Genomic DNA, 143131 nt, shown 5'->3' on the forward strand with positions numbered 1-143131 from the left:
AGAATATTTTGTCCATGAATATACTTGAGGGCGAGGCACAGCTGTGTAAACCATTCTAGAACTTGCTGTAGAGGTTTAAGGAAACATTATTAATTCTGAGAAGCATAGGAATTTCAAAAAGAGCATGTGCCTTTGTTAATGATCGGACGTATATTTATCTATGAGACACTATGGGATACTCGTCTTACGTCATTCGAATAACCGCTCCGTCGTCAGGAACAAGTTATTACGCAAATTCTATTTTACAATAGGAGTTTTTTCCGGAAAATTAAAGTCATCGTTGCAGTTATAAAGAACAAAAAATTCAAACATTCAAATATTACCTCATATTATACTAAATGCCCAGCCAAACACACGCAACACGTCAACGCAAAATCTTGCAACATTGTTGCGCAACAACTTTTTGCACACGTTTGGTCACCGTGCAGCAACGTATTGCAAGATGTTGGATAGTGCTGGGTCAAGTTTGAAATTGGTCCAAATTTTTGTTGCAACATTTTTGGATGTTGCGAGATGTTGCAAGCGTTTGGCCAGCTCCTTCTGCATAACATCTGACTACATGATCTACCTATGCTGCAAGATGTTGCATTGCAATTTTGCGTGCGTTTGACCACGCCTTAAAACAAAGCCGCAGTCCCAACGGCAATGCATTGTTTCCGGCATTGTTTTCTTTCTCCAAGAACTGTATGCATAATTTCAAAGGTGGGGTTGTGCAGAAATCTTGCTCAGGAAGGAAAACTGTCGCAAGCAAAACAAAGACAGTTTTTCTCAAGTTATAAAAATGCCTTCTTCGCTGATCTGATTTCATTGCATGCCTTGATGCATTGTATCTTCTGAAAACATATAACTCCTTTGACTAAGTTTAAGTAAGCCTTTATGCGAAATGTAAATCCAAGTTTGCGGGTATTTAAAAAAGTGAAAGTTTTCTTAAACTGTTTACATTCCTAAGACTTACTATTTCTGGGAAATGCATTCCACTCCTATCTCTGATTCTAGTGTAGAGATCTCCTGAAATTTAAGACAACAGCTTTGCTTTGAAAGGAGTTCAATTCACTCAGTATCAAGCATCAATTGACCGCACCATTTAAAACACAAAGTATACGCCAAGGTTTTCTCTCGTACCTTTTTTCCGCAAATTCCATTGCGATACACAATTTTCCTGAAGCTACAAAGGCTTCCTTGTAACGCACGATGTTCTTATGCTTAAGCTTGGACAAAATCTTCGCCTCGTTCAAAGCAAGATGGCGATCCTGCTCCGACATTTCAGAGACGCCCAATTCCTTCAGAGCATACTTCCTTTTGCTCACGATTGATTCTACCAGCCATGCTTGACCAAATGTTCCTGAACCAATTTGTTTAATTTTACTGTAACGTTCCATGTTAAAACTCTTGCAAAAGTGCTGAACTCGACTGACTTACGCTCCTTCAGAAGAACAGCAGAGTAACTCCGACACCAACTCGATAATGTAAATCTCACTGGGGCGAAATACCTTCGAATATGTTGTTTGAAAACAAACAAAAGCATGTCTCACTTTCGTTCCATCGAGAGAGCGCAATATTTTTCATATTTTTCAACATGTATTCGAGTTTGCTGTACTTGAAGCATTGTTTCCCGGTGTTAGATTTTCTTTTGCACCTTTTGTATCTATTTTGCGTAATTTTGTACCTGAACCGTCTCAGTCCTATGTGCAAATGAAATTCCCACTTTTAACACTGAACAATATTGCTCTAAACAACGAAGGAACTCTTTGCCAGCACTAGTTGATAAAATACAGGAAGTGAAAGGACCCATGATTTCAAATCAGCCAATGGCCATCGAATCTGCTATAGCAGAGCATAAAGAACTGTTGATGTCAGACAAAGGTACCTAATTCGAAGATAATTACACAAACACTGGACAAATTGAGTTAATCCCTTAGGATTTTATTGTTTATATTTTCTTTTACCGACTCCTTTTATTTAACCAGAAAAAATCATGGTAGACTTAAAGAGATACTAAAGCAAAGAAAGAAAAAATTAAATAAATTTTATTTCTTTTGTCTTTTTGTTCTGTTTTGTTTCCTTTTTCCGCTAACCGGGCATTTTGGTCAATTCTTATTAGAGAGATCAGTTTACTAACGCAAGATTTTTGTGCAAACTAAATCTCATGATTATCTGTGTTTTTTGTGTTCATTGAAAAAACCCTTTGCATTAACATCTTTGTGATGATCGTCAGAATGGCTATCGTCTTTTTAATGTTCATCGTCGTCATCATCATTGTCATCATCATCATCATCATCACTGTCATCAATACCATTGTCATCATCGTCGTCGTCGTCATTAACATCATCGACATATCTGACACGATTATCATCTACACCATCGGGTACTTTCTCGCCCTTGGGCTCCTCATATAACACCCTTATACAATGGGGCTGATTTTGTAGGTCCATAAACTGCCAACCGAAGTGATTCCCACCCGGTAAGAGTACATTTATGCTTTTGTAATACGCGAATTTGTATTTTGGGCCATGATCTTGCCAGTCAGACCAGATCTATCAAGGAAAGCATGGTGAGACCAGAACTCAGGGGCGCTTGCAGATTCATCCTCCGACATTGTGCCACCAACTGCATTGTGCAAGTCATTGTGCATATATCTCCTCACCCCAGATTCAAATGCGCGAAATTTTCTCCACGAGAGTTTCTTTAAATCCTTAACGTACTCCTCACTTGGCAAATAATATCTGTGGTCGAATCGTCTGGAGAGACACTTAGAAAATAACCACTCCGGTAGAGACCATTTTCCAGCTTGGAAAGGTCCATTTCGGACACAACTTGTGCGAGATTTACCCTCACCGTCACCGCCCAGGCCGTGAGGTCCTGGATTCCAGATATCCCGTATGTCTGTGGCACGCCATAAGCGATTGCGCGACACAGCTCGGGCCCAGTTCCAATACGGCACAGTCACGCGACAATCAACATGACGCAGAAGATTCTCAAAGATGAATAAGTACCACCGATGCCATGGGAAGAAAAATGGTCTTTGGTGAATGATATCGAAGAATTTTGGATGGAGTCTTGTAACTAGATCATAGGTCTTTTTGTAGGGGTCCTGTGTAGAGACTACTTTAAGGACCTTCACGTAGCGGCGCCGCTCTTCGAGGGGCATTTCCATAAAGTCCTTTCGTATTCTGTGACAATCGGTAAATGTTCCGTTTATACAACGGCAGCGCCGATCACACTCATCATAGGAGAAGCCCTCTATTGAGCAGCTACGGTTAAGTCCTGGAAAAGGAAGCTGCAATGTTTCCAAAATGATTGTGGCAATCATCATGTGGTAACCGTCATTCAAGGCATAATCTCGCTTCTAGAGCTCACGCTGTCCTAATCCCTTGTGGGCGGGAAACGAGAGTATCGCCCGCAAGGGACTAAGGGGAAATTGAGCTCGGCAAGTGAGATTGCTCAAGACAAGGATATTTAGAGCATTCCAGAATGACTGTTTTAAGATCATAACCTAAATTTTCTAAATAATGATAAGCACACCTAACTGAAAAACAAAAGATTTACAAAGGACCAACGAGAGTTTAAAATAAAAACTTGATCAACCTTTCACTGACCAGGTTTAAATTGAAGAAACCATTGACATGCGTTCTGTTTGTACGTCGGCATGACTGGTTATAGGCTAAATTGGATTTCCCTTACCCACCACGCGCTTCAGGATAAGACAGACAAGCGATCCGATATCAAGAAATTTCTTGATTGTGTTGGTATTCTAAATTTTGTTCTGATTTTTTACAAAATGTTTCTTCAAGTCTAGTTCCTTACTGCTGGCGTGCTCAATTCCGATACGATTGTTACGTAGGGTTCACCGATATGGCCAACTCTCCACTTATAAACGCCTCGTCACTTACTTACCTTTGCCTTTGAAAGACTTAGCTAGTCTGGGGAGATCTCGAAACGAGTTAACCTGAAAAATAGGCCTTTTAAAGGGTTTACCAATCACCATATTTGGTATGTCGATCGTCATGTGTTTGCCAACTGTTAATAGAAAAATATCTACACCGTCATTCTGAAGTTCTTTGGCGAGAGAAGTGGTCTGCTTTGTATCGTTCAAGGCAACGCTTTCCGTAATAATAAATAAGATTCGATGAACTGGATTCGTTGCATTTTTAGCGGGCGAATATATCTTTGATTTGACGTAGTCGAGGAGAGTATTTAAGGAGGATCTATTCCCCGCTTGAAACCTGTTGGTAAAAGGAGATAAATAGATAAATGAATAAATGAATTAATGATTAGTAAAACAGAGAGGATTAAAGGTAATCAAAATCCTAAGATAAAAGAGACTCTTAATGAAATCAATAATAATAGCATAAATTTATCCGTGCTGGTTCTATACACAAACCAAACTGCACCTTACAATTTTTTACTGAAATGACACATAGAGAAGGCTGGAAGATTACAATTCCTGATATTGACCTTTCTTGGGGTACAATCTTACCTAACCGATGATATTCCCTCAAGGGTGCATTCAACGTTCATGAATTTGTACCAGCTGAACTCCATGCGAGGAGTGGAGGACTGAGTAACCATTGCGACTCTAGTTCCTGAAGGGGATATACTGAACTCTTGCACCAGGTCCCCCACGAACTCCTTGACTAAGTTGAAATTTTTAGGTCCTACGACGGAGTTACTTGGTATAACCACAGTGAGGTGTATTCGAGGAGGCATATGAGAGCCTAAAAATCAAAGGGAATCGGAATAAAAGAAAAAGGGAAAGTTTATCAGTCATAACAAAGTCATTAATCGTCGCCTTTTGCGCATTTTAAATGCAGATTTTATTTAGTGAGAAGGAATCATCACTTATAGTATCTAACCTTTATCTCGCTTGGCCAACTGAAAAATGCTCCTGGAAAAGCTCCTGTTAAGGCCTCCAATGAAGCAACCGTCATTTCTAAAAAAAGTCAAAAAGAAGTAACAAGAACAGTTAGCTCTGAATAAATCACTAGCAATGTAGGAGAATACGCTGCCTTTGCCATGACATCTGCGAATGGTTAGACATCCTAGACTTATCGAATTAGGGCGACAAACCGAAGCCTCCTCAGTCTCTTTAATGGCTGTCAGGGACGTTAAAAAAATCTGTGCGATTCAAGAGTAGGGGACATAGCTGCCGGTGTTATGGTCTGGCCATGTTTCCAAAAAATTCTTAGATTGGGAGCACCTACAAAGTTTTCTCTCAAGAATTGTGAATTGCTTAATACAGTCTCGCCCAATTTTCCAAAAAGTGTTGTAAAGCGTTTTAGAACATGTCAATATGGAGAATACGCTTTATGAACTCATCATTTTCATTATCATTATATAGTATTCCATAGTATTGCAAGAGCAAAGGACTTAACGACAAGAAATATAACGAATTCCTAACAGATCACTGCCTTAATTCAAGCATGACAAAATTAATTACTTCATTTCAATTAAAAACTCATATTTACCTGCCCTCTCTTCGTACAAAGGTTTTCCTCTCAAGCCCATCAGAAATGACGTTATGAAAATTAATACAGACAGACATCGTCCATCACGGTGCGAATGCATCGTTTGTTTAGTCCCAATCTCTCTTGCAAAATACCATCCACCTCCTTGAATCAGGTACATAGTTCATCTTTTGAATCTTCATTCCCAAACTTTACTGACGGTTATTTCGCTCTTTTTATTTACACTATTTTTAAACAAAAGAAGCAGACTAGTAATTTAATAGATATAATTTACCATCAATTATCAACATCCTTCATTTACATTCTCGATTGAGTTTGTGTACACAAAACATTCCGTAAGATCTATGTGTTGCTCGAAGGCACTTTCATGCCGACATACTATAATTTTCATTGAGTTAAGGGTTTCAAGTTCTAATGAGAAATTACCCAAGACTTTTAAGTGCTTTGAACTCTCATTAGCTGATATAAGAGCAAAGTTAAAAAAATATAATTGTTATATTTTCAAGGCACGCAGGATTACAGAATTCTTCGTCTCACTTCGTTCTCTCAACGCTAGCGGCCTTGGATTTTCCACATGAAAGTTTGAAGTCAGATGAAGTCATACTAACCCATAAAAATCGCAATGCTTCGTAGCTTTTTATGCTTTGAACACTCATATTTCTCTGTAGTCATCTAGAAACAAGCTCACTAACCTCTAACTCCTAAATTCGCCGGTTCAGCAATCTCTTAGTTTACGGCCACAGTGGACTTCTCTGCAAGCGATTTAACTCTAAAAAGTTGATTGAAGTTTAAAATGCGAAGCAATCTGCTATGAAATTGTAAGTTAAGTTTTCTTAAAGAGTGACCCTGAAATTTCGACACGGGGGCCCTCGGTCTAAGTCACGAAAGCAGAGTTGATTAGTTGTTATATCATCGAAGAGTTGTCACTATTTATGTACACAGGGTTTTCAGCAATCCCACTCAAAACAAACAGATGCTTGGAATCATTTTGCATCTGTAAAAGAAGTACTGTAGAACTTCGGTTAAAAAACTTTTCACACTCGAATTTATCCTCAACTCGAATTTTTTTAGTCATCGCCATCAGCTAACTAACTTAAATCTTGAGTTTCGTCCAAAGTCTTCGTTTTCATTGGCAACTAGAGCTTTCCCTATGAGGGTGGGGGTGGGGATAAGTTTATTCGGGGGTTTTTATATGAGAATAGTGCTAACAGAGGGAACGTAATTGAGCAGCTGAAGAGGACAGAGGTCAGGGAAAAGATATGACTAGGGAGCCCTTAAAAAAACGATTACAGACACACTATAAAATTCTTGGGGTGGGGGGTGGGGTGGGGATAGATTTATTCAGACACACTTAAAAATCTGTGGACAGGTAGGCGATAATAAACATTTTGATGTGATAAATGGATTCATTTTTTAATAACGTTCTCTCGTGTCGCTTTAATTTTTTGTGTGTAACCTCTCCAGGAAATCGTAGTTTTAGAAATTTAAAAGTACGACTAGGTCCAGGAAGGTGCTCTTTAGAGGAAAGAGCTGTCTTGAGGTCCAGTTGAGGAATAAACATGATGTTTAGACTTAAATATTTTAGTTTTCAAAACTATTAAGACGATGAATAGACCAAGTAAAGATAAGGTGTTAGATTCTCACCTACCCATGATGCTAGGAATGTGTCCGTAAATTAGTTTGGAAAATACGTAACTTGTGAAACAATTAGCGTACAGCTATTAAAGGAACGGGTCATTGAACGCTGAAGTAAAATCTATTTCCAAAATGGTTCGGCTGCTTGAAAGAGCAAGAAAAATCCGCTTTCGTTGATACGTTTCATATTTTTACTGAATTGAAACCTAGCTAAATATACATATATAAGAAAAGAAATGAAAGTCGTACTAAGCTTCCTCGTAATGGCAAGTTTGCATTTTCGAATTTTAACTTAACCAGTTCATTTAGATTTCTCCAGTCAACAAATGGAAATCATTTGATAAACAGTTTAAATATTTCAAAAGCTTCTGAAAATAGTGTTGGGAGAGAAATTTAAAGGAAGTTAATAGCAATTTCTTACTTAATTTGAAACAAGAAGTGATGAACTGGTGATGCTCTAGCTTAGAATAAATAAGGCAAAAGAGTTAAACGCGAGTATATTTTATACCAGGTATTTCCCAATGGTTTGTGGGGCGGCACCTGTTTATTCAGTAAAACAATTCAAAGACTATAAACATGAAGATTTAGTCATATGTAAACTACTGCGGACAATTCAGATATGCAATTCGTTCAATAATTCGTCCCTTTTGTCTTTTAAGAACCTTTTAATTGAACAAAATATGTAAGTAAAAAAACGAAACAGAAACATTTTGTACCCAAATCGAATCAATCAAAATCGAACTTTACAAGTTTTTGTAAATAGTTCTGACAATTCTTTTATATATCTAAGGCTACAGAAAAATATTCGAACATTTCTTGAAAATAAAGAAGAAAAGTGGCAAGATTCCTGCACAATTCTACTAAATAAGTAAAAATAAGAAATACGAAAGTCTTCTATTTGCTGCCATGTTCTACCTTTAATTTTCCCGTGGTCACTTATCAGAACAGTATTTCTGATTTATTTTTTTATCATTGTTTATAATCAATTCCTTGCATTTCTATGACATTCAACGGAGATCCTGCCAAAAATGTCTGTAGTCACACTATAAAAATCCTTCTATTCGGGTGGAACTGGAAATTTCCTCACACCAGAAGTCAATTTCTTTACATTTCTTTCCTATTCCTTGAAATATTTGCTTTAAATTACTTGAAAACAGGAAAGTCACTGAAGATGTTTGACTTTTCCCGTGACACTGTGTTCATAATCCCAGCACGACTTCATTAGATTTAACGGGGATTTATTTAGAAATAAATGCTATTTTGAGAGGGAAAAAGGGCATAAAGTTTACTTACCAAATGTCACATCGTCTGATTGTTTCTTAAATATAAAATTCTACTCATATTGTCGTTCGTCTCAACTGGCTTTCAAGATTCCACAGATAACTACACTCATGGGCGAAAGTTACTTTCCTTCTAAGAATGCATTCATAGGCATAATGCTTCTTACTCTTGAAATCATAATGCTTTTACAGTGTGGAAAAAATGACAGGCTCCTTAATAGACCCTGCTGAAGTCACAGCGAGCAATTCGCTGTGATCCTTTGGTCAGTGGGTTCTGTAGAGCAGACCGTGAGGGAAACAGAACGAGACTAGGTACCAGAATGAAGAAATACGACGCTCGTACCCATACCTTACACGGCCAAGCGGTTGTAAGTTGCAGTTACACGGTAGGGTTTGGGTACAAGATTATACTTAACAATTATTCTACTCGCGCTGGTTGGATATGAGATATAGATAGCCAATGAAGCCCGTGGAGTCTCTTTAAATTTCTTTAAAAACTCTTCGATAAAAAGACAATATTTCAACCGACAGGGTCCTCAGTCTCTTCAACGTAAAGCAATTTCAAATTCTGCAAGGGACCCCAGGAAAATTAAAGTCGCTCATTTTTAGGCTGCTTTTCATAAAAGAACGTAATCGCATTTTGTTCTTCTTGGGAAACACTCACAGTGCACATCTCCACCTAGGAGTATAAATGGATTTCGGTGAATCGTCAAAGAAGCCTAACGAAATACTGGGGGGGGGGGTTAACTTTGCGATGGACCAGCATCCCACTTAGGGAGGAGTAGTAATGTTCCTGGTCGCTACGTGTTATGGAGACCAGACAATCTCCGGCTCATGTTGAAAATTTACCTGCCTTTACTCACATCTGAACATGCGGGTAGGTTTGATCCACGTGAGGCTCTTTGTTAAAATCGAAAAAGAAACAAATAGATGGAAGAGTCTTTCTCGACACGTTTATTAATTTTTCCTTTTTAAATGAGTATTGTTTTTACCTGGTATTTACACAGTCTTCTCACTTCTAATTATTTTAACGTTTAACTAAAATTGGTTGAATCCTTTTAACTCCGATGAGTGACTAAGACAGAATTTCTCTTTACAATATCAACAGGATATCAAGGAAAAAAGCAATGAAAATAAAAAAGATATATCGATTAAGGGGTTATAATTGATCCAATACCAAATTCTCCAAACTTACTTCATAACAATTGTATCGCAGACAGTGTGGAGACTTACCAATGAGATCTTAGGAATTAAAAGGTTAACGTTGTAACCTTGCTTTTTTTTCTTTAACTTTCTAAGCACTTTTTAACTATTATTCGCAATATTTTATAAGACTTTAACGTCCAATGCTTGAAAAAATCGTTTTTTTTTTTCATTTAAGAGATTTAAGCGGGATGCCTGAGGCGATATCATCAGATTTCCGATTCCCCATCGAAGGGCCTTGTCGCGCTTTCAAACTATTTCCTCGGGAGCAGTGGTTTGTAAATGACTGTTGTTGGTTGGAGCGCAGAGATGAGGCCTTGAAGACCCTTCGAGCTCCTTGTCTAAAGTTGTGGTGCATTATCAAGAACAGCCAAGGGGAAATGGCGCTGTTCGCGTGACAAGACCAGAAGGACATTAACAGCACCAAAGGATGGAGGGAGAAATATGTTTCTCTTTGAAAATACGACAAGAAATGCATTAGATGCGCAGGAATCCAGCAGATGGCAAATACAACAACAACAATAATCAACATTCGGACCACTTTTCTCTTCGATTGCTCCAAGACGCGTGCATTTGACAGAGTATGCTGCCCCGGGATTTTTCTATGCCAGAGTCTTTTCCCGATCAAGGTGTAGGCTAAAGCAATTCCAGTGAGAGGTAGAGAATAAAGTAAAAAGAAAACGATGAAGAAATAGGCTTGAGAGGCGATCTCGTTATCCAAAGGTTCCCAGCTGATAATGCACAAAGGTGCAGTTCTTACCGCAACAACCCTGAATTGAAACAAGTACGGTGACATGAAGACACAAGAAGAAATCCAAATTCCCAGAGACGCCCATTTGGTACTTCGCAATAAGAGCGGACGGCGCCTGAGCGCATAAAGAACGGCGTAAAAACGATCCAATGAAATCAACAGTAAAGCGATGATCGAGGCGGCTATCGAGAGCGCGTACGAAAAGTGCGTCAGCTTACATGTGACGTTGCCAAGGCTACCGGACAGCCAATGATATTGAAGAAAAACGTACAAAACAGAATATGGCATGGCAAACAACGTCACCAATAAGTTTGCCACACACATGTTGACAAGGAGCATGTTTGTAAGATGTCGCATCGAGGGCAACTTGTACACAAGATAAATGACGATAATGTTGCCTAGCAACGCCGCTGGAAAGATGATACTATAGGCGACAGTCATCGTTGCTTTGGTAGTTGTGTCTGTTGTTGATAAAGACACAATGTCTTGTACTTGAGGAAGTGTAACATTAGTATTGTTTATTGTTTGATCCATCTGCTAAACAAAACATAAAAGTTATCACTTTGACTCAATTCATTCTCCCTAGATATCGAAGGCACTTGCAGTTTGATTAAACAACAGCAAATCAAGTTCTAATGCGCCCTTTAAAATCGTCTGCGCGTATCACGGACAAGTCGATATTTTTCGTCCAGGGAGGGGGCTGGGTGGTGAACGATTTATTAGAGGATCACATGATTTTCAGGGGGGAGAGGATAGGGATCGTTTTTTGCCAATGGAGCATAATGGGGGAGGTATAGAAAATTGACTTCCTTTTAACTGCATGTGAGGGAGAGGAAAGATTATTAGAATATTAGTGAGCCTTATAGGGGGATCAGGTAAAATTTTTACTGTTAGACGACCAAAATCCTCCCCTCCCCCTAGGGGATACATAAGGACTTGTCATAAATAATTTTTTTTTTTATCAACTGAGTTGATAATATAAATTGGCCACCATAACGAGTTTCAAAGCTGACGTTTCGAGCTTTGCGTCAGAGCGTCAGAGCGAATGACAAAGGGCTAGTGTTCGAAACGTCAGCTTTGAAATTCTTCACGGAGGCTAATTTCCATTACCAACTCAGTTGATAAAATCGTAATTATCTTGCTACACTCCCTCACCGACGCAGCACGAAAGTTTCTCTAGAAACTTACACCCATAATATTTACATAGTTGCTTATCGTTTGATTCACCGATCAGGTGAGGATTATTTCCCAAAAAACCACGGAGCTGTTCTCATATTTGTTTTTGCTTCATGACATTCCTGACTTTCAAAACGAAGGACGTTCTTTCTCGCGACCATAGGAGTTAAATTAAATTCCATGTGGGCGTATAGAGACACTCAGACCGTCAGATTAAGATCCCCGAGGCAAAATTTGGTTAGGGAAATTATACGAGGGGCGTAGTGTTTCACTAAGAATATAAATTGTGAACCTAAATGACGGAAGAATCCCGAGAAAAGGGTTTTTTATTTGCTTTTTGAGAGCTAGTGACTTCCTTAAAGACGTCCATTGAATTGGTGCAGCAGAGTGGGCGACTCTTTAAATCGTCATCTAAGTTCTTTTATGTAGAATTTGATGAAAAGTTCTTTGACCTTAAAGCGAGTAAAAGTTAAGGGAATGTTCTCTTAATCAAGATATTGGCAGGGTTCAGACTCGTAAAGAAGATTTTCCAATAGCTATAATCCTCGTGGCATCTAGTAAAATGCATGGTAACGAGAAAGATTCGTCCGCATGAAGAAAGTGAACGTTAGGAGGGGATTAGGGTTTTTCAACAAAACGTCAGGAGGGATGAAAGTTCCTGACTATCTCCTTATCGAAATCTAGAAGGAAGACTGATACTTATTTGTTATAAATTGCTAAAGTATGGTAAGAGGGGTGGGGTGGCTGAGGGTCAAATGAACCTATCTAGCTAAAGTACCTCTACGTCTATGAAAAAGAGTTGAAGGAACTGCTTTTCACTTAGTTACTTTTTTTGTAAGAGCAGGAATAAGGATATGATGACCGGGATTTGATGCAAGCTTGTAGCGGTCGACTGTAGAAGCTCAAAGTTAAGAGTGAATGAATGATTCGAATCCGTTTTTTGCAGCTTGTAAATCAAAATGACGTCAAGGGCTTCAAACAAAAGCCGGTTACCAGCGATCTTACGCCGCATATAAGACCTCTTTCCGCCATCTGTTTAGCCTGCGCAGGATCTCGTACACAGCCGCCTATTACATAATCGGCAGCCGCTTATAGAAAAAGTTCTTGAATCCTTTACGTGCGTGTGGACGACATGATGTATTCTTTTTGAAAAACTGAATTCAGAACGAAAACAAAACCTCGTCTGACGACCTTTCACGTGCAAATAAGTTTCCTAGTAATTAAACCAACAATTATTCACCGTGTTATGCCTTGAAATTTGAGGTCCTCGCTTCGAATTATATGGGCAGTGCATGTAATGCGTAACCTCATGGAAACTTTGAAAAATGGTTCAGTAAAAATAGCCTACGTAAATAAACGATTTTTCATCTATTCATGTTAAATTCAGAGAGCATCGCATCGGTTTCCTGGTAATTGATTCATGCATTTCTGGAATCTAGTAACAAGCGCCGGCTACTGGTCTACGTTATGCATTACTGTTTAGTTTTGCAAATAGAGCGTCCCTGTTTCGGCGCTAGCTCTGTGGTTCGCGTTCAAGTTCCAATATTCTCCCGGATTGCTGTTGATTATCGATAAACCCAGTTAAGATGCCCAGAACATATTGTTACTCTGAGCAACGCGTTCACTCTTCGACTGGCTTTGATTAAGTTCAATATAATAAAAAAAACTTTGCAAGCAAGGAATAAGAAAATATATACCTTAAGGACGATTTTCCGAGATGATTTTTAACCGAGAGTGACTCGATGGAGTAATCTTCGGCTCTCGAAGCTGTTTCAACCTGTCCTCAACCTTGAATTTACAAAGGTAATGCTTTTGTAAAGACAGAAGGATTATTTCAATTGATGACTGCAGTTTACAATTGACTATTCTATCTCACTGATTAAAAGCCCTTTTACCCTGATTCTTAGTTTAAAAATGAGAATTCATTCTCTTTTAGTCAGCTTAGAATGTATAGCCTAAGGCCAAAGATAATGAATAAAAAATGGAAACAAATTTTTCAGAGTGCATACCTTTTGCAAGCAAAACGCCGAACCACTTGTCACTACAAGAAAGCAAAACCCCTCACACACGAAAAAAATACATGAATATAAAGTAATAACAAAATAAAAGGAGAATGATTTGCATTTTGAATAATTTCTTGACACTCTACAAGACTCTTTGTCTAGAGAAAAAGCTAAAAAGCCTTCGGTCTTATTAATATCAATATTTTTCGCTCTAAACGTAGTAGGAAGTTAATAGTACACAGTTGATATGCATGAGCAACGTCGTTAATGATCGCCAATGACAAATATTTTGCGTATTGGTGAAGGCTGGTAGAGATAAATGGTGGTCAATTAGCTACTCTGTGGGCGAAAGGAGGGTTTATTTACATATCAGAAGAGGTATGGTGGCGGAACTAAATCATATAAGATGTTGCTTGTTATGAGACTTGGAAGTTGGTGAAAGGTGTCTTTGTGTATCCGTGCACTTTTTTTTCGTTGTGCAAGCAGCAAACTGACATAGATGCCTTTTGCGTGCCAATGTAGGCTGATGGAGACAAATGATCTTTCAATTACTATCTTTTGTGGGCGTGCCTCATTCGTTTGATGAGGAAACGAAGTATGTTGGTGGCGCCAAAAAGCTCACTGCAATAATATCAACATTGTGTGGGTAACAATCGTGGGAAAATGTTTTTATCGGCTTCTATTGGTGAAAAGAAAAGGATTCTATGATTCTGTTTTTTTTCCCTTCTGAAACACTACATATAAGGAATTGAGAAGAATTGAGAAAAAATAGTTTAGGTTCACCTTTCGTTTTTTGTTATTGCTTAGGTTCACCTTTCGTTTTTTTTATTGCTAGTTTTGTGTCCTATAGAATTATAGTATTGAAAATCTACACTTTCTTTCTACCACTTTTTTTTCGAGATCATTCTTCGCCTCCATTTGCGTGAGAGACAAACAAAGGCTCTCTTGAATTTATCTTGAACAATTTTAGTGACCTTACAATTCTAGATAAATTATGTAATTGTCGAAAAGTTGATTTTCGCAGGCAAATGGAAGTGAGAGAGCTTTAAAGGCGCAAAGCTGAGCAGAACTAATGAAACGTTTACTTTATCCTCCTCACCTGACTTATTCCTTCAGCCTAACTCTCCCTGTCTTGTTACACAATTTCACAATTATTCGAATGTTCTGATAATCAGGTTACTACTTTCCTATAGTGCCTTCCCAAATGAGATGATTTTCAATCTCTCCCAGAACTTTTGAAGTCTCAAGTAGGGGAAAATCATAAAAATGAGTTGCGGCTGCGAGATTCTAAACTGCATAAAAAATTTAATATGTCCCACATACTGTGGAAAGGGAGCAGTTAGATTGGTTGAGACGTCCTTTTCTGTGGTTTCATATCTTGAAATATTCAAAATATTTAAAAAAGTGCCATTTCGACTCGCTATTATAATTGCTATATGAACCTTTTAAGGCTAACCTTGAAAACTTTGAGGTTGCAAATTAAATTTCGTGCGAGAAATGAGATTTAAGATTTAAGATTTAAGATTTAGGTCAGATATATTTTTTGTCAATGACGAGAGTACTGAATTCAGTTTAAAACTTTTTCAGTAAAGAATTAAAATTTCTGAGTCATTAAAATTCATAAATATATGTTATGCTTGCGGGAGTTACAATCCTGTGGAAAACTTAAATTCTCTCATTTGCCTCGATAGGACAGAAATTCGGTAACATAGGTTTGTGTGGGTTTTGTATCATAGACGGTGTATTATGCGTGGGTCATCTATCAAAAATATTGAAAATATCTCAAACCCAGTGGCCGAATGCTGCGGGAATGTGTTATGTATCTTTCTGTTAGTTTGCTTCCATACCAGATGTCACTGGTCACTAACTACATTTTCAAATTGATGGCCGTCAATTTAAAAGAGTCGTTTTCAGAAAATCGGGCGTAAAAAACCGAAAAAACCAAAACTTCTTTAGGGTATGACTATCTTTTTCAAAATTGAATTTAACTTTCGCTTTCTGCAGAATGCCTGAATTTAAATCAGTATTGCGCGCAAAAAAATAGTGTTCATCGTGTGAAAAAAATAATAACTTTAATCATAATCATGATAATAAGAAGACAAACTGTTGACCCTAATGGAGTTTCAGAGCTCTGTGATGGTCTACGCAATTTTTCATTTTTAACTTCACTTAAAAAATCTTCTTAATTGCAAAACAAAGTGATCACAACATTCGGTGCTCTTGAAATGTGGTTTAGAATTCTCTTTGATATAAATACTTTATTGATATCTCTATAACTAACAGAATATCGAAGGATATAAGTATTTAAAATCTCTTCGAGAAGATCTCATTTGACGAAGAAACTCACATTCAGGCGCGGCTATGTGATTTCATATGGTTGTCTCAAAATCGAAACTTCTTCCTCTATAACATTCAGTGAAGTACACTAATGTAGTTTTGGATCCTTTTGTTGCACTCAGAAAAACATATGTTATTTAGTTATCTATTAGTGCATTCCTCACTAATGGTTATTTGCTGTTCATGATAAGATGATTAAAATTGATAAGGTTGGGTAACCTGCAATTGTGCAAAAAATATTTTATGGTAATCTTAAAGGGACGAAGAGGTGGTAAACACTAAAAGATGAGATTTTTATGACAAAAAGGGCAATATTCTCAAGTATCGTGGAATCATACTGACTCTTCAAGACATTTTCGGTTAGATTATTTGATTTTATACACTGAGTTGATAATAAAAAGACTTCCTGAACCTGAAGTTTCTAGCGGTGGCCGTTCGTCAGAGGTAAGGTTTGAGTCACTGAGAAATTTGAGTTCATTGGCTGAGTGATTTAGAGTAGGTTTTCTCTGCTCAAACCTCAACACTGTTTCAAGGAAAGTCCACTGATAATTTTTTTAACCATATAAACTGAATAAATGACTTAATTCTTAATTATCTATAATCTTCCTGTTCATTTATCTATTTATTTATCGCTTAATTGCTAAATGGCAAGTCTATTGCTATCAATATTGTTATCACCTTTGGTGTAATTAAATCGAGACGGCGCTTTCATCGAACGAGCGGGCCGATATGACAAGGCAATATGTAAATTCACGTGAGATCGAGCATGCAATAGCTATTCAAAAAACAGATGCTTCCTCTGTTTCAAGTGGGAAATTAGAAGAGCTAACAAATTAGACATTTAATAAAGGTCATGAGATTTTTCTTCACGAAAAATTAAAAAAAAAAAAAAACATATCACCGCACGGAGATTTCAGAGAAATTTTTGATCAAGCGTCTTTGTAAACCAGAGCAATTGGTTTGCGATTTTTGTTCGTCGTAAGATAAAATACACGAAATTTTTCTTCCGAATGAAAATGAATTAAGTATAATTTAGTATAAGTAAGAAAATACACAAACCATAAATATATGTTTCGTAAAAAACGGCAGATAATAATGACTTAACAAATGTCCTGAGATTTAGCCACCTTTTTTCATGTTTTCTTTATTTACCATTCGGTTTAAAAGCGAATATTCTACAAAACAACTAGAAAATTAAATGTTCACCATTGAAAAAGAAAAGGATGAAAATAAATTTCTTAATCTAAGCATGATTCATTTGAACTAGCTGCAATGATACACCTTTCATGGGCACTAAAAGCTACAAAATAGGAACTTTAGCCCACATGTTGAGAAGTTTTTTAAATCTAATAAAAATTTCTTTTAGTCTATCTTTTTGATGATGGGTCAATTTTCACTGAAAACGCTATCTTACATTCAAAGGCTTTCCATATTTAGCTGTAGTTAGATACTTCTCTTTAGCATGCATGAAACACGGTTACACTTGAGACAGAAGTAAACTTTCCTCATCGAAAAAACTACTACTTCTCATACACTTCTACGAAGACAAAGTTGAGAAGTCCAAAGGCGTGTGATTACCATTTGGAGTCAAATCTTAACTTATGTGTAATAAATATAGAAATAGATGGACACTGTAAAACGGATAACAGATTCAGAGTTAAAAACAACAACAACAGAAAAAAAAACAAACACATGGAAAACAAAATCAGGATGAAAAGAGAAAAGGTTATTTCTCTTTTTATCAATCGGGTTGAGTTCTTTTTTTTAATGTTTGATAAAGAGCTAAGTATTACGAGCTTATTGAAATATTGTGGCCGGTCCTTATCACAATTTTCTTCGCTATGTCTTTGAGAATCATCCTAAGTCCTTACATCAACCTTTCCAAAAATAATTGTCTTACCTCTTAAACGGCGAATCGTTTATATTTTTTGCCTTGAAGGTTACCACCGCTGGCTCACTATCAGCTGTCTTCCAACAGCTTTTAAACACTCGAAATATCTGTTTTAATCGCTTTCTACTGACTCTGAACTCTGCTGAGCTCGGCAAATGGTGGACGAAATTAACACAAAGCTCATTCATTAAACTGTCTTGCAACGGATCCGTAATTACGTCTGCACGCGGGGAAATTATATTACGTAAAATTAATTTGCCTTTTATCGCGTTTTTTTTGCTTAGAATTAAGATTTGCAAGAGTTCCCACCGCCGTAAATTGCCTTTCATATGTAATAAAAGATGCTTAAAACGATAGCTATCTGAAACATGAGCTTTCCTTGAAGAACCGACAGGGAAAATATGTCAGACGTATGGCGGCATAGAGATAAATAACCAAACGATACGCGCTATGATTGGTTCTTGGAAGGTCGTAAACCACGATATCACTGCCGCATATTTGTTCGAGACTTCCTAGATAATTTAAAATAGCATAAAGTGGCAGGCAAAACCGGAAAGGTTGGTCTATTTTATCGGCTACACATGAGAGTTTTAAAATCAGACGGTTTAATATTTGTATTTAATACAGGCAATTAACATTGATGATATTCAGTCCAAACTTGCATCTCCGCCATTCAGGGTCCGACCTCCACCATGGATTGATCGACACATAACTCTTCCCTACGTTATTTACATTTGTAAAGAAAATTATTCGCCGCGTAAACTATTTACCACCGAGGTGGTAATTGAGATGGTAGAACTAAATATTTCGTCTATTCCGATTGTTAATCTTAAAAGTTATGAATAATCTGCAGGATAAAGTTTGAAAATTTACCCCTACGGGTTTAATAACTTTTTCCATGAGCGGCTGTCGATGGTGTGATTGGCGATTGTGTCCGGAAAGGGGCCGTAAGGCGAAACTTAAACAAGAGCGCCTGCTTGATAGCAGAAGGAACGGTGGTAAGAGTCTAAGAGTCGGCGATAAACAAATTTAGAGAGTCAAAAGATAATGGGGGACCACCGCTAAGTATAAGTAGTAAATATAAATATAATATACATTTTCCGAAGACAACAAAATTGCACGAGCCCGTAGGGCTAGTGCCATTTGCGGTCTTTGAAAAATTTACAAGTGCTTATTACACCAAATTGCAAGAGAAATCATGTTATTACTTCTCAATAATGTACATGAAAAAACATCACATGAAGTCAAAACAGACAAAATTTTGAAAGCGTGCGCACGCGCTATTTGTAATTTGCACGCGTGGTACAACTTTGCCCCAGTGTTACATGAGAGCGCACTCGTTTTCAGCCAATCAGGAACGCGTAATTTTTTCTTGCATATTATCATGCAACCAATTATATACTCGAAAGTTTCCTTACCATATAAACAACCACCGAGTCAAAATGACATTCACATCTAATTGAATATGTCAACACATTGTTGGTGGCTTTCGCGTCACGGTAAGAAAGTCAACTCCATAGTAACATGTCTTCTTGAAATTGATTGAAAGCATTTTGAACTTCAGATTCGAGCGAGTCAGTAAAGTCTCTTAATTTGTGATTGATCAAGCAGTTTCATTGTCTTAAGACTACATGTGTATTAATCCTCTCAAAATATCTGCCATCTCAGCTCAATCCGTTAGCAAATGGCGTAGGCGTCTTTGTGAGGCGAGTTAGCGATACAAGCTTGTAAGATCGTTTATCCAACCGGTCATGTTTGATTTAGAGTTAGAGGGGACGATGGAAGAGGGGAACGTGACCCTACCCCTCCCCTCTCCTTGCCTTGATCGTCATTCATCCCCCTTAGAAATCATTTCTTTCTCTGCCCGGCATCCTACGACTGTAAAAAGTAAAAGATGACAGCGAAAAATATCACCATAAAAATACTGAGCACTCGCTCGCCAAAATCACGCCTGCTCTGCTGGCTACTCTACCCCATAAAGTGGCATCAATTGTGTTCCAAGCGAAACCCAAATTCTGATCCTGGTGTAGAAATTCCACTGAAAATAGGGTTACTACAGGTCACTGAAAGGATGGACAGCCTTTGATTTAGGTTCTGGCGAGGGAATCTTCGAGGAGCCGTACCACATCATTAACCAATTCATCTCGCGTATTCTTGGTGACCTTGAAAGAAATCATTTGCGCAAACGATTTGAACACACAACAGAGAAAGTTTTAATTTTTTGTTTCACCATGTTCTGATCAACAACTCTTCCCTCCAGCTTGTCGATTAGGATTGAGATTATGCAGCAATGCATTTATATCGAAAAAAAAGGCAAGTAGATGTTTTTTTAGTTTATTCCCATCACATTTTTGCAGTAATTAAGTAGTGTTAATTACTGTCGTAAGAGAGCTGCCAGCCTGTTACAAGTCAATGAAGTCTGGCAGTGACATGTTAAAATATCATTACAAACGTTTTGACAATGCAGAGCTGTTCTCAGGATGCTGGATTTTCCAGGACTTATACAATACAATATATCCAAGCTTAATCTGTCATGAGCATTTTATTATGGTAACAAATCTAAGTGCAAATGTCACACAAAATTTTGTTTTTTTTTCAATCAGGCCCTTTGTGTTGTAAGGGTTGAAAATTTTCTCAACTTCTACCTGGTGAATAGCAATTTATCAATTTATTTATTTTAGCTCAATTTATCAGCATTATCTGCCCTTTAAAGAACTGGTTTCCAAATCTTATAGAGTAACACCTCTCTTCTGCTTTCTTAGCCTCAAGAGTGTCACCCTAATAAATCATTGTTTACTGTGTGTCATTCAAGAAATTTATGGCTCTGTTGAAAGTTTAAAAAACATCTAGCTATATTTATTCCAATAATACATTAGAGCACGTATGGTACTTAAAATTAAAGAAACCTTTTGGTAAACCTCACCTCAATCAATGTCACATCTTGCCTGTTCTTCAACTCCTCCACAAATGGGATAGGTCGCTGTTTTGTTATGGGTACAGTGGCCAGTATTGTAGCTTGTGGAGATAAAAACAGTTCACGGACTGCACTGATAAAGCTCTGACTGAAAAGTTCCATTTTTCCTATTTCATCTACTATAACCACTGTCTTGCCATGTGGAGTAATCTGCAGATATGAAGTGAGGTATGCATGATCAATATTTTCAGTTTTTGAAATGTTTTTGATCTTTTAAGAACCAACACAGTTTATAACAACAGCCTAGGAAGACACCTTTCATAGTAATGATTACCTTAGTGAAATTTTCAGTGCATGTCTTGATGGTTGGAAGTGCAAGCTGCTCAAATGACTTGACATCCACTACATAATTGCCAACTAAAGGTGATGCTCGTGCCCTTGCAGACTGAACATTGCTACGAAAAGATTATTATTCATGCATGTAAATATTACAAAAGCACAATAAAATATGATCAAAGAGAAATATTTACATTCATAAAGAATTGACCAATCACCATCAACTGGTTTCCTGCCTGAAATGGGGGGTGGGGGTGGAGTATCTCACTAATGTTATTGTTCAAGTGTCATGATGCAGCCTTCAGATACCCTGACCCTGATCCTGACAGGGATAAAATCCCACCATTTTTCCTACCCTGTTAAATAAAAATAGACATACTGTAAATTGAGGTATATTAACTTTTACAGAGCCACATCTAGCATATTCAGACACAGTGAAAGAAAAATATCACCTATATTATTTTGTTATCACCTTTTCAATGAAAGCGACAGAATGGTGAACTTTTATACCACTCTCATAACTCAAGACCCCACTCCCTCAAAACCATTTGTGGCCCCTCTCCCACCTCCCCGCTGAAATGTCCATGTTGCGGTATTTTGAGAAGGAGACTGAGTAAATTGTCAAATCTAAAACTAGTATTGTATTGTAGCTGAAAGAGGTGAATCAGATGTTGAGCAAAATTCCCCTCCTCTCAGCATTTTCAGCCATTGACTGATATATCAAGGCTAAAGAATCATTTACCAATATCACAGTCCTTTTATAATGAGCTGGGAAAATCCACTTCCCTACATTTCAAATAAAAAAAGACTAGTCTGGCAATTTTCAGTACCAGTAAATCCTATAAATTACTCATTTACATTTTTATTGTACAAACATGCACCTGACATACCTCTTTGTTCTGGCTAAAGGTCCACGTTGCCCATTCAGAGTCACAACATCAAACCCCACCCTACTTCCTGTCTGACTGTTGCGGACCTCCTGTGTATAAATTCCTTGGACCTGGATGGCTTTTCCTTGAAGTGCCTCGTAAACTTTTTTACACATAGTTGTCTTGCCAACCCCTAGCCACATGTATCAAAGTGGAACGCAATGAGGGCACAGGTTGAGGGTCAAGGCCAGACATGGATGGGGGTGAGGGAGGGCTGGTGATGCAGGGTGAACCTCGGTAAATCATGAGGTGATATCACTTTTGAATTAGATTAATAATGGTAATTGAACTGATTTGAGTGATTTCAAAATTGACTGAATGTGCAATGCAAGTTTAATTTGAGATCACATGTATGATTTCAGACCAAAATTGCATGATATGAATTTCAATTACCACATTATTAAATTTATTTTTGAAATCTCAAAATTCAGTTGCTCAATACAGGATTTTTTAGTGCGTAGATATAGTTTACTGATTCAGAACTGAGCTGGTTGGTAAAAAGTTGAAAAAGTTGTCTTTCATTTCTCTCTAATTAATATTATTGGTTTATTGAAATAAGCCTTGAAATCTGATTGGTTGTGGTGTTGTAGGTTCCTCAGTGACTATACTCTTTGCCTTAACAACATATGGAGTATTTTGATATATATTGGGAAAATACTTATCAATGACAACTAGACAAATTGGTGTCCAATAACATTAAAATTGTGAAAAAATTGATATAATGTTTAACCACTTAACTCCTATGAGTGACCAAGACGGAATTTCTCTTTACAATATCAATACAATATCAAGCAGACAAATTATGAGAATAAAGAAAAATATCAATTAGGGGATTATAAGTTGATCCAATACCCAATTCTCCAAGCTAACATCACAAGAACTGTACGGCAGAAAGTAAGGAGAATTACTGATGAGATCTTGGGAGTTAAAGGGTTAATTGTTTTGTTATGGGAACCCGACAGTCTGCTTAACATTGACACATGCAGATTCTAGTCATTCTAGGTGTTCACCTAAAAATTTCCTTCGATAATTATCATTGGGCAGTTACTTACACACCAACATCAATTTATATTTTCTCCTCACTGTTGTCTACTAATTTCCTAAGATGCAGACAAGGAGAATTTGTTTAGCACTCGAGAGCCTCTTTAGTTGGTGATCATTTTCTTTATTCTCGTAACCTTGCTGTTTAATTCAGGAGTGATGTTGTAAGAGTATATCAGATGCCTGTCCCTAGCCCCCTAGGGGTCAAAGAATTAATAAATTAAGGGGAACTCCTCTCGAAGGACGTTTGGAGACTATGGCGAGGGACGGTGTTAAATTCAAGGATAAATTTCCGCCGAAGTAAGAAAAATTTCTGTTCAAAGATGTTTTTTAGTGAATTTTATGGATAAAGCAAAAAGTACATCAAAGCTGTAATTTAAATCGTTACCTGGAGAGCCTGTCAGAAGAACATGGCTTTTCCCTCCGGACGCCATCTTGGAAAGGTGACCGCGCCAAAACTTTCGCCAGGCTACTAAGCTTGATTGAAAAATAGTCGGAAGGGAGGGTTGCAATGTACATGACAGACTTGTTTGATATTATGATTGTGAATATTCGTTGAAATTTAGCGGAGTTGGCTAAGGAAGCGCCCGATGACCGATAGACTTATCGAAAATGGGTAATTCGCTGTCTCCACATTTAGAGAGTGCACAAAAAACTGGAGTCTGTTCTCTTTGTGGCAAGGGACTGTCAGAGGTAAAACTCGATCGGTTTAAGTTCTTGGGAAGATAATCCAATAAGTCTCATGCTTTTTTTTATCGTTTTACGCTTAGTATGGTTCATAGATTGTTTTTATTTGAAAATATAAACCATTTTTTGAGATCGACCGGTATCGTTGCGGTAAATGTCTTGGATCAATGACAGTATTGACAGAAGGTGAAGCTCACGTCTGAGATGGATGAAGCGTTCGTTGCGGTACCAGATGCCATTTTGCTTTCCATTTGCAATTTTCAAAATTTCCTTTATTACAACGTTTTATCTATGCTGAAACAAAATTCACATTACAGTTCATGTGATTGCGGAGGCTTCCGCTAGGGGATGTTTAAGTTTAATAAAGGTTTCTATAATCCTTTTAACCCCTAGAGGTGATAAACATGTTAATTCTCTTTACAGTATCCATACATTATCTGGCAAAAAGGTAATGAGAATATCAAACTTATTGGGTAGAAGTTGTTTTCTTGAACGAACACCAAATTCTTGTTATTTATATACAAGGAAAAGTGTGACAGATAAAAGGAAGAATAAAATAACATACCTTGAGATTAAAGGGTTAACTGTGCTAAGGTTTTTTATAACAGCTGTCGTGTTTTAATTATTCATTCTGCAGTAAACTTTGTTTCATGTCATCTGCATGCAGTACTGGCAAAAGTTCAGATCTTGCTAGCACTGCATTCAGTGTGCATGTTGCAAGTTGCATGTATTATATTGCATGCCTACAGATCATGGACAACAGCTACATGTAAATGCTTTTTGTGACTTTGTTTCAAACAGATTCCTCCTCAGTTGCTAAGGTTAGGGAGTTCCTTACGAACATTGGACCTCTCTGAGAACAAATTAAAGGTTTTGCCCGCAGCGTTTGGCAGTTTTACTTCCTTGAAGAGTCTTACATTGTCATCAAACAGTATTGGTAAACTATAGCTTTATGTCTTGTTTATATGTAGCCTGGAAGTAGGCCTCACTATGTAGTAGTTATTATTAGTACTGCAGCACAAGCATATCTTCCCTTGTCACGGAGGTCAACTCTTTATACCCTAACATCAGTATACATATTCTCCATACTGTTCCCTATACATTTCCTTAAGTGCTTACAAGGAGAATTTGTGTAACAATCAACAGCTTCTTTAGCTGCTGATATCTTTCTTTATTCTCATGACCTTACTTCATGATTCATGGGTGATATTGTAAGAAGAGGCTTTGAGATGTTGAACCAAGCAAGCTGGTGATAGGTCTGCAAGGAATCTGGCCCTCATTATCAATGCATAACCACTTGCAGACCTCTCTCTGGCAGGTGTTGTTCAATGCCTCAAACTTATTTTGTAACACCCTGGTACTAAAATGCTAGTAATGAGGGCCAGTGGACATAAGCTAATTTATATACTGTAGAAGCCAAAGAGAAAATACCTGGCTTATCCAATTTTACTTTTATATCCCATTAAGTAGAACTGAAAGCAGCTTTTTAATGCCAGCAGTCAGACAGGAGTGTAACGAAGTATGGGAGAGATTTACAGCACTTTGGTGTTGATGTGAAATTTTTACTCTTAGAGGCCAGCAAGTCCAAAGTTGACCAAACTTTTCTGAAGTTCTCGCAAAAATTTTCAAAGATGTTTCATTTCTGTTTGGAAGATGTCCTGTAGAGTCAACAAAAATGGGCCTGAAATGCTCATCCTTTCACTATGGAAGATTTTGGCCAAATGTGGAGTTTCTCTAGAGATGGCCAAAATTTTCCTAACATGTTATTGATATTCCCTAAGACTTTCTGAAAATACTTCAGAGGTGTCCTGAAGACACATTTGGAAATCCATTCTAACAAGAATTCTTTTCTTCTCTCTCTTAGGGGTTTTACCAGTGGAACTCTCTCAGCTGAAGAAGCTAGAAGTATTAATTATCAACAATAACCATCTTAAGGTCCTCCCTCTAGGACTTTTCACAAGCCTGAGCCACCTTAAAACCCTTTCACTAGCTTCCAATCAGCTTACAGCATTCCCAGAGGGTCTTGGTACCTCAAAGCATTTGGATGTAGTTGATTTGTCCAATAACAAAATCCGCAGTCTTCCAGAGTCTGTGGGAGATTTACAAATGGTAGAACTTAACATGAATAAAAACCAAGTTGCATTACTTCCTGCCAGTCTTGCAAGATGTCCTCGACTCAAAGTTCTTAGATTGGAAGAAAATTGTTTGGCTTTAGATGCTGTTAATCCAGAACTTCTGAAGGAATCACAGATTTCCCTGCTTGCAGTGGATGGTAATTTGTTTGAAACAAAACAGTTGCGAGAGGCTGAAGGCTATGACCAGGTATGTCATATAAAAGTGAAGTTGCAAGAATCGCATATGCTTGAGGAGTGCAGTAACCCTTTAACTCCCATAAGTAATTCACATGTAAGTTCTTCCCGCAACATCCATACATTATCCTGCAAACAGTAAACGAGAGTAGTCAAACTCATCAGGTAAAAGTTGTTATCTCAATCCAACACCAAATTCTTCATGTTTACAAGGTAAAGAGGCTTGGTCTCCAAGCCTCCTAAGTATATGATCAAAAAGTGTAGCTTCTGTCCTGGTTTGAGATTAGTTACAGTTTGTAACTGTACTTGGAGCATTTTCACACAGTTATCCATAATTATGGTTATCATTAATTTTATGTGAGGTAGATATCAAAGGAAAGACCCAAGGAAAAAACTAATACCCCTCCATTGCTTGGTGATTTTGAAATTGCCCAAAATTGCTTAATTTCTACTGGTGGCTTTTTTCTGGTACAAAATCATGTAGAGACTATCTTTTTGGGGTTTGCACCTCATAATTTAGAGATATGCAAGAACATGTTTATCTTCCTTGAGGAGATCTGTATAATTCTTTATGTGCGTTAGGAACACACAATAACAAATTTTAATTTCTCTTAAGAATGAAACCACCACAGCATTCACTGAAAAATCAAGATCTTTTTGCCTATGAGCCTGGCATGTTCTAGGCACTCAGTTTGTGAGGATGACTAAAAGTGGAGTAAGCATGGGAAGAAATACGGAAGGGCAATTAGGAGGGCAGTGACCCCCCCCCCCCCCTTAATTTTTTTCTCACATGCTTTTTTCTGAGAGTGTATAACAGGCTACCTTGAGCCACTAAAATAATTGTGATTCAAGTCTGTCAAAATCTTTGCTCGATAGTGATGATGATAACCATGATGTTGAGCCATTTCTTCTTTTTTTCCTTTAGTACATGGCCCGATTTACTGCAACTAAAAAGAAGTTCACCTGATGCCAAGCTGAATACTTGTTGTCTTGGTGCTCACAAAGACCTGTGTGTAGTAAATTGGATCACTGTGACAGTTGCTTGTGCTTATGGGCATGGTGTAGACTAGAGTGAGGAAGGGGGATCTGTAACTCCCCTCTTTATAATTAAAGGATGTGTAATTGCTTTCGATAACCTTACCGTCATTATGGCACTAATGTACAGAACCTCTTCCTAGAGATGCCAAGCTGCTTGCAGCAATGAGCTATGAAAATGTTGAAAGCCGTCCTTCAAAGGGAATCCTGATTAAGGGCTCATGCTCAAATTCCCAGCTTTAGCATGTTTTTATGGTAACCAATTCTTATTATCAACTCGTTTTATAAAACCAAAGTGACTTTTAACTGTAAAGTGGTCATCAAAACAGGATTTTTATTTTGCCAAGTGTACTAAAATTGAAGTAAAATTGTAGGGTTGATGGAAAGAGATTAACACTTGTATCATGTAACACTTTATTAACAAGGAATTAAAACTCACTCTTGGTTGCTTGGATTGTTGCTTAGATATTGCAGTTTGTGGGATACAGAAGAATTTTAACCAGGGACATCTATATTGTAAATGATGTGTTACCCAAAGCATTTAAGGTGCCCCATGATGTTGCAGAAATTCTTCAGATAAGAATACTGCATAAAAACATAGCTAAAAGTTTGTTCTGCAGTTGTTAGTTTTCATAACGGTAATCCATCTTCAAAACTTTTACATCTCCTAAGCTCTTAACTCCCAGAAGTGATCATTATGTAAGTTCTCCCTATAACACCTGCCAAACAGGTAATGACAAAAATCAAACTTATCAGGTGGAACTTTTTGTCCTGGCCTACCGGTAACACCAAATTCATACAACTAATTTATAAGGAAATGTGTAGCAACAAAAGGAGAGAGACTTGGCAGTTAACCCTATAACTCCCAGATCAAATTTGTAATTCTCCTTACTGTCAACCATGCAATTCTTATAATGTTAGTTCAGAGAATGTAGTATTGGATCAACTAGTGGTGGCCATCCAAGGGAAGAAAAGGGTGGTCTTGGGGTTCAAGACAGAAAATCAGCCAGGGTAATGAGGTTAGCCAACATTGTTTTAATATCAGCTGTTGAGGTTAACTAACATTGTTTTAATATCACACTGCCTTGATGAGTTACCTCCACAGTGATCTGGATCACATTAAACATGAAATATTACACCTTATAAATAAACAGCTACATGTATGTGGTGTTTTCAAACCGTTCTACAACTACAAAAATATATACCTGTAGCATATTTCATAACTTAAAACATTCAAACTTTTAAAGACAAGGACAATAAATACAGATTATGTTTTATAATTCTCTGCTTGAAAGTTGTGAGAGAATATTACACCAATTTTAAATATATCATGATGTATTATTATAACTTAATAATTGTGGTTAAACTTGATAATAAATGCTAATTTCTCTTTGCATAACGAGCAAAGACATCTCTTGGGAGTACAAATTCAATTTCAAGAATTTGATACCAAGACACTTTTTGTAATAACTTATTTTTGACTTTCGTATCTTCCCTCAACCACTTGGTCAGGGCTATCAACTTTGTGAACTAAATCATAAAAAGCTGGCTTATGGAGAGAGTGCAATAAATCAGCAAAAAAAATTAGCAAAAGCAGTAGATATTAATTGCGCCATATAATCATTAAAATTACGGTGACAATTTAGATTTAAAAATTATAGCGTTTTACCAAACTTTACAGTCAAAAACCATTTAAGATAACACATACTAGGAGTTTAAAACTTGAGATATTCTGTAGTCAAATGTAATTCGTTCTAAAATTCTAGAAATTCATTACGATGTTTTGTTATCCCAGAAAAATAAAATTTCAAGGAGACTGACACCAACTAAGTTCGTTTGCGTTACATATAAGAGTAAATCAAAGCAATCCCAGCAGTACTCGCAAGCAGAACGTTTCATTTACGTTCAACAAGTTCCTATAAATTGCCAACTTAAATAACGTGATTTTGACCAATTTCAAATTAATACATTGAAGATGCGCAGCAAATAACTCGCCATTTTTATGATATAAGGGCAATGCAAACTTTTCTCCAAACTCAACAACAAACGCTGAAAGCACCAAAACGCAAACAATTCTTTGGGAAAGATTGACTTCTTGTTCCTGTTTTGACACTTTATTTCTTTCTTTTCCCTTGGCTTGCATTTTCATGTTCTTCTCAAATTCGTGAGCGTGGTCCTGTCAAGAACACGTGGCTTGTTTGTAATTTCATAGACAGTCTGTCTCGACTTGGTCACCCGAGGCCTCCCCGTTTACATTCTCAGCACTTCCCCAGAATACCGACCCAGGCTTTCGCGACGTATTGTGCGCTAACAAGGCTTCGTACACCGGATTTGAAAAGTCCACTTTGCCCTTACGAAATTCCACTTTGGGCAGATTATTCTCGCGGAACACCTCAGAACCCAAACTCGTCTCGGAGCGGTAAACAGATTCATAAACAGGATTGGAAAAGGTTGTACCCTGACAATAAAATTAAAAAAAAACGATACAAATTGTCAAAATAACAATACTAAAAGCCGGAAACACAAAGAACATCGCTGAGAAAACGTACATAAGGCAATTTCATTTCGCTGGTATAACCTTAGCGTCACGTCACCCTTTGCCCACGTTGCGTTACAAACGCAACGCAAGATTCATCAACTAATAAAGACGATACAAACCTAAACTTGCATGACAACATTCTTACAGCTGCAAAGCAGCTACGAATATAGTCTCTCTTTCCGGTTACTTAAAGGGAAATATAGAAACATGCTTTTTCTATTCTAAGATTTTCCTGCAAAAGAAACCTCGAACATTTGCAACAAAAACATAATGCAAAAAATGGTTTATTAAGGGTCGAAATCGGCTCACAATCGACTCAAGATAAACCAACACTCGAAATAGTTTCTTCTACTATGATATCAAATTCAAACTATATCTGTATTAGCCTGTAGAGCAGGTGTAATTCTGCCGAGCGAGTGCTCAATATTTTCTTGATGAAAATCATTGCTACCATCTTTGATTTTTACCCCAGCGAAATTCTGGGTAAAGAAAGAAATTTATTTTAAAGGGGTGATCGACGGTCAAAGGAAGGAGAAGGAAGGGGACGGGGCAATTTGTACTCGTCTATCTCCACTCTCTCGCCCAATGTCCATTCTAAATCCTCCTAATAAGTTTAATGAGACCCCTGCACTGCAGGCTACATCTGTTTATCAACTTACTTTTTCTGATCCGTCGTCAACATCGGGATTTGGGTTACTCTCCTCATAATCAAGCATCTCTTCGTACAGGAATGATGGATTCCCGACTTGAACTGCCATGCCGCTGTATTCAGTCTTCTTTGCGCTTCAAAAGTAACAGAAGATCCTTAAAAGTTGTACGGACAGCAGCCAGCCTCAGGGATTCTCAATAAGAGGGTTGATTCAGTTAAATATATGTCCTTTCACTATTGGCTTTCGGCTGTCTCGACATTGTTTACAAAAATAAATTTTCAGATAAAAAGGTTCGGCTAAATTGAAGATAGCTTTTGTTAAAACAACGGCTAAACTTTGTTTAAATAACCGGCCCTTAGTGTTTTATCATTCCATTAAAATTAAAGCAGCGTAGTTCTTTCATGCCCTGCCGTTTATTATGCTGTGCATTATGTGAGGTCAGTAAAGTGATCAGCATCTAAACTCTCCTTACAATGTCACCCCTTAATCACACATTAAGGTCAGGGGAATAAAGGAAATGATGACCAATTAAAGAAACTCGTGATTGTTAAATAAATTTTCCTTATGAGCACCCATGGAAACGTGTAGAAAAACAGTATGATATGCATACTAATGTTCCGGTGTGAAAGGTCGAGTTTGGAACAAAACAATAGTGTGCGACTTTTCAATTTAAGGCCACTGAACTGAGGTCGACGTGCTTTATTTTACAACTCTAAATTCAAACTTACGCGCGACGGCGAAGGCGGAGGAAAACAATAAGCAAAGCAATGAGCACCAAACAGGCCATCACTACCGGGACAATTATCTGTGCTGGTGCTGTAAAGAAAGAATGAAAGAAGGAAAAAGTCAACACATAGCCGCAAAAAACGTTTACCAACACAAAGAGCGGGTAATCTTTTAAGGAAAATGTTATATCGTTTATGCTGTCTGGGTTTTGTATAATTTTCATGACCAGTCAAAATACGTAATTAAAACCTCGTGCACTGTGAATATTTTTGCTTTTTGCGATATGTGAACCTTAAATTTGTTAATCCGATTTTTATGCGTGTAACGTGCACAGGACCCCGACCCCCACCCCCACCCCCAGCCCTTCTCTTTACCTTCCTCGTTTAAGAAAAAAAGAAAGGGAAGGTTTAGCTAAAGGCCTTTCTAGCCGGAGCTTATCCCGGTTTCTTTCCCCCACCCACCCCCCCCCCCTCTGCATGGGACGCTAATGACCCGGCCAGGTGTGAAACCCAGACCTCTCAACCCGAAGTCTATCGCACAGACCTTTAACCGTTTATAAACTAATAAAACCAAGGTTTCTATGAGTTTTAGAAAGATAACAAACCATAACAAAGTTCATTTTTCGTGACATAATTTAGATACCAAGAAAAAAAAGTCTCCTCCTTTGAAAAAACAAACTAACAACTCACCGCCGTGGTCGACTCTCCCCAGTACTTGCGGTTTCCCGCAAGACTTCGCCAAGCTTCCATTGGCACATCTAAAACGGCAAAATCAAAGAAATTCTAAAAATGATATAATAGATTGCATATTGTAGGACCAAATCACTGCGAGAACACCATACCTTTCGCTTCATTAAAATTACTAGTTTCATTTCAAGCAGATCAGTTCAAAACAAACTTTGCTTCATATCTAAACAATTGACATCGGTGCATCTTACCGGCACAATGCTTCGTTGGTATCATTCTTGACAACACATTCTAGATCACCGCATAATTCTCTGCGACGATTATCTTCAAAACATGGGTCTAAAGCACAAATTTTGTTTCCGACGTAACGATATCCTTTTCGACATCTGCAGAACACAGAACAAACCAGGCGTTTAATTTAGGTAGTTTACTTAACTCTTGTAACTTAATAAGATGTTTGGAAAAAACAGACCCCATTTGGAAAGCCACTTGGTACTGTTTCGATGAGGCACTATCTATCATGTCATACAATCTGGTACAAATTATCAAGTTCAGGAAAAATATTAAACTGTTTGCAACCACTGAAATAAAAGCTTTTGAAAGTATTTCCATAAGGTGCTATCTATCTGTCTCAGAACGATGGTTCTAACTGTTAAGCCTGAGGATGAACCTCCAACGAGCTATTGTTTGAATTCGTACCCGTGTGCGGCAAAGTAATATCCTCGAGGTATTAATTAGGAAAGTGGCAGTACCATGTTTGGACAAGGAGCTGTTCTTACCTGCAAGCAAAATGCCCATCTTCTACAATACATGTTCCTCCGTGACTACAGCTAAACAAAGCACACGTGACCTCACATAATACACCCATTGTTCGTGGTAGGCAACTGGAAAGAGAGAGAAAAAACTAAACAATCATACGGTTTAACGTGACAAATCCACCTTGTAACGCTGCTGCTCCCTCACTAGCTGTAAAGTTTGTAGCAAAACCCGGAATACTTGGAAAACAATAATTAGAACTGCTTTTGCACAAACGTTATCCCAGGATACTACGAAAGAGTATACAACAGTAAACAGAAGAATACAGCTATAAACAGAAGTTTATACATCAATAGCAGGCTATGGCAGTGTTCACACTTGGTGCCCGGGCACCGTGCCCGGGTTCTATTCTACGCCGGGCACCAATGTGAACACACCTTTTTTCCTGGTACCCACGCCAGAATTCGGGCACGGTGCCGGTGCCCGAGTACAAGGTTTCGACCTTGTACTCGGGCACTAAACTGGGCACTGAGTCCTTGTGTGAACACATTTTTCGTTGGTGCCCTGGCACTTTACCCACAAACCACTTGTTTTCGTACCCACAATTCCTTGTCCCACTCGAGATTTTAAAATGGCGTCCTACGGTGCAAAGTGGAGTTCAGTAGTGAGCGTGTGCTCTGTTTATTGAATGTGAACATATCTTCAGACTGGGTACCGTGTGTCTGAACACAGCACCATTTTGTGCCGGTGCCCGGGTACTAGTGCCCGGGCACCAAGTGTGAACACTGCCTAAATCTCCTCTATCTACGCCTCAGAGTTAACACTCTGCAAGAAAAATCTGTTGAAAGAAAAGCACCCAGGGGAAGTTTAGAGTTCTAGGACCTAATCAAAAAGAGCTATGAAAATCCCGTTGTTTTCCTTCAAACGTCTGCTCACATGCATTGGGCAGCGAAATCGATATCTACGATTCGCGGTTGATTCAACAGAAATACAACACTTTTCGCGGGAAAACGCCGTTGTAAAAATTAAACCTACTAGGTGAAGGGCTGATTCATGGAATCAGAGGACATAGAGGCTCGCGCTGAAGAGCTCCTGGCTATAATGTAACAAGCAAAAGTAACGCAATACTAATGCACGTATGTATGTATCAGTTGAACAGCACGTCAAGGACAACGTCTTTTCTCTAGATAAGGAAATAGAAATGAAAATATTTTAAAAACACACAACGTACTTGCATTTCGGTTTTCCTTCTTCAATGACACATATCCCTCCATTCAGACACTTCAATGTACATAACTGTGGGGTGGGTGTGAAGCTTATCTCACAGCGTGTTCCAGTCCAACCTTTTGGACAACTGGAGAAGAGAAGATAAACAAACAAACAGACAGAATATAAACAATAAAAATACAAGAAAGTAAATATTGAGTAGAGAAAAAAAATTCCGACCAAATTTTTCACAAAAGTCGCTAATCTGTCGATCTGTCTCCCACGGTCTTTTTAGCAAGCTGTGACGTTATTAATTCTTAGTGTTTGTAACCTCGAGTTAAGACAGATAAGCGTTTCCATAAAATGCTGTGTAACATAACACAAAATGTCCTTCCTAATTTTTCCCCGAGAGAAATTAACGAGAGGGCCGTTTTGGCGAGAAAAATTGTGGTAGCCGCGTTGAAAGTCGTCATTACGATGGATTTTTTCCTAGCGACTAAAATGCTATATCTGGCTACCTCTAGTGTGATTTAGGTCGCCAAATTGAGTTTTGAGGAGCATAGAGAAAGAGAAAGTTGAGCAGCTGTAGATAAAACTCACCGACAAGAGGCATTATTCCTCACATTAACACAAGTTCCTTTTCCACACAGTCCAAGCCAACACACTGGGGGAGGACGGGGCGGTTTAATTCCTGCAAAAAGAAGTAAAAAAAGCCTACTTAAGTGGAAAGGAGAAAGAAAAAGCAAAGGAACAGAGATAAGGAGTAAAAGCAGAAAGGATGATGCATATGAGACCTTAAGGAGTTCAAACGGCTACGCCGAGGGAAACATGGATTAAATGATGAAATTCCATATTAATGAAGAATTTCTAGAATGACTGGATGTGTTTACCGATTCTTGAGGCGTAAGATCTCAATTTCAGCATAAAGAGATAACGAGGTACTTCTTGAGGTAGTTTGTTAAAACTGATCGCTAATAAGGGTACTCAACTGGCAATCACGTTGTCGGACAAATCGAACAAAGGTGAGAAAAATGTATATAAGAAAAGAACAACAGACGCATACCTGTCTGACAGTCACCAGATTTTCCTGGGTCTCCTGTGGGGCACACACACACAGGCTTCTGACCACTGGACAGGCAAAGGTGAGAGCACTTGTTCTTTCCGACAGCACAGTTGTTGATAAAGTCTAAGGATAAAAAAAAAATATTTAGTAATTTGGGCTATGGTAAATAATTTGGCTTTGATTTTACAACACTAAACCCAAAGCACTCTAATACTTCTAAAACTAAATTTAAACTTCGCATTGCATTAACTTTACGGGAAAAGTTCCGAAGCAATTCCGACTCAAAAAGAGAACATTCTTAAAACCGCACGACCCTATACGATTCAACCGAAAGCTTTTGTTTTCAGTTTGTTCACCTCTCTTATCAGCCAATGCGATGTCAATTGCACAACAACGTGTACTTAACGACAAAGAGTATACATCAAATAGTCAACTGAGAACCTAAGCAGCGAAATTTTGCCAACCTCTTGGTACATGTTGTTGCTGTTGCTGCAACACAACCAACCCAACTGGACGCTTGAGTCCATGCACCAAAACCGTCAGCGGACCTTGGCCAAACTTGTTCAACTTGTACAGTTTACCAGCTTGCACTGTGACGTAAACAAAATTCTCGTGCAACGCAATCGTCACGGGTATATCATTGCTTGGAAACTCTCTTACAAGTTTCCTGTCAAGTCCGTCTACGCTAACAGATTCAACACGTCTTGTTTTAGAGTCACACAAGTAGAGTCGTTTCGCTGGAACGTCAAGGGCCAATCCGACTGGCCACTGGATTTTGTCCCGTACAAGAATTGTGCGATTCCCTCCTTCCATGAGCGCTGTGTAAATGGCCGGCTGGTAACCCAATTCGGACCAATACATTCGCCTGCAGTTCAAAAATAACGCTTGAATTATTTGCGACATACAGATAGCGCGATTTGGACCCGCCCCTAAAACACAAGGTAAAGAGCTCTAGTTCCAGAGACTGGTCCCGAAAGTAGTTGAGTTTAGATTGAGTGTAGTCATGCATGTCGCTTTTGAGGGAGTGTTTTTCCTTACAAAAGGTGTGCGAGAATGAAAACGGTTGTGTTTATAGTAAGAAAACCTGTGATTTTGACTGCGGGATACTATACTGCTTTTGCCACGGAGGAATTCCCGAAACTAGTGAGGAATTCCCGAAACTGTTACCGGTAACTTTGACCAGTTTCTCTAATTAGCTTTGATTACTATATTATTTCAGACATAGCACTATGTGTCTCCGGGTTATGGCTAACTTTCCCCTTCACAAGTTCGCCCTCTTCCACCTTGCGAGTTCACCCACTAGCGAGCTAATAATTTTGACTGGTAACTTCAAATTATTTCGAACTGCTCCAGAAAATGGATCATTAAAATTTGCACGTGTCTCCGGTTTATAGTGAATTCGCTCTATTACAAGTTCGCCTCCATTGTTATCAGCTCGCCCCAAAATATTTTGTCTCGTTTCCCTTCTATAGAAAGTCATGATATGTTTGCGACCAACATGGAATTTTCATAGCGAAACCATAACAAAGTTCGATTAACATGCAAATTGTCAGCCGTGTTAAGAAAGTACCATTAATACTAACCCGGCAGGCGGATCAAGAACAAGGGCGTGTGGCATGTTCATACGTCCTGAGAACAAAGTGTATCTATAGTAACCATCCTTTGATGCCACTTCAATGACGCGTTTTTTTGCGTCAGTCCAATAGATATTCCCACTTAACCAGTCCACGGCTAAACCTTCCGCTCTTCCCACTGGAACGTAAAGATCCTGTATTTCCTGCTTTGTTTTTCGAGGGACAGCGCGGGCCGTACGACGATTTAATTCTTCCCCGCCTTGAAAAAAAGCCGAAGGAATAATTTTAAAAAAGGCCCCCAAAATAATGAGTAGTATTGCTTGAGCGAAAAGAACAGCTCCCGTTGTTCGAATTTTACATCTCTTCATTTTTCTCAAATTTCAAGCATTTTAGAATGTAGGGCAAGTGGAATTAGGGTTTGCATGTGGAAAAACGGACGTTTTCATCGAGAGACAACCTAATTTTCTACGCTTCATAGAATATTCTTTACTTAAGGATGGGGCTCCGCTAGTACAATTTGGAAGCACACAAGCTTCGTCAGGACCAACTGCAAACCGAAGCGGAAAGGGAGTTAAAGGTCATTTATTACAGGTAGCCTTGGAAAGATGTATCACCTGGTACTTTAGCCCGTTTGATGGTGCCTTTTCTCAAGTCGGTCCAATATACCAGCTGTTCCTTCCACCACACAGCTATAGCCCCTACGGAACCCTGGCTGAAAGCTATTGTTCCGTAAGGACCCCTGTTATTGTCGTCCAGCCCCATGTGCCGGATATCTCCACCAGATGGGAAAAGAAGAGATGGAGGTTTCCCTGCAATTTTAGGAAAAGATTGTACCGCATAATCTAACATTACAAGAAAGAGACCAGGGAGGCGCATTATGCGATCCTATTCGATAAGAGAAGTGATCATATTACGCAACAATTCCACCCGGTAATCTTCTGTACCGCGACAAGACGCTGGTTTAGGACACTCAGCCTCCCTATTGAAAATATTCTCATCCACACCCCTTGGGAAGGCTAAATAATCATTTCCGAAACGTTTACGATCGCACTGCACAAACACTTTCCCCGAAATTCAGTTTAAGTTTTCTTCGAGTTTGGAAAAATTTAAAACTCGTATCCATAGCGTGTACAACCTCATATTTATTTCCAAATTTCTCGCAATTATCGACTAAATGTTAGGTTGCAAACTTCCGTTATTTACTCAGATATTAACTAAATGAATGAACCAACTCACCTGTAGCCTTGCATTCTTTTCCGTCCACACCATCACTGACGTAGCCCTGATTACACTGACACTTGTAGCTTCCTCGCGTGTTCATACACTGCTGGCTGCACGCACCGAATGTCTGACACTCGTCAATGTCCACACACTTCCGTGAGTCCACGGACAGTTCAAAACCATGCCAGCAGAAACACACCACCCCTCTGTCAAGCAAGGTACAATTCTGCTCGCAGCCACCGTTGGTGTCCCCACAAGATTTGTGTCTTCCACCTGGAGATGAAGGAAGCCAATGTGAGCTGAGTGTCATGAAGGCAATAGGTGTCTCAGAAAGTTAGTTTGCTACGAGGGAACAAGACTATATGGAATATGCTCGGTGCTGAGCATTTTTCGTATAGTTATCTCAAAAAAGGCTAACATAGGCCAGTAAGTCACCGAGTTTAAAAAAATCACGGGACACCCGTGATTAAATAGGCTTAGTAATCAAAAAGTCTCGAGTTTTCCGTTTCCCTACTTTTTGTTTCCTTTACTTGACTTTTATGAAGGCAAATTTTGCATGACAACGATTATTTCTTTTGCTTTTCTTTGAAATTATGCACATAAAATTTGATCCTCTTGCGCACGCCCGATGTTTGGCCGATGTTTGACAAGCTTACCACAATATTTCTCGTCCGACGCATCACCGCAGTCATCTTTACTATCACAAACAAACCCATTAGGAATACACTTCCGGTTAGCGCATTTGAACTGGGTGGCATTACAACCAATCGCGACTGCAGAGCACGACCGTTCATCAGACCCGTCACGACAATGAGTCACACCGTCACAGACTTGCCACTTGGGAATGCAGACGTTGTTTTCGCAGCGAAACTGCGTGTGCAGGCAGCTGTGAGCACCTGTAAGGGAAGCGTAGAGAAATGAATCTAAACATATCGTAAAAACAATAATGGCAGTAATAACAGCAATGGCAATGACAATGACAATGGCTATAATTATAGAGATGGCAGTGGTAATGGAGGGCTCGAAATCAACGACCGCAACCTCACGAAATGCGAGTGATCTAGATAAATTGCGAGTGAGAAAAATATCCACTAGTAAACGTTTGTTAGTTAAAATCGTCCAAGTCTCCCAAACATGCAATAAATGTTGGTGGCTTTCAGGACAACGACAGAGACAAAACATTCAACACCTTTTTTATAAAACTTTCCAGCTCATTAATAGCCTATGCGAAAATTAATTCAAATCTTTACATCAGATATGATCTTCGACATTTCAAAGGGAAAGAATTTGCCAGTGATGGAAAAATGTTACCAGCAAAACTTTGCAAGTGGACTGGAATGACAGTGGCAATGGTATAAGGTGATGATGATGGCAATGGCAATGATTATAGTCATGGCAATGGTTATAGCAATGAAAATGAATAGTGATGGCGACTGCATTAGCAATGGTAATGACACCGGTAATGGCTACAACAGTGCTAAGGGTAAAATCGATGATAATGGTATTGGTAATAGTAATGTAAGGGAATGTGGATAAATGAATCTACACATATAATAACAATAATGACAGTAATAACAGCAATGACAATGACAATGGCAATAATTTTAGTGATGACAATGGTGATAGCAATGGCAATAGTGTGGCAGTGGTAATGACAATGGTAAGGGTGATGATGATGGTGATGGAAATAGCAATGATTATAGTCTTGGCAATGGTAATATCAATGGTAATTGCAATCGAAATGGCAATGACAATGGTATGGGTGATGGAAGTGGCAATGGCAATGATCATAGCCATGGCAATAGTTACAGCAATGGCAATAGTAATGGTGATGGCCATGGCGCTAGCGATGGCGAAGGCGATGGCGATGGAAATGGTATTGGCAATGATTACAGTCATGGCATTGGTTAAATCAATGGAAATGACCGGTAATGGCGACTGCATTAGCAATGGCAATGGTAACAGGGAGTTTAAGAAACGACGATGGCAACGCCGTGGACAACGTCGGTTACCCACGAATCTCAAGTCTCGCGATACTCTTAACAAGTTATAGAGTTTGTTTTCACTTTCAAAACTGAATATGGGACTGAAAATGGAACACAGCGTTAAATAAGGGATATAAATTTAAAAAAAAAAAAACGGTGGCATTCACGTTCTCCATTCAACACAAAGTTTGGTCATTTCCGGTTGTTGTTTTGCAGAGGACGCGCAGAAATTAATAAAGATTTACAACGCACATGCAAAGCCATTGCTCTGCTCATTGAACCTTTTTTTTAGTGACGTTGCCGTTTCCGTTGCCGTCGTGGTTTTCTTAAACTCCCTAATGTCAGGGGTAATGACTTTCAACGATGGTGAGGATAATAGCGATGGTAACGGCACTCGCAATAGCACTGGAAACAGAGATGTCAATGATTATGGTGATCGCAGTGATAATAGCAATGGCAATGGCATTAGCAAAGGCAATGGCTAGAGTTATTGTGATGACACTGGTAATAATAACTGCAAAAAAAAACTGGCTGTGGCAAAGGAAATGGCGATGGCAGTGGCAAAAGAAATGACAATGATAAAAGCCGTGGAAATGGCAGTAGCAGTGGTAGTGGTAATGGCGGGTAGCAATAACAACGGCCAATACCGGAGCATATTTTTGCACAACATGGAAGTTATTGTTCAAATAAACAAAGGAAAATTGTCTACGAACAACACTTACGACAGAGCTGTTCTGCCTCATCACTTCTATCTCCACAATCGTCGTCACCGTCACAAACCCACGTCTTGTGCACGCATACCAAATTACCACAAGTAAACGTCTGCGCAGGGCAATGTCGACCACCTGGGTAACGTGCTGGGCAACCTGTGCAAGAAATATAGGGAATATCCTTAGGTTCAAAATTTCAATTTCTGTTTACTTATGGCGATTTCAGAAAAATGCGTTTTAGGACATGAAGTCTTCAAAGCGTAGCCAATTGAAAGCTATGAAGGCAATTTCACCGAGTGATGGTCTCTACAATTAAAAAGAGGCCAAGTTCGATGTGCTGTGTTCGCAAGAATACACTTAACTCTAGCAGAGGTCTCTCTACCCCGGAGTATAAATGTGTAAAAACTGAATGGTCAGGTAAAACTGAATACAAACTAATCATGATCCGGCAGCTACAACACGCACTCTTATAAATAGACTTCACGTTACCCTGTTCATCTGATGCATCATCGCAGTCTCTCTGACCATCACACTTCCAATCTTTCATTATACAATCACCATTGCTACAGGGCACTTGGTCGCCTCTGCACGACCTTCCAGAACAGTCACGCTCGTCTGACGCATCGCTACAGTCATCCTCGCCATCACAGACCCATTCAATGTTGATACAACGCCCGGAGTTACACCTGAATCAAAAGAAAAAAATAAAACAGAAAAAACGGACTCGTTGCATAACGTGACAGAGGAACAACATCAAATGAGCCCAGCAAAGATGTGTTGAGTACTTTCGGTTAACGGTTACCTGAACTCAGTGTTTGAACAAGTACGCGTGGGACATTTGTCTTCATCAGCTCCGTCGTTGCAGTCATTTTCACCATCACATCTCCAATCATAGGGAATACAGTGTTTATTGCGGCACTGGAACGAGCCAGCCTCGCACAGGTGTCCTAAATAACACGCAGTATAATACAAAAACTTAGTTCCTTATAAAAGAGTCAGAAATTGATGGGAGTAACAAAAAAAAAACAGTTTATCCACCAGCACATGTTGTTTTACATGGACTCAGCTTTCACTGGGCTGGGGAGAAATAAATTTGAACCAAGGGGGTTGAGCAGCAGTCAAGATAAAAGATCTGAAGAGGTGGCGGGGGAAAACACAGAATAAGATCCTTAAATCAAGAGTTCAAGACTGATGCAAGCAATTAAAAAAGGAAAACTTAGAACAAACCTCAACGGACCTGTTAGGTAATAGGTACTAGGATAAAAAAGTTCAGTAGTCACTGATTTCCTAAAAAGCACATGATATGCTACAGAGAACGGGATCCTATTAAAGAGTCCAAGATTTACGCAAGTAATGACCTATAGTTTCATGGACCCCTGGGTTAATAGGTATTGAAAGAGGGGAGCTTATAAACTGGAAATGTGTAAATACGAGAAATATGAACCTTCACAAACATCTATGGATTCGTCTGAACCATCGCTGCAATCGGCATCCCCATCACAAGTCCACAGCTTTGGGATACATTTGCGTGAGTTGTTACACTGGAAGCGTGACAGAGGGTCACAGGTATGGTTGTGGCAAATCTCTTGAGACTCATCACTTTCGTCTCCACAATCATTATCGCCATCACAGAGCCACTGGCGGCTAATACAGCGACCGCCGGGACAGGTGTAGCGGTCGCCAGAGCAAGTGGTCGATTTGCAGTGCGCCTCGTCGGAATGATCACCGCAATCATTACGGTTGTCACACACTTGTGTTAAGAATACGCATTTGTTGTTTGCACATCTAAATTGGAAAGGGAAGCACTGTCGTACTGCGCATGACTCTTCATCAGCACCGTTCCGGCAATCTTTGTGACCGTCGCAGATGGCAATGACCGAAACGCACGTCGAGTTATCACATTGAAACATCCCTAGGACAAACATAGAGAAAGCCCAGGATCAGACAACAAGTACATTTATGTGGAAAACAGTGGTCGACAGAAACATGAGTGCTAGCCAAGATGGTTAGTCTCCCTTCCCACTCCCCTCTCCCCTTTCCTCCAAATTTTGATGCTGTCGGTTTACGAATTAAGTTGACAGTCACTTTCAGAACAACAGTTGTTAAAGAGGAAAAGGGAACAATTACTTCGTCTGAAGGAGCGGAACGTAATCAATACCACCGCTGTACACAACAATCTTACAGTCACCTGGTAAATAGGGTGGGCGAATAGGAGGAATGATATGTTAATGCACTCCACCCCTCCCCCCCTTCCCCCCTTCCCCCCACCTCACCCCTCGATCGAAGTACAAATCTTAGTGTTACCTGGTGAACAATGTCTCGGTGGGCAGGAAGGGGGCTCATCAGAGCCATCACCACAATCATCATCTCCATCACACCGCCATAAGCGTGGAATGCACATGTTGTTTGCACAAACGAAGTCACTGTTGGTGCAGTTGTCCAAACAAGTTTTACCATCATTGGCCAAATGATAGTTATCCGGACACACACAGCTGTAGCTCCCTCCTGGCTTCAACAGACACAGGCCAGAGCAAGATGCGTTCACACAAGGATTGGGAAGAGGAGGCTGACGTATGGGATGAACTACCTAGAACAGGAGGATACATCAATGTCTAGTTCTGAAGTCATTTATGCACATTCAAAATGAAAAAAATAAAGTTTGTTTGTGCTCGTATCCGGGTCGTTATTAACAAAACTTTTTTTTTATTCTCTCAACATCCCAAGAGGGTTATTACGCCGGAATAACGAAGTGAAGAAAGTGCGGTCTTTTCCTTTAAAAAAAAAAAGCAATGAAACGGAGCAAAATTATTGTGTACTCCTTTCTAACGCATTTTACAAAACTCGATCGTTATCTAAATCCGTCTTGTAATCCTAAGACTGTAAAGGCATGTACGAAACGTAAGTTTGCACTTAGATCAAATATGCATAAACAAATACGCTTACTTGTAAACCCATGAGCCTGTGAGTTGAATTCAACAAAACAGTATGCTGCAATCCCGTCAGCCTATGAGCACGATGAATGGCCATCGTCATCCAATCAGTCCAGTACACAAAGTCCTCAAACACACTAATAGAGAACGGATGCGGGGCGTACAAATGAGACAGCTGTACACGATTTCCACCGTCTCGATCGCAAGACTCGACCACGTCCAACTTGGCATCTACCCAGAATAATCTTTTAGTAATGTGACAGAGTGTCAATCCGTTGGGCCAACCGATGGATTTACTGGTGACGAGCCATCGACAGCCAGAGCCATCCATTCCACATTTTCCGATATGCGGTTTGTTTCCCCAGTCGCTGTAAAACAAGTGGCCTGTTGAAGTGAAAGTAGAGAAGGCACAAGGTTACCTTTCTTATAGGAATCGAGGATCGTTGAAGCCACGGTAATAAATTATCGCGCTGTTAATTAAGTAAGGAAATACCTTCCAGTTAAGGAGATCATCGCGAAATAGGTGATAAACTTTCTTAATGAGGGAAACGAGTGCGGCACAAGTCGAAACGAACCATTTCGTATTTGAAAAAAAAAAATTTTTTTAAATCCCTCTAGGAAAGTAACACATTCACCCCAATGCTGACTTCTCCGTATAGTATCACGTCTGAATCAAACATTAAGATCATGATAATAGGGAAACGATCACAAACTAGGGAAGCTCCTGCATGTTAAACAATTTTTCCTTGTCAGTACATCAGGAAACGCAGAGAGAGCAGTATACTGAATACTGTAGTGATACTAGGGTGCAAAGGGAGGAGGGAAAAATCTCGTATCTTTGAGCAATCTTTATTAAGAACATACCATCACTTGGATCAACCACGACTCCTCTGGGCTCCTGCAGCCCCTGTGATACGAGTGTTTTCATGTTACGTCCCTCCAGAGTTGCCACGAATATCTTGTCCTGGATTCGATCCGCGAGGTACACATTTCTCCCTACCCAGTCCACGGCTAATCCTTCCACGTTGGACAACCCAGCTGCTAGGACAACTTCTGCACTGGTGCCGTTAAAAAACGCACGTTTGAGACGCGGCGGAGCGCGACCTTCCGTCCAATAAATACGTTGTTCCAACCAATCAAAATCGACCGCGACTGCGTTTTGAACTTTGCGTAAAATTTCGCCTTCCCAAGAACCATCGACGGCAAGTTTGCGAATCTCATGACGCAGTAAAAACGCCAGGTAGGGTTTAAGCGCGATATCGTCGCGTTTACATGTTCTTAAACCGTGCAGTGAGTACCCACGGGCGCAAGCACACTTGTAGTGGCCTTTAAGATTAATGCAGTAGTGATTACACTGGTTAAGTTCGTATTTGTTACACTCATTGATATCTTCGCAAGATGAGCCATCTGATTGAAGCTTGAAACCAGGTCTGCAATCACAAGTGTACCCAGTGGATGTACCGTTACAGATCTGCGAGCATCGGTTCAGCTCCGGCCGACGACACGCGCCTATTTTACACCTCCATTCGTCTGCTCCATTCTTGCAATCCTCGTGACCATCGCAGACTTTATCCCTCAAAATACAGGTACCTTCACCGCAGTTAAACGATCCAGCGGGACACGAAGGTGCCCCGGTCGTTCGGCAGAGCTTCGGGTCTTCGTCAGAGCCATCCGAGCAGTCACGATCCCCATCACAAATGTAACTACTAGAGACGCAATATCCATTCTTACAAGTGAACTGTTTCTCATTGCATGTATGATTTTGACAGTTTTCTTCGTCTGAATTGTCGCCACAGTCATTCTCGCCATCGCATAACCAGGCTTTCTGCACACAAAGACCGTTTTTACATCTGTGGGGGAGATAAAGAAGTTAAAACCACATTTAAAAGGTTTATACCTAATCCTTGACCAAGCTGTAAGCTCTAGTTCTCGCTTCTTGATGCTAGATTTCCCAATCAATCGTTTACCACAACGTGGTTTAATATCAACGTAACACACTCTCTGTGATAAGTTTCCTTTCTAACATCAATATGCATACTCTCCAAACTGTTCTCTATAAATTTCTTAATGTGCTGGCAAAGAGAATTTGTCTAACAATCAAGAGGTTCTTCAGTTAATTATCATTTCCTTAATTCTCATGACCTTAATGTTTGATTCAGGGGTGATATTAAAAGGAGAAATTAGATGCTGGTCAGTCTCGGGGATTAAAGGGTTAGGGATAATGTATCAACATTGAACGAAAGTTGCTGGTCAGTAACTTTTAGCGCATAGAGGAGTTTAGAGTCGCTCAAGGGGTCGAAAAATTCTCGTTAATTTCAAGGAAATCTTCAGACAGTAGTCCCCACGCGTAGGCAGATCAAGGACAGATCTATCAGTTCTGATGGTGGGTGCAAACATTTGATTAAGAAAGAAAGCCTAACTAGGGTTGAAATATTTCAAGACAAGTAACCTTTTCATGCTTCATATTGAGTAATAACGTGCTCTCATGTCGTTGCAAGAAATTTGGTTTCAGACTAGTTGTAAAAAACCAAACCCACACGTATGATAGCGTATGATAGGGTGGAAATGGGGGGGGGGGGGTGGTGGATGGCCAAGAATAAAGAATAGAGAAGATTGACCTTCAAAAAATATAACGAATCCTTTAAGATAGTGATACACCTGCTATATACAATTTCTGCACTGTAGTTCATAGAAAGAGCTGTTACCTGAACTGAGTTGGCTTACATGTCCTTAGCGCACAGCCTTCTCTAGGATGTTCATCAGACGCATCGCCGCAGTCGTTGTCGCCATCACAAACGTACGACATCATCACACATCTTGAAGTGTTCTCACACTTGAACTCGGTCGGGTCACAAGTACGGTCATTACAGTGCAAGTCGTCAGCGGATTCATCCGAGCCGTCTTCACAGTCATCGTCTCCATCGCACACAAACTTCATGGTGATACAACGGCCTGGAAACGAGTGCTGCCCATCAATTGGCGGATTCATTTTGTTCTACGTTTTCTCACTTTCTAAGGTTAAGGGCTTAGTGTTTAAAACCTAGCAGCCTGGACACAGTTGTTCAAGGAGCGAATGATGCTATCTTGTCGGGGATTGGGGCACACCTTACGTAGTTATTGTAATCTTTCATCACGGGAATATGTGAAATAACAGGAAGTATACGCCCAACAAGTTGTCAATCCGAAACGTCAGTATCTTAGATAGCCTTTGATTGTGATCGTGCGAAGGCCTCGTAAAACTTTAGTTTCCATTAAAACACATACAACCAAACTTTGAGACTTCTCTCGTATACTGTCTCCAGCGGCCGGAGAATTTGAAGAAAATCCAATGGATAAATCGTTATCTAGCGTTAATGTAATTACCAAACGTATAACTGAATCCACCGGATAGAGATTTATGTGGTGGATACCTTAAAACAAAGAGGGCTTAGAGCCACCACAAGTATCGATTCTACTCCTCCAACGCACAATTTGGTCGATCTTCTGGTACCCATTTATGGACTTATACCGATACCCATCAATACTCCTGGGTGGAGGAAAACACCGCATGACCCGGCTGGCCTGGCCTTGAACGCGGCGATGCTAAACACTAAGCCAACGCGTTTGAAAAACTTAATAAACCTGTGCGTTGGACAGAAGTGAACGCCTTTACAAGAGGAAAACGTAAATCTCCATATCAAAGGACTTACCATTACGGCATGTAAACTGCTGACTAAGACAAGTCTGGTTGTTCTTTTCACAGAGTCCTTCATCGCTTCCATCACCGCAGTCATCCTCTCCATCGCATTGCCACCGTTTGGAGATACAGTGACCAGACGTGCAACGAAAACTGCTCGGTCCACAGGTTTTGTTGTTACAGACCTCTTCACTCTCATCCCAGTGATTCTCACAATCGTAGTCCTTGTCACACAACCAAGACGAGTCTATACACACATCGGTGTTGCCACATTTGGCCTTTCCCGGTGGACATGTAACAGGAGGGCAGTCGGTTTCATCCGAGAAATCTCCACAATCGTTGTCACCGTCACATTTCCAATCAAAGTTTATGCAGTGCCCATTTGCACATGTGAACCTATGCGTGGCGCACTCCTTTTTGGGGCAGTTTTTCTCGTCGCTGCCGTCTGTACAATCCCGGTCAAAATCGCATTTCCAAGTCGAAAGAACACACTGTCCACTTTCGCACCTAAATTCGTTTGATCTGCACTGTCTCTGAACTAAAGAAATTCAAAGTTACATCATTGGTACCAAAGTGAAATGAGATACTGAAGGTTTTAAGGACAAGCTCGCTTGCCCACTCAATCGTTCCGTCTTCTATTCATTCTTAATTTCGCTCCTTCGAGTCATCCCTTCATGGGCGGTTTTGTACTAGAGGACCTATCCGTACACTCGTGCCGTGCGCCTAGTGTACGGATAGGATGAATAACAAGATGAACTAGGAGAGACAAACTATGCGAAATAATACGCGCGCGATGGAAAAAGGAATCGGCGCGAGTGTTTTTGGCGGTAAATTGACTGTGCATCTACCCCTCCCTTAACCCAACATTAACCCTATTCTGTTAGCAATTGATTTTTTTTTTGTTAGGGGAGGGGTGGGTGCACAGTTGCTGTGACACTGACAAACAATCATACCGCACAATGCAGAAAGCTCATCGGAGCCATCACCACAGTCGTCTTTCTTGTTGCAGACCATTGAGTCAAGCAAACACTTCCCGTTTGAACAAGCAAACTGTGTCCCTCTACAAAAGACTGAACTGTTAACACACTGGAACCCTTCTTTCAGTATAAGTCCTTCAGGGCAAGTACAAACACGAAGTCTATCTTGAACGGTGCAGAAATGCGAGCAGCCTCCACCATTTAAACACGGGTTGACAGTGCCTTTAGAGCAAATCAATAGCAAAGAGTTACAACCACTTACAAAACTGTCGAGAGCCACTACGACTTTCAAAAGTGGCCTTTCTCTCTCTTAATTAGGTTCAAATTGTACAGTTTGACAAAATCCAATAAAGAAGACCTACCATGAGGGTGAACAAGTCACCATTTAACTAAAGAGGTCACAATGGCTTGACCTTGCTACTATTAACAATGACGTGATTCCCGCGTGACCTAAGCGCCATTGAAAATTGAGACAATAGCGTAACCTGGCCTCTCTTAACACTGACGTGATATAGGCGTCACCAAGTCAAAAGTAAAGATAACAGTAACAATAAGCTGGTAAGTATTAAAATGAGGTGACACTGGCACGACTTGATGATACCTAAAACAACTAGGTGAAATGATGTGACTTGTCCAAAATTGCCAATGGCGCGATACAAGCGTTACACAGCCACAATTTAAAGTGAGAAGTTATTATGTTGGAGCGCAACAATTGGCAACTATTCACCGAGATGGAGGTGGCCAGTGGCGGATATTTACCGAGTCGCGAAGCGACGAGATAAGTTTCTGTCTCATGCCACCGTCATTGAGGTGAACAGTTGTTTCTGTCTACACTAAAACAGTGATACGATATTTCACAAAAAAACGATTTTATTCCTGCAACGCTCACGATATCTTCGGACACAAATCGCAGGCGAGTTGCTAGGAGGTGAATGTAGAGGTATTCGGAATTTAAGTAGCCAATCAGAGTGCGCCTCAACTATATCCTCTGTTTTAGTAAATACTAATATTGTATATTACAGTAACATATGCAAGATTCACGAGGTTTCTTTATTTAGCAACACGTCGCATGACTAAGGTGGTAAAACAAATCAAGACTATAACCCAAACACTCACAATTCTGCCGCTCTTCAGCGAACAATAGCATCCCCGTCGGTGAAAAATTCAAATCTGCTATAACAGAAGGCTCTCCGGCGGTGTATTTGTCTGCGCGCTTCACAGATTTCATTTCGTCAACCCAATACAAGAATTCTCTTAGGATACCCAAGAACAAGGCGTTTGGAGATAGTGAAAATTCCCGACGACGACTCGTTCCGTTCAAAAACACACTGTTCACACTGCAAATGAAGAGACAATGAATGCGGTAGTAGTTCAGACTAAAAAACGGCAGGGGGAAATAAATCATACTCTGAAAGCACTTTTCAACTGAGCGCCAAACGTAAAGCATAATTGCGTTGGTTTCATTTAAAAATTCCACGGAGGTTGATTAAAAGACAAAACAAAGCAAAAAAGATGAACCAAAACAAAAGAAACAAAAACTAGCGATTGAAAGCTTCAAAGATAAGCTGCCTAGCCTTCAATTGAAGTACTTTTAGAAGAAGTTTATTATTCCCCTCAAGTCTACAAGTATACTGTCCGACTGATCTGTAAAAAATCGGGTTGATGAGTGAATGTTAAGTACTTATTGACTGAATAAGGTCGGACGGGAAAGTATTTGGCTCTCAGTCATGACGCACGGATTTCGCGACGCTTACGTAAAGTCCGGCCCGACTTTATTCAGTCCGCAAGCATTTTATCATTTGACCTTCGTTCCTTCTTTTCTTTCTTTCTTCTTTCAGCTCGCATGTCACAAGGCCGTGTGGTTTCTCCGGCCCGTTCAAGCCGTTGCGTGCGGCCCTCCTACGGGAATAATGCTTTGCGATAAAGCGCGGACGGGGGCGCACGGATCATATGATACCATACGAGCTGAAACTAACCACTTTTCCCGTTTTGTAACCCAAATTTACTTACACAGAGTACATGTCAACCCAGTAGAGTCTTTCTTGTGAATAATCAAATGTCATTGAATATCTTGGTTTTGTGGTAGAGTTGACAAGAGTTTGCACGTTGCTACCATCCGTGCTCGCAGTTTTTATTTCTGAATGCGCACTCCACACAAGGAGCCTAAGAGAGAATGAAAAAACAAAGAAACAAACAAACGAACAAGTTATTTTTGTGTATTTTTAGGTTCCCTAATGTTTTTGTTGGCACAAAGGTATTCATCTGACAAATTCGAAATTTTCTTGTTCATTAAAAAAATTGATAAGAGCGCCTTTCGTTTATTGTGTGGTTTGATTGTCCGGGTGAGGTAGTCCCGAAATGGACTGAACTCTTGTCGGCAGTAGTGACTAACGTTTCGAAAACCAGAACGAAATTCAACATCAGAGTCACACGAAGACTTGTTTGTAAGTCAAGTGGTGCAAAATCCTGGCTCGTGAAAAGTGACTGGTCCGAGTTTTGCCGTCATGTCAATTTATCTAAGACTCAATAAGCGCTAGTCATTTGCAATTGGGTAGTTTCGTTCGGTTGATAAAGTTAAGTCATTTTGTTCGACTGTTTGCTTCGTTGATGTCGTGAACATTCATTGGTATTGTGCCAGAAATTGTTGACATCTGTCAATACGAATCTACTTCATGCTGGTAAACCCGCTTTCCAAAGTCAGTCGTAAAAAATAGTTCGTTCTTTGGGCTTAACTCCAACCCTAAATCAATAGCGGTGTAAGCGAGTCGCTAACTTTCTACAAGGTAAGTGATGACATCAGCGTTTCTCGTTGATCGTAAAGGTACAAAGTTTTGAGGCTTATGCCAGTCTATCCCGTGAAGGAGCCTAGTGTCCAAGTATTTCGCACGAGGTTCATTGCAGTTAACCTGATAAATCATTTAGCAGAATTCTTAATTTGCGGAGACCACTCACATCATACCTTTTACAGGGCAGGACCATTAACGGATATGATGACACACCAGCGTTGGTAACAACGATCTGTCGATTTGAGGAATTAACATGCATTTTTACGATACGTTTCGTAGTGTCCTCTGTCCAATAAAGTACTCTAGTAATCCAGTCAAATGTAAGAGCCTTTGTGATAACGTCTAAATGGATTATAAAAAAAAGAAAAGAAACAAAAACAAAAACAAAGTCATTACAAGTCAATAAGTGGGTCAGAGTTTCCATTAAGTTTATGTTCATCGTTAGTAGTAGTTGTTGTCACTTTTCTTTTATTGTTAACGTTCATGTTTTGATTTGGGTTTTGGACGATGTTTGGCAATTTCGGTTTGTTGGTCTTAAATTTACTTAGTTTCCCCCTACTTTTATGGTATTGATATAACGGTAATCAAGTACCACGAATCTTTGAAAGGTGGTTTGAAAACTTTCATATCATGCCACTAGCAGAGGACTGCTTCTACTTACAAACGACACATTAGCTACAGGAAACAGAAATCATAACAATAGAAATTTTCTCACTCCTTCAATGCACCTTTTTTTCCCTTTTTTTTTTTTTTTGGATAATATTCAGTAAAGGCTTTGCTAAATCTATATATTATTCAGTAAACCATGCCCAAACCTGCCACAAATCTTGTGGTCTTGCACAGTGTAAGGGCAAATCAATTAGAGCCGATTTTATCGCAAGTAATCTATGATCATAGTATAATTTAGTATCAGCAACTGAGTTGAAAACGTAAATTGGCCACTGTGAATAGTTTCAAAGCTGACATTTCGAGCGTTAGCCCTTAAACTCTTTACGGTAGCCAATTTACGTTATCAACTCAGTTGATAATACTAAATTATCCTGTTATACTCTCCCACCGACCTGACAACCCAGTTTCTTTAGAAAGTTACCCCCTTATTTATAGTCTATCATAAGGCTGAAATGGGTGAGGCGACTGTTTAGAACTTTCCAACCACCCTCTTTGCTAGTTATATACTAAACTAGTGTAAGAGCGTGAAGATGTGCTAACACTCATTGAGTCCACATGCTGTTGACATTTGGGCTGAACACCTGTAGTAATTCTTTTCGTTCTAATTTGACGATACACAATCGAATAGTTATCTAAATTACCTACTTTGTAACAACTCTATAATGATCACATACCCTTTAAAATAACCTTCATACCAGTGCCATTCAGAAACACCTTTTTGATATCGTTCCCGTCGGCATCAGCAAAGTAAATAAGCTTTGAATCGTAGTCATAGTCGAAAGCGACGATATTGATTCGTCTTCTCCATATTGTGGAGTAACTTGGCGGCCTGCTAAGACGACTAGTAGCTCTGAACTTAAATCTCCTTTTCGAAGTGATAATAAGGAGGCTTGTGTCATTTAAGCAGGATTTGCCATCGGGTGCCGTACGGCCTGACACACATACACATCTGAAAAACAAAGAAAGAAGATATTCGCATAAGCCCTTGCCACAATTATTTGCCGTTCACTGCAAACAATCCATTGCGTTGGCAGGAAATGAGGGATTCGATGACGTTTACAAGGGGACTCCAGATCAGATCGAGGTCTCTCTTCAAAACCGATTGTTCAGGCTTGCAAAAAGACTTGTTACCGACACTGGCAAAAGCCAGACAATATCGCAGTTGTGAAAAGTTGTAGGAATGAACAGTTAAATAAATAAATGAATGACGCGTCAGTTTGTAAGAGTATAAAGCAGGATCAACTTACCTTCTCCGGGACGAAGACACGGCTAAGCACAGCTCTGCACAGCCACCATTATTTGCGCATGGGCCTCCAGGTGGCTGCCGCTGAGGTGAGAACACGCGCACGTCTCTCAAACCATCCACCTGCGATCTTATGACCGTAACGTCTGTTCCATTATACTTATTTGCTCTTAGGATCGACTTACGCTTCCAGGTCGTCCAGTATACAAACTGGTGATGTACGGTTATGGCATATGGCTGATCCATGGCAGAGCCAATGACAGAAACAACATTACCTTGAGGATGTAAAAATTTCACCAAAAGATGGTGAATGATAAATTGCTTCCCCACGTTATATGGTTTTGTGCCAGGGGTGAAAAACCGGCGAGCCAGAAAAGAAAAAAAAAACATTCGGAGTAACAAAGAGAATCATTAACGAACGAAAAGGCTCACATCACCTCCGCGAATCAAACACGGGCCACGGCACTGAGAGGAGAATGCTGTAATCACTGCGCTCCCCGTGTTCGCATATGGATAACCAATTCGGTGCCCCTGCATAGACCAAGGTGTGTCTCAATTTTAAGGATCCACGAATTGTATTTACAGACACAAACAAATTAAAAATTTCTTACAAGAAGCCTCCACTGGTTTAAAGTTATGAAAATGTCTTGTCTTATTAAGATTAGTTAGAAAATATAAGAAACAAGACGAAAAATATCTGAAAACCGGAAGCTCAGCTGCTATATTGTGCCGTCTGAAATCATACGTTTACCGCTATGAGCATCTAATAAAACCTGTTGTGCTCATGTAGGTCCCACGGACAGAATGTAGATAATCGTGGCATTCGCATAAAATTTTAACTTACAACATCAATTTTGATAATTTGTTACATTGCAAGGAGCACGAAAAGTTGGCTTTTTATAGAATGCAACTTAGAAGCGAACAACCAAGAAATAAACCCATGTTCCTAGATTTGATCCTAGGACCTCTGGATTTCAAAATCCGGCGGCAAAACCCACTTATCTTCTCCACTTCCTAAACCACAAATGGAAAAAAAAACAGTAGGTTCTTACCACCATCAAGATCCATTCGCCACATAGCGTCGAGGGAATCCTGCACGTAGTACACCTTATCTTCCTCGTAGTCTATGGAAATTCCCGCACCTTCTTCACCCGCGTGTAATGGATAAATCTGATGATCCGAACCGTCCATTGCGGACCTGTGTATCCTCGGACGGTGTGTGTTCAAGTCATAGTCTGTCCAGAATAGCAGCCCCTTGGCTGGGTACACGGCAATCGCCTTAGGTCTATTGGTGTAGTCAGAAGAGATAACCACTGTTCTGTATGTACCATCCAGTCTGCTGACCTTGTGGAACAAGAAGAAAAACTGATTTATCATTTATCTAATATTTTTCCACTCGAAGGAAAGAAAGTCAGAGCAAGTTGAATCGTCTGAAGTTTGACATGATGCTCAAGGGCATAAAACACCAATTCTGACTCAATTTGGACCGACTTAATTCAGACTCAATTTGGAATCAGTTTGGGCTATCAGAACTGGCTGCACGAACTTTCCTGTTCAGGAAAAAAAAGTGGGGTTGGGGGCGGTCCGAGGAGTTACAGAAGCTATTCGGGTTTAATTGGTAGTTAGTTTCGTCGCTCCCGCACCGACTATTCGCGAGATGAACAGGATTTTTAGAAGAATGAATATTGTAGACAAGAATGCAATAAATACTACCAAAACAGCGCGACTAACGAAATTTGGGGTTCCCTCTTCATTGTGCACAAACGAGAACCGTTTCTTTCAGGTTGTTATGACGCAATAAGTGTTCTCTTTTTGCACTGTCTACTTAATCACATAGAACCTTTCCGTTTTGTTTTGTTTTCCGGTGGCTTTTGCAGTTCTTTGCACCATTTCTGCAACAATCTAAAAACAATCATCACCAAAAACATTTAGGGAAAGTTTTCTGCGAAGGGAAAAGCAAACCAGGAGTCAAGAAACTAAACAACGAACAGACACGCTAAAAAATTTGTTGTTTTGAAGATTTTCTTATGTCATTCTACTCTACTACAATTAGTCAAAGCACAATTGACCTCTCAGAGCCAAACCAAAGTGTTCTAAGTTTCCGTCTTTTCTAAGCTGATAACGCCATTTTCATGTGTGACAGTTTATTAATTAGGATTGATAGACAACACTCAATCGTCAGGTACCTCGATGACGTTGGAGCTAGAATCTGTCCAAAACATGTTTCCAGCGACCCAGTCAACCGCAAGGCCTTGTGGTCTTCGAATCCCGGTGTTAATAATGTCCTTTTTTAATGTCCCAACACGCGATATTTGACCAATTGTATTCGTGCGATCGTCCGCATAAAAAATCATACTGGAGTTGGCATGAAAGTCTATCGCGAAGCAGTTCCGCACGACTCCTAGCGGCTGCATGACTTCTGTTTCACTCTTTGGGTCCAGAGGAGCACCTTGGATCTCTGCGAACGTTTGACAGTATCCATATTAGGTACTTTGAATGATGGAGAGGAGAAATGATTAAAAGATAAATAATTGCAGCCAAACAGGTAAAATGATGACAGACATAGCTGCTAAAGGCCGTTAGACTTACAAAAAGACGCAAAGACTAGCCAACACACAGAGCAACTGACAGGCAGGCAGGCTGGCGTACTGACAGACAAACACACAGACAAATAGATAGAGAGATAGAGAGACGGACAAGAAGCCCATCCGACAGCCAGGAAGGAAGGCAGACAGGTAGCAAATTTCACCCGGTGGCCGATCACTGTGTCTTTTGATCAAACTCTACAAGGTAAATCACGGAACAATATCCAAACAGCAATAGACATTATGCTAACCTGTTAATGTTGCGTAAATTAAGAAGGTGTTCACACTCTCGCAGGTTTTTCCATCAGTGGCTAACGCATATCCCACTGCGCATGCGCAAGAAACTTCCATCAATCCCATCGGTAGACACAGCTGGGTACAATTACCATTGCTCACAGAACAACCACTTGTACCTGAAATAATGGTATAAACCGATCGCTTAACAACTCAGATGATGGCAGTACTATTGGCATTGACATACTCATAATTTGAACAACGGGGGTTTAGGCCACTAGATTGATTCGGTTTGCAGTTGCTTAAATTCAGTGCTGACAAATCTACAGTGCCAACAGTAACCTGAAATAACTGGTTTTATTTAACTTTTCTCTGTGACTAATCTAAAAACATCCCGCCACCCGCTAAACCAACTGAACTACAAATAATAAAGGGGGTAAGTTTCTAAAAAAACTGTGGTGCTGCGTCGGTGGGGATAATTTTGGTTTTATCAACTGACTTTATAATGTAAATTGGCTACCGTTGAGGGTTTCAAAGCTGATGTCTCGAGCGTTAGCCCTTCTTCAGAGCGGATGGAAACAAACCGGGAACGAGACAGAGTTATTGGCTCCTTTGTCCCGTAAAGAAAAGTGCTCACAACTGAATGAGATTATTCAACACGTTCTTTTGAATAAACAATTTCTTTTTATTCAAACAGTACCTGGTTGGTTTTCTTTGGCGAATACGCGCACACCATACAGATTCTCCGTGTCCTTCTTCAACACAGTCTTTCGTCTTCTACTCTTAGAACCTCGATAGATGCTTTCTGTCTGCCAGTCGGTCCAGAAAATCTTATCCTTGTAAATAACTAATCCAAATGGATGCGGTAAGTTCGCATAGTGTACTTTGATTAATGCTCCATCGAACGACATGGACCCAATGTTGTCTTGTCCAGCATCACACCAATATAATCGATTGGAGCTAAAATCTATAGCTAATCCATTAGGGTATTTGAGACCAGAACTCTTCAAAGAGGTTCTGTTTGAGCCATCCATGAGAGCACGCTCTATCCTGGGGTCATTTTTGTCCCAGTCGGTCCAGAAGAGCAGACTTCATGGCAAAAAAAAAATAAAACCAAGCAAACAAAAGAAATAAATACATAAACAAAACTGAACAATACGGCAACAATGAAGGTGGTTGAAAAAGGTTGCGTTGTTTTGAAGCAGCAATGTTTTGATGGATTCATGTTGCCACAACTTTCCGTTTAAATCCTTGACAATAACATTAAACAAATAACTGAACACCGTAAAACTAACTCCTCTTGGAAACGCCCTTGTTTTCAGCTCTGTGTGTTGTTAATTTAAAACAACGAGTTTTATTGATTGTCATTTTTTTAATTATTAATATTAATCATACCCATTACAATTTCCTCAAATGTGATTGGTGCATCAGCTGTTTTATATATCACTAATCACTCTGTACAGTTGTAATCGGATAATGTAATCGGACATTTCGCTGTCATCGAACACCTGTAATCGGACAGTTGAAGCAGCCTATTATACTAAGTCCACTCAACTAAATACACTAATCACAGAATTGATCACAATAACCATTAACCAAGAAAAAAAATGGGAAACTTCCAAATTTTTTGCTTCAGACATTGTCCCTACCAGAGATGTTTGTCCTATATGTTTTTTTTTTCGGAAATTGTAATGGTTATGATTAATTGGTAACAGGACTTCATGTCGTCCAATTCTGTCTGTAATCATACGAGTGATTGACAAATCGGACTCCCGCTTTGCGGTCGTCCAATTTTGTAAATCACTCGTATGATTACAGACTGAATTGGACTCCACTCGGTCCTACTACCATCATTAATTAAAAGGGAAGGAACTTAGCTCTACAGTAATTTGTGTTAACGGGGGCACAAGTTTGCTTTTCATTTCATGGTAGAAAAAATACGATACATTACTGCGACAACTTTGTGGTGCTGTCTCTTGAGAAAATAACCTAAGCATCACAAAAAAATCTAGATCGGCCAGTGATATTAGCAGTCGTTGCAGCGGAAAGTGATAGGGCGCTTACTATAAGAGAAAAGACTTTTCTACGAGTGACACCTACCCCATCGAAGGATGCACCACAATCGCCCTGGGTTTACTCAGACCCACGGTGAGCAGAATCTTTTGGTAACTACCATCCTGTCGTCCCACTCCAATAATTTTCTTTCCTTGATCAGTCCAGTAGATATTTTTTGCTGTCCAGTCATATGCTATGCCTTCTATTTGGCCAAAACCTACAAAAGAGAGAGAGAAAAAAAAAAAGAAAAACAATTCGTTCCACACAGAGAGAGAATGTAAAGTCTCCTACAAAGTTGGAAGGCCAAATCAACTACAAGCTTCATTCTGGCGTCCACCCCATAAGACAATATTGGTATAACACCACTGCTTTTGGGGTGGTCTGCTCTTCCATCTGATTCAACCCCACCCCCCTCCCCCCCAAACAACCTTACAATAACCTCTTCTCTAGATGTCCACTGCCTCTGCTTGAAAACGAGGGTTAGACTGAAGCCTGAGATAAGAAAATGATCTTCATTTTCGTAATACAACTCATTTTCACAACAAAGGTCCAATATTTAGCCTTATTTCAAAGTGTTTATAGAACTCGAAAAAACCTACCAATATTCTTGTGCGGTGACAAGACGATTTCAGAACTAAAAAACTTCCGAAAAAAAGTGTTTCAGTGTTTCACATCGGTGCAGTGTGGAAGGGCATGGCTGCAGTCGTTACCGTGAAATATTGGCTTAGGAATTGTCGGTGGAGATTGGCGAACAAAGTATTACTTATTCTCTCTATCAGTGACCCACTCTTGTTTTCACAAATTGTTAAGTCTAACATTTGAAGTGTACTCAGGCTACATAATTGCAAATTTTCAAATTTTCCTCACTCTGCACTCATACCACTCACCATCGATAATTGTTTCCCGGCCTGAGCCATTCACAAACACCCTGGAGATAGAATCTGTAGAGATGTCGCTCCAGAACACATACTGCTCTTCTACGCTGAAATCAACTCCGACAGCCGTCCTTAACTGTCTCACAGGTAACATCTGATCCTTGGTGATACTTGGGTTCAAGGATATTCCACTGATTCTGTTCTTCTTGGCATACAACAGGAACGCTTCCTCTGTAGAAAAAAGTAATTTTCTAGTGAGTGTCGAAAGTAATCTGGCACTTTCAGGAGCTTATCGTATGTCAATAGAACGCTTCTCAACAAGTGAGATGGAAAAATAAAACCAATCAATTAACCGTTGCCATAACTTAGGTTTAGGCTAAACGAAACTCAATCAAATTTGTGCTAAAGTAACTTTTATCTAACAGTGCATACCTTGCGAGATATAAGTGTTTTAGGAAATCGTTTGATTTCCAGACTATTACTGTATTGAGTATTAAAACCGCATTAAACTGTCCAATAAAAACAAAAATGAAAAGAGCTTTCAAGATGGGTAACTACCGGGTTCCAATGCACAGTTGAATAACTTAAGACGAGCAGAAGCAATCTTACCAAGGCATGTGACATTGTCGTCCTGTAGTACCCTACCCACAGGACAATGACAACTGTATCCTGACGGTTTCAGCAGACACAGGTGAGAACAAGTGCTGTTCAAACAATAATTTACACCTGAAACAGAAAATTCACTCCCTCTCAATGATTTCCGTTTAAGTTAAAGACGAAGGAGGAATTATAATAAAGAAAGATTTTAATTAAAATAGTCAAACCTGTATTTAGCGGTCAACCACGGTAAATGGCGGGGTAACCGCTTACAACATGTTGACCGCTGAAAGCAGGTTGCACAAATAAGGGGTGTTATGAAAAACGATATAAACACCACTTCGTGCCATGATTGACTACTGAATGTACACAATCTCGCTCAAAATTCTACTTACTTTGATTTTGGGAAAGAAATTAAAGATAACTTCAAAGATTATTCCTAGTTTCATTTGAGTGGTCCCGCTCTAAGTGACCGTTCAATGCAACCTTTGGGATCTAGTAAAGGGTGACTGCGACTGCTTAATGGAGGTGAAAATTACTGCGATTAAGCTAAAAAATTCGACCGCTAAATACAAGGTGACCGCTCACTACGGTGCTGCTTAATACAAGTTCGACAGTACATAGTTCCAAAATATGATTGTTTGATAAAGAAATTATGTAATTTAACGGCTACTTCAAAACAGCCTAGTGACCACTGTGCATTGTTCGCCAAATCTGTGACTTACACCAAACTTAATCGCCAGGTGAACGTAGCTTGGATCGCCGATTTAAAGGTAGATTTGCGCAGTACAAAAAAATACATCTAATAAAATTTTTGTTATGATGAAATCATTTACCTTGTGGTTGCTGAAGAGGATGGACTACGTGCAAGTCCATAGGTCGAAACCCAGCAGTGTAAACTAACGTAACGTTACCCTCATGGAACTTTTTTGTCTGCTTGACCTGTCTATCACTCCAGTCAGACCAGTATAACGTGTCCTCAAACAAGGTAATGGAGAACGGATGGCGAATCTTTCCTGCATCTCGAAGCACTGTGTAACGTTGAGAACCGTTGTAGTTACAGAAGGCAATGTAATCCAGCCTTGCATCGATCCAGTAGAGTCGCCTGTGGAGAAAAATGCAGAGTGGAAGCACACTTTTGGGTGGTTAAGTACGAAGTGCGACAATTCTGTTGGCTCAATTTCGCCGCTCTATCGAGTGCAGTCTCAGTAGCACAGCGGTCAGGGTCTGTGCATCCACGGACGCTGCAGTGGCAGAGCGGAGGCTTAAAATCGTGCCTTTAGGCTGTAAGAGCTGTAAGTTATTTACAGAGTGTCAACGTTTCTGATAATTTCAAAACAATATGGCAAATTATCAAAACGCCCGTATATTAATAAACGTTGTGTTCAAAAGGTCTCAATTTTTTTCTTTTCCAAACTTTTTTTTCTTTTTACAGAGTTCTCTTGATGACGTCCCTGCTCCCCCCTTCTCTCCCCCCCCCCCATTCCGCAAACTTGTGTGACACCAGTTTTATTTCCTATTGTTTCCCCAATGGCCTAACACTGAACTAACAGCGAACTCGTTGCAAAACGAGGCCATAGCTAACAGTGACAAATTTCCATCCTACTGCCAAGAAAAGAAACGCCCCATGCATCTAGTAAAGTGAAAGAGATTTTAACGCGAGGGCCGTCGAACAAACCTGTTGGCAACGTCTAGTGTGATGCCATTTGGCCACTCAATGGATGTATTAATGAGTACTTGTCGAGAACTGCCATCCATGTTGGCCCTCTCGATCCTGGACTTCGTAGCACCCCAGTCAGACCAGAAAAGAAGCCTGAATGTAAAGAAGAAAATAAAAATTAGTTTGAGTACGGCATAAACTAAGAGGCATCTTAAGTAGCATATATTGCTTATCGCCAGTGCTTTAGATTTAGCTGTATCCTCAAACAAGACGGAGAAATTTGGTGTAAAATATCAAAATAAACTGCGAACTAATTGGTCAGACGTCTCGAATACAAATTGGAGTTGCCTACCCGTCTCTCGGATCAACTGCAATTCCACGAGGGGATTTGAGGTCATCAGAAATCAACGCCATACGCCATTCGCCTTCCAAATCAGAGACTTCGATTTGATGGGTGTGCATGTCAGTCCAGTACAAATGGCGTCCAATCCAGTCCACCGCAAGACCTGAAACAAGAAGATCAAGATCACATCAACCATGAAGTACACCAATAAGGATCAAGCCAAGATTCTATATCTCCATAAAAGGAAATATTGCAAAGGAAATTCCCCTTTGGTTTTGTACTACAATGTGTGATAGAAGTCTTGGCACGCTCGACTACTTTTGGAATTTTTTTCCATAACTTTTGTCGTTGGTGGTGTTGACAAAATGGTTACCACCAGGGTGGGGGAGGAGACGGGGACTTTAAAAAAACTTATTAGAAATCAACGATAACATAACTGTTTATTATGTCAAATGGAGGGTTGTCGACCACTTACTAAGGGTAGGCGTACCAATGCCTTCTGTCACCGATTGTAGATCACTTCCGTTTCCGTAGATTCCAGAAATATCGAGAAAAAGCCAAATTCTGCCCACCTGGACAACACACAATTTTTCGCGCTGAACTTAAACATTCGAACAACTCGCGAGGTACATGGCACATGTCAGTTGACATGGTAATGCTAAGGGCTCATGGGAGAATCTTTTTTCCCAAAGAAAAATGTTACCAAGCAAAGGAAATGATCCTCTCAGTAGGACTGCAATCTTAGTAATTGCAGAAAATCTGCAGTACTAACGGCAACTGGGCACAAAGCAACACGCTACGAAGCAACACCCTAGGAGCGAGGCAGATTTTTAGAGGGTTCTTCTTTCTTGTAGAAAAACTTCTACCTGCGAGGAAAATTTATTTGCTTGACTTTCATCTGCGGGTCCAATGAGATTTATCTCAGCACAAGTTGTTGGGTAATGTTACCAGCAACATAATCGTTGCAAAATATTAGTTCTGCTAAAGGTATTAACTTGGTAATTATTCACCTTCCGTCATCGACAGTCCTGTTGTGATCACATCTTCGCATTCACTGCCATTCAGATAGCATCGTATGATTTTATCTTTAGTGACATCTGAAAAGTACAAACGCTGTTCAGACCAGTCAAAGTCTATACCAATTGCGCTCGACAGACCATCTAGCACTGTGAGGTGGCTGGATCCATGGCGAACGTCGACCTTCATCACCTGACGCCGGGTTGAGAAATAAAGGTATGGTGTGATGTTATCTATGGAGAGCGGACAGACCAAGTCAAAATTATGTGAAATGTTATCAAGACTTAAAATAATAGCGAGGCTAGGAGGGACATTCGGAATGTAGAAAGCTATGTATCAAAGGAGAGTCACCCAAGCTTCACTCTTATTCAAAGGCCGAGCTACGACGGACTAAGAAATCACCAGGGCCTGGGTTCTAGCTCTAGCAGAGTCACTACGTTAGGCTCTTGGGCAAGACATTTTACTCTCTCAGCACGCCATGCAGACCCGGAGTACAAATGGCTAATGGCAAACTGTCGCTCTACGATTGGTTCAGATAACTCTTGCCACTTTCTCAACCAATCATATTTGAAACTAATACCGACCGCGATATGTTCACTCGAATTTTCCCGTTCTTCAAACAGTTTGCTTTTTTACTTTAAAATCTCATCACCCGTTTGTTATAGTTTCTTTTAATCTGAATAAGAAGGGAGAGGAGATTATCGTCTATGAACAAGCATCCACTCGAGAATGGACCCATACTGTTAGCCGGTTGCAGCCACAGTAGCCGGATATGAGTACTAGCAACTACGAGTCTTTCAGGCCTTATAATATTCAAAGGAGCATTTTTTTTTTTTTGCAAGGGAAAAAACTAGAAAGCAAATTACAGGAATATAATTGATTCACGTAATCAGTTATGTCTAGACCTGGACGATTCAAACCAAGTGCGTGTCGCGAACTCAAAAGCGCAAGAAAATGTTCTCGACTAAGTGATGATTTGCGGAAAAATTACGCTACAAAATGCCACTTGTCTTACCGTTAGCTTTGCATCGTTTCAAATCATTCTCTAGTTTATAGCCTTCAAAACATTTACACCAGAATGATCCTTTGTTATTGACACACCGCTGGCTACATGTGCTGGGGTTGTCGCACTCGTCAACATCAAGACACGTGACACCATCATCGTCTAAGGAATATCCCTCGTGACACGAACACAAGATGCCTGTTGAAAAAAAAATTGATAAATAATTAAATACATAAAAATTCAGAACCAAACAAACATTTCATTTCCTCGGTGAAACTGGTGCATTTTGGTTGGGTTTAAAAGAACTCTGAGATAAATCAATCCTGGACAGGAGAGGACAAAGTTTATCTTCTCATCTTCTTTAACAAATCCCCTCGCCTAAAGATTGCCTTCCTTCCAAGTTTTGACAACCAGACTTAAGAAGACAATCTTCGATATAATTTCTTTTTTTTTTTTTTTTTTTTTTGGGGGGGGGAGGGGGGTGAATTACCCGACAGAATAGAAAGTTCTTCTTTTCAGGTCTCCTTCATAAGTTTCCTTTGTTCACAAAGAATGCGAGCCAATTTTCCTGGAAAAGTATCCTTCTTAAGGAAAACGTGCTAATGTTAGAGAGCTTCATGGTCGAGTGACGCAAAACCAAAACCAAACTGATCACAACAACCAATCAGATGAAAGGAGACCATAACGAACTGCCAATGAGATCTCAGCGAGCAAACAGCCTGAAGCGCGGGAAAAAATGAGGATACAAGTCAAGATTGATTTCCTTTTGATTCTGATTGGTTGAGAAAGTGGCACGAGTTTTCCTGAACCAGTCATATGGTGAGGTAAAGCGAAGCCAAAGCAATCCGGATTTCTTTCGACATTCAATTGAAAATTGCCCTGATACGAATCAAAATCGACTTCTATCTCTTATCACACCTCTGCTACGAATCAAAATCGATTTTTATTTGTTATCTCTACTCCGATACGAAACAAAATCGATTTTTATCTGTTATCACAGCACGTATAAGCGGCTGCCTATGGTGTGATAGGCGGCTGTGCCTATGCGCACAATAAACAGACGGCGGTGAGAGGTCTTATGGCCAGCGGTAGACAGTATGTAACCAGCCTTGATTTAAATTCGTGCATTCCTAGATAAACACCTTCTGGGAGATGTTTGCAGACTTGGGAACAGCCTCCATTTTCTTCATGACAACCAGTAAGCACACACCCTACTCCCTCGTCGCTACCATCGGGACAGTCTACTCGCCCATCACAAAACTTGTTCTCTTCCAAACACACGGACGAATTGAAACATTGCCTCTGAAAAGGGCTGCACGTGATTTGAGTCACAGCTGGCGGAAAAACGATAAATGGAAAATTGAAATAAAGCAAGAATTATCATTACCAATACCGTTGACACTGTTATTATTGCTATAAGAAAAATTATATTGTTATCAGCATCATAATTGATTATTATCACTGCATTCACTAAAAGGACGATAAACCGCAGACCTCCATCTTTTCTGTGCTGATTTATAGCAGGGAATGACAGGCCCCCATTTAAACCAGTTTAAAGCTTGATTACACCAATTTTGAAATCACTGGTGGTCCCTGTAATCTAATTGGCTCTAATTGGTGCTATTTATTCACGAATCGCACCATTTTTTGCTTTAAATCGCATCTTTTTCCCAGCCAATGAGGAGGCTACACCAAAAAAAATAAATAACCAATTAGATTTCAAGGCTTGTTTAAAGTAACCAACAAAATTGCAGGAAAATGAAAGACAAAGAGTATCATGTGGCAAATTTTGAAACTTTTGTTTCCCCCTCAAAAAAAAAGGATGAATGTAATTTCAAACCGGCTCAGCACTGCATCAATAAAATATTTGAACTGAGCAAGTCCTTTATTTGAGCAATTTCAAAATGGATATAATAAAAATGGTAATTGACCTCCTGTCGTGCAATTTGGTCTGAAATCATACTTGTGATTTCAAATCACGCGTACGATTCCAGCCCAAACTGCACTCCACTCAGTTCAATTACCATTATTAACTGTGCCACCCTGTCTAAATATCGAAAATAAATAAAAACATTTTGACTTCAACCACTTCTCGGTGTTCAGATATCGGATGAAACACTCTTCCTCGTGTTTGATATATTACCTAAAGATACATAAGGGAACATGAAATCTATTTTCAAATTAACTCACAGCAGTTACGCTCATCAGTCATATCACCACAATCGTTGTCCCCATCACAGACCCAGTCCCTCGTAACACATCGCTGATTGTCGCAGGTCAACTCGTCCGGAGCACAAGTTGATAATGAGCAGTTTGAGAGTTCATCTGACTCGTCTCCACAATCATCGTCATCATCGCACACATATCGCTTCGGGATACATTGGGAGTTATTGCACAAGAACTTGTCTACACCACAGCCGTTGGGTTCCACGGAGGCTACAAGGAAACGGACACAGGTTCAGAGATAGTGAGTGGCTTTACTAAGAGAGATAGATGTCAACTTTCGATGATAATAAACCGCTGCGCACAATCAAGTGCATGCGCGAAATGCAAAGACACCAGAATAAAACCAATTTAGAGAATTTTTCAAGCACTTACGGCATCCTGCCTCATCAGTTCCATCTTGGCAATCTTCAGCTCCGTCGCATCGCCAGCTTCCAGTGACGCACTGGCCATTCAAGCAACGAAATTCACCCTGCGTGCACTGCCGAGGAGGGCAACTCTGTTCATCCGCGTTATCACCGCAGTCGTCGTCACCGTCGCATCGCCAATCGGAGGGCAAACATTCTCCAGACGGGCAGGAAAAGTCCTGCTCCTGACAACTTTGGTTCTCTGCATGACATAAAACGATGAGAGTCATTGAAAGAAATATCGTCTTCAAATATGCTTCTGTTAAACCAGGTTTAACAGAATGAAGACAAGAACCAGAAAATGGAAATAATGAATTTTCCATTGCGTTCCAGTAATCACAAACTTGTATTTTCAAAGTGCCAAAATTCAGTTGGAAGTCGACAAAAATCATTTTAATTTAACTGCTTCTAAGAGGAGACAATTTTCGATCATGTTTTTTTTGTACTGAGGCGTGAGTAGTCCAGTGGTCAGTGTGCTGGACTCTGGGTCTGGCGGCCCAGGTTCAAGTCCTGGCTGGGGCATGACGTTGTGTCCTTAAACAAGACGCTTCACTCACATTGCTTCGTCTTCTCGGATAGGACGTAAAACCGTAGGCCCCGTCTCCTGCAGGGTTGGGGTAGGAGACGTTAATTTCCCACGCACGAGATTACTGTGTGGTGGATGTCCTCCCCTGGGGTGGGATGGGTGGAAGAGACTTGTAAGGCGCATCTGAATATATTCATATAGATATTTGCGCCGAATAAGTATTTATATTATTATTATTACTGTGTGTAAGATTTGGTGCGATGGGGTTATCAAATGTAGGGCGGACTTGGGTCACTTACCACATTTCAATTCGTCCGAACCATCAACACAATCATCAAACCCATCACATCTCCAACTGATAGGAACGCATTTACCATCGCTACAGCGGAATTGCACCGCGGTGCAGGCGGACAGTGAACAGTTAGACTCATCCGAGCGATCTCCGGTTCCACAGTCGTTGTCACCATCGCAATACCAGTTTTCAGGGATGCATTTACCGCTTTTCAAGCAGCGGAATTGGTTTTCCTTGCAAGATACACCAGCTAAAATCAAAGAAAGAAAAGAACAAAACAAAGAAACAGAAGTATTTGAGAAGCTCCTCGACAGGATTCCTGGGGTAACTTTCTTAAAAGTCGCTATCCGGCGACCTAAACCATGAAATTATTGGCACAAATAAAATTTTAGACGCTAGGAAAGTCTATCTAGCGATTATTTTTTCAAAACATTCACTGCACCTCTCACGGCTGAACACTAAGACTACCGAAGAGAAAGAAGCAAAATGTCTGTATAACAGAAAATGAGTTATTAGCAATATTGTATACAAATGTTTCTCTATTTATTGATAAGACTACTTGACTTGGAGCCCCCACATTACACCAAAACCAAAGGAATCACGCGGCTAACGAAAGGAAAGAAAAATTCCTTTGAGAGCCAATGAGAAGTCAAGGTAAAAACAAGCACAGTACCTAAAACACAGGAAAACACGAGCGACTATGTCGTGATTGGTTTTAAATTTTGATCTGATTGATCAAGAGAGTTGCGCAAGATAATACTAAGAAAATGGAGGCTATTCCCAAGTCTGCAAGCATCTTCCAGAAGGTGTGTATCTAGGGATGCACGAGTTCTTGGTACCGCTAAAATCATGACTTCAGCATCAAATCTAGTTGCCGAAGTTTCCTTCTCCTTGTCACACGAGCAAAATGTTCACATAAAAAGTGCCCTGTTTGGCTAGCGTGTGAATAGATGTCACTTCTGCAATTAATCCTATCAAAGCTGAATGTCATAAAACCTTGAGACTTGACCGCTCTTAAACTTAATTTGAATCAAACTTACGACAATCTGCAAATTGCGACTCATCTGAGTGATCCAGACAGTCAAATTCTCCATCGCATTTCCAGTTTTTGGAAATACAGGCCCCATCGTGACATGCAAATTGATTTGCTGGACAGTGAGGTGTAGGGCTGACAGATTCATTGACTGAATTTCAAAAAGATTAAAAAAAAGCGTCAGGCACAAGTTATAAGAACAATTACTCTCACACAAGTCAATTACGAACATACAAGATAATGTGTCATATCAACTGAGTCGATAATGTAAATGAATCACTGTAAAAAGTTTCTAAAGCTGACATTAGCATCGAATGTTAGCCCATTCCCTTTACCGCTCGAATTATCAAACTCTTCACGGTGGCCGATCTAAATTATAAACTCAGTTGATAAGCCAAATTATCTTGTTGTACCACCACCGACGCAGCACCTCAGTTTCCTTAAAAAGTTACCCCCTTACTCTCCGACAAGTCAATTAGGACCTTGGCCTCCTTAGTAGATGTCAGACGTATCAAATGAAAATAAATCAGTTTAAAATTGGACTATAATGAATAAGGTTCTGGAATCGGACTGATTTAATCACAGTTCGCTGTGTTCTTTTTGATGATGTTTAGCTTGTTTCTGTCTTGCAGTTCCCTGTTTCGACAATGATGGTCACATTAAAAAGTCTCTGTCCAGTTTTCTGAAGACAACACATGCATTTAAATCTATTTAATTCGTTTTAGCTTTTGTTTCCAAAGGAATGCATTTTGTTGTCAAATGGCAAGAATGCCCCTTCGATAGAAAATTTTCCCTAGATGCAAGGAGAGACCTCTCCTACCAACCTTTCATGTTATTTTGTACTCTACTGAAGGGAAATGCTGACGGCGCTCGATAAAGCCACTTTATTCCGGTTACTTTCAAACTTTACAACACTCTCAAATCACTAGCAGATGTGAATGACTTATAACTTTTCCTCACAAGTTAAGTACATCCTCCGGTAAAACAAGAGCGAGAATAAACGCACTTATCAGTAGGTGAGTGTTATTGTGATTGAACACTAAATTCTCTTCACTAACATACAAAAAAATAGACATAAGCTACAGAAGAGAATCATCATCCAGATCATGGGAACGAAATGGTTTAATCATCTGTGTTTGTCTTGCTTGATATCGTTTTTAGTTTGTTTGTTTGTTTATTTGTTTGTTTGCTCTCTGCTCCACTTACCAATACATGTCTTGTTACTGCCATACTCCAACTGCATACCATAAGGACAGGCACACGTGTAACCTCCTGGACGCAACAGACATAAGTGGCTACAACCAGAAGAGCCACTGCTACAGGGACTACTGCCTGTGAAAAGAAAAAAACCAAAATGTATAACACTTATCATAGAATAAAAATTTTAATACGCAAACTGGCCTACAGTTTTAATCTAAATAAAAATTTTAATACGCAAACTGGCCTACAGTGCACAGTGCAAAGACATGAAGCAAATTAGAGTGAGAAATCCCTAAAGACCATCCATTTTACTAATGTAACATCTTAAAATATTAATCCCTTTTAGTACAGCACCACTATAACATTCCTCTAGTTGTTCAGAGGGCAAATAACGCTATCCGAAAGATAAATCGCTATCCAAAGGATAAGTGAAGACAAAACTTACTGGGCTTTCCACCGGATAGAGATTTATGTAGTGTATAGCGTTATTTACCCTTTGAGCAACCAGGGCCTTGCCGACTTTCACTCTAGAATCATTCTTAATCTGGACTTGGATTGAAATTCTTTATCTGCTGTTCTGAAAATGCGCGTTAGGCAGTGTTAAATATTGAGTAACCAAGGGATGGTTCGAAATGAGACGGATCACATCAGATTTAAAGAACAACACATCAGAAACGTTTTTTACAAAATGACAACACTCCCAGTCTGGCTGCCTTTTAATGTGCATGCACAGCCGCTGGCCAAATACATTACAGGCAGAATTTAAATTTCCCACCTGTTTGTCTCTTGGAGTCATAAACTCTAATTTCCATCACACCCTCCAAGCCTGATCTTAGTACCACCTCAGAAGATGGATCAGTGATCTTTGCTCTTAGTAGTTCGTGCCTGGTCCAATCAGTCCAGTAGACGAATCCATTGTGAACGTCAAGACCAAACGGGTGACCTGTGGTCAGAAGTATCATCTTACGATCAGAGCCATCCAGATTCACGCTTTCAATGGCGGAGGTCATTTCATCTGACCAGTAGAGTTTCCTTGAGGCGTAGTCGATGCTGAGGCCATTTGGCCGGGCCAAACCCCCTCCTTGTACAAAGATTTGACGTCCTGTGCCGTCCATGTTGGCAGCTTCTATTCTGGCTGGAGTAATCCAAGCGCTCCAATACATTCGCCTGGTTTTACAATCAAGCAGCACATCTTAGTAAACATCATATGAGAGAAATAGTTCCCAAAGCCAGTTAAGGACTAAAACCTCGTCATTTTTTAATTGTTTGACCCCTAGTAGTGTTAGTTATGACAATTCTCTTTATAATTTTAATACACGATCACGCACTTAGAGTAGTGTTCTCCCTTATTTTAAACATGATAGGTAAAATAGATTTTCAAACCGGTAAAGCAATCCTTTTACATGTTGAATTTTCAAGAATTCCAAGCAATTTTAAACGGTAAGAAGAGGTACTACAGGCGGTAAATGTTACCGGTTACTGCCTGAAAAGGAGAACATTGTGAGAGTATGACCCTTTGATCCCTAAGGGCCTACTTACACGGTACGACTTTGTCGCATGCGACAAGCTTACGACAGGCTTACGACACGAATTTTTTCGTGTAAATCAAACCTACAACTCGCTTACGACTCTTAAGTCATGTCGTAGGCCTGTCGTAAGCTTGTCGCATGCGACAAAGTCGTGCCGTGTAAATAGGCCTTAAGAGTGACTAGTATCTAATTTCTCCACATAATATCACCCCTGAATCTTCTATTAACGTCATGAGAATAGAGGAAATGATCACCAACTTATGAAGTTCTTGATTGTTAAACAAATTCTCCTTGTCAGCACCTTAGAACAATATGGAGAACAATATGGAGAACATGGATACTGATAGCAGAGTGTAAAGGGTTAAGAGAGGTAAATAGATCACTCAAGCAGCACATCTTACTAAACATCATTTAAGAGAGCTAGCTCCAGTTGAGTATGACAATTCCCCTTACAATTTCAGTACACTACGATGCACTTAGACCTAACCCTTTACACCATAAAATTAGTATTAATTTTCTCCACACTGATCTCTCTACATGTTCTCTCGTACTGACAAAGAAAACTTGTTGGACAGCCAGGAGGTTCCTAAATTGGTGATCATTCCTTTCATTCTCGTCATCTCTACACCTGATTCAAAGCTGACATTGTTAAGGGGGAATTGGAGTCTATTCACTCTTATGGGTTTAAGGGCAAAACATAAATGAGAAAACTCTCAAGCTAAGAATGTTCTTTAAAAGTAATATCAGTGAACAAATTATCAACTAGTCAACATAAAAATGAATAGCAATTGGCTTCCAAATCCTGGAAATAAAAGAATTTAACTTACCCGTCCACAGGATTTACCACGATAGCTGAAGGTCTTGCCACATCTTCATGAAATAACACTTTCTTAAATGATCCGTCTAATTTCGCTACTGCCACCTCACGTTTGTCTGCGTCTGTCCAATACAAGTTTCGACCAAGCCAATCCACTGCAATACCATTCACAGATCTCACCGATTTGACCAAAACCTCCACCTTTCTGTCAAAACGACCAACTCTGCTGATGTTGTCCCGTTCATTGTCTGAGAAGTATATCATTTGCTCTTTGACATCATAGTCAATACCTACAGCATTTCCGAGCCCAGACAGAGGAAGAATTGCATCGCCAGATGAATTCACCTCTTTAGGTATACCAGCAATTTCTGTATTACGGGCGAAGATCAGGAAGGTCTCCATCTTCTTGCACGATTTTCCATCATCCGTTAACTGATATCCCGTTTTACACTTGCATATACAATCTCTGTGTGGAACTGGGGATATGAGACAAAGGTGTTCGCAAGTGCACTTTCTATTTTCACACGGATTTGCAGCAGCTGGCTGCCTGGCGCTGTGATACACATGAACATCCATTGGCTGCCCAAGGTTTGCCAAGAGAACTGTGCTATGATTACCAAAGAACTTCTCCACTTTCACAACTGCATGCCTTGTCCAGTCTGAGAAGTACAAGTCATTTCGAAACACAGTGATGGCAAATGGATGTACAACTCTTGGATAGCCAAGAACCCTTCTCCTGTTTTTACCGTCATAACTCATGGCTCCAATATAGTCAAGGTGTGCGTCTCCCCAGTAAATTTGACGCGTGGGGTAATCCAAGGTCAGCGCATTGGGCCAATAAACAGCTGTGTTGGCAATAGTCTTGCGATTTGTTCCATCCATTCCAGCCCGCTCTATCACGTGTTTTCCCCAGTCAGTCCAGAACAGGTAGCTAAAAGAGAGAATTTCTATAAAATGAGTTGAAATCCATCTTCATATCATCTTCCAGTCACGTCTTAGGGAGGATTATCTTTCATCGCACTAATGATATTCTCCGTAACTAGTTAACTAGTTTTATCTTAAAACATTATTGTCCATGGATGTAACAGCAACTTAGCTTTGATCATTGAAGATAATTAACTACGATGACAATTCTTTGTTTTTGCGTGTGACGTTTACATAGTTCGTGTTTATTTTGGCCATACTGTACCTCCGCTATAACTTAATCCAGCTCCCTGTCAATTATAGCTGCGTAGTTATTCCAGGATGCTAGTACCCTTTAATCATCATAATAATACTAATTAATTATTATTTTCTATTAAATACATTACTAAAACTTGATAAAGGGTACAATAAAGAGAACTGTTCTGGTTGTTCCCGAAGAGAAATGTTAAGAGAAAAAAAAACATGCCTACGTACAACTCACCCATCCCTAGGGTCAACCGCAATGCCTCTTGGGCTTGCAAGATCAGTAGTTATAAGCGATAACAGGAAACTCCCGTTCAATCTACAGACAAAGATCCTTTTAGCAGAGCTATCGACAAAGTACAAATTCTTTGCCACCCAATCCACAGCAATCCCATCTGACACAGCTAACCCATCTTTTGCCACAGCTTCTACCTAAAAAAGATAACAAAACGAAGTCTAAGGTTAACGACCTGCACTGAGATCTTTGACAAACTCCTCTCATTATCTTTTAAAGGTGCTTTTCAGAAAAAGGATCCTGTTCTCGGACCACACTTAAAGGAGAGGCAGCGATGGAGCTTGAAACCCCAAACCATGAACAAAAATCTGTCATTTTAAGCGCAATCGCTCATAAAGTATGCAGTTAGGATTGAGGAAAGAAGAGAAAGCAAGTAAGCCCTTATTACTAGCGCTGAGGTATGCGCGTTTCTTCGCCCGCGATAAAGTTTGAGACCGAGCTGACGAGAGGTCTGCGAGGGGTCTGGCACTAACAATGAGTGCCAGATCCCCCGCAGACCTTTCGAAGGCTGGTCTCAAACTTTCTTGCGGGCTTAGAGACGCGCGTGCCGCGGCACTAGAAATGAAAACCTGCTCGCATATGGAAATACTGAAAATAAAATAAAAAATGAAATCTCAATCCATCGCATGGTCATATTACCTCTCCAAGGCGTCCACCATCTTGATGAAACACAATATTTGCCCTGTAAATGGCATTATCTTTTACATCTGACCAGTAAAGTTTTCCATCCTCGACGTCAAAATCAATGGCCACTGTTCGGCTTGAGTTTGAGAAAACGTCACCGTAATTTCTACCATTCAAACTAACTTGGCGAATGCTTTTCCTGTTCGCTAACAATAACCATGCCTCTTCTTCACCTGAAAAAGGGAACAAGCTTTGAATAAATTATACATTATTACCACAGTCCATCTTATGGCCTGTGGAACAGGCGCCATTTAATTAGTTTTACAGAGGAGCAGAAGCAAGTAGGAGGCGAACACGAGAAAAGCTCAAGAAGAGTGCAAGGAATGTGCGAGGGGTGAGTTACGCACAACTAAATTAAGACTCTACGTGACTCTGCTTTTACGCTCTTCGCACACTCGCCTCGCATTTACATTGACTGATTTCAGCCCTTAGCACCCTAACATCAGTATCCATATTCCCCATACTGTTCTCTATACATTTCCTTTGATACTGACAAGGAGAATTTGTTTATCAATCAAAGCCTCTTAAGTTGACGATCGTTTCCTTTTATTCTCCTGATCCTAATTACTGATTCAGCAGCATTAATTCGAGGAGCAATTGCATGTCGGTCACCCTGTGGATTTATCGTTTCGTGAAACAGATCAAGTCGCATAGATAGATAGTGTATGGCAAAGAGGGTGGCTTTGCATTTTAACAAGTAAAAGTCTAAAAATTAGAGAGAGAAAATTTACCTTTTGGACGACAGGTTCGTGGTGGTTCATAAACGTAACCATCCAGACAGGAGCACTTGTAAGACCCCTCAGTGTTGATGCATTCATGATCACAAATTCCAAGAATAAAACACTCATTGATATCTAAATTTAAAAAGTGCAAAGTAAATTTATCAGTCCACTAGTGCGACATTTTAATACATTAGGGCATAGAACAGTGTCGATGCATTCAGGATCACATATCTCAAGAATTAAACAATCATTGACATCTGAATGTAAACAGAACAAGGTATATACCTCTTTACTAAACGAATTCGAAGTCTGTACTGTAAGTTATGGACCTAGTTCTATCAGTTTTATGGCCGAAGGGCGAATTCGAAGCCTACAGGCTATACACCCGAGCAGAAAAAACAAGATTCAGTAACTTTCAGTAGGCACCGAGAAAACGAGATACGTAAGATATATTTATTCTATCTCTGGGTTTAAACAAAGGGATAAGATTTCAATTCAAATAAACTTTTAAAATTAGCGGGCCGTACAGTTATCACTTTGCATTTATCTTAAAAGGCAGTTGATATCATTTATCGTTTGAGCAAATGCAAAATTGCTTGTACTAAGAAATTAATTCTCACCGTTACATGAAATCCCATCAGAATCAAGACTATAACCAGGTCTGCAGAAACACTCTGCTCCACTTCGAGTCTGTTTACAGATTTGGCTGCAATTTTTCAGCTTCAAGCAGTTTTCGCTTACTGCAAACAAAACAGTGCAACTTTACCACCACAAATATTGTCTTTACTGGAGGTTCTTTCTCAATTCTAACGATTAACAGCTATTATAATAAGTTATGTCAAGCAAAATATTGCGATTTGTCAACGGCAACAAGATTAATTGCTTGCCAAAGCCACTGGCCGAATAATTGATCCGCCAGGCACAGCCAACAATTTAAACGAGAAAAACAGGGTTGATATCGCACCACTTCATTTCGAAAACTGAGGCAGAATACCTGGCATGGCGCTTCTAACCTTTTAGAACTTAAAATCAGTATGCATATTCTCCATACTGTTCTCTATACATTTACTAAGGTGTTGACAGGGAGAATTTGTTTAATAATCAAGAGCTTCTTTAGTTGGTGATCATTTCCTGTATTCTCTGACTTTAATGCGTGATTCAGGAGCGATAATGTACGGAGAAATTAGCTGCTTGTCGCTCTTTGAGTTCAGGGCTAAAAGAAAAGCAGTCATAACAAGCTGAGCCTAAAGCTGATAGAAGAGTAATTTAGACAATTAACTTACGGCAATGTGGTCCTTCATCAGAATTATCACCACAATCATTATTTCCATCACACACTTTAGCTAAGTCCAAACAGTGAGATGTTCCAACACACTGCCATTGATTCGATGAACATGTCACAGGACCTGGCATTAGGGCACAAGATGAAATGATTGGTTTAGTTAAAAATTGTTGACGGGTCTACTGCCATTCACAAATGATCTTTTGTGATGACTTTCTTCAGCGTTGTGATGATAGAGACGGCTCTTTAGTTGTTTTTTAAAATGGTACAGGGTTCTTAATTTTTTCAGAAACAAATTGCAAGGACTTTTTCAGGACTATGATTGATTTTTCCATGACTCAATTTCGCCTTCAACCCTCTCATTCCCAAGATTTCAAAATCAATTCTCCTCACGATCTACATGTATTTCTTACAACGTAGATTCTAAAAACTTTATTCCTAGATTTAAGCAGATTTCCAGGACTTTCCAGGACCTTTAGTCTTTTCCCAGGACTTTCCAATCCTGGAAAATGTCAAGATAAATTTCAGGACTCTCTAGATTTTCCAGGACACGTAAAAACCCTGATGGTACAATTTCCTTATCAGTATTCTCCAATCTTGGAAGTGAGAGCAAAATTTAGCTGCCAGAAGTGGCTGTATGCATACAGAATCATAATAATGACCCATAAAGCAGATATCCTTGGCTCATGATAAAACACTAGTCTTATACAAATACAGAATCAATAGGTGATAATTAAGAATTGATTACCGCAGTTTTGTTCATCAGAATTATCATCACAGTCTTTATCCCCATCACATTTCCAGTTGATATTTATGCATTTTCCATCAGAACATCTGAACTCAGTTGCCTCATCACAGGCATTTTGTGCTACAAATAGAAAATGCAAAGCAAAAAAATTCATGTTCTGTAGAAGATGAAAAAAGGGATTCTCAAACACTCAACATCTCTAATAATTGATTATACAACAATCACACATTCAGGCCTTATGAAATCTGCATCAACTGAATTTGCAACCATGAAGACTATAAGGCATGCAAAGATCAAAAGCCGAATTATAGATCAGAACAAAAAGACTCTTTTTGAAGAAGAGATTGGTGCAATAAATTGAGCTAAAACGTTTTGTAGTGCATTTAATCTCAATTATCTTTAACCATCCATGTTAATTCCTTCATTATATATCATTTCCTTCTGTATTTTTTTCTATCTCAATGGGCTTATGTAAGGTTAACCCTTTAACTTCCAACATCTCATTGGTTCTTCTCCTTACAGTCCCCTTACAATTCTTATGATGTTCATTTGGAGAATTTGTTATTGGATCAACTAATGAATATTTTTCTTTATTCTCGTTACTTGTCTGCTTGGAATTGTATTGATGTTGTAAGGAGAAATTCTGTCTTCATCACTAGTGGGAGTTATAGGGTTAATGAAGTCTGTACTTGAGTTAAGCAACCCACTCACCTCATCACACTTATCCTTTTTCCGCAGCACAAGGAACAAGGGATATTTCTACTCCCCCCTGGATGGGATGCTAGTCCATCACAAAGTTACCCCACCAACCTCCCCCCCACCCCCCTGTATTTCATTATGCCCTAGGGGTTCATCTACAGCACAACTTATAAAAATACTCAGTTATACTACACACAAAAATGTGTAATAAGTCTAACAAGATGTATGTACTCCTGAATGAAGAGAGGCATAGTGAGAGTAAGGCATTTTGCCCATGAACACAACACATTGACCCTGACAGGCCCTGAACACAGAGCTCTCTAACCAGAGTCCAAGGCACTAACTATTACATCACTCAAAGATGCTCAAAACGTCATTTCTTAAGTGATCAAAACTTTCTGGTGAAGTGAGTCATCCTTGTGAAAAGGCTTCAGTGGTTCAAACCTAGTCTGCATGGTTCAGGCTAATTCCTGAGAGACATAATAACACTTACTGCAATTGACCTCGTCGGTCCAATCCCTGCAATCATCCTGCTCATCACAAACCCAACTTGCATCAATGCATCGGCCATTTCCACACCTGAAGTTTCCAGCTTCACAAGGTGGACCTACAATAAATAGAAATGGCTTAATTTAGGAGATGCAGATAAGAATATACATGTATCATTCACAATAGCTTAAAAAGCATCCTTGCTACCACAGGAGTCCTGAGAGTACTCTTACTAAAAATATATAGTCCCCTTCAGCACTCTGAAAAAAAACATTATTTACTCTAAGAAATAACCACATTCAAAGTACAAGAAACAAGGATAAGAATTACGCACTTTAAAAATTACTATGAAAGCTAAAGTTTCATTTATGATAACAAAACCATCTCCTGACTCCTTAATAGAGGTGAAAATTACAGTAATTAAGGGGAAACAGGTGCAGGACTTTAATTTTCGACAACTGACAACTTAATACAGTGTGACCACTTAATACAGGTTCTGCTGTAATTCTCAAGAAAGACTTTGTTCACTGTGCCTCATGCTTTGGTTTGGCCACCATAACCCTTTACACCCTGACATCAATATGCATATTCTCTGTACTTTTGTCTTAACATTTCCTAAGGTGCTGGCAAGGAGAATTAGTTTAATAATCGAGAGAGTCTTAAGTTGGTGATCACTTCCTTTACTCTCCTGACCTTAATGTGTGATTCAGGGGTGATATTGTAAGGAGAATTTAGATCCTAGTCACTCTTAGGGGTCAAAGGGGTAAAGCTTTCATCACACAAGAAAAAAAGATATGTAGAAATCATTGTTGGATAAAAAAATATAAAAAAAACGTAGTTTCTCCCAACAGGAGGCACAACAGCCCAGTGGTAGGTGGATACTTTTGACCTTACCTGGTTCACAGCCATGTTCATCTGACATGTCCCCACAGTCATAATCCCTATCACATCTCCACTCCATAGCAATACACTCCTTTCCATTAGCACAGCTGAAGTCATGGCTGGCACAGGTATGATTTGCTGTAAGATTGTTCATATATATTAATTTTTGTCTAAAAAAATAGTTTGTCAGTGCCATGTACACAGCAGTGAATGTTTAGAAAAGCTAATATCCATTTGTTCCAGTACCTCACTTCAGGGGAATAAAAACTGATGAACACTAGGGCACAGAAGCAGATACTCAAAAAGGAGTACCACAACTCTAGCGTACCAGCTACAACATGCAGAAACAGTGCCGTCAATATGACCCAGCACCCACCCTAGCTCTGGCTCATATTCAGTTGTAATCACTGGGTATACTTTGGATGCTTTCAAGCAAACTCACAAAGTGAGTCCTAAAACACCTCAAGATCTTCTAGAGTTCTTTCAGTCAACTTTTACTTTTATAAACAAATTTTGATAAAAATGATTAATATTGTCTTATCATATATTTATGCATACATTTCATACATTTCCAGCAGATAAAACAATTAATTAGTTGAAACAATCGTTATTACAGAGACGAATATTTAACGATCATCTACAGAAGTAACACCAAAAACTATGTTTGAAGCCAGTTTATTCTGAATGGAAGTAATGGATAAGAGGAAAATTGTTTTTTAGATTTTTCTCCACTAAGCAGGTGCTTTACCAAGGTAGGCACCTCCTTCAAATCTTATTGAAAACACTATGAAAAGAACAATGTGAAAAAGATTTCCGCTCCTGCATGGGTCTTGTCAGCCACAAGTGACACTGTTTCATCAATTCAGATGTCCAATACAGCTAAAATGTATCACTCATGGTCAAGCCTACCTGACAGGAGCCTCATAATTATTAATAACTGTAATATCTACTTATAGTGATAAAAATCATATCAGTTGTGTAATTTTATGCACTGGCACATGGTAATTATGATGAATAACCCACCACAATCCACTTCATCACTGCCATCGTCACACTCTTCCTTGCCGTCACACTGCCAGCGTGTAGGTATACAGCGCAATTTATCGGCACATTGGAATTGGGAACTGGAACATGTTGTTGCTTCCGCTATTGGAACAAATATTATCACATTAACCCTTTAAACCCAAGAGTGACTGGCATCTAATTTCTCCCAACAATATGAATCCTGAATTACACACTCAGGTAATGAGAATACATAAAATGGTCACCAGGGTAGGAATCTTTTGATTGGCAAACAAATTCTCCCTGTCAGCACCTTTGGAAATGTATAAAGAACAATGTGGAGATTATGCATACTGGTCTTAGGGTGTAAAGGGTTGAAAGCTTGTGAATATGTGTAAAATAATCAACAAAAATTTAAAACACTTCACAGATGCTTACAAAGCCAGTTTTGAAAAGCATAACAGATGTAAGTTTCTAAAGAAACTATGGTGCTGCATCAGTGAGGGAAATTACAAGATAATTTGGCTTTATTAACTGAGTTATTAATATAATATACTGTAAATTGGAGACAGTATTGAGATTCTGAAGCTGATGCTTCTTGCATGAATCTCATTTCCTGGCCTGAGTCTCTTGTTGCAAGCAAAGGGCCTTCACTGAGACACTGCATCATTTACCAACCCCACTTAAAAGATCGGCCCAATTTCTTAGCAACCACCCTGTCTCTGGTGAAAATTTAAGATTTAAGGTTGCCAAATTGTCACTTTGAAAAAAGTTGTGCTTGGAACACTACCTTAACTTTTCTTGTGAGGCCTGTATATTTCCACAGAAACCAATTCATATACACTCATTCTAGAAATATCAAACTCACAACAATCCTTTTCATCTTCACCATCCTGACAGTCAATATCATCATCACACTGCCATGTTTTAGGGATACACCTGTTATTGCATGCAAACTGCAGTGGTGAACAAGTCCTTCCACCTGGAAAATAACCACATAAAAAAGTTTGAAACGCAGGTACTACTTTGTGTCACCTTACAATAAATACTTGAACACCCAAGATCTAATTGATGATTCTCTCCTCCAGCTATTATACATTTCCTTGTAACTTAATTACAAGAATTTGGTTTTTGATCTAGATAACAACTTATATGTGATAAGTAAGAGTATTCTTATCACCTGTTTGCTTGATGATGTGTGGATGGCACAGGGAGAAGTTACAAGTATATCACATCTGGGGGTTAAATGCTCAACAGACAATCAAGGATGCCAGGCAATATTCTAAAATTATGTTCTGTGTGTACATTGATTGAAAGCTACATACCTGATTTTGTTTGGGCACAAAGCTATTTATTTGGTCATATAATAATTATTGCATGATAGCTTTTACACAGGTTTCAAAAAATTGCATGCATATTTCAAAAAATGCACCCACCAACCTGGCAAGAGACAAATCTTTTCTTAAGGTGTGGAGCTATTGTAAAATTCAGGAAAAAAATTTGAAGACTCTTTGATTTGATTCTGACAGGTCATTTGTTACCTCACCAATAACAATAAAGCTTAGAACACGCAAGAGTACCTCAAAACCACAAACTGATTACCACTGCTAATTGCAGTTCAGCTTTTCTTATGCCTGATTGGCTTTTTCATTGGGACACATACATACACTTAAAAAATCACATAAATATTTATCAGTGTAACCAATAAGTGCTAGTCTGCAGGTAAAAACCAGCTTCCTCAAATTCTGAGGTGCCTACATTCTGAAAGATATTGTGTGTAATGGAAAAAGATCAAAGATGGAAGCACAGGGTACTGATTTCTCAATTTGTGTTTTTGTTTATTACTCCATCTCTTGCAAATACTGAGTACCACTAGTTCTTTCCTTGTGAAGGTTGTCACAATGACTTAGGCTGAAATCTATGATAAATATTAAGTTGTGCATGGATAGTATAAACAGAGACCCTGGAAAGCAGCCAGAATTATCAGTCATCTACTCAACACAGCTAGCCATCTATTTCCTGACTTATTAAGAATTTATTATCAAATTATCCCAGTAACACAGTAAAGAAAAAAAAAAAGGAAAAAGAAAAGTGGATTATATACAAAAATGTAAACAACTAACCACAATTTTCTTCATCACTACCATCAGAGCAGTCCGGAAAGTCATCACACTCCCATGACTTATCAATGCAGCTTAATCCATCTTTACAGGGGAACTGTGAAGGATGACAGCCCTTTCCTGAGACAAAATGAAAAATATATCATAATGTTGAACTGTAAGTTCATTATACACTTCACCTGTACAACTAGTAGTGCAATTTGGTGTTAATAAACACAAGTAAATTTTTCAAAGACAACAAAATTGCACAAGCCTGTTGTAGTCTTTGAAATATTTTTATGTGCTTTTTAACACCAAATTGCACAAGAAAGTGTTACATGAAAAATGCACCATTTTCAGCCAATCAGACGCACATGACTTTTTTAATGTATATCATTGGGGTAGGTTAAGTCTGCACTTGAGCCATGTGACTCAACCACCTGGATCAACTGCCTATCGTGGTTTCCATAGCATGAAGTATTACCACCCCTCCTGGATGGGATGACAGCTTGGGGCATCACAAGGTTACCCCTAGCATTTTATCAGCTTCCTTGACAATCTACCAGTACCCATTTATACTCCTGGGTGGGGAAGGCATTGTAAAGTAATGTATTTTTGAAAAGAACTCAACACATGGGCCCAGCCAGGTCTTAAAGAGGAGGGCATTGAGGTCTAAAAGTACTAACAAATTTGATCAAAACCAATAAATTTTCACATCCCAGTAATCAAAAAAATCACAATGACCCTCTCCTTGAACCCAGACCTCTGACAACCCAGAGATCACTGCATAAAACCTCTAGGACTCTGCATCTCCTTCTTCAACTGAGTGGAGCTAACAGGTTTCCGTTAGTGTCAAGTAAATCTTATCAGAGTCAAAAGGATGCACCCTGATTATGATTAATAAATCTAAAAGGGATCAAGACAAAAAAAATCCAGTAATAGAACTATACCTTTTGATAAAATGCAAACTTTGAGGTTTTAAGCTAATTTGGCAATTTTATTTCATGTTGCCATCAATAGCATTGTAATGGGCAAGTCAAAGAAGAACTTGAACAAATGCTTTTATCTTTTACACCCAAACATCAATATACATATTCACCATACTGTTCTCTATACATCTCCTTAGGTACTGACAAGGAGAATTTGTTTATCAATCAAAGCTTCTTCACTTGGCAATCTAATCATTTCGTAGGTCGACAATTATTTCCTTTACTCGAGTCATCTTAATTAATTACTCAGGAGTATTATTGCTATAGGGGAAAATTAGATGCTAGTCACACTTAGGGTTCCAAGGATTAAATTACCCACACCACTATCACAAGTCAGCAACAGCCTTTTGAATCTTAAAAAACATCACACCTGTTTTCTAAGAGCTCTGGACCCAGCTGTTCGAAGGTTGATCAGTGCTGACCCAAGGTTAAATTTTAATCTGGATTTCTTTATTCCTTTATTCAAATGCCTTTTTGGGATAGTTTCTGGTGTTCTTTTTAGAGCATCAAATAATCATATTCTAGACAAAAAGAATTTGACTGAATTTTCTTTTAAAGCTATCAGATCTGAAATCAGCTTTCACACTAACCCTTGGTTATCTTAACCTAGCTTCGAACAACCTGGCCCTGAATGATTGACAGAGGCAACAACCAAATAATGAACGAACAAACAACTCACTCACTGCATGATGCTTATCAGTTTGTTGATAAAAAAGGTAAAGGAAGAAATAAATCCTTTTACCCTTTTACTCCCAAGATCAAATTATTGATTCTCCCCTCAAGCTGTTACACATTTCCTTGTAAAATGGTAACGAGAATTTGGTGTTCGATCATGATAACAACTTCTACCTGATAAGTTTGAATATTCTCATTACCTATTTGCTAGATAATGTAAGGATATTATAGGGAGAAGTTTCATGTTGATCACTTCTGGTAGTCAAAGGGTTAGGAGGAAGAGAAAGAGGGAGAGACTCAAAGAGAATATAATTCATACTGGTAGATCACATCTTTGTGAGTTTAGAACCAAAGAAAATTTGAAACCAATGGTTAGCCATAAAGAAAGCTTTTACCTCACAGAGAAGGAGTGCTTTAGAAAGAGATATGTACACACATTCATTTATTAACATATAAATACCCAAGGTTGTACAGAAACCAGAAAACTGAGAAGTTCTTATTCACCTAAATAAAAATTTGTCAAAACTGCCAACAACTTAGGCAAAAAATATAAGAATGTTGCCCTTGCAATGTGCAAACTTTCTTAAAATAACACTTGGCAATATATTTAATAGTAACATACCTCCATATAATAATAATAATGGCAGCAAAAGAGATAATATGATTTTAAAAACAAAACAAAGCAAACATGCTGTTGGATGACATGAAATCAAGATATAATTTTACAAAAAAACCCTTACACATATTTATGAGATTTTCAACTAGAAATGATGATAAAAAACTAGAATTTTGTCACACATATTTTAAACAGACTTGTATATAAAAAAATAGGACACAGATAGGTCAATATCATTTGTCAATATACATGCCACATACACAATACAAATTCTTAATTTCCGCAGCTGTCAAATTCACAATTATTTTCAAACAAGTAAGCATGATTTACAATCTAAACCTTTTTAAGGCTGAATCAACTGTTTGCAAATAAAGGTATTTTGCAAGATTTAACAAATGAAAGAAAATATCCACAACAAATGTCTACTGTTTAAAGTTTTCTTGAGTTTAAAAACTTTTTTTTATGTTGTTAGAATACTTGAGTTAACAAACTATTTACATGTTGTTGTTAAAATATTGATATGTAATGATATTTTTAAGAGTGAAAAGTCCCAGCTACCAAATCTAAACTTCTTACAATTTTAGTAAGCTTTAAAAGCCAAGGACCAATAATTTTTGAGGAATAAATATCTATGGTCCCTTCAGGGTTTACAATGAATCCCTTTAAATTTTCCATGCCACTTAATTTAAATACTTTGAAAGAAACTGACTTCCACAAAATATGTTCGTTTAACAGGGATAAAAAAAAAAGACTGAGTGGCAAATGTGTCCCGCATGCCTTTTTTTTTAAACTGTCCATGAAAATATTATTTGCGCATTTAAATAATATTTTTTTGACATAAAAATTCACGTGAAAGTCAAGTTGTCAATTTCGTCACCTGTTATTAAAACTTACGCATATTGTTTATTCGTTAGAATTTTCCCGTATATTTAAGGTATTTTAGCTTCAGTATACACAAAAACTTTGTAAATGATTCATTTTCATAAGCGTTTGTTAAAAACTAATTCGCACTTTCCAAACCTAAACAATAGCTCGAGGGCTTCCTTTGCTGGCTCATTAATATGTTTTGATCGATATCTTGAACACGTGTTTTGAGCTTTGCGAGGTTTTTGTAAAAGTACTAAACGAATGGAAGGGATTAGTCAAGTCAAGTTAAGCTCTCTTGCCTTGATTGATGGTGGAAATTCGAAGAAACACAACCCAGATGTGACAACTAAGGTTGTGACCTTTCGTAAGCTCCACCATGAGATTGATTAGTCGTTTTGAACACTCACACGACATATCGTAATACTATGCACAAACTCTTTGCTTCATGAACATACAAAATATTGCTTGGGATACCAAGAAGGAGACATGTAACGTCAAAATAGCGGCGTTCAGAGGATTAAAACGGGAAAAAACGGGATGAAACTGCAAAAGTTAACTGCGTTTGTATTTCAGTCAGTGCTAATGGACTTATGACTTACCGTACGCGAGTTGTACACAGCAAAGATAAGTCCACAAAACTACCACAAGTATTGCATACTGAGCAAATCGCGCAAAATCCATAGCTTCCAATTCTTGTGCTGTTCACTTTCATGGGTTACGACGGCATTGTATAGGAAAATGAAGAGAAGATGAGTAGTCAAACCGCTAGGCTTCGCCGAAGCCAGAAGCCGTGAACTTCAAGTCGCACCACAGTACAACCACTTTAAGGCACGCGGGCTTTTAAGTATGCAAATATTCTACAGTGAGTGATGCCTTGCTACTTATCACTATTAAATCTTTACAAATATAGACATCGGAATTTTCTAACTTCTGATTTTAGCTCAGCAAGTAGACAAGCATTTACAAAACTGTTATGACTGTGAAGTTGATCAACATCACACCGGGAATCACGCGGGACTCTGGTAAATCTGGCTTCCATGTGCAGTAATTTCCATGTTTCAGTAGTGTCGGGTTTAATTCCGGCACCGTAAAAAAGAAAAATTCAAGTCCCGTGACTGAGATCGAATGAAAGTAAGATTTTGCAAGCGAACGAAGTGATTTTCGGTCACGGGACGTCAAGCGTGCATTTCACGTTTTCTAGTTAAATGTTCTTTGACCACAATCTAAGCATCCACCCTTGTGGTTTTACTAAAAGTTTTGGAACAGTGCTATCGCTCTCTAAGGTCGAGAGCAGTAATTGTATATAAATGACTACAGGCAAAGGTTTGCACTTTAGATCATGTTAGCTCTAAAGTTCAACTGAATAGTGAGAATAGTTCTGGCTCACGTTTACTCACCGGCAAGAACATAATTTTAGAGCATTCGAATGGCCTTGCATGCCTGACGAATTCATTGATATTCGTCCCATGTCAGAGATCGGTGCCCCTAAGGATTCTCGCATCGTACGAGGCTAAGTAGTGTGTTCAGATCGATAGCCCTTGATAAAACTTCGCCCATCAATGCACAGTGTTAACCTTGGGTTAATGATTAATGATGAAGTTCTGATGTAGCGACGAGCGGAGAAATCGTTTAAACTTTAAAAGTTTGTCAGCGACATCTAAAATGAGCTATGCTTAATTCAGAACAAAAAAAGACAAAAGTAAACCGATGATAATATTTAGTGATATATTTCTATTATTTAGAATTAATAATATCTGAAGCATTCCTCTTTGAAGAGGGTTTTTCTCTAATTTTTCCAATGAGATTGTCAGAATTTTTTGCAAATGTTTTACACCACAAATATGCCTGAGGACTGGAATATTGTCTATCATATCTAATCAGAGCACTCGCGTTTTTTGCTATCTTTATGGCGATCAATGAACTAATCCAGTTCTAAGATTGTGAATTTAGTGAATTCCACAATCAATACGAGCTGGTTAGAAAACCATTTGAAATTGAACTTCACCCTCTTTGGATGGCTTCGACCAAATGCCACGCCTTATTTCAAAGGCTCGACCGAGTTTTCGCTCAGTCACGCCCTTGCCCTCGCTCATCAAAGACATAGAATATAGAGGGAGTGATTGTGAATGCTGATGAGCTCAAACGACCAGGTGGCCCGTTTAGAGGGAGGAATTACATATGACGTTCAAATGCGAGTTTGCACAGGTTACATGGCTAAAAGTTCGGCCCGACTTGTAGCATTCGTTGGAGAAATATCCTGCTCCGAGTTAGGGGAACGAATTCTGGTCATCGGATCGATTACTCCATGTCGGTTGAAAATATCAGCTCGAACGTGAAATTTCATCGAAGTCCCACTCGATGAACAAGAAGAGGAAAGGAACTCAGTTGCATCCCCATCGCCCACACTGAGACTGAAGCCAGTTCATAAGGGACATTCTCGAGGTACATCTTGGTTACAAAAACCAAAGGTAAATCCAGCCAGGGTCAAGGTCCGGAGGATTCATTAAAAACACCCTGCTGGCGCCGATAATATTAAAAAAACAGTCACCGTCCAGTGTCTAAGGAGTCACAATAACTTTCTTTTTTCGATATGTGGCTAACGATTATGTAATAAACAGCTGTGCCGTAAGGCGAAACCGAAACGCTAGAGCCAGCTCGCAGGCTAAACAGACGGCGGTAAAAGTTTATGGCCAGCGGTTGGGCCGGCCTCGATTTTGCTTGGCAACTCTTAGCATTTAGAGCAGGCTTTTGCGGTTTTAACAACTTCGAGCAAATTTTTGCCTATCCGGAGCAATTTTTGAGCTGATGATAGGTTTAGAGAACATATCAAGTACGGAAAAGTCGACTATCTAAAAAACGTGTAGCCGTACCCTCCCCCCACCAAGGTGAAACGGAGGCGAGGCTTCCGTTTTTAGCTAAAATGATGTTCCGCAGGACGTCAAATGATCGTTGTATTGTGTTCCATTAGACTGAAGTACGTAACCTTGAATGTCGCCCATATTTACGAGCAACTCTTAAAGATAAGTTTCCAGCTATTTTTTCTTGACCGATGTTAGCAATTATTGTGAATAACGAAAAATAAAGCCTTTGACGTTGATCTCAAAATATCAAGAAATGTATGTAGCGACTTTAGAAAGTTAAGTAGAAACTTATTGGATTTTCGGAAATTTGTTGGCAACTTTTTTGGCATTCCAATAAGCAACTTTTCAGCATTTTACGAACACAATCGGAACAAGCCTCGCGGCGGTGCAGTAGACCACCGGTTTATATAATTAACCAGCTTTTATTCAAACCTTTGGGGCCCGCTTCTCAAAAGTCCCGTTAACTTAACGGGCCCAAAGCCATATTTTGAACTCAAAATTTAAAGAATAGATAAACAGGTTCTGGCTCCCTCAGTATTCCATTTTGTTTCTTTAGCTGACAGTTTTATTGCAAAACTTACAAAACTTTTCGAAACCATCCGATCTTGAATGAAAATAGATCAGCTTTACGGGCCCGTTAAATTGCCGGCATCTTCGAGAAACGGGCCCCTGGACCTCGGTGTCCTAATGATAGGCCGTCAAACTAACAAAAACGTGTAATATGGTCATAAGTACTAATCATGACGTCAAATAATGTAAGTATGTAAGTATAGAATGTCCAGACGGCAATTTTATTTTAGTCCCGACTCTGGAGATCTCATACGCTGGGCTAGTTTGTAACAAGTTTCTATGAATCTATAAAACTATATACATTCAAGTCTGATCGATGACATACTTTTTAAATTTTTTTTCCTCATCTAATCAATCTTGTCAGTATGGCTAGTTCACAGTGCTTCCTTCAACGTCATTTACAAATTGGCGTCACATAATGATAACTTTTTATTTGGATCTTTTGCTATAAAATTATATTCCTTATCTATAGTTTTAACCTTTGAGAGCCGATTGTTATGTAGACCTCAAAATATTCCCTTCCATTTGTAATCGAAACTGAGATCACAAGGTGCCGGGGAAGAATCCATTATGATATCTTGTGGTGGTCCATTATTAATTACATGCATGCTTTAATATTTTCTCGCGATTTTAATTGTGTATTCCAGGATTTCTTTTGAGATTTCCCGGCCATTATATATTTAGGAGGTAATGAGATAAATAAATAAAATTGAATATTCATGCAAAATATCGTCAATTTAAAAGGCGAAAATACGTCGGGCACATGACTTTGGTCGATCGCCACGATCAGCATAAAAAACCACACAGGGCGTCTCCGTTTCCGGAGTATGCACGTGCGCTGATGTACGAGTATCAAGCAGCTCTTTTTAAAGGAATTGTTTTGACTATCTATGAGAAGACGCCCATATCTTAGAATAATACCATCTACCATCTACGATGTCACTTTTGAAGGAAACGGAGATTATCTTCTACAAAATGCCGGAATTGTTCCTAAATATTAACAGGGGAATAACACTCTCACAGAAGATGATGGTATTAGCGACACCTAGGCTTAAAAGAATATATGATATCCTATCGGTTCACAACAACAGGAAGTAGACGTAATAGGTACCTTTTGGGATCTTTTATTCAAATTTTGACGCGTACATAGGATAGTCACCTTGATTTAATCTTAAAATCATCGTGAAACGTACATGTATATATCTTTCTATCCGGCTCTGTACAACTACAGGAATGCCAAGTGTAGTGTTCCTTTGTTCTCCATCATACGTTCTGTGAAAGTATTTAAGGGAAAACAGCATGTATGAGTTACCAAACGGATTCATATGGTTAATATTCAGTTCCCGGAAAACGCAAAAAAGCAAAACCATGTGATCAGGTGGGCCACGCGGTGGCTAATTAAATCATGAGATGCCCTAAACATTTCACATTATGGTTCACGTACTGAAAAAGAAAAAAAAAACTTAACACATACTTTCTATTTTGAGTTTCCCAAACAATTCGTAACAGCAGAAGCGATTGAAGGAAATAAAATTTAATCACCCTAATTTCTCTCCTAAAACTGTACTCTTTGTATTTATGAGAACCTGTGAACCGTTTTGCTTGTTTCATCGAAACGCGGACAAAATAGTTGGCCAGCATCAAGCCATATAACCTGACGTTTATCACGGTGGTTAAATTCTTTTTTATCATCTAGAGGTAAATGAACTATGAATGACTTACGCCAGCCAATGTACTGTGGCGCGTGACGTTCCTCATCGCCGGTAGCAAAAATCTACGAGCGTGAACTTTGGTCACTGCCACACACAGCAGACTGTTTTTCCGAGAACAGCATAGCCTCCGACCCAGGCTTCTCACAGCCATGCAGTACCCCACAAGACCGTGAGCGCTTTTCATTCAAAAAAAAATTTGGAATTATCACCGGTCGACTGGTCGAAAAGAACGCGTCCTATACGCTAGTATTTGAGGTCGCGTGCTCTGTATCACCAAGCATGCTTCAGAGATTGTGTTCGAATGACAAACCAAAAGACGAATCCGTTTTAAGACCGTTTGTACTCGAATGCTTAAAAATCCGGAATCGAAAAAAAAAAAAGAAAGAGCTTCTTCTGTGGGTAAAACATAAAAGTTCCTTTAATAGGACGGGTTCAGTCGGATAGCTCCTCACCCTATATCTGATACCGAGAAAAATTAAAATATTCTGATCAGCATATTTTTGTTTATTTGCTGGAATCTATTTCAATTTCTTTCGATCCATTTTTTTTGTCGGAGATTGCTCTTCTCATAGGAATCGCTTGTTTCATTTTTCTTATTTTTTTTTCTTCTTTCTTTCTTTCTTCAATTTTTTTTTGTTTATTTTTTGTGGAAATGTCAGATGATCGGTTGCTCCCATCGATGTAAATGTGTTGGTTGTGGAAATCCTTATGGCAGCTCCCAGGCTGCCAAGCAGGCATACACACATGTAACAACTTCAAGGTACCGACCCAAGCAAAAACTACAAGAGGTCAGAGAGCATCTCCAGTCTTGATTATCTGACGAGTCAAGGTTTAACTCCAGTATCTGGATGGTCTGAGATTGAAAGTCTTACATTAGACTGTCTTGTGAACTTCGCATCTTTGAAGGTTTAAGCATTGAACCTTCAAGAGTGTATGAATACTACTCCAAACCTCATGACATTTCAAAAAAATCTTGGGAGTCCCTTGCAACCAAAGAAAGCTAAGCAAATAGATGGGAAACTCCAAAGCATCAAGAAAGCGGCTGAAGGCTTTGAAGCGCTTTACAAAAAGCAGGTTGAACTGAACTGGTTCTGATTGGACAGACTCTTTTGGATACTGTAAGTACCACCTAATGTTAGCCAAATTGAGTTTTTTTTAAACTAATTGGCAGGGAATCAGCATTAGTAACCATTAGAAATAGGGTTCTACAAGCCAGTCAAATGGAAACTTCAACATCTTCCCCCACCACCCACCATCACCCCCAACATAATCTGGGCAATTGTTTCAGTAGATATAACAAAGTGCATGTGATTGAAATAAACGGGAACTTTTATTATTAATTCAGTAATGTAATTATTTTCTTTGGGTGTTCAGTTTTTTAAATATGACATTGAAATATACTAATACAATATGAAAGAATCATGAACAAAAGAAATTTTATAAACCATCTTACTCCACAATATTACTTTTGTCTCAATTTGTGATTAACAAAAATTTTAATACACCTATGTCAAAAAATTAATTATGTATCCGATTTGCTATGTTATGTACATCTAATGCAGTCAGGAGACAACAAAAATATAATGATTTACCACATGTTCCTTCTTTACCATCCAAGGAATTTAGTTAATTCAGTTATGTAATTATTTTCTTTGGGCATTCATTTTTTGAAATATCACATCAAAATATACTAATTTAATAAATTTAAAAGGAATGCGAACTACATTGATTTTTATATACCATCTTTCTGCAGACAGCAAGACTGTAAAACAAACCCATTTGGCTCAAATTAAAATAAACCATAAAGTTTTTATGTCATCAGCAGTCCACTAAATATTGAGTGCATAATGCAAACCATGTATCTTGTGGTTTGAATTTTTTTGTTCTTTTTTCAATCGGTTTGGAATAAAAAATCAAACTTAATTGAAAAATATTCAACCAAAGATAAATTTGAACCACAACATATATGGAATGTGCATGTTTTTTTTTTCACCGTCAAAAAATGTGTAGAAGTGGTTTCCATAATCATTCCTGACCTGCAGAAATGGCTACAAATAACTACCCATTCAAAATTAACAAAATCTTCTCTCAATCAAACGGCACTTTTTTTCATTTAATCTTTTGGTTGCAAATGTCATGTAAGTCTTGCATTGTTCATCAGGAGTAATTTAAAATCTACCGATGTAGAGTAAATGTGATGGTGATATATATATATATATATGGTCAAGATATGGTCATTTCCTTTCCATGCGGGTCACCATAATAGATTATTATAATAATGACAATTATAATAATTATTATTATCATTATTGTTATATCAAACTCGCCAGCTCTGAGATTCCCTTCATGGTCTCAAGAGTATCTGTGAAAGTTATTGCCATTTGTATGGTTTCTGCTGTTATTGTTGTGGGTGTTGTCCCTGACTCTAAGGCAAGTGCTCTGATTAGCCGGTGATAAAGGACATGCATATTTAAAGCAACACGTAAAGTGTTTTTATATTTCTTTGAACCTGAGGAAATACTTGGACTGGCAACTGCACCCTGGCTGTCATCTTCATTAGGCTTGCTAAACTTAAAGAAAACTTCCTTAGCAGTGGCAGTCAATGTGTACTTCAGTGCTGGGGTTGTGTTATGTTCCACATATATCTTTTCAAGTACATTGCCAAGAGATTTAACAGAAAACTTGTCCAGGGAGTCAGAGTTTTCTGCCATGGCTTCCAGGTCAAGATCTTCTGATCTTCTTTGATAAAAAAAACAGCAACCTCTCTGCCAGCCCATTTTTTGAGGCTACAATTTTTGGCCAAACTGACTCCAGGAACTGCTGAGGGGTGGTGAAAGCAAGGCGGGCTAGTTTAGCTGAAGTTACTCCAGCTCGCTTGTCTTTTGTCCCTTTTAGTACGTATCAAAAATCTCCATCGTAACATTTACACAGGCGTTCCAATGAGAGGCTTGTCTGTGATGTTGATTTCCCCTGATATATTAGTCTTTGTAGGAGAGAGTATGCCTCATCCACACAAAGGATTGGCACTGTGGATGCTGCAATAAAATGTACTGAATTGGTTATATTCTATCATACATTGTGATTAACATATGTTTTCCTGGACAACTGATTGTAAATTAGAGCTGAATTTATTTCTTATACTACCCATAATTTCTACCCACTTACCCTCAATTGCAGAGTGAAAGGCCCAGGGGGACCCCCATACAAAACAGACAGAGGTGTTCACTGTCTTGCTTTGGAGTGTAAATTTCAGATGTTTGGGCTTGCTTAGGGTGTTTCCAGGAAAAATGCCAATATATTAAAGACCCTATGGGGGACACACAAGGAAATGGAAAAAAAATATATTGCATTTTACATATTTACATCTGAGCCAAGTCCACATTGGTCTCCTTTAGGGGTTTAACTCAATATTTTCAGTAAGTAACTCTGTCTGTTTCACATGGGAGCCCCTCACCCTTGCCCCAAGAATGGAGGGCACAAGATCAGTAGTCCTTCTAGAGAATCATTTAATCCTTTACACCGTAGCATTGATGGGAATATTCTCCATACTGTTATTAATACATTATATATGGTGTTGACAGGGGCAATTTGTTTAAAAGTCAAGAGCTTCTTTACTTAGTGATCAATTCCTTTTTTCTCATGATCTTCATGTGATTCAGGAATGATATTGTAAGGAGAAATTAAATGCTAGTCACTCATAGGGGTTAAAGGGTTAAAGAAAATTTCTCAAATTCAGTTGCATAACCAACTGACAAATCTACAATTTTTGCAATGAAAAAATCTGTGAAATCTGTTAATTAAATTATTTATCAGGAATTTTTTTTCCTTCAGTGATACATTAAGTCTTATAATATTAGCTGAAGCTTACTACACTCAAAAGATAATAATCAATGTTAGGAGCTCCTGTCAATGTCTAATAAAAACTAACCTCCTAGGAAATGGTTAAATAGGCAGCTTGATGATGTTTCATCAATCACAATGCTGGTCTGTATTTTCTCCTCGACATGGCCCACGATTGGCTCCACGCATCCTTTCTGGCACACTGGTGTTTTCCCCGTTCCAGAAGGGGCAGTAGCGATCAGATGAAGGTTTGCCTTCTTCTCGTATGAACCAAAAGGCTTCAGTGTTGTCTGACTGAGCAAAGAGCTCGGAGACAACAGAGCTGAACAAAGTAGCATCTTGCTCATGGTGCCATTGCTACAAGCAAACGCCGTCAGCCATTGACAAAGGCGTTGAGGTACAACTTCCTCACTAGAAAGAATAATTTGGCCCAGCTGAGATTCCAGTTCCATGGTAGATGTGACATTACTCTGAGTGTCCATGATATACTGAATATCAAAAAACTAATTATGTAATTTTTGTGAGCAGCTTCTTTGATGGCGGGAAAAGCTAGAATGAACTAACAGGCACCTAGGTCAGCGTTTGTATTTTAGCGATATTTTAACTGATAACGCAACTGGCCCATGTGACCCAACTGACCCAAGTGACCCAACTGGCCAGAGTGATCCAAAAGATCCAAACGGCTAAAATAACCCAAATAATCCAACAATGAACCAATTTTATTATCAAAGCATTCATTATTTATCAAATTATCTAGCTGTCACACTATTATTCAATTGACCGATGTCACGCAAGTTTCGGCACACCAGTCCCTCCTCCTTCTCATTCGCAATAAGCCCTTGAATTAATTGTACAATGTATCTTTTTGACTGTTTTATAACAAAGGTCAACTTTAAAGGCATATGAAAAGGCTATGCCTTTAAAGTTGACCTTTGTTATAAAAAAAGCACTCAACGAATGCGGATACAGGTACACTCTACACTATGAACCACCTACGACTAACAAACGAAAAAACAGACAACGGAACAACATACTCTGGTACAACCCCCCATTCAGCAAAAACGTCAGCACCAATATCGGACACAGTTCCTTGCCCTAGTAGACAAGCACGCCCCGAAAGACCACAAACTTAGAAAAATCTTTAATCGTAACACAATCACGATCAGTTCAGCTGCATGAATAACACCAAACAGATCATCGACAGCCACAACAAACGCATTCTAAATTCATCCAAACACATCAGAGACACCGCAGCTAACACCAAAAGACACCAAAACTTGCAACTGCCAACAGAAGAACACATTTCCACTTAACTGAAACTGCCTCCAATCATCTCTAATCTACCTAGCCGCCGTCACACGTAAGGACAACAACACCACTGAAACATACATCAGACTTTCAGAGAACGACTTCAAGACTAGATACACATCGGCAGAAATATTGGACAAGATGGCGGCCGCGCTTGCGCATTTCGTCTATAATGGCGTCCAAATAATATAAGAAACTGTATGGAAATTTGTAAAAATTTCTAAAATATAACAATCAGGAGCTCATGGTCCCGTCTGCTCTCGATCGAGACATATTCAGTACTGGTTCTGCTATTCATCAAACCTCACAGGGACTCAATAAATAAAAACCACTTACTTTCCGAGCCAGTTCTTTTGTCATTGAACATTGACTTAGGTCGCCATACAGTTCTTCAAAATCCGTCGTTCTCCATCCCAAACACTCGCCTATTACAGGAAAGTGCATCAATAAAGTCAACTGCACTCGATCGCATTGACTGCTACAGAGTTCGAAGCGTCCAAATATCCTGTAAAATTGCCATTTCCTCCCATCGAAAAACTTCCCAACGCGCCAGAATATCCCTTATTTTCCATGTTGAGTAAGTGACGAGACGCCATGTTAAAAACTATGACTGAAATAGTTAAACACGAGCAATGACGATCTTCGAATCGTCGGCCATATTTGTTTATGTTCTTGCAGAGAAATAAATTAGTTCTCAGGTCCCTTTCGGAATAAAAATATGCCAGGCATTGAATGGAAATTCAATAGTCGAAAATTAAATTAAAGCAAATCAAAATTCTGACATCATGTCATCGCTCTGCCTCGAAAAATCCCAAAGATTTATTTGCAGGTCTTCTTTTCTTTTTCTTTTCATCAAATAGAAGATCTGCGATGCTCAAATTATATAAGTCATGGTACGAAACACTCTTTGCTGATTGAGCCATGATCGCCGCCATATTGAATTCTCTTGATATTCTGTTGTTCCGGAGTGCGATATACCGCTGATAATTGTTAGCGGGCTCGAAATGTCCTTGATTTCTGGCGATGAGAAACCACACCGCATCATTCCGACACACAAAACACAGAAACTCTACCGAAAACAGCAAACATACCCTAAAAGAAAATAACATAAACCACTTTATTTCATTGCGCATCCTTTCATCAAGATCACCCTACAACAGCGCAAACAAAAGATGCAACCTCTGCCTCAAAGAAAAATTACTCATCATCTGCAGACCTGAATTATCATCACCCAATAAACATAATGAACTCGTGTCCTCATACTGCCACAGAAACAAAGCGTTACTTTGTAACAATTGAACTGAGCATCGAAATTAACCGACACGTCTATTATGCAAATTTGTGAAGTATATTAACGAGGTTAAAATATTCTTAACAATAAAATCCCCTGATGAGTGAGCAATCACGAAACAGGCTTGTAAGGATAAAAGTATAGTCTCTCTGTTTTTTTCCCCATCGCAACATATATCGCGCTCTACTCCTACGTATCGAGCACTGTAAAACAGAAAAATCAATAAACAGACTTCCTTTATATATATTTATGTACACATCAAATTATATAACATCTTGTAGCTTTATCATCACACTTTATCTCCTCAAATTTTCTTTTTAAGCCCGAAGAAAGAGTTCCGGCCATTTTGACGGCTATGGTTTGGTTCGACATTTTCAATCCGTGTCAATCTCCTCCAACTTCAGCCATCCGTGATCTCCGCTGTTTTATTTTCACCTCGTTATTTTTTGTCAGCTCTGTAAAGCAACTTCCATTTACTTAAAGGAAATTCTTTGCCCCATAAAAAGGACTCACAATGGCGTGACGCACTTTCTTAAGTAACGCAACTCTATGGCAATGATGAATTCCCTTTTGGAGCCTTTGGAAGACCGATGTAAATAAGCTGAAGGTTTCAAGAGGTACACCTCCCTGATCAGACTGAAGGTGGAGTTCTTCCCCCCGGGCTTTCAGTTGAGTCAAGTAATCAACAGAGTATCCAGACCACGTGGTTGGAGGGGAGAGCCTTCAATTTCTGCCCTTCAAAGGTGAGCTAAGATTCGCCACTTGTAATCTAACTAAAATAGACATATGCTGCTGATTCTAATTCTAAAGTTGGCTGCTTCACTTTACAAAGCAACAAAGCATTCAAAGTTGAATTCGTGGTGAGTAAGATGTTTCATCATTCGAATGAGCTATATTATTAATTTTACAAAACGTATTTCGACGCCTTTGTAATTAGAGATATCCTTACAAAGACATTTGATAATGAAATGATTGATATGAGAAACATTATGACTTGCTATAGAGGAACGTAGTTCTGCAAAAATTATCTTTATTATTTAGATCATTTTATATCACAAGGATTAAAAATCTTTGGCATGGTAAGAATTAGAGGGCTTTTAACTCGGTGGTTCTGCCGAGCTGAATCAAATTTGTTTCTTTAATCAATGTCGAACGACTGGATAAACAATCAAAACGCATGTGTCAAAAACTCCCTAGGAGTTTACAAATGTGAATTGTAGTTACGTTTTGTTCGTTATCTTTGGCAAAACAACGTTCAAATCAGTTCAGAAAGACGGGAAAAGTAATGCTGTTGGCGATACCATTGTAAGAAATGGGTGAAATACGCCAATCGAAATTAAAATATTTTTCTGAAAATATTCGGCATATCTGAAGCCATTATTATTTTTGTGAAATGTCGGTTGGGTTACGTCTAATCGTTTTACCCTCATTGCCGTGGGTACTTAAAGCTTTTCAGTGTCGATGGTAGCATAGCGTAGATGTATAAACAAATCGCACACCGAATTAAATTTCATATTTATTCATGGCGGGAAAATCTGTTTGCGCGTTTAATTCAAAGAGAAGATGGAAAGCGATGGATGTTGGGTTTCTTTAACGGCCATTCTTTTTTTTTTATTTATCAAATTGAACTTAATCTTTACTCTTGTTATCCGTTGTTCCCTCTTTGTTTTAAAAATTTATTTATTCTTTTTATCGACCAATGTTTCACTTCTTTCTCACATCAGCTATTTGCATTTATCTTTGTTTTGCAGAGAACGTTTTATTTCAGTTTCTCATCCTTGGTTTTATCAGTCACACGATCAGAATACTTGTCACGATACTTTTAGAAGGTGAGCAGTAAAAGGTATTGCTTTAGAAACAATATTTTCCCGCTTTACAAACTGAAATGTTTTGCGATGAGCATTCGATGGCAGAGGAATTTTTGTAGCCTCGAAAAAATCTTAGATTTTGGTAAAGATTTTTTACTGAAAAATTTTTGTCTTAAACTTGTAATAGTCTAGAAAATAAAACGGTTTATCCAACATGAAGCCTTTGTATTCCATGATCTAACTTCTAACTCTCCTTTTTAAGTGCTATGATGTTATTGTGAATAATTTAAGAGAATATAGTATTACATCAAGAAAAACCAACTTTTGATATTATTTGAATAGTTTCTTTTAAAAGTCAGTTTGAGAGTGACAGAATGAGATTAAAGATGAAATATTTTCTCTGTATTTGTATGGGAAAGCTGTATAAGATTTCCCGATTAAGATTTTTTTTTCACTCTAGCTGTTGTTATCATCCTTTTCGCAGCAAAAGCATTATTTCCGTCAATGGTTTCTGGTGATTTCAGTTTCTGGTTTTTCCTTGTTTCCAAGTCATACGGTCAGAATACTAAACAAGACACTCTTCTTTGTGCGAGGGTAAGATGCCAAATGAAAAATTAATTTTTCTTTCCTTTCCCGTTTTCAAAACCATTTTCGCCGCCTCAAATCAGTCACAACAGAAATCAAATTCAAGAACAGCAAATTCTAACGAAAAAAAGAAAAAGCCACAATAATGTACAATGCACCTGATGGCGTAACTAAGAAGTCGTGTTTACACGTCGTAGACTTACTTTTCCAGTGATGTTATTAACCAATCAAACTCGGCACTTTGTTCTTAACCGAGCTACTTGCATTTATCTGTTTCTAGCAATCAGTCTCATCACATAAACAATTAGCACCCTGAACAGCCCATGTTTATTTTTTCAAAGCTTTACAGCTGAAAAACTAAATTTAGCAACAATCATTCTTTTCCCGCTATAAAAAAAATTGAAATATCTTTATGAGTAGCTGATGTGATGATGGGGAAATTCAATGATGTATGACTTTTTATTGTTTCAAACAATCGAACAAAAGTTTATCTTATCAGCAATTCTTCCTTCAAGCTCCTTTACATTACCTTGCTAGTCATTAGGGAGAATCTGGTATTGTATCTTATTCTCGCCACCTATTCACTGGATGAAATGTTGATATTGTAAAGAAAAGCAAAATATTCCTCACTTCTGTGACTTGAAAGTCTAAAAAATCGGTCAAAGCGCGATTTAAATCACTAAGCTCTTATCAATGATATGCGAGGAGCTCCAATATTTACTGACGATCTTACGAGCAAGTTGTAATCCAACATCCATCCTTTAGATTTTTATAATAATTATTTAAACCGATCATTTTAATATTCGATCCAGCAGTAACTCTTTGTACTCGTCTTTTCTTTGTACAGATAATTTCATATCTTGCTTCGGTTTCCTAACTATCCAGATATCCTTTCTTTTCCAAAGGTGAACGGCTTAAAGTTTATTTCAGAAATATTTAGCGCTAAAATATAGATTTGCTATATCTTAATGATAGACATAAAACCTTGTTGATCGATCTGTTTACTCTCACCACTTGATTTCTGTAAGGTATCTTGATATTGTAAGGAGAAACTACATTTCCATCATTTCTTTAAAGATAAAAAATACGAAAATCCCGTATGTTATTTTATATATATTATAAAATGTTCAGAGAAATGCGCGCGCCGTGACTGGTCAGAACGAGTTCATTATATTTCCATAAAGCACACGCCTTACGTCACACGAGTGCACTGTTGAAGAAATGCAAAATGGTATCCGTGTTTACATAGCCTGATGTAAACACGCGGGAGGTTGGGAGAACACGAGATAAGCGTAGGAAAACGTAGGAAAGCGGAGTGGTTTCCAGCTTATCGTGTGTTCTCCCAACCTCCCAAGTGTTTACATAAGGCTATGTAAACACGGAAACCATTTTACATTTCTTTTATAAAATAACTAATGAAAGAGGAACGAAAACCGTGTATGGCCAATCAGAGCGCGAGTACTATTTGAATTATTTTATAATGAGATATAATGCACGCAGCCTACGTCAACGGTACGAGCGCGCGCAATTCACGATACATTTTACAAACGAAGTAAAAAAGCTTGTTCCTCGAGCATTGCTGAGTTATAGAAGCACTTGAGAATTTTTAAGAACACTCGAGAAGTGCGAGAAGTCCGCTCTTCTCGAGTGTTCATAAAAAAATTCCCGCGTGCTTACATAACTTAACAATGCACTCAGCGCGTTTTTTTATTTCTTTATTATAGGCAATCTAGAAAAAAATTTTCTTCCTTAGTTTCTTTTTATGGTTTCTTCTTACCAAACTTGTGAGTAAAACGTTCTTATATTAGCTATTTGCAATAACGTTTGTTTGGCAGCGAAAGTCTAATTTCACTCTCTTACTTATGTTTTTATGAGTCACACCATCGGGAGACTAAAGAAGACATTTTCTGTTTTCAGAGGTGAGATTTTTTTCCCATTTTTGGCTCTGTATTGTCAGTGCTTCCTTAGTTTCATTTTCCACGAATAAAACCGACAGAACTGTTTAACTGACTGTAAAAAACGTTCGGAAAAGTTGGTACATGAGTAACTTAAGTATTAAAACACGAGTGGAATTCTTTACAAGGGGAAAATTTTGCCTAGAAAACAAAGCTAACGGATGATTTCCAATCGCTTTTTAGACGTTTCAGTTGCCTGTCAACGATAGGTCCATATAAAGATTTTAGGGAGGTTGAAAAGATTGATTAGCAATGAGTGACATGCGTAATACATTTGGTTTACTGCATCACAGACCAAGGGTTAGAACACGGACTCGGTTTCGATGCATTTCATCAGGACGGGGCTTCCGCTTAAAACAAAAGAACAAATGCGTTAAACGCCTCTCTCTATCATTTCATCTTCAATCGAATGAAATGTCTTAGATTCAATTCATGTCCATGAAATTTAGTCTGAAACGCGATGCATGAACAATATCTGCGTCACGCAATAGCATTATCTCCTGTAATGGAAACGAGACATTTGTTAGAGGTGGAATTCAGTATCAAGACATTAAGTTCCCAGGTTCTTTTAGAGACGATTTGACGGTTCTCGATTTATTTATTTGTCAATTAAGTTGTAAAAGTGCTGTACCAAGAGAACTAACCAGAGAAACTACCGAACGTTCTGCAAGTCAGACTGATAGAGTTAACAAAAGATATTTAACAAAGCAATTTAATTGTTTAAGTCTCTAAATATACTAGGGAAAGCGAAAAATCCCATGTCTAACAAGCTCATTGAGATCAACGGCATTTATATGTATGATTTCACGCATCTCAAAAGCGAGTTTCTGATACTGACACGCCGGCTTTATCTGTACGGGACACAAGGTTAGAAATACCAACACATATATATTTATCTGAACATTCTGGAGACATTGAGTGGTTTCACACTTCGTTTTACAGTGGAATGTAACTTTTTTTATTGAATTTATTTCCATCAAATATTTCTGCTACCAGACGACACAAGATCTGTGTGGCGTAGAATAACGTCCCTAGATCAATGAAAGATGTTTTGATCTGTCTCGATTCATAATCAGATTTAAGTACAGTGGAATTTAGTGAAGAGCAAGAGATTAGAGGCAAATTAAGTCCCTGGATTTTGAAAGTCAATTTGATAGCTTTGGTATGATACTACAATGAAATACAGAAATATCAAAGACAATTGAAAGTTTTTCGTGACTGTAAGAGTTATCAAAATAGATTACCAAAGTAAAGCAAGAAAACCTTCTCGCATGTTGACCATCCTGGCTGCGCGGTTAAAAAATATCAACATTGGTAAAACTACCATGACCAAAATTTTATAATCTCTTGCCATAAAGTATGAAGAGAACGATTTTAAAAAAATTGAGGATACATTCAGGTAGGCAAAATATTTTTAAAAAAAGGACAAAAAAGGAAACATCTATCTCGTTTAATTTTTCTGTTGTTGAAGGTTTATATGTACTGTATTCTTTCAAGTAATTTTCAATTCTGAATTGAAAATCTAATTCGGTAAAAATCTTTCCGATTTAAGCCGCTCACTCGGCTGGAGCGAGTGATAGGGGGGGTGCATGAGGGCGAAAAAACGGGTGAGCACAAGGGATGGGAAAGAAGAACCTAGCTCCTTCATAGTCCTACAAAAAAAATTCAGCCACTTACCGTCTACTAAGAAAGAAAGGACATCTTGCCCTTTCATCTTCCCTCCTGATAGAAATCAGGAGGGAAAAGTCAAAATTGTTCTTCACAACCAAAACGTATCAATAACATAAATGCCATCTGTTGAAGTTAGAAGTCCGAGGAAATCTTCTTCCTAAGCAAAAAGCATTATTCAGGAAATTTCTTTCACCTATCAGGCAGATACAGCGAGTTGCAGAGGTCAGTGTGAATGACATGAATACACGCCCGAGACGCGTCGTGTAGAACACACTCCCACTAAAATGGTCCCGTTCTATTCACAATGTCTTCCCAGTAGAAGTTCCAAAAATGATAGTGTTGATGTAGATTCAACATATTTAATGTCGTTTAATTTGTTACACAAACACCAATTTAACAATGTTTTAAGTTGAATTTAAATTTTAACGGCTAAGGGTGCTAATTTTGATTCACCCTCTAATGAATGCAAGTGGAAGTCACTCTCAAACAGAAAACTGCGACCAGATTCAGTTCTAATTAATTGTGTGGCATGTAAAAAGTAAATAATCAGTGAGTTGAACGCCAGCATAGCACGATCAATGGATTAACCGACGATCAATTGGTTAAAAAAATTAATAGAGCTTGTCTTGAATTAAACAAGAAAGAGAAGAGGCGCTCATGCATCTATAGAAAGTCTTAGTTTTTGTTCATTCTTTTCTCACGTTTGGAGAAATTCTTTTAACATTCAGGACATGACGTAATGAATAACACAGCAGATATCCTAAAGTCAGTCCAGATTGGTTTGGATGTCGCCATATTTCTCCTTAACACTGATCGTGGCCTTCAAGCGACCGAGTTATGTAATGAATGTTTATTTCTACTTCACAAGCTTGACTCTGGTATTGACCTTGATCATGATATCTCTGATGTATTATTCAATGCGTACTACGCCACGTCTGGTTACACAAATGCAGCACGATACGCCACAAAACTTATTGAAAAGTTTTTCCTCGCTGGAGAACTAACCATACAACTGGAAGACAAATACAAGGCAAAATGTTTGTTTGCAGAGGCAAAGCAACTTTGTAAAAGCGCTCTTACCATCATGAAAGCGATTGGCCACCGTAGAGAAGAGGCAAGGGTTTACGCGAGACTTGGACCTCTTTGTTTACTCCTCAGCGAGTATCTAAAGGCAAAAGAATATTGTGAGAAAGCAATTGCCATCGCGATAGAAATCGGCGACAGAAAAGGAGAAGGAACAACATACGGGAACCTCGGAGCTGTGTTTCAATCTCTTGGCGAATATCAGAAGGCCAAAGAATATTACGAGAAAGCAATTGCCATCGCGATAGAAATCGGCGACAGAAAAGGAGAAGGAACAAGATACAGGAACCTCGGAGTTGTGTTTCGATCCTTTGGCGAATATCAGAAGGCCAAAGAATATTACGAGAAATCACTTGCCATCGCGATAGAAATCGGCGACAGAAGTGGAGAAAGAGCAACATACGGGAGACTCGGAGCTGTGTTTCAATCCCTTGGGGAATATCAGAAGGCCAAAGAATATTACGAGAAAGCAATTGCCATCGCGATAGAAATCGGCGACAGAAAAGGAGAAGGAACAACATACGGGAACCTCGGAGCTGTGTTTTATTCTCTTGGCGAATATCAGAAGGCCAAAGAATATTACGAGAAATCACTTGCCATCGCGATAGAAATCGGCGATAGAAATGGAGAAGGAACAACATACGGGAACCTCGGAGCTGTGTTTCAATCCCTTGGCGAATATCAGAAGGCCAAAGAATATTACGAGAAAACACTTGCCATCGCGATAGAAATCGGCGACAGAAATGGAGAAGGAACAATATACGGGAACCTCGGAGCTGTGTTTAAATCCCTTGGGGAATATCAGAAGGCCAAAGAATATCACGAGAAAGCAATTGCCATCGCGATAGAAATCGGCGACAGATATGGAGAAGGAACAGCATACGGGAACCTCGGAGCTGTGTTTGAATCCCTTGGCGAATATCAAAAGGCCAAAGAATATAACGAGAAAGCAATTGCCATCGTGATAGAAATCGGCGACAGAAAGGGAGAAGGAACAACATACGGGAACCTCGGAGTTGTGTTTCGATCCCTTGGCGAATATCAGAAGGCCAAAGAATATTACGAGAAAGCAATTGCCATCGCGATAGAAATCGGCGACAGAAAAGGAGAAGGAACAACATACGGGAACCTCGGAGCTGTGTTTCAATCTCTTGGCGAATATCAGAAGGCCAAAGAATATTACGAGAAATCACTTGCCATCGCGATAGAAATCGGCGACAGAAATGGAGAAGGAACAAGATACGGGAACCTCGGAGCTGTGTTTCAATCCCTTGGCGAATATCAGAAGGCCAAAGAATATTATGAGAAAGCAATCGCCATCGCGATAGAAATCGGCGACAGAAATGGAGAAGGAACAACATACGGGAACTTCGGAGTTGTGTTTCAATCCCTTGGCGAATATCAGAAGGCCAAAGAATATTACGAGAAAGCAATCGCCATCGCGATAGAAATCGGCGACAGAAATGGAGAAGGAACAAGATACGGGAACCTCGGAGTTGTGTTTCAATCCCTTGGCGAATATCAGAAGGCCAAAGAATATTACGAGAAAGCAATTGCCATCGCGATAGAAATCGGTGACAGAAAAGGAGAAGGAAGAACATACGGGAACCTCGGAGTTGTGTTTCGATCCCTTGGCGAATATCAGAAGGCCAAAGAATATTACGAGAAAGCAATTGCCATCGCGATAGAAATCGGCGACAGAAGTGGAGAAGGAGTAACATACAAGAGACTCGGAGCTGTGTTTCAATCCCTTGGCGAATATCAGAAGGCCAAAGAATATTACGAAAAATCACTTGCCATCGGGATAGAAATCGGCGACAGAAGTGGAGAAGGAGCAACATACGGGAACCTCGGAGCCGTGTTTCAATCTCTTGGCGAATATCAGAAGGCCAAAGAATATTACGAAAAATCACTTGCCATCGGGATAGAAATCGGCGACAGAAGTGGAGAAGGAGCAACATACGGGAACCTCGGAGCTGTGTTTAAATCCCTTGGCGAATATCAGAAGGCCAAAGAATATTACGAAAAATCACTTGCCATCGCAAAAGAAATAGGAGACAGAGGAAAGGAATGTTCAGGATACTTAGCCCTTGGAGACGTTTACTGCAGGCTTAGGAAATATCGTCAAGCTAAAGAATATTTCGACAAAGCACTCAGCATCAGTACAGCAATTGGACAAAGAATAAATGAAGGATACGCTTCCATGGGTTTGGCAACAGTGTTCGCTTTTATCAATGACAATCAGAAAGCAAAAGAACATTATCAGAAGGCGCTCACCATCAGCAAGGAATGTGGCCATAAAGCTCTGGAAGGACAAAGTTACCTCAGCCTCGGAGATATATGTAGATCGCTTGGTGAATGCGACGAGGCAGAAGATTACTTAGAGAAGGCGCGCTCCATAAGCAGTAGAATTGGAAACAGACTGACTGAGTTTAACAGCCTTCTCAGCATCATACAGTTAAAGGTATTGCAATTAAAGGTTGTGGAGGCAAAGGAACATCTCCTTCAATGTATTGGAAAATATGAACAATTGAGAAGTTTTCTTAAAGGAAACAAAGAGTTTGAAATATCCCTGTTAGAAGCGCACGGTAGTTTTCCTTATCACTTGCTCACTACCTTGCTTTGCAATACTGGCAAATTTCAAGACGCTCTTTATGTCGAGGAGCTGGGACGAGCGAGAGTCCTCGTAGAATGCATGGCAGAGAAGTTCTCCGTTGAAAGCCACATCTCGGCTGATCCAAAATTATGGTTCGGGATTGAAAACATCGTGAAAAAAGAGAGTAACTGTGTCTTTTTGTACATTTCGTATACTGAGCGGCAAGTTTGTCTCTGGGTTTTGAAAGCAAATGGAGACATTTCCTTTCGAGTCACCGACCAAGTGAAAGACAGCACTCTCATTCCTGAGAAAGTTTGCAACGTGGAGGGAATTTTCAAAAAGAGCGCCGCCAGCTTTGGCGTTTTATTCACAGCGAATTGCGAAGATCGATCTTTGGATGGCGACGTAACGACATCTCTTTTTGAAGAGAGCCGAGCAACTTTGCGCGGTGACGAAAGCAAAGAAACCGAAAGAATTCATCATTTGTGTTACAAATGGATCATCGCTCCTGTGGTAGATTTACTTACAGAGCCTGAAATCATCATTGTGCCGTATCGTTTCTCGTATCGAGTCCCATTTGCTGCCTTGCGTGATGGAGCAGCCGGAAAGTATCTATCAGAGACTTACAGAATCCGTATCATCCCTTCCCTAACGACCCTCCGGCTCATTCAAGATTGTCCAGCGGATTATCACAGTGAAACTGGTGCACTTGTAGTGGGTGATCCTACGGTTGGCCAGGTGTATTACAATGGACATGTCGCTAACTTTGTACCATTGTCCTGTGCTAGAAAGGAAGCAGAGATGGTTGGTCGACTGTTGGGAGTTCAGCCTTTGTTAGGAGAGTCTGCAACTAAGCAGGCAGTGCTTCAAGCGATACCTTCAGTGAGTCTCATACATGTTGCCGCACATGGAAATGCCGAAAGAGGAGAGATTGCCCTGTCGCCCAAATGTCCTAAATGTACCACCAACAGTTTTCCACAAGAAGAAGACTACCTCTTGACAATGTCCGACATTTCCGGAACTCAAGTGCGAGCAAAACTGGTTGTATTGAGCTGTTGTCACAGTGCGCGTGGATTGGTCAAAGCCGAAGGAGTTCTTGGAATCGCTCGTGCATTCTTAGCATCCGGTGCACGTTCAGTGTTGGTAGCATCGTGGGCCATAGAAGACGAAGCAACGGAGCAGCTCATGAATCATTTCTACAAGCACCTTGTTCGTGGAGAAAGTGCCAGTGAATCTCTTCACAAGGCTGTAAAATGGTTGAGAAGCAACGGCTTTCCCAAACCTAATCAATGGGCTCCATTTGTGCTGATGGGAGACAACGTGACGTTGGATTTTACATACATCGGGTAGGTCTAGTTCTGATAAGAAATTTCCATGAGCTACCTTACGTTACCCAACATTAGCTATCTTAGGGACTATTCAGCAGCCGGGGGGGGGGGGGGGATTGGGTGCTGCTTGAGGATTTTGGTTGTCTCCCAGTAAAATTCACCTGATCCCTTGTAAGGCTCCATAATATTCTTTAGACCCCCCCCCCCCTTCCCCCCCCCTCCCCCACAGAACCAGAAGATTTTGATGAATCATTTTCAAAATTGGCCTTGAATCAAAGTTGCTTTAGTGTGCGAAATCTTCAGAAATTATTCTTCAAACAGAAGCCCAAGAGGATGATAGACAGGCCAAAGTAAATGCAATGAAAGCAACTTGAGAGATAAGCTACCTAATGACTTTGAAGTTGATAGCTATTTGAGCTGTATGTCTGGCTACTTTGAATCTTTTAGAAATTCTGATCCATATAATGCTTTAGAGTTGAAATTGTATTATGTTTGTTTCAGGAAAGAGGAACACAAGGAGGACAACAATGAAGCAGAGAAGAAACAGAGTAACAACTGATCCTGCACAAAGATTATCTTTCCTGCACATTGTTTTTGAATGGACACTGGTATTAGTTTGAACAGACATTTTTCATTTTATTGTAGATAAATGGTTATTTTTAAATGCTCTTGCAAATAAGGCTGAATCGAAAGCTAGTGACACTGAAAGCTGCATTTCAGCCCTCAGACCTATTAAGGGGACTAAAATGAATCAGCATGAAAAAATTGAAAGCATGAAATTAACTAAACGTTTACTAATATGAGAACTTTGGTAAAGTTTTCTTTGGATCGCAATCAGAAAACACCAAAACTAAACTCTAACTTGTTTTGTGAGTTGTTAGGTAAAAAAACAGGAAAAAAGGAGAACAAGCATTGCACAAAATATTACTGCCAAAGTCAAACTGAGGAGTAAAAACAATTCCTAAGATATCAATAAAACAATCTCCCAGAATTCAGAGCAGAAAGAAAACTGATATTATCAAAAAGATAGTTGGAATACTGTAGGAAAACAAAATCACAAACCAGGAATGCATGGCTTTGTTGAGTATGATGATGCACAAGTGGCAGTTTTCTGTGTATTTTTTCCTTTACCTTGGGGGTTGGGTGGGGAGGTCAGTATTGTCATATTTTAATCTTTAATTTAGAACTTTCAGGAAAAGGTAAATGCTAAAGAAGTTGTTGATATGATGTTTGAAAATGTTTCATCAAAAGGATCTGTTAGGAAAAGTATAATTAGTGATGAGATTTTGTTACTGATGGCAGACTTTTGTTCCTAATCGTCAGTGGGCACTAAAAACTTATTGATTCTTAGGAGGCCTACTTATTCTTTGGCCAACTTGAAAGTTTTTGTTCCTGTGATCACTACACATTTTTCTCTTATTTGAAGTACTTTTGCATTTCTTATTTTTCTCTGATTTTTCAGTTTTGTTAATTAAGTGAAATTTATTATTTTACTAAAATAAGTGTAAATAAATACAACTGAGAATTGGATTGGATTGTTGGAGTTAATTCCCAGATTTATTTTGCAACCTTAGACTTGGTCTGACAAAATACACTAAACAATTGTTTTCGGCAGAGTTTATCCACAAGTTCACAATCCTGTCACATTGATTTTTTTTTTCAGTACCTCTTTTGGTGTTTTGGCCTTCATTAATCTTTCCTCGTGTTTTGCCTCTCGTTATCATTTTTACATTGACTCACAGCCAACTGTATTCAACAGCTCAGAAACTTCATCACCAAACTACCCCTGTTTTGGAATGACCATATTGAATTTTGATGTAGTATGGGGGCTGAAGGGCAAGAGTCTATGGAGAGAGATTTGATTTGTGCTAAGGACTGTGTGCCATTTGAAAGTGAAATGATGGTGAAGTGGGGGGGGGGGGGAGAGAGAGAGAGAGAGACAAGCCATAGTTCCTCCACCCTCCCTCCTCTAGGTTTTCCTTAGGTTCTCCTATCCCTTATGCTCCTCCTTATGTCACTTCATACCAGCCAACTTTCACAATTCATTTTCCACACTGAACCATTCAGCTACCAAAAGTGATGAACATGCAACTTCCCCTGAAAACATAAGTGCATTGTTGAATAAACAAGTAATGAGAATTAAGTTCATCAGCTTAGCGGAGGTAGATTCCATCATCCTTTTAGCTGACATCCCAGGAAATGAACAACTACAAGGTCAAGATAATTCTAAATCCTTTAACCATTTACCTCCCACGAGTGACCAAGACAGAATTTCTCCTTATAATATCAACACAATATCAACCAGATAAGTGAGGAGATTAAAGAAAAATATCAATTTGGTAATAATTAGTTGATCCAATACTAAATTGTCTGAACTAACATTATAGGAATTGTATGGTTGACATTAAGGAGAATTAGAAATTTGATCTGGGAGTTAAAGAGTTTAGGTTACTTCCCAGCTTCGCTGGTGTCTTTTGGGAAAAAATTTTGTACTCGTGCTAGTTTAACCAAAATCATAGGACACCATATATCAGAGAAAAGCTCAATAAATGCAGATTACTATAAAAATATAACTTAAGCAACTTTTCTTTGAGGAAGTGTCAGAAGCCAGTAAGGCATAAAGCAATCAAAGGTTCTTCTATTGAATTTATCGGGCATTGGATGCTGCTGCATGAGCAAAACGGCTGCAGTCTCATTCACAAGGCATCAATCAACAAGAGTCTGGCTTTTTTCGATATTCTGATTGGTTGAGTTGATATCAGGATCTAAAGTTAGACTAGCTAAAAATATTTGAGACGTGTTGTGTAAATGGACTCCACAAGACAAATATTTCAAATATCAAAATTTCTCAACACACTTTCCTTTGTCATTATTCCTAGGATGCTTTGGGGAAATTTGATGAAAATCGATCAAATCTATACATCCTATAAATTTGCTCAAAGTTGTTGTATTCCTCCCTATATCAAACATGAGATTTTAGCTCCTAAAGGTTCACAAACAACTTGTGCCATGCCAGGAGATTATCTCACTTCCTGAAACTGCACACCAATAGGACAAAGGGACCTCCTGGCATCAATGATGGTGGATCAAGATTTCCTGCGAAAAGTAACCCATTGTCTCTGAAGGTGGGAAGTAACCTTAACTCCCTGAAGTAACTAACATGTGACTTCTCCCTATAATATCCATATGTTACTTGGCAAAAAGGTAATAAGAATAGTCAGGTAGAAGTTGTTGTCTTGATCTAACGTCAAATTCTCATAACTAACTTACAAAGAAATGTGTAGCAGCTTGAGGGGAGAATTAGCAATTAGATCTTGGGAGTTGAAGGGTTAACTAACATATCAGAAAATAGATTGCTTGGCTGATGCTAATACTGTGCCTTTTCCCTCAATAGCCATAATTGAGTAAGTTAAGTTTTGAATGAGTTCTATATCTTAGGAGTGTGAACTCTAGGAGCAGGTGAAAATTTAAAGATCTAAGCAAAATAGAGGATTATTTATATCACCAATAGGTTGAAATCTTGTTTCAGTTGCTTGCAAGGGCATAAAATGAATACAAAGCAAGTTTGGTTTAATATGATCAAGAAAGATGTTTTTTGTCACATCACAAGTAGGGGACATAACAATCCTGATGGGAAATCAAATCTCAGACTTTCTGAATCAACCCCACAATCACACACTGAGCCACAGAGACTCTCTCTTGACAAAGGCTGTTACAAGGTTCATGTGTCATGGTAGGTTGTTTGCTCTTTGTTACTGGATACAAAGCCATCTTTGAGTCCACAAACTACATCATACTTTTCCACACATGTTTTCTGCTCTGTTCTGGAATTGTTCCTTTTCAGCCAATATGCTTGTCTCACACCTGGCTCATATCAACTTTACTGGATTCATGAGACATCTCACCTTAAGTCTCTCTTCTGACTGTCTGTGAGAAAACAAAAACGAGTAAGTCAATATGTATCATTTTGATGCAAAGTGGTCCTATATTTAAGCACTTTGCTCTTGATGTATACTAACTAGCAAGAATGGATGGATGAGATTTTCTGAGGAAGCATATGTCCAAGGAAGTTGTAGATTGTGAAGGGGAAATGTAAACAGGAACGAATTCCATCCCCCTGACCATCTAATTAAAAGGTAGAACAAACACTAACTCCGACAATGCTAAGTTGTTTATGTGCAAAGGAAAGAAACCTTAGTGAAGTTTACAAAATAACCTACTGGTAACACTTATTAAGATTTCCAAACTGCTTAAATTTCCATCAGAGATAAAAAAAATTGAATTATTTCCCCCTACATGTTTCCCCAACAAATTTATTCAAACAAATATTATCATGCCTATAAAGGACACCAGCCATAAGAGAGAGAAGAAAATTTGTTATCCTCTTAGTCAGTAATTAGTGCATCATCAACCACAGCCTTCAGACCCATTCCACAAATACTGTACAGAACATCTTCAGCCTGACTGGAAAAGAACCCAATTTGGTCGTTGAAAAAGTAATTTCTGTAGATTTACAGAAATTTTATTGCTACACAAGTGGTAAGTTGAAGACAATTGTTACAACATACATGACAACAACATAAAAATATTATTATCATAGTTATATTATCATCAAAAATAGTCTACCAAAGTAATTTGCCTATTTGACATTGCATCTGGAATTTTTATTTATTTATTTTGCTAGTAGGCCTGCAATGCATTGGGAAACAACACTGAATGAAGAACATCTGACCTGTCAAACAAATAAGCCATCAATTTTTTTCTTTCTGAAGAAATAAAAATATGGAGACATAACAATAATCGCAGTGAATGCAACTGAGGATTTCTAAACTATATCACATATTCTGTTCATGGCTGCACATCAGTGAGAGTGTTTTTTTTTCTCATAAAAAGCAATCTAAGCCTGAAAACATAAAGCAAGAACTTAAATCAAAATTGTAGTAAGCACTTTTGGTTTGCACTTAGAGAATTATTATTATTATTGCTATTATTACATTATTCTTGTCGTTATTAAAAATATTACACAATAGGCCTGCAATGCATTGGGAAACAAAAAATCTATGTCAGGGCTTATTTGTGGTTGTTAAGGGACACTGTGAGCACTCCAACATAGGTCTGCAGTGCATACTTGTGTTGCTTTTCATTAACAACAAGGGATTTTCTCTATGACAAATCACCAAGACCAAAAAATGGATGAAACACAAAACCTCTCCGAGTCTTTAAGAGAAAAGAAATAAGTCTCTAAGTGTAATGAAGACCCCTATACATTTCACCCTTTAACTCTCATGGCAATCACGACAGAATTTCTAATTATAATGTCGTAACAATATCAATGAGACAAGTGATGACAACAAAGAGAATCAACACCATCATCATCATCATTATCACAAAGTAAGATCTCCATGTACACCTCAGCAGTCTTTTTAGGTAAAAAAACAAAACAACAACAAAAAAGATGGAAGAATCATTATCATCATCCTCACTGTTATTATCACAAAAGAGATGTTTTCTATGAAAAATTACCAAGACCAAAGAATGGATATAACAAAAAATTCTACCTGAGTTTTTATAAGAAAGTGACAATGTGTTATGAAGACCCCAACATATTTAACCTTTTAACTCTCAAGAGTGAAAATTTATCATTATAATAATATCAAAACAAAATCAAGGAGACAAGTGATGAGAATAAAGAATAGTATCAATTAAGGGATTATTGGTTGATCCAATAACAAATTCTTAAAACTAACATCATAGGAATTTTAGGGTAGAAAGTAAGGAGAATTATTATTGAGATCTTGGGAGTGTAATGGTTGAAAGAATCTGCTCTTTGACTCAATCAACTCTCATTGTATTTCAAAAGCATATGACAAAGGAAATATTTTAGCTTCAGACAAGTTAAAGAATCCTTCACATAAACACTCAAGCACTTTGAGGAGAAATATAACCCCCAATTATTCTATGACAAAGCCAAAGTCCTAAAAGTTAGATAAGTGACAATGTACGATGAACTCCCTGATCATCATCATCATCAAATTTGAAGTACATAAGACAAAGGAAATGTCTCAGGTCAAGAAGAGTTAAAGAATCCTTTAGATGAACAGTCAAACACTTAAAGGAAAGATTTCCCTATAACCCCATACTTTAAAGATGTAGTCCTAAAATCAGTGCACTGTTAATACCAATGTTTCTATGTTCTTATAACTGTGTGTATAATGATCTATGTGTTACATAGAAATCTTGCCTTCTCTGACACAGAGCAACACATATACAGATGACTGGCCTCAATTCAAATCATTTCAAACCTCATAATTGTTTAGCCATGTGAGACCTTGAGTTCTCAAGGTTGCATATATATCGTGCATAGGCTGTCCCAGCCAAATTGGACTAGTTTTACCCTTTAACTCCCATGAGTGACCAAGACAGAATTTCTCCTTACAGTATCAATACAATATCAAGCAGACAAGTGATGAGAATAAAGAAAAATATCAATTTGGGAAATACTAGTTGATCCAATACCAAATTCTCCAAACTTTCATCACAAAAACTATATAGCAGACAGTAAGGAGAATTACTAATGAGATCTTAGGAGTTAAAGTGTTAAGGTGATTCCTCAGTAAAGCACTGCACATCATGTACTGTGCATAATATCACATAATCAAGCCAATAAGCACATGCGCATTCTGAGAACATGGTATTGTTTATCAATCAATGGACCAGGTAAAGAGGTGCAATGGTCTTTACCTATTAAATGAGCACAGTGACCATGTTTTATTTCCCATAATTTTGGTTGAAAGGAATGACTCGAGGAACATTTTGGGTCGATATCGTTTAAATTTGCGTAATATTCCCACCAATTATATATCAAATTGTTCGATACACTCGAGACTTACTACCTACCAAGTTTTTTTCCAGCTGCAGCAAAATGTACAGCGAACCGCTTAAATGACGCGCATGATTAGTACCAGTACAGGCATAAATGGGGTAACTTTGGCGCATATATCTCCTAAACAAGCGAGATGACCTATCTCTCTTATTGTATTTTTCGAAACAGACATTGGTAAGGAACATTTAAGGAAAGTTTACAAAAAATTGTCCAATAACTTCTTTTCCGAGGAATCACCTTGAAGGTAGTTAATTAATTAAATCAAGTGAAATCAATTTCAGAAGTCGTATGTTGTCACTCCAGTCATTTGTAATAGGCTATCTTACTATTCATCCACGACATTAGGTTATCTACTGAAAAAATTAAGCAAGAAAGTACAAAGCGTACGTAGATTGAAACACATGACTTTTAATATTCAGAGCTATACACAGAAACTTACTTTCTTACCTCATTCTGGAACAATTCTGTTAGAAAGGGAATGTGCCTGAAAAAGTGTTTAGCGAAAAGTGTTTACCAGATGACATCGTACAGAAGATTATCCTGAATTAAGCCGTTTTGAAAATTCGAACTGGTAGAGGTTACAATGAAATTGCTGCGTAAGAAAACCAGAACTTTGTATACAAAGGACTTACGAAAGACTGGGTCTTAGTCGCTTTAGTCTCCACTCTGTCTTGTTTCCAAGCAACGGCGCCTTGTTGTTGACCGTCAAAGTTTATGATGGCGCGAAGGAAATGGACTTGAGAATTTCTTGAAATTTGCACCGTGAAAGGTCGGTTTGCCCTCCGATGTTTATGCTAACTGTAATCTACGCTCATTTTCTATCTTTTTCTGACATTTTTAGGAAAATAATTAGAAAACTAATGTTTTTAGGGGTTGCTTTTCGCGTTACAAGTTGAGCTGAATGCACGAATTTTCATGAAGAACTTTAACAGATTTAGGTATTGGTAAGACACATTTTCAAACTAGAGAGAGTCACGCGAACATATTTTTGCGTTTTACTGCAATTTTGCGTCATAAAGCAATTGCCTTGTGAAGAAAAATAGGTTCAGGATTGTGTGTTCTTTTGCTGATGCAAAAAATGTGTTTTCTTTGCTGGTCGTAGAAATATGACTTCAAATTCGTCCCAGGAGGTAATTCAGGCGCGCCGGACAGAATCTTTGGATGCACCAGAGATATTGAAACTTGTCAGCGCCACAACAGAAAAGCTTTTTGGTCGTGTAAATGTCGTAAATGTTATGTAAGTAGACTTCAATTAATGTGGTAGGGATTATAAACCATTTAATAAAAATGTACCGATGTTATAATTTTATTAAGAAAAATCTTGGTTCAAATGTTAATTACAGATCATTTCAACGTGATATAACAGTGATTATCAAAGAAATGATGAGCTGAAACTATCTATCACATAATTGATTCATGAATCATACAACTGACTGGAACTCTGTGCTACAGCACAATCTATTTTCAACAACTGGATCTAGACTGACTCTGACTCTGGTTGAACACTAACTTAGAGCAGACTCCCTTTAACAGATGTCTTCAACTACCACCATTACACAGATGACTTAATCATGAAGTTTACATAAGAAACAAACTGAACAGAATAAAGTTACTTAAGCGAGACCAGACATACATGTAGACCTTTGGACTGACAAATAACTTTTCACTTGTCTCTAATGATGACTTCTGATCTGCTGTTGTTGTGAAAAAGTCAGTCACTACACTCAATAATATACTTCTCAGGAGTATACTCTCTCAGTTTTGATTTGACTCCATGATTAAATGTTATATAATCTATAATCTTCCATTAATTTTGCAGTGAAAAAGCCAGTTTGGCTGTAACATTGGTTAATGCAAACAATGATGTCATGGGTCATGCAGCATTCTTTGATTACCCCAATCTACCAAGTTTGGATCCTGGGAAATGGGAAGAATGGTTTCATACAAAATATGACTGCAAAAAGTGCAGTGTAAGTGTATTTTGATTCTGAAATAGATTTCTTGATAATATTTATTTCCTCAAACAAGCACCCATGCTCTAATAAGCACCTTCCCTAAATAAACACCTACCTATAGGGTGTAGAGTCAAACACCCTCAAACACTCCTCCCAAAATAAATCCAAAAATAAAATTAATTCTCCAAACTATGGTTACAAGAACTGTATGGCAGGCAGTAAGGAGAATTACTAATGAGATCTTGGGAGTTAAAGGCATTATAAAAAGGTGATCCATTAAAAGCTTCTCGGTTTTCTAATTTGTAATCATTGGAAAGTGGTTGTCATCACCCTCTGTACATAAAATTGCTATGTATATTTTTCAATAGTTTATCATCCAAATCTATTACTACAGTCTGTATTGTTTTCATTCAACCAGCCTCTCAACACCCTCTTCATGAACTACTTTGTAGCAAAGGCAGATTTTGCATATGGCTGTGCAACAGAAATTATCAGGTGAGTTTTTGAGTAATCTGTAAAAAAAATGGGCATGTCGACTGGCAACCATTTGAGTTGCAGGTGTATGCAGACTTAATTTAGTCTTTTTTGTGTGTATAATAACAAATTGTTATCCTGAAAATTGATAAGCCAAGAGAGCTATTTTCTTTGTTTACAGAACTGTTTTCAATGCTGTTCCAGCACTTCATTATATTTTCCTCATTGTACCAAGAGGAGTTGAGACAGGTAATATACTGGTTACCAGTAAAAATTAATTATCATTATACACTTAGTCTTGTAGTCAAGGAATTGATTGGGTAATATTGCTTGAGTGCAAGAACTGCCCTTACAAGGGTATGTCATTCTTTTTTTTTTATTTGACTCTTCTATGAAAATGTATAATATGGTTGTAATAATAATAATTTATAAACTTAAATAGTGTATGCTGCATGACATAATGATTGTGTGTGCTTTGTAAAAAATTTCTAAAAGATATGATAAAACTAGCAGAGAAAATGGGGAAAAAAACTAAAATTGTTTAAAAATTACAAGTCAGAATAAAATGCTGTCTTTAGGTACTAGTGACTCCCACCCTATTTCACCCTACAATATCAGCCCTGAGTCACACACTTAGGTCACACGAATAAAGGAAAGATTACCAAATAAAGACGCTCTTGATTGTTAACCAAATTCTCCTTGTCAGCAACTTAGGAAACTTGTAGAGAACAGTATGGAGAATATGCATATTGATGTTTGGATGTAAATGGTCAATAAAATTATTAAAGATGAGATTCAAGGTCTTATTAACCAACAAGTAAGCCTATGTTGCAAGTGCAAGACATGCATTTCTCCTCCCACGGGCAGATTTTATTAAAGTTGGGGAGAGGTTTACTGGTAGTTCTTGCTAAATCCCTTGCAGACCTCTTGCTGGCTTGCATGGCTCAGGCTTCTTACTTTTCCCTGGGCAAACGAAACACTGAGTATGTGTCAAAGTGTTAACAATGTTAGGGTGTACTTGGAGGGTAAGGTCCTATTGAGTATATGTATAATGTTGCATTTCAATATTCTTTTCTCTTGCTTATTTAAGGAATACAGTTAGTTATTTTAGAAACACTGATTAAGAAGCAGTTTGGCCTGCACTGTTTGGTGACATTTTTTTTTAATTAAGTGTAAACAGAGCTAGTAGTTTTAGTTAACTCTAACATTTGGATCGTTCAATATATGCAATCTTGTCCAGCCCTTAGATCAAAGGCTGACACTGTCATAATTAATGAGCAATTGGTAATTTAAGTGAATTTTGTTTGATCTTAGAGTGTTAATGACATTTAGTATGTTAATCTCCATTTTGCAGGACCAGTACTGACAGAATTATTTAAGCCAGTGGCATTTAAAGAGAGTTTTTCTGGAAGATTGAGCATTGAATTGCAAGTGTGTCATCGTCATGATCACAGTGCGAAATTACACATCAGATCAGCAAGGTAAGATGACCTGGGTCTCCAGGTATAGCTTGTTCATCATTCCATAAAGGAGCTTTGTGATACATGTACTTCAGGGCTCCAAGTTGGGACCATTGCAATCTATATGACAAGTAGGAAAGAATTTTGGCCACACAATTTGCAGTGACAATGCATAAGACTGGCAATCTGTGTGTGGTAGTCATGTATTACGGAATGATGTAACCTTTTTCAATCAACTATTTATTTTTAATTAATGGTTTGAAGTTAAAGTGAGATTTACTGTTGCAAATTTAAGATATCTGTATAAAATAATAACAGTCGTTTCCTTATTTCAGGCACTGTGTACTAGTATATATCTATGCATGCAAATTGTGCATTTCCTTCCAGCTATGGTGACATGTGTACATGTATAAAATTGACACTGCACACAGTAACTCAGCTCATATTTCCATCACTCAACACACCTTTGAAAAAATCTTTTCCTTGCAGGGTTGAGGATCATGATGATCTTACACCAATTTTTAATCGACAAAGTGATGTCCTCACATCTACGTATGGTATGTCTTCTTTTTTAAGGGTTAAATAACTTGATTAGGGTCCTGTTCAGATAATGTCAGAATAAATGTGCATATAGCTTCCAGCTACTCATTTTTTTTTTTGGAGGGGGGGGGGTTAGAATTACATCTTAATCAACACACCCCCCTCTTCAATTGCAATTTCAACCTCCCCCCCTCCAAAAAAGGAAAAAAAGACATCCAGTTGGGAAGAGATATACAATGCAAGGCTCAAATTTGATAGACTGATTGTTATTTTTTTCCTTCAGGTGACTTTTTCCTGGCAGAGCTTATAGAGGCTCAGGATGAAGACAATAAATGTGTTGTTGCTGATGTAAGTTGATAGATTAGCACAGAGGAGTCTCTAACCCATAATATGATACCTAACCCAAGATCACTCTACAAGTTCTTCACACATTCTCTATATATCTCCCATGGCTACTGACAAGAACTAATCTGTAGTTACTCCTTGTGGTTTATTCAACTTTACCTTTGCCACAAGTATCTTGCTCTTTGAGCTTGTTCCTGTCACTTTTATTAAGAAAGACAAATGCTTCAAGATGGGATGAAGCATGCTTAAAGGGAAGTGAAGTGTTTGAAACTTGGTGTGATTAATTGTAGATGCATCCTATAGCTCTTGGGGAAGAAATTTGACCTGAAGTACTTTTTGTAACTTCTCTGGTTGGAACATTCCCTGAAGAACCCTACTCATTTTTTCCATTTAGACTTATCACTTCATGAACTGATTACACTGTATTTCTTAGAATGATAGATAATGATAGATAATATGATATATAAAGAAAACAATTTTTTCAGGGGTTCTTACTTAGTTTAAAAAAAAATTATCTTAAACTTCCTTTATCCTGTTATGATTCTTAAGGTGAAGGGCACTGCTGTTGGTTTTATGAGCGTCTGTTCAAAAGTTGATGTAGAGTTACTGAGCAGCTGTTTTGACTTAAAGCCATTTAACGGGTTGCAAAAACTACAAGGTCAAACACCAGGTACATTAGCCATTAATTTGTCAATTAAAATCTTTGCGTAGACTGTAAGTAATACATCCTCTTATCCTCTCGATTTCTTTGCTGCCAAGTGTAACTTCGGAGGGAATACACGAATAAATTATTTGAATGAATAGCATTCGTTGATACATGTATCTTGAGGATCGGTGTAGAACGGCGAGTTAAAGATAATATTTTGTTCAAGAGGTTCTAGAGGGGAAAGGCCGCTTTCGGCTATTTCACTACTGTGTTTTTCACGTTGCCAGCTCTAGAACTTTCTTACGGTGATCAATTCACATTATTAACTTCGTTGATAAAACCAAACCACATTTATATGTTAACTATCGCATTTGCTGTGTTGGAAAAATAGAAGAGAAATCAGACCATGTCTAACCAAATTTGATGACAGAACTAGAAACAAAAAGGTTTTAAAAACTGCTTAATTTTGAAATATCTTATCCAAGTTATGTTCGGTCAGATTGTTACAGTGTCCGAACAAAAGAAGATTTGAATGGACATACGTACTTTGAAGGGGAAAATTTATTTTCTGCTCTGAGGCGACTTTTTCTTTATCAGTTTAAATCCTTGAATGGTAATCACCCACGTTCATTTTTTGTTATGTACAGCACTAGTTCCGGAAAAGGCACCAAGTCCTGAAAGAGAACCAAGAGTCACACCGTCAGACGAACAGGTACAAAGAACATCGCCATTAGAAGAACGGACAGAAACGTAAGTAATCAAGCGAGTGATAATGATTTAGAAAGGATACTAGATTGTTTTTCTTTTTTCTTTTAAGTAATTGTATGAGGTGCGTCCGAGAATTAAATTTTTCCTCGAAATTGTGGGTCATGATCCTCAAAGAGGACTACGTCTAAGAGTGTCTCGAAACTTGATTATCAAAACTAAAATTTGGAAACTCGATCCTCGAAACTTGAATCTCGATTCTCGAAACACGAATCTCGAGCTAAACCTTTATTCTCGATTCTCGAAAGGCTACATTTGAGCGATTCTGTAACTTTCTTAAATAGACTTCTGTTTAATGTAGTAACTGCTAGAGGTGGTTATGACCTAAATACTTATAGATATAACATTCAAACTACTTTTACCACCGGCTATGAGTGAGTTTTTTTAATTTTGACTTATTTTTATTCTATCTTATGTATGTGTCATGAACCTGATTCATTACTGAATGATCAATTTTAACTTTTTTGCTTGTGAGCTTTGGTCATCTTAGATTTTATATCTCTTGAGCACTGACTTATGTATCAGGGTGTTACTGCACTTAAGACTGAGGTACTTAGGCACCTTACATAGAGAATAACACATGGGTGCATTTTGAATGGAATTTTTTCTTCGAGAGAAATTTTTTTCTAACGAGTGAGATGCAGAGTCGAATACGAGAAGAGAAATTCCATATCTACCAGGCACCATGTATAATTTTATCATTTTTTAATATTTTATAACCACCGTAGGCCTTTACTGAAAAGAAAAGTCGGCTTTATGATTATATGAAAATGGTGAACGTTCTGCCGTTTATTCATCAACCTAACCTGGTGGCCCGAAAGGCGAGTGACGTGTCAGCAGCTGATTGCTGATGTCAAACTATTACAGCTTTCCTCAGGGCTGGAAATCCTTGTAAAACGGCGCAGTTTACTTAATAAACCAACGTATTTCACTCTTTCTCTAATTTTGTAGACCAAAAGACTCAGTCAAGCAGGATAAAGATGAAGAACAAGTGCCAGTTCACTCTGCCAGCCTCTCCAGAGTAAGTACTGACTAGTTAAAAGCAACCTGCAAATTTCTGATCGTAGCAATATGCAGGATATGCGTGTCACATATGAACCTACTCACGGCTTAAAGCTCGATGGTAGAGCATCAGGGCGCGGTATCCGAAGGTCTGGGTTCGATATTTTCAAACACAGCCAGGGGATCAATTTTGATCTCCCGCGCGCCAACTTCCCGCCAAATATTTCAAAGGAACTCTGCTGATTTTTCGTTGGGGATTCGGTTTTCTTCCTTGCTCTACGCTCACGACTGAAGGAGTAACATCTTTCTCCACTTCTTGAGACCTAAAAATTATCTTAAATTTACGTTTCATTTTTTTTAGGCATCAAAGGGTGCAACCGATGGAGAACCAAGCGCATTTTGCATCCAACTCTTTTGCATCGACGAAAAATACGAGACGAGGTCAGTAACAAAAAGAATTACATATTTTCTCCTTCGGTGTATCTGATGTTACCGTATTTACTTGATTAAAATCTCAAGTGTTTCTGTTGAGGTCTTTGTTAAAGGAAGGGTTGTATTTCATTGAAGAAATGTAAAATGGTTTCCGTGTTTACATAGCCTGATGTAAACACGCGGGAGGTTGGGAGAACACGAGATAAGCGTAGGAAACCTACTAATGAAAGAGGAACGAAAACCGTGTTTACATACGCTCATGTAAAATGGTTTTATGGCCAATCAGAGCGCGCGTACTATTTGAATTATTTTATAAAAATACTTCTTCAACAATTGACGGCACTGATGGTAAATCTCTTTGGTAAAACAGGAACTTTCTCAGTTCAATATCTTTACCCTTCATTTTACATATGTGTTTTAACCTTTAAGTCTCAATATCTGATAACAGATTCTCCTCTTTAGCCGGTACACATTTCCTTGTAAATATGTTACCAGAATTTGGTGTATGATCAGGATAACAACTTTTACCTGATAAGTTTGAGTCTTCTCATTACCTATTTGCTGGATATTTTACGGATTTGATAAGGGGAAAATACATGTAAATCACTTCTGGGAGTTAAAAGGCTAAAAGCTGCATTTTTCGCAGAGGGTACAGCGTTTATAGTAGGGCGGCGTTCATTGGTAATTTTGCTTCTACAACAGCGTTTAACGGCGGCGTGTAATCGAGTAATACGCTATCCTCTGCTGTTAAACGTTAGCTTAGCGTATCCCTTTTTCACTTGATTGTAATAAAACATATTTGTTTATTCTTTTAGGTCTATAGATTTTCTTCCAGCGGTGTTTGACCTATTTCCAGTAAGTACCAAATGCTTACTTTAGTATTTGTCGTAAATAGAGTGTTGTAAAGCGCCGGACAGGGTTCAACTGAGTTCAAGCCCCAGACCGGACTGACACTCAGGGATTTAAAATAACTGAGGAGAATGTGGTGCCTGTGTTAGGACATCTGCAAATGGTCAGACGTTCTAGTGCTCTCAGATAAGGACGATAAACCGCAGGCCCCGTTTCTTGCATCTTCTCTGTACTGCTTTATGGCAGGGAACGTCAAAGAATCCACGCACTTTTCGCAAAAAGGACTGAACGTGGCTCCCGGTGTTGTGGTCTGGCCATGTTGTTGTTTATACAGGCCACTATTCAAACCAGCCGAGCTCTGAAGCTGAACAGGGCAAAAAGATAAATGAAGTAAATACATAAGGACTATCTGATTGCAGAGAAACTTTGGTAACGCAGAGAGGAAGGATTTTAGTGGTTTATCTTATTGCCTTGACCAATGAACTGCTATTTATTATTATTATTATTATTACTATTATTATTTTTTTTAATAGGAAAAAGACTACTGCATTTTAACAATGCCTCATCTTGTACCAGAGTTCCCTCTTCTTCAGTCTTTTGTGGTACGTTTTCGTTGCAGTGTTATTGCGTAGTTTTATTGTCCTGTCTAATTGTAAGCACATGCAATACTTTTCATCAAGACATGTTCATCCACATGATTATGTTTTCCCTTCATGACTCACGCTAAAGTTACCAGTTCCTTTATTTCAGAGGGTTACTCCAAGAAAGTACAGCACATTATCTCAAGAGCTTTATGTGTTTCACCGATGGGGTCTCATTGAGTAAGTTCTAAGTTTTTGTACTTAAACAGATTTACTTAACTGTTTTTTGGAATTTCAAGTTCAGGCTTAGCTTACAATAGGAAATCAACGAAAATTTCCCAAATATTGCGTTTTAGACTTATTTATTTATATCGTTTGAACAGGTATCTCGGAAACTCGTGGTCAGATTTTTCTTTTCAGTTCCTTGAGTATAACATTTCGAACTACAATTATTTTTACCTTTGCCCCTGGTGTGTTTGTGTTCACGCGCGCTGCACGTGATCTTGTAATTCGGCCAATCATGCCCACAGACCTTGGACTTGAATCTGAAGCCTACCTGAACACTTGGTTTGCTATCTCAAACTTGTCGCTTGTTTTTTGTTTGGATTTTATGGCTTTTTGAAGACTTCCCTCACAGGCAAATGTTGTACTTGATTTGTTTTATTCGTTACACCCGAGTTGACGGAGATTGGGCTCTAGTCTCGTGATCCATACAAGATGTTTTGTTGTTGTCAACATCTCGTTGTTCAATGTTATATTCATTTAGAACTGTGTTTTTACTATTTGTGCTTTTTCTTCTGGAAGATCGTTTCAAGTGAGTCCCTGTACCTCGGCTGACACTGAAGGAATCCAATCTGTTGTCTCACAACTGAATGGCGCAGATATCATAATGCAGTGAGTACATCCACCAAAAAATGTTGCAAAAATATTACAAGTTTACACAGAGGTTTCAATTGAGGCGAGGCAACAGCATTTTACCGCTGTCCATAGGACCTCTAACCACCGTCGGTTGAGCACTCGTGCAAGTTTTCGTGCCTGGGTTGCGCCTTAGGGCACAGCGGCCTTTTGCACCATCGACAGCCACCAAGGGAAAAGATTATTGAAAGCGCTGTGAACAACAATGTCATTTTGCAACACGATTCTCAGTGCTCATGGTATTGACTGCTGTCTCTATGTTTTTATTGCAGAGATGTTCAGCAATACAATAATGATAGGAGAGACCCGGTAGGTTTTTATAGTAGATAAACGTATAAATTTTATGTTATTATATTATTGCATGTTGATCTGACATCAATTTTATTTCATTCTCGCGCCCTCAACCCTCAATATCTCTCGACGTCTTGGACCACTACTGTTGATAAGACGAACATCTGAATCATATCATAGTAACTAAACTTATAAATTAAGCAGTGGTTGTCCTCTTTTGTCTCAACAATTGTTGCATTTTTATTTAGTACACATTCGTGTATCATGTAACGCATTTATTCAAATGAGCGTCGCTCAACGAGTTTGCTAAAATTTCGTAGAGGCACCCCATGAGTCTTTTGGACGAGACGAAACGTGGCAACATACCAACCTTGAACTATTTTTCGGAAATAGTTGATAATTTCTATTTTGTGAATGCACCTCGCTTTTTGCTGTTTTTCTGAGATCCCAATGCCGTTACCAGACTCCACTTTTCTGATGAGGGTTAAGTCCAATGGTGTATTTTTTTCTTAATCTTTAACAATATGTCTCATTTTCATATGATTAAAGGATGGTGCTGAAATTCAGTGCTTTATCGCTAAGAGTTTGGATCAAGTTGTCGGCGTCGCCCTCCTTAGACGAGAAGAGGTGTCCTTTTTTTTTTTGTTCTTTTCTTCTGTTGAGTTTTATGTGAATTAAAGAGCTTCGGCTCTGCAATTTTGACCATTTCCGTTATTCAGCCGTGCTTTGCCATGTATTGTTTAAACCTTCACATTCGTCTTCTTTCTGCTCCTTTGTAGGATATAGAATATATCCGCTCTCATTTCAACATTGAAGATTTTATTTACTTCAATCATCATAAAAGAGATGAACATGGCCGTCTGTTCCATTTTGCTCTCAATCCTGTATTTCAGCAATATTCCAAACACTTTCTAAAGGTAGGTTGTACACTGAAAGTTAAAGCTTCAACAGCTCATTACTGGTGATGCAGATGTGTCTTCTGACAATCACGTTTGACCATTACATGTTTCTCTCCTCGTAGGAAGTGCTAAGACTGGCCCACAAATCTTGCCTGTATTACCCAGTCTGCCCAAGATACACAGAAACAAAACCAGTAAGTTAGCATCAATCTCAGATTTGTAGTACAAACACTATTTACGTCAAATAGTTTTGCGCACGCATGATTCACATTAACGTTACACGTGGCTTAAAATAAACCCTCGCTAAAACTGGGAAATATCTGGTAATATTCTTCAAATGATTTTCCTCAATTTCAAAGGCATGCCGCCAAATTCACGAAAAATCTCGTTTGAAATTCAATTTAAGATGGAGAAGTTTTTTGCGGTCAAATCTATCGTTTACAAAGTCATAGGTGAGAAATCTAACAAGTCAGCTTCCACGTAGTAAATTTATTCGACACCGAGCTCTTTTGCAAAATTTTTTCCCGCGCGCTTAAAAAAAATCTGAGAAGGATAATTACCGCCGTAGTCTTTACTGGCCTCTAAATTCCACGAAGCTTACAGTTTTCCTCTACCTTCTTTTCTGGGAAAAATGTTCACTTCTCAGAGCACAACGTCCGCGGAAAAATAGCTCAGCATGTTTTCGCGTCAAAGGAAAACGTATGTATTTGTAAACATAATATTTCCTTACAGCTTTTATTCCAGATCTTCAACCAAATTCAGGCTGTTTATGTTTGTTTTCAGGGCTCCAAACCCCATACGACTGTGACAGCGCTTAATGACTTGGTACCAATCAGGTGTGTAACGGGACGTCCTCGTGACATTGAAAAACGCTACGAGAACTGCTTCTAGCGGAAGTTTGATTGTATCAAATGTTCAGACGTAATTATTCCTTCATGTTCCTGCTAATGATGTTAAAAATGTCTTGCTACAGAGCTCGTCGTCAAATTATATACCCATTGGATCAACTGGGCGGAAATGCTCCCTCAGAAAGAATCTTAGCAAATAAGGTAACTTGATTTCTTTTTGATGAAGGTAGTTGTATCGTGAATGGCTTAGAGCCCAATATGCAGAATGAATCAATAAGAAACAAGGGCAAACGCACATTACTGACATTAAGCGCGGGAAAACGCGTGTGACAAAATGCCGGTTGGTTTTATTTTTACAGTTGATTGATTAGTCCTCGTTATTTCAACCAATCACAGACCGTGAATACATCACCCCGTGATTAATTTCACGCCTAACATGGGTCATGTTGCTGATTTAGGAGGCAGCGCTAGCTATTTCAAACAATCTCAATGGGTTGTGATGCAAACTAAAATCAATTCATGGAGTCGTCTTTCAGTCCTAATTTCGTTGTTACATAAATCGAGTAATTGACTAGGATTTAGTTGTGTCATGCGCTACTTGTGGTCTTTACAACCATTAGGATTTAGAAACAGAAACTCATTACTTCTTATTTTTCTATTTTCCCCTTTTCTTTTGGAGCAGTGGAAGATGTGGATCCCTGGCAACTTATTTTCATTTTTTTAATTTTTCAATTTTTTTTTCAGGAACCCTTTGCTTTGACTCATTTGAACAGAAAATTAACTTTAGAACCAAAGGTTTGTTTGTCTCATTCCAGTGATCTTTACACATCGTTGGTTATTATGTGGGATGCCTGTGGCAGACCGCGTTAACATTCGCTTGAGTGTCGTTGCAAGATGTGGACATTAGCCACGTGCTTGTGCTTCTCGCTGATGTTAAGCTGAGGTTGCTACTTGGATGGGTGACCGCACGTAATATCCCGGGTTGTTGACTTGTCTTTTCTTCTCTTCGTTTTTCGATTTCAGTCCTGTACGTTGAAGAATTAGCATTAACTTTGTTATTTTCCACGTAAAAACAGAGTAACTGTAGATGACAACCAATGCATCCCACGTAAACTTCTCCAGTCGTCTTGTTTACATATACATGTACCATCCGTAACTTGCCATGACAATTTCTTTTCGATTTAATTGTTTAACAGGTTACCATTAATGCTCGGATTGTTGTGGTTGGAGCATCAGATGTGGGGATATCTTTCCTTGAAACCCTCTTGTTTTGGTGAGTTTGCCTTTCTGTAGTTTTTCACAAAAACTCGTAGTAAAATGAATGATCGACGTCAAGGGCGGCATGAATTTTTTATACCAAAGCGAAGGAGAGCAAACCAAACCGATCGCGCACTAATTTCGACAATGTTGAAAAGTGATCGAAGTTTGACCTACATACATTAGAGAATTCAGCGAGCGGCTTGATTCTAGTCAGGCTAGTTTCCTCACATGGAAAGTGAGACACGGATTAAAATATTTAGTAACAGGTTACCGTGTAACTCAGGCCCCAGCCTGATAGTGATTTATCCGTTGGATAGCGTTATTCGACCTTTATACAACTGGGCCCTGGATGGTTACTATATACTTCTCTTTTCTGTTTTAGCCCGCATCTTCGTTTCAATAATTTAACACTAGTATCCACACATGGTTTGCCAGGCCAGCTTCCTCCAGACGAACTGCGTTCAAAGTGCCTTCCTTCCAGGTATTGAACTCATCTGTGCAGTGTGTTTTTCTTTTCTTCCCTGGTATCTGCTAGTGGTTTCTTATGTGAAAATTCCTTTCCAGTTCTCTTTGAAATTAAACCCGTTACAGCGAGCGCTTCACGATAGCCTGGTGTCTAACGCATTGTTTCATCTAAAGGTCTGAGTTATATTTCAAGCCAGAACAATCATGTTTTTGGAACGGTTATTATTATTGTCCATAAATTTCGCTTAGGTTTAGATCCGCGGAGATCAGTCTTGAGCAGAGGCGACTAAGAAACTCGACCCTAGACTTTTAGATTTCCTTGATCGGAACACAGTTTGTTACTATGAGTTTGCTTACTTTTGCCTTCCTTAGTCTTTGTTATACTCAAGACGATTTCACTCACATGGCATTGGAAACCTGGATCAAGGTTGTTGAGGGCAAAGTCATGGCACTTGACAGGTAATTCTCCTTACTATCTGCCATACAATTTATATGATGTTAGTTCAGAGAATTTGGTATTGGATCAGCTGATAATCTCCTTGTTGATATTTTTCTTTATTCTTATCACTTGTCTGCTTGATATTGTATTGATATTGTGAGGAGAAATTCTGTCTTGGTCACTCAATTAAACTCACTTGGTGAGGAAGGTCCTTGCATCTCAAGAAGATGTATTTTAAGATCCTTCCTTCGGTACACTGGAAAGCCATTCATTATAACCTCGTTTGATACCTAGTTACGTTAACAGAATTATAAAACACAAGTGCAAGTGAACAGGATAGATTAGTTTTCAGTTAGACTGACGTCGCCGTTTCGTTTCGGCTAAAGCAATTTATCTTTTGCCCTGAATGCCAACGGGCATTTCATGAAAACCATGATGTGGTTAGAAATCTCCTTGCGATAAATTTACAACTTCAATAAATTCCCGACGGGACTTGACGCGCTATGCTTTCTAAAGCATCCCAGCGCGAAAGCGCAACTCTCTGTGCTAAAATCCTCAAAAATTGTTTTTCTTTTTTTTTTGTTTTGGGTCTGTTTTATTGTTATCTACAGAACGAACAAGGTCGTCAAAGTGAGCGAAGGAGCATTCATTCCTTATGATTACCTTATTCTGTGCACTGGTCAGCAGTTTCAAGTCCCTGTACCTACTGGCGCTGATATCTCCACTTTAGTCACTACCAGTGAGGTGACAATACCTCAAGTATCACGATACACGGGCCCCCTGCCATCGTCAGTGTTCACTGTTAATACAGAAAAAGACTGTGAGAACGTGTTAAGCTTTATCCGAGGGGAGTTTCTTACGGGTGAAGGTAAGCCGTACGTGATAAAGTTAAAATGGTTACTGTTTAGTTACTTATAAGAGATGAGGTCAGGCGGTTTATTTAGGAGAAAAGGATAACTTTTTTTCGAGGGGATGCCTTTTATGACAGAGCCAGTGGTAAATACAATATGTTAAACGATCTCAGTGGTGGCGAAAGAGGCATCTCTCCATGGAACATTTACAAAACCATATTTTAGACCTCAATTTGATCATATGCAACTTTGGTCACCAATGTATGCGTCTGTGATTTGAATCATATTTAAGAAATTTAGCAATTTGTTTGATACACCTCTCTCCTAACAATTCCAACAAGTTGTGTCCGTTGGTCGGAGCACCCAATAAGTATTTGGGAAGCCTGGTTTCGAACATGACGGAGCCTTATCTGTTTAGGCCTCTTTTGTTGCAATTTTTTCAATTGCGGTCAACCTGGGAATAATTCGCCATTCGTTATCATCCACAGGTCCAAATATGTTTGAAGCAATTTTCATTTGAATGCCGAAAGCAAATAGGGCTCGCTATGGTTTTTTCTTTACTTCGCACGGTGATTGGTTCAAAAACTCTCGCGCCACTTTCTCGACCAATCAGTTTCAAAACTAAAACCAATCACGTCTTGATCACGCGTTTTGCCGCCTTAAAGCTCCTTGTGATATTTTTTCTTTGATCTGATTGGCTGATGTGATTACGTTGGTTTTGGTTTTGCGACACCCAATCAAAAAGCGCTCTTTTTCACTTATTTGTAATTTAGCAGTTTTGTTTTGTTTTGTGTTTTTAAGGAAAAGCCCTTGTGTACGGAAACACACTGGATGCTTTCGTCGTGGTGCAAACCCTTCTAGCGGCTGGACTCCCTGGATCACGTGTTGTGCTCGTTCAGCCCCCAGTCTCGTTACCAACCTGTTTTAATAACCCGTTTATCGATGATGCGGTTTCTGCAGCACTACATGAATGTGGTAAGATTCCCTAACACACATCAATGTGCATGGTAATAGCGGCAATCTTTTGTCCAATCTTTTCAGTTTTTTATTATGTTTTGTTCGTTTGTTTTAATGGTTTTTGCTAACGTACACGATTTAATTCTAACATTTTTGGTACAATTAAAGCTTAACCCTTCAACTCCCAGCAGTGACCAAGACATACTTTCTCCTTACAATATCAGTACTTTATCAAGAAGACCAGTGATGAAAATAGAGAGAAATATCAGAGGATTATCATTTAATCCAATACTTAAGTTTCAAACTTATAGGCAACGTAAAGAAGACAGTGAGGCGAATTTCTAAATAGATCTTGGGAGTGGAAGAGTTCGAGAAGTAAATATTCATTTTGTTTTTTCGTAGAAAAGGAAGGAAACTCTTGTAGTTTAGTTAAATTTCATCAGGACCTTCCACTTGAGTCCGTTTATGGATTGTACAAAATATTGCCACCTGGAATAGTTTAGTACATCACCGAAAATTTTCAAAAAATTCTGTGAATCTGCAACTTTCGTTGACGTTATTTCTCTACTCTTTTCTTCCATACATATTATTCTTTTAGAATCGTTTTCCGTTTAAGAAACGTTTTTATTTCATAATCGTAACATTTTGCCCTGAAAAACAGTAGAGTTTAGCTACCCTATTGCTAAATTCAAATTGATTTTTATGCTTGTTTACTTATCATAATTTTAAATATATTCGCATAGGCACCGCATGATCCCTTGCTTGGTTGAAGATCATTATAAACTTTATGTGAACCGGTTTTATTTTTTTTCATTATTGTCCCTAAAGGAGTGGCGTGTCATGTCGGCTTCACACTCGCTCAGTGGAATGACGGGAAAGTCGACCAGCCTCTGTCACGTGCTACGTTTACGTCAGAAAACAAACCACTCAGTGTTGACTGTGAGGTGAGCTCACTTGAGACGATGATAAAGAGAGGAATCTTTGCACAAATTTTCAAGTTTCTTTAATCAATTAATTGGCCACCGTTCCTTAGTTAAGAACGTACGAAAAACAAATAATGCACTTCACCTAGATGAAAAGGTTGCGCTTGGCAGATGATATACAGAACACTTTTCGCATGATAAATACGTGGCTGACTTCTTTGTGTCGTCTTCAGTGCATGCGCGATGTATATTGAGTGGTTGTTACCACAGTGTATCGTCCTTTCTCACAGATTTCAAGCGGGCATGGGTAACTACGATAAGATGGTCTAAAACAAAACCTGTCATTCTTATCCTATGCATTCTCGTTCCTTCTTAGTGTATTCTTCCCATTTAGTGTTTTTCTCTTATCCTACGATTTGTGCTGTTAAGCTAAATGTAATTTAGCAGGTCAACTAAAAAAATATCGCGACCTTCCAATATATTTACTTCAATTTTCCAGGCGTTCTTTTGCTTCCAATCCAAGAAGGTTGACCACGACGCTTTTAAAGGTAATTTTTTTTGTCGTTGCTATTTTCTGTTTAGTGATCAAGTAGTTTTTTTCATGGATTCATTTGTCCATTCATTTCAGCCATTAATGACAGCTGTCTTGTGTTTGACGGAAGATTAGTCATCGACGCAGATTTCCACACAAATGACCCATGCATTAGGGCTGCAGGACCACTAACGAAATTCCAGCGGAGATACCATGCAGAATCTTGGTAATGTATCATACTTATCATAATAAGTTGTCTATGGTTGTCATAATTATCGGTCGTTGTGGTGGCCCGCCTAGAATGACGGATTATACTGCAGTCAGATGTACGTCAACGGGAGATTACGGAAGTTTAACATTTATAGACCCGTAGATCAGCTTCCATATTCTCCATATTGTTGTCCATACATTTTTTAAGGTGTTGACAAGAAGAATTTGTTTAGCAATCAAGAGCGTCTTGAGTTGGCGATCACCTTTTATTTTTGTAACCTGGATGTGTGATTCAGGTGTGATGTTGGAAAAAGAAATCAGATGTTCGTCACCCTCAGGGATCAAAGTGCTTAGTCATTGAGTCTTAGGTAACTCGCTTTGGAAGCTGGTAGATGAAAGTGAAGCAGTGTATGCTGTGTAAACACCTTTTGATTTCCAATCTGTATACATGTTTTTCTACATGCATTCTTCAAAATTTTTCTCGTTCTCTTTTCATTTTTAGGACTCATGGAAACTTCAACTCCAAGGAGGTAGGTGAAGAACTCGCGCAGTCTTTGTTAACATTGTTTGATCCCACCCTTGACGCCATGCTTCTCGACACGGAGACCCCACGAGAGCAGAATTTACTGATACCAATATACACCAAACCGAAGACAGTCTCTGCTATGTTACCAGGTGAGACGACTTCCATGCTAGAGAAAATTCAGCGCACAATTGGGTTAATTTGCATCACTGCACTCTTTGATTCTCGCGCGAAACTCTCAAGAAATCAGAAGAGAATAAAAATAACAGTTAACAAATGAGTGACGAGCATTATAGACCAGCACTAGTTTAGACTAGTTTAGACTAGTTTAGACTAGACTAGTTTAATGTTGTAATTTGAGATTGCTTTGACTCTACTTTACGTCGTTCTGTGAAGCTAGCGCAGCTCCCAACCACTCTGTCACTCTCATTTTCCTGCGTGTTATCTCTTTGATTTGGAGTTTTCTCGTGATTCCCAACAAGCTCCTTAAGCGTAAGTGAGAAAATCTTCGACTTTAGAGCCGAGAAAGTTTTTTTTCGCTTTAAACTACCCTTCAAGACAATTAATTTGATTTTATTAACTGACGAAGGACTAACGCTCGGAACGTCAGCTTTAGAAACTCTTTGCGGTGGTAAATTTACATTATTGACTCAGATGATGAAACCAAATTATCTCGTAATACCCCAAACCGACGTAGCACCACATTTTCTTTAGAAATTTACCTCCTTTCTCTTTCGAGAATGTCCTTTAATTTGAGGTATTTCGGACGTTTATTTGAACAACCAAAATTTAGGACGCGTATAGCATTTGGTGCTTGAGGGGAAATCTTCAAGTAAAGTACAGTTAAACCATTTAGCACTATAGAATCTGATCATAAATTGGCTCATGAAAGAGTACGCGCGCCTTCAAAAGAAGAGGCTTTCAAATAATGAACTTAACGTTTCATGTATTGCAGGGGGATATACTTACTTGCAAGTCGGTAAACCAAGCTTGAATATTCCATTAGACGCTCACATGGTACAGCCTGAATATGTAAGTAGGGAGGATTTGTCATAGAAAATATTGATTTTCATTGTAGTTCTGTAGCTTAATGAACGTTTGATGGTCAGGCGATCCGGATCGTATTGATCATGACATTTCGACTGCTATACTGCTAGCTTTCGTCAGGCAACGAGGTCGAAAGTTCACGTGTCGCTATTTATAGTACCTTGGTTTGTTGTTTATAATGTGTTTTTGCGTGCTGTAATTGGTGTATTTCGATCCTCATTATTATTATTGCCCCTTTTTAGAAAGGTGAGATGGAAAGTTTGTTTTAAAAGGTATATAGCATACACATGAAAACATATCATTTTCATCTTCGCCATCAAAGAATGTGTGGAAGGTTGTAATACCAAGCGGGTTTGGATGCAGCCATTTTGAATCTTGCTGAGCAACCCGGCCGCTGCATGGCATATGAATTCTTGATTCGAAAAAAAGTACATTTTCCTTTCTTACAGGGCAGGGAACTTATCACCGGTAAGGACCATGAGCAAGGCTACTTCCGCTTGCACGTGAATCAGCACCGCTCCATAGAGACAATCACGTGCTACACTCGACAGGTTAGTGAGACCATCACGTGTTTAGTTGTGAAGTGCGCGTGTTTCTTCTAAAGTCTTAGGAAGGCGGTGAGAAATTGGTGGTTTACAGTTCTTCTCATGAAACCAAAATGTGAGCATCTTTACTTCAAACACTCGGAATCCCTCTACTTACTCCTCTACTCTAACTTTACACTTTAAAATTTTTCGTTTTAGAACTTTTAAGGTGGCCTTGTTTAAAGTGAAGACGCCATCCTGTCATCTTGTCTCATTCTGTACCTTTTTTCTTGTGTTACAGGGGCTTGATACAAGTAACCTTGTGTGTTTGTATGCCCTACATGAGCGATACCTGAACAATTTGTTGCAAAGATTCGACGAGGGGCTCATAGATGATTTCTACAGGTACAAAAACGAAGGGTTTTCGTTTTCTTACTTTGGGGTTTGTATTGTTGTGACATATAGACCAATGAATGGACGGACATAAAGTTAAGAAGGTAGGCGGGTATAAGTAGACATAAACAGACAGGCAGACGGTCGGACAGACGAGCAGACGAACAGACAGATAGATAGACGACAGATTGACAGACAGACTTAAAAGGAAAAAGCACATGATTATAGGAGGTTGGTTTTTAAAGAAACTGTGGTATCACAGATAATTTGGTTTCATCAGTTGAGTCGATATTGTAAGTTGGCCACCTTACAAAGTTTATAAAGCTGGTGTCGAGCGTTAGCCCTTCTTCAGATTGAAAGACAGTCAGATAGATAGACATGCAGACATACAGAGAGACAGATAGACAAACAGACGCAGACAGACTGACTGACAGACTGACAGACGGACTGTTAGCCAGACAGAGAGAGACAGATTTCCAAACAAATACATAGATATTCAGACAGATAGGTGAGCAGATATACAGACAGACAGATAGACAGAAAGACAGACAAAAAAACAGACAGATTGACAGACAGACTGACCGATAGACAGACGGACAGACAGACCAACAGACAGATAGACATATCAGCTGGCAGGCTTCAGCTAGGCTTGATTGAAAACCGGAAAGACATTCAGGAATGTTGTTAATGTACAATTAGTTTGGAAAACACTACTGACATTGGTATATCCAAATTATGACTTGTCATCGCTTTCAAGTCCTTAAACGTTTCTTTGTGCATATTTTAGCTTTTTCCGAGAGTCCTGGTGCCTTGCCGTTTTCCACGATAGATTCAAAGATTTCAGGGATGAGATAAGAGAACTTCTTGTAGCAAAACCTGTAAGTAAAATGTTGTAAATTATTTTGAGCCATAATCTATAAAGCCAAAACCAGAGTGGTCACAACCACCAATCAGAACATCGGTTTACATTATCATTAACCAATCAGAACAACGGTTTACATCGTCATTAACCAATGAAACTCAAAGTAAAAAACAGAAAACCTACTTGTAGCGCGGGAAAACGCGAGTGACCAAGTTGAGATTGGTTTTAGTTTTACATTTGATTGGTTAAGATGGCGGCGCGAGATTTCTGGACCAATCACTGAGTGAAGTAAAGCAAAACTAAAGCAATTCAAGATCACTTTCGATACTTAATTGAAAACTTCTCGGTTATGGATCTCGATGCCAAGTATGCGCCAGCGATGGAGTTTTTAAAGGCATCATTGAAAATTCATGAAACACTACCGTCAATATTTTATGCACTTTCTATCAATCCTTTCTTTCCCTACTTTCCCCTTATAAATCCCAGAACATTATAACTTTGGTTTTGAATTTATTAAGTGCTCACTACGACGATTATGTTATGACTTTAAATGGTGTATGTATCAACCTAAAACAGTGTTGTTACATTTGTCATAATTCGCTTGATACTGACAGGCGCAGTAACATGTGTAAACCTATGTAAACCTGTGTAAAAGTATTTCGTTGCGATCTTGACCTAACGCTTAAAGCTGTGTTACCAGAATTTCACGTACATATTGTATGCGTAAGTCGAAGAAAAACAAGCTTATGGTATAAACTAACCCGAAGAACTGTACAAGCAAACTAACTTAACCTTCCCCTCTCAGTCCGCCGATGTACCGTCATTGGAGGAGAAAGTACGGAAGATGATAGACGAAGACTTAGTGGTGAGTTACTCTGACGTCCAAGCTCTTTGCTTAGTGTTTTGGTTCATACACAAGTCGACAAAATTGGTTTGCGATAGCTTTGATATAGATGGTTACAAAAGAGGTTTTCATTTATGAATTGAAACTGAAAAACGTCCTATTAAGCTGTACCCCACGACTGGCACTTGAATGGTCAAGCTTAAGGATTCTGGTTTAGAGCGTTTTGAGAAAGACCACCCTGAACGGCATGATGAACAGTACCTCATGAAAGTACTGCTCGTTAGATTTAATATGAATTGTTACTCACTCTATAGCCTGCGGGCAGGCCTTTATTCTTATTAGCGCTGCAGAACGTGCGTTTTTCCGCTCGCACGAAAATTTCAGACGAGTTAAGGCGAGTGTTAATTGCGTTGCTTTACGTCCCATATATTCCCGCGGGCGAAGAAAGACTCATGCCGAAGTGTTAATAATGAGGGCCTAGGTAAAATTTTTTAAGTGAGAACCACCTCGGACAAGAAAATAACATGAAGTTGGGGCTTAGCAGCTTTCTTACGCACGATTGCTCACACACTAGGCGTTTTAAATCCTCAAAACGTTGGAGGCACCTTGTTTATTGTAATAAGCCGTATCATCTCAAAGAATTATTGTGAAACTTGCAGTTTAACAGCATTATAAACGGCGTACCATTTTCAATTTTTATTTTCAGTTGACCAAGGATCAGCGCCGCGTTCTCTCAGACTCATACATGGCTTCATCTGCTAGAAAGGCAATCGAGCAAAGATTGCTTGGATTCCTCAGCTACAACTCCAATCACTTGCCCATGTATGCCAAACCTGGCATGGTGTGATGTCATTTAACTCGTCATCGGCGTTTCCTTTTTTGTAGATAAACGTGGTACTATTGGTTGATTTCACTGCTTCAGTGTTACACAGGTTCATCGGAAAGTCCAAACGGTTTCGATAAAACTGCAAAGGCTTGTGTACTGTATATTGTCTTCGAGTAGTATCGAATTGAATGGAAAATAAGGAATGTAAGGAAAATAAATTACTGTTATGTGTATATCATCGACTATCGAGAAATAAACCAAAAAAAAAATTACATTTAACATCGAGTATGTGGTGGCTTCTGTACTTCGACAGGCGAACCTCGTACCTCAAGATGGTGGCGTTTTTACTTTGGGCTTAACTCACCTTAACTCGTAAACTTTCCTGTTTGCGGCGACAATTTCTAGATCTACCATTTGTAATAAAACCCAAATATTCATATTCATACTTCTTTTCATTTTTAAATACGGCGAAAATATACATATTTTCCTTTGCTTTATGATATAAGTTAGTGAAATATTGAATGTAAAGATCGTTGTTAATCAGTTCAGGCTAGGTTAAGAGCAATTCATTGTTTCATCGCTAGAGCTCTTATTCGCTCCTGCAAAGATTGACCACATTCATCTGGCAACCTTAAGAGTAATAAACGAAGAATCACGCCCGAGAGTCTCATGACTGACACGAATATTCATGGCGCCTCCTGGAGTTAAGCGCTCTTCAAGTTGATTGTGCACAATAAATATGTGCATTGAGGATGCACAAAACCTTTGAATCCACCTCACTTTTTATTGGTTTAAACACTGAATTACTTGCGTTTGAACATTTACGTGACAAAAAAACCAAGCAAATAAAAATACAATGAGTCTCAGTAATAAAAATAAAATGGAATTGCATTTTCAGGACTTAAACCCGTTTGTATGTTTAAGGGAAACATACAAGAATTAATCAACAACTTCACTTGAGACAAGAATATCATGCCATGTGCAACGTTATTACATCGGCCAATCAGAGGGGAGGAAATTATCTCAAAGAATCGATACGAGTTCAAAGTAAGAACAAGAAAACTGCAAAAATCGCTGGAACACACGAGGGTGTAAGCAGGGCGGGGAGAGATTAGATATAAAAGTTGCAGTAGAAGGATGTATAATGCTATTGAAGGGAAAGGGGAGAGGGGCGTATAGGCGTGCGTATTCGACGAGTTTAATCTACGATGTAAGGAGACATGAAGTCCAATAATTGACGAAACGTGTTTGCTCATAATGAATCTCTCTAGTTGTCATTGACTGCCTCTTAGGAAGTATTATAGTAACTTATCCTTTCTTAATTATTGTTTCGTCAAAACTCTTTACCAAGGTCTTCTCGTCATCTACATCCAAGATGGCGGGTACCGACTCTGTAGAGTCTGTGGATTGGCCTGCTGCCATCTTGGATTCACGACGTAGGTGGACTCTGGGCGAGAGTTTGATCCATTCCCAAACAGTTGATGGAAGAAGACTTGATTCGAACATTGAAGGTTTTCTACAAAATGCAGTGATTATGTCGGCGAGACTTGGAGGGAGCTCTTCCAATTTACAACTGCAATTGTAATGAGAGGACTGAGGAGAGCAAACATTAGCACCTGACCATTGTAGACTGGACATCAATCGAAAGGAAAACTGAGATTTTACTAGAGATGACGTCAGGAGGAGGACACTATTCCAACGAGGACAAAATAGACACGATAGCAACTACTAAGGGGGGGGGGAGAGGGGTAAAGAGGTACATAAGGTGAAAGAAGCCTGACGTTGCGCGAGGATTGAGACGAATGAAAATTAAAACAGACAAGGACATAGTTGCGTCTGATGAAGCGCGAAGAAGAATAAAGTTAAGGACGATGAAAGAAGTGCGCGTAAAGAATGAGATAAAAGAAAAGTACGATAAAAAAGGGAAAGAAGGAGAAAAACGCGATGCGCAAATGTGAAAAACTGTAAAACTTGTGTTAGAAAAAAGGTAAAAAAGGCGCACACATGTAACAGTATAAACACGTCCGTCGGCGTTCAAAACCGTTTGAGAATATGGAGAACGATAGACAGTGGAAGATACGCAATCTAAGAAACGAAGCGCTTCTGTTAAGTGGGTGGGGACTTGAAACACTGTCAGCTGCACAGATTAGCAATCTAGCGCGCGCGGGTCAAAACAAGTATTGAAGTCCCCATAGGATCTGTTCTCTCTGCTTATTACGTGAATCCTTAGAATATGGAGACAGACATTAAAAATCAACGTAGTTTTTTTTATTTTATACACTGTTTATTTCTCTTGCACAAAGAAGTGAAACAAATAAGTACGATAGAAACTGCACTAAATTGTTCAAGGCTTTAAGTAAAATATGCGCTAAACAGAGACACTAAAATGGACCCATTTACTTCCAAGACTGATTATAGTTTAAATTCTCCTCACAAAATTAATACACCCACAAAAATGGTGTCAAGAATTAAAGAAAATCAAAACTGGAGGAAAATTTTATGCTACAAACGTGATGCTACATCGAACTCTAAGAAAGAAGTAATAAAGAAACACATTCTTATCATCTGAAAGAATTTGTCTTCTGGGAGAATTTGTCTTCAGAACTTGGGAGTTCATGAGTTAATTAAACTAAGGTAAATGAACAATTATCTTCAACTGTAAATAAAGATAGCATCAAAATACTTCATATGAAATTCACCGACATTATACATTGGTTAAAAGGGTTCCACCTTGTCTTGTTTTTAAAATCCTACGTTACATCATATTCAACCATGTGCAAGGTTAACTATTGCATTTTCTACCGGCATATACCAATGGTAGTTACGAAAATCTGCAAAATTAAGATTGATTTTACAAAAATTTCTTCTAACACAGCTGTGATACAGTATATCTTAAACTTTTGACCACATAACGGATTCTAATTACAAAAAGTGCTCTGAATACCTAAGTATAAATTCTTAAATCTAAGAAAGATATTATCAGACATCTTCAAATTATACTAAGGTAAATTTAAAGCAATGAAAAAATTTTCAACAGGGAATTTTCAAAAATTGAAAGTTTTCTCCTTAAGCTCAGAAACTTTTCAACTACGGACTAGTTTGCATTTATTTATGAACTATTTCACCAAATTAATTACTTTTGAGGACTACATGGCTTTTTTCAATTGCTTCTCTGATTTATGGAAGTAAATATTTTCCTACTAAAAACAACAAATTCCATGTCACATACATTAAAAGTTAAAGCTATGGAAACATTACTTACAGTTAACTCTCCTTCGCTCTTTCCTTGTTTAGATTACATGGACAATTTTTTACCTCTCTGTCGTGATTCTTTAAAACCAACAGATAAGTGTTTCATAAAATGGACTAAAATTGACCAAACTCGTTTGATTAAAATCAGGGTTATAGCCAGCTTTTAGACTTGTTGAAGGCCTGTTCCCTTCGAAATTTCAATTTTTGTTTCAACATTAGTAAGAGTCAGATTGTCAAAGTCAAGCGGGCAGAAAACAATTGTAGCCCGGGCCTTCAGGAATAGAGGCTGGCTACACTCCTAAAAGTAGATCTTAAGTCTCTAAAATATGGTCGGCAAATTCAATAACATTATCACAGATGTTTACTTCTATAAATCAAGCTTAGAATGGCAATCTTGGCAGTGATAGAATTAGATTGCATTAAAATGGATCGAAAAAAGTAATAATAATTTTTTTCTTGTAAAGTTAATCTCAATTCGTGACAAAGAAATTTTTGGTGTAGAAAAACCATCCAAGTTTAATCAACGTACGGCTGCAAATTTTGCAGATCAAAATTTTGAAATAAAAATGTGCCAACTTTTGCAAATGACGAGCTGTTTCTTTGCTTATCAAAAGCTTAAAGTATAGACGTAATTAAAACCTGATGGACTAGCTCTTGGTTATGTAAAATTAAAAACCTTTTTAGAGGCTTTTATATGGTTTTCAAAGGTTTCTTTGTTTTTGTATGGAAAACAATTTAAAAATTGTATTCACAATTGTATTCACAATTGTATGCACAATTGTATTCACAAGCATTAAATTTGTTAAAGTAAGAAAACAAACAATTCCATTGATCAAACTGTTATGAAACAATCTGTTTTTATTTCCTCACAAAAGTAAAGTTACACATCTCAAGTTCCAGTTAAAGAAAAAGTAAAAAGTTATGAAAAATAGCCAAAAATTGTCAAAATAGAAAAACATTTAAAACTTCCAAGTTCCTGCGTCATTCTTTTTGAGATGAAAAAAAAAATTGATTTATGTGATTTTATATTCAAATTCTATCTTTCTTTTGCCATGAAGTCAAGACTGACGTCATCTCCAATCAGTAAAAAGGGCGCCCAGTATTTGATGTCGCGGAACTTGGCTGATTCTCTGAGGCTTCTCATAGCCAGGTTCAGTGACTCGCTTGCAGATTTTCCTTCAGCAAGGTGTTGATAAAAGCATTTCATGAACTCGAGAGTAGCCTTGTCATCAATCGCCCACAGGGACACCACAATAGACCGGGCACCAGCCCCCATAAAAGCGCGCGCAATGCCAACCACACCTTCAGCCTTGATCTCGCCCCGACCACTGTGGCAGCAACTGAGTACAACAAGTTTGGCGCGAAGTTGAACATTCAACACATCTTCAATTGTTAAAATGTAATCCTCCTCCGTTGGCACATTAGATCTTCGTTCTGGGTCAGGTGTAAGAGCAATTTCGCCTGTTTCCATACATCCGTGTGCCGCAAAGTGAACTAAGGAAACGGAACTGAGTCTTTTCAACACCTCACGTTTCGTGGCCTGTCTGCCAGTGATTGGCGTGATATTCAGATATTTTCCGATCATTTCTACTTCTTCTTTAGCATACGGAAGCGGCTCGAAGACTTTCTCTTCCTTGCTATTAATAACCTCGGCTACCCACGGCTCTCCTACAAGTAACGCACCACTTCTTTTGTGATAATCATCTGGGCAATCGGCGATGAGTCTAAGACTTGTTAGCGAAGGAGCGAGTCGGATTCTGAACGATTCACACAGGTATTTAGAATTACCATCCATGAGTGCAGCGTAAGGAACGAGCCACAGGGGTCCATCGGGAATAATGAGTAGCTCATCCCCTTGTATCAGATCAGCCACTGGCTTCATAACTGTATCGTACAAATTGCTCAAGCATTCGTTTTGTTCGATGGGAGCTTGAGGGTTTTGTTCTTCAGTTTTCTCATCCACGTTTGAACAGCTCGCCCTCAAAGCATCCAAAGATCGATTCTCGCATCTCACATTAGAACGAACACCAAGTTGTGTATAGACATCGAGCATGAACGACTGAAAGGATTGGCTAGCTCCACTATTCTCTGAAACAAAGCCTTTGAGTTTACTTTGTTTTAACTGAACTTGTTTCCCTTCGGACACTACCCAAAGATTGACGTTAGCTCTGTCCACTGCCTGAAAGACAGTGTTTGATGGAACGTTTTTTAAAACCGCTAAATCTTCCTCGCCTATCTTGTGCTGACTTGTTCCACTACAAAAACTGGATTCCATGAGGTTTTTCAGAGCTTCAGCTCGTCCTTTCTCAGCAGCAAGTAAGGCTTCCTCTATATCACCTTGTTTTACAAGAACTCTACACAAACCCGTATACGCCATTTGATATTGATTTCGAAAATTAACTTTCCATTCATCTTTAGATTTTAGAAGTACTCTCAAAGAATTAAATAAGGTTATGCTGGCTTGGTAATGTTCTACGGCTTTTGGCAGTCGACCCAGCGACTCAAAAACGCATCCTAATGAAAAGTAGGCACTTGCCTCCATGGATTTGTCTTCGACCTCTTTGGCAATTTCGAGCATGAGCTTGTATGACTCAGTGGCCTTTTTCAAATCTCCCAGAGTTCGATACACATTGCCAAGATTACCATAAGCACAACCCTCCCTATGCTTGTATCCTACTTCTTTAGCTATTTTAAGATTTAGGTTCTGGTACTCTATGGCTTTTTTGAAATCACCCAGTTTTTTATAAGCAATGCCAAGATTGCCATAAGCTCTACCCTCCCCATACTTGTTTCCTACTTCTTTAGCTATTTCTAGATCTAAGTAGTGGTACTCTATGGCTTTTTTGAAATCACCCAGTCCGTTATGAGCAGCGCCAAGACTGCCATAAGCTATACCCTCCCCATGCTTGTCTCCTACTTCTTTATGTATTTTATGACTTAGGATGAGGAACTTTATGGCTTTTTTGAAATCACCCAGTCTGCAATGGGCATTGCCAAGACCGCCATAAGCAACACCTTCCCCATGCTTGTCTCTTACTTCTTTAGCCATTTTAAGACTTAGGTTGTTGTACTCTATGGCTTTTTTGAAATCACCTAAACTGTGATGAGCATCGCCAAGATCGCCGTAAACGTTACCCTCCCCTTGCTTGTCTCCTACTTCTTTAGCTATTTTAAGATGTAGGTTGAAGTACTCTATGGCTTTTTTGAAATCACCCAGTCTTTTATAAGCGCTGCCAAGATTGTTATAAGTGCCACCCTCCCCACGCTTGTCTCCTACTTCTTTAAGTATTTCAAGACTTAGGTTGTAGAATTCTATTGCTTTTTTGAAATCACCCAGTCTCCAATTAGCATTGCCAAGATTGCTATAAGCATAACCCTCCCCACGCTTGTCTCCTATTTCTTTAGCTATTTTAAGATGTAGGTTGTGGTACTCTATGGCTTTTTTGAAATCACTGAAACAGTAATAGGCATGGCCAAGATTGCCACAAGCATCACCCTCACCATGCCTGTCTCCTACTTCTTTAGCTATTTTAAGATTTAGGTTGTGGTACTCTATGGCTGTTTTGAAATCATTCATTCCATAATAAGCATTGCCAAGATTGCCATGGGTGTTTCCCTCCCCATGCTTGGCTCCCCAATTATAGAAGTCAATGACTTTCTTGACATCACCTGAACTTGGACCACCATGGTCATAGCTAATGCGATCTTTTTCCTCCACGGACTTATCTC

At 38.8% G+C, this 143131-nt stretch overlaps 8 protein-coding genes, 1 long non-coding RNA gene, 1 other non-coding gene and 1 pseudogene across 16 annotated transcripts in view; 3 read left to right on the forward strand and 8 right to left on the reverse strand.

The window, feature by feature from the left end:
* LOC136277636 (uncharacterized) overlaps positions 1 to 1379 on the reverse strand; it is a 4917-nt pseudogene extending 3538 nt beyond the window's left edge.
* A 632-nt stretch (positions 1380 to 2011) lies between these two features.
* LOC131770067 (uncharacterized) lies at positions 2012 to 6323 on the reverse strand. Its single transcript, XR_010716077.1, has 6 exons — positions 6158 to 6323; positions 5466 to 5689; positions 4854 to 4930; positions 4478 to 4715; positions 3895 to 4223; positions 2012 to 3264 (listed from the first exon to the last, which is right to left on the reverse strand). It is a non-coding gene; the product is annotated as an uncharacterized protein (transcript).
* A 3106-nt stretch (positions 6324 to 9429) lies between these two features.
* LOC131770068 (substance-P receptor-like) lies at positions 9430 to 14700 on the reverse strand. Of its 4 annotated transcripts, none has more exons than XM_059085788.2 (3): positions 13520 to 13587; positions 13208 to 13298; positions 9430 to 10868 (listed from the first exon to the last, which is right to left on the reverse strand). In XM_059085788.2, exon 3 carries the CDS (start codon positions 10866 to 10868, stop codon positions 9753 to 9755), a length of 1116 nt encoding a protein of 371 aa, XP_058941771.1. In that variant the 5' UTR covers positions 13208 to 13298; positions 13520 to 13587; the 3' UTR covers positions 9430 to 9752. The 4 variants fall into 4 exon arrangements, with proteins under 4 accessions (XP_058941771.1, XP_066016540.1, XP_066016542.1 ...); XM_066160443.1 differs by having other exon boundaries at positions 9430 to 10871; XM_066160445.1 differs by lacking the exons at positions 13208 to 13298; positions 13520 to 13587 and adding an exon at positions 14613 to 14700.
* Positions 14701 to 19352: 4652 nt separating this feature from the next.
* LOC131770070 (cancer-related nucleoside-triphosphatase) lies at positions 19353 to 23407 on the reverse strand. 2 transcript variants are annotated; one of them, XM_059085791.2, is made up of 5 exons: positions 23350 to 23407; positions 21882 to 22134; positions 20990 to 21110; positions 20665 to 20865; positions 19353 to 19903 (listed from the first exon to the last, which is right to left on the reverse strand). In XM_059085791.2, the coding sequence occupies exons 2-5, from the start codon at positions 22061 to 22063 to the stop codon at positions 19829 to 19831; spliced, it is 579 nt and encodes a 192-aa protein (XP_058941774.2). In that variant the 5' UTR covers positions 22064 to 22134; positions 23350 to 23407; the 3' UTR covers positions 19353 to 19828. The 2 variants fall into 2 exon arrangements, with proteins under 2 accessions (XP_058941774.2, XP_066016443.1); XM_066160346.1 differs by having other exon boundaries at positions 21882 to 22053; positions 23350 to 23401.
* A 48-nt stretch (positions 23408 to 23455) lies between these two features.
* Positions 23456 to 27446, forward strand: LOC131770069 (leucine-rich repeat-containing protein 57). The gene is made up of 4 exons (XM_059085790.2): positions 23456 to 23654; positions 24450 to 24585; positions 25513 to 25970; positions 26883 to 27446. Exons 1-4 carry the CDS (start codon positions 23574 to 23576, stop codon positions 26922 to 26924), a joined length of 717 nt encoding a protein of 238 aa, XP_058941773.1. The 5' UTR covers positions 23456 to 23573; the 3' UTR covers positions 26925 to 27446.
* A 561-nt stretch (positions 27447 to 28007) lies between these two features.
* Positions 28008 to 85537, reverse strand: LOC131770060 (low-density lipoprotein receptor-related protein 2). Of its 2 annotated transcripts, XM_066160749.1 has the most exons (62): positions 85399 to 85537; positions 84601 to 84706; positions 80879 to 80995; positions 79624 to 79737; positions 78777 to 78899; positions 77766 to 77891; positions 76876 to 76989; positions 75684 to 75803; positions 74937 to 75059; positions 74274 to 74393; positions 73663 to 73785; positions 72887 to 73104; positions 72191 to 72384; positions 70796 to 71716; positions 69215 to 69606; positions 68446 to 68571; positions 67247 to 67390; positions 66214 to 66456; positions 65357 to 65590; positions 64949 to 65194; positions 63901 to 64092; positions 62771 to 62956; positions 61749 to 61988; positions 60748 to 60901; positions 60414 to 60548; positions 59572 to 59840; positions 58748 to 58864; positions 58151 to 58369; positions 57309 to 57480; positions 55909 to 56297; positions 55226 to 55387; positions 54576 to 54847; positions 53442 to 53733; positions 52394 to 52664; positions 51821 to 52095; positions 50651 to 50819; positions 49702 to 49854; positions 48808 to 49028; positions 47668 to 47913; positions 46728 to 47252; positions 45744 to 45990; positions 43903 to 44888; positions 43052 to 43422; positions 42413 to 42695; positions 41553 to 42020; positions 40911 to 41055; positions 40598 to 40794; positions 40121 to 40264; positions 38070 to 38309; positions 37429 to 37686; positions 36807 to 37001; positions 36202 to 36451; positions 35083 to 35483; positions 34619 to 34741; positions 34156 to 34246; positions 33581 to 33703; positions 32373 to 32477; positions 31845 to 31979; positions 31597 to 31664; positions 30910 to 30997; positions 30191 to 30314; positions 28008 to 29450 (listed from the first exon to the last, which is right to left on the reverse strand). In XM_066160749.1, the coding sequence occupies exons 2-62, from the start codon at positions 84680 to 84682 to the stop codon at positions 29199 to 29201; spliced, it is 13833 nt and encodes a 4610-aa protein (XP_066016846.1). In that variant the 5' UTR covers positions 84683 to 84706; positions 85399 to 85537; the 3' UTR covers positions 28008 to 29198. The 2 variants fall into 2 exon arrangements, with proteins under 2 accessions (XP_066016846.1, XP_058941761.2); XM_059085778.2 differs by lacking the exon at positions 85399 to 85537 and having other exon boundaries at positions 84601 to 85097.
* Positions 85538 to 91092: 5555 nt separating this feature from the next.
* On the reverse strand, positions 91093 to 94949 carry LOC136277741 (uncharacterized). 2 transcript variants are annotated; one of them, XR_010716022.1, is made up of 3 exons: positions 94629 to 94949; positions 93073 to 93395; positions 91093 to 92179 (listed from the first exon to the last, which is right to left on the reverse strand). XR_010716022.1 is itself a non-coding variant. In XM_066160347.1 (3 exons), exons 1-3 carry the CDS (start codon positions 94734 to 94736, stop codon positions 92046 to 92048), a joined length of 642 nt encoding a protein of 213 aa, XP_066016444.1. In that variant the 5' UTR covers positions 94737 to 94949; the 3' UTR covers positions 91093 to 92045. The 2 variants fall into 2 exon arrangements, 1 of the variants encoding a protein (XP_066016444.1); XM_066160347.1 differs by having other exon boundaries at positions 93073 to 93472.
* Positions 94950 to 102341: 7392 nt separating this feature from the next.
* LOC131796243 (tetratricopeptide repeat protein 28-like) lies at positions 102342 to 108139 on the forward strand. Its single transcript, XM_059113835.2, has 2 exons — positions 102342 to 106627; positions 107111 to 108139. The coding sequence occupies exons 1-2, from the start codon at positions 102342 to 102344 to the stop codon at positions 107166 to 107168; spliced, it is 4344 nt and encodes a 1447-aa protein (XP_058969818.2). The 3' UTR covers positions 107169 to 108139.
* A 2023-nt stretch (positions 108140 to 110162) lies between these two features.
* LOC136277756 (uncharacterized) lies at positions 110163 to 114101 on the reverse strand. Its single transcript, XR_010716032.1, has 2 exons — positions 113940 to 114101; positions 110163 to 110536 (listed from the first exon to the last, which is right to left on the reverse strand). It is a non-coding gene; the product is annotated as an uncharacterized lncRNA (long non-coding RNA).
* Positions 114102 to 114171: 70 nt separating this feature from the next.
* On the forward strand, positions 114172 to 136920 carry LOC131781236 (cilia- and flagella-associated protein 61). The gene is made up of 38 exons (XM_059097886.2): positions 114172 to 114261; positions 114595 to 114729; positions 115312 to 115462; positions 115866 to 115942; positions 116103 to 116170; positions 117276 to 117402; positions 117871 to 117938; positions 118205 to 118269; positions 118816 to 118936; positions 119560 to 119662; positions 120629 to 120698; positions 121041 to 121120; positions 121927 to 121966; positions 122494 to 122562; positions 122711 to 122781; positions 123346 to 123435; positions 123729 to 123765; positions 124297 to 124374; positions 124527 to 124664; positions 124769 to 124840; positions 125430 to 125482; positions 125620 to 125695; positions 126239 to 126289; positions 126691 to 126767; positions 127137 to 127235; positions 127592 to 127678; positions 128270 to 128526; positions 129311 to 129484; positions 130295 to 130410; positions 130889 to 130937; positions 131018 to 131147; positions 131634 to 131806; positions 132610 to 132686; positions 133151 to 133252; positions 133527 to 133630; positions 134406 to 134496; positions 135286 to 135345; positions 136031 to 136920. Exons 2-38 carry the CDS (start codon positions 114599 to 114601, stop codon positions 136169 to 136171), a joined length of 3573 nt encoding a protein of 1190 aa, XP_058953869.2. The 5' UTR covers positions 114172 to 114261; positions 114595 to 114598; the 3' UTR covers positions 136172 to 136920.
* Positions 136921 to 140357: 3437 nt separating this feature from the next.
* Positions 140358 to 143131, reverse strand: part of LOC136277637 (tetratricopeptide repeat protein 28-like) — a 3393-nt gene continuing 619 nt past the window's right edge. Inside the window, exon 2 of the mRNA XM_066160015.1 lies at positions 140358 to 143131. This exon is cut by the window's right edge and continues 58 nt beyond it. Coding sequence (XP_066016112.1) covers positions 140439 to 143131 — 2693 coding nt within the window. The 3' untranslated portion in view covers positions 140358 to 140438.

The sequence above is a fragment of the Pocillopora verrucosa genome, chromosome 13, assembly GCF_036669915.1.
Source record: "Pocillopora verrucosa isolate sample1 chromosome 13, ASM3666991v2, whole genome shotgun sequence".
NCBI classification, from domain to species: domain Eukaryota; kingdom Metazoa; phylum Cnidaria; class Anthozoa; order Scleractinia; family Pocilloporidae; genus Pocillopora; species Pocillopora verrucosa.

Bases quoted from the DNA above. Each gene is read 5' to 3' on its own strand.
- LOC131796243 (XM_059113835.2), top strand. From the start codon at position 102,342: ATGAATAACACAGCAGATATCCTAAAGTCAGTCCAGATTGGTTTGGAT. The intron at 106,628-107,110 runs GTAGGTCTAGTT...TGTTTGTTTCAG, and splicing joins TTGGATTTTACATACATCGG to GAAAGAGGAACACAAGGAGG.
- LOC131770070 (XM_066160346.1), bottom strand. From the start codon at position 23,395: ATGGCGTCCGGAGGGAAAAGCCATGTTCTTCTGACAGGCTCTCCAG. The intron at 22,054-23,349 runs GTAACGATTTAA...ACATGTGGCTAG, and splicing joins TCTTCTGACAGGCTCTCCAG to GGGTTGGCAAGACAACTATG. The intron at 21,111-21,881 runs GTATGTCAGGTG...ATCTTTTCGTAG, and splicing joins CCTTTAGCCAGAACAAAGAG to CAATGTTCAGTCTGCAAGGG.
- LOC131770069 (XM_059085790.2), top strand. From the start codon at position 23,574: ATGGGTAATTCGCTGTCTCCACATTTAGAGAGTGCACAAAAAACTGGA. The intron at 23,655-24,449 runs GTAAAACTCGAT...TGTTTCAAACAG, and splicing joins GTGGCAAGGGACTGTCAGAG to ATTCCTCCTCAGTTGCTAAG. The intron at 24,586-25,512 runs GTAAACTATAGC...TCTCTCTCTTAG, and splicing joins ATTGTCATCAAACAGTATTG to GGGTTTTACCAGTGGAACTC.
- LOC131781236 (XM_059097886.2), top strand. From the start codon at position 114,599: ATGACTTCAAATTCGTCCCAGGAGGTAATTCAGGCGCGCCGGACAGAA. The intron at 122,782-123,345 runs GTAAGTTCTAAG...TTCTTCTGGAAG, and splicing joins CACCGATGGGGTCTCATTGA to ATCGTTTCAAGTGAGTCCCT. The intron at 127,236-127,591 runs GTATTGAACTCA...TGCCTTCCTTAG, and splicing joins TCAAAGTGCCTTCCTTCCAG to TCTTTGTTATACTCAAGACG.
- LOC131770068 (XM_066160445.1), bottom strand. From the start codon at position 10,868: ATGGATCAAACAATAAACAATACTAATGTTACACTTCCTCAAGTACAA.
- LOC131770060 (XM_066160749.1), bottom strand. From the start codon at position 84,682: ATGGATTTTGCGCGATTTGCTCAGTATGCAATACTTGTGGTAGTTTTG. The intron at 76,990-77,765 runs GTAAGGTCAAAA...TATTTATTGTAG, and splicing joins TGAACATGGCTGTGAACCAG to GTCCACCTTGTGAAGCTGGA. The intron at 60,549-60,747 runs GTAGGCAACTCC...CTTTACATTCAG, and splicing joins GCAGTTGATCCGAGAGACGG to GCTTCTTTTCTGGTCTGACT.
- LOC136277741 (XM_066160347.1), bottom strand. From the start codon at position 94,736: ATGCACTTTCCTGTAATAGGCGAGTGTTTGGGATGGAGAACGACGGAT. The intron at 93,473-94,628 runs GTAAGTGGTTTT...TTTGATATTCAG, and splicing joins CAAAAGAACTGGCTCGGAAA to TATATCATGGACACTCAGAG. The intron at 92,180-93,072 runs GTTAGTTTTTAT...ATTTTATTGCAG, and splicing joins ATTTAACCATTTCCTAGGAG to CATCCACAGTGCCAATCCTT.